The 109,209-nt window shown below is 38.6% G+C and overlaps 4 protein-coding genes across 5 annotated transcripts; 1 reads left to right on the forward strand and 3 right to left on the reverse strand.

Moving 5' to 3' along the window:
- Positions 1–2,001: 2,001 nt before the first annotated feature.
- LOC137283728 (uncharacterized) lies at positions 2,002–6,863 on the reverse strand. The gene is made up of 5 exons (XM_067815393.1): positions 6,695–6,863; positions 4,363–4,882; positions 4,158–4,202; positions 3,630–3,673; positions 2,002–3,035 (listed from the first exon to the last, which is right to left on the reverse strand). The coding sequence occupies exons 2-5, from the start codon at positions 4,637–4,639 to the stop codon at positions 2,802–2,804; spliced, it is 600 nt and encodes a 199-aa protein (XP_067671494.1). The 5' UTR covers positions 4,640–4,882; positions 6,695–6,863; the 3' UTR covers positions 2,002–2,801.
- Positions 6,864–9,089: 2,226 nt separating this feature from the next.
- LOC137283192 (uncharacterized) lies at positions 9,090–12,333 on the forward strand. The gene is made up of 3 exons (XM_067814635.1): positions 9,090–9,172; positions 11,064–11,372; positions 11,774–12,333. Exons 2-3 carry the CDS (start codon positions 11,090–11,092, stop codon positions 11,845–11,847), a joined length of 357 nt encoding a protein of 118 aa, XP_067670736.1. The 5' UTR covers positions 9,090–9,172; positions 11,064–11,089; the 3' UTR covers positions 11,848–12,333.
- A 4,548-nt stretch (positions 12,334–16,881) lies between these two features.
- On the reverse strand, positions 16,882–33,611 carry LOC137284928 (uncharacterized). Its single transcript, XM_067816979.1, has 5 exons — positions 33,562–33,611; positions 27,210–27,540; positions 25,971–26,045; positions 21,090–21,136; positions 16,882–19,810 (listed from the first exon to the last, which is right to left on the reverse strand). The coding sequence occupies exons 2-5, from the start codon at positions 27,454–27,456 to the stop codon at positions 19,712–19,714; spliced, it is 468 nt and encodes a 155-aa protein (XP_067673080.1). The 5' UTR covers positions 27,457–27,540; positions 33,562–33,611; the 3' UTR covers positions 16,882–19,711.
- Positions 33,612–50,042: 16,431 nt separating this feature from the next.
- Positions 50,043–85,008, reverse strand: LOC137283716 (phosphoinositide 3-kinase adapter protein 1-like). 2 transcript variants are annotated; one of them, XM_067815381.1, is made up of 14 exons: positions 84,743–85,008; positions 69,860–70,404; positions 66,796–66,928; positions 65,780–66,040; positions 64,527–64,742; positions 58,640–58,780; positions 57,758–57,808; positions 56,581–56,646; positions 55,476–56,086; positions 54,504–54,626; positions 54,204–54,255; positions 51,967–52,064; positions 51,692–51,748; positions 50,043–50,989 (listed from the first exon to the last, which is right to left on the reverse strand). In XM_067815381.1, exons 2-14 carry the CDS (start codon positions 70,391–70,393, stop codon positions 50,867–50,869), a joined length of 2,466 nt encoding a protein of 821 aa, XP_067671482.1. In that variant the 5' UTR covers positions 70,394–70,404; positions 84,743–85,008; the 3' UTR covers positions 50,043–50,866. The 2 variants fall into 2 exon arrangements, with proteins under 2 accessions (XP_067671482.1, XP_067671481.1); XM_067815380.1 differs by having other exon boundaries at positions 54,150–54,255.
- Positions 85,009–109,209: the final 24,201 nt, after the last annotated feature.

Below are 109,209 nucleotides of genomic sequence, written 5' to 3' on the forward strand. Positions count from 1 at the left end.
AGAAAAAAACAGATCAGGTGATATATAGATTATCGTATGATCACATTACTCACATGTCCCTGTTATGTGTATATAAATTGAACCTATAATTTTCCTCGTAATTCGTATGCAGGCTTTGCTTTATGGGATGTTATGAAAGTAGGTCTGTGACAATGAGATGACATAACTCTATTGTATTTAAAATCTCGGAAAGTTGTTACACACAATATATTTCCCGTTCATTGCATTGAATAATGTAATGTCCATATAATGAAAACCTGGGAAATATTCACATGACGTCAGGCCACACTGCCTTGAACTTGATTGAGTGAGTTTGTTTTAACATGGCTTTTAGCAACATTCCAGCAATATCACGACGACTGACATCAAAACTGGCTTCACACATTTCACTCATGTAGGGAATCGAACCCGGGTCGTAGGCGTAACTAGCCAATGCTTTAACCACTAGGCTACCCCACCACCTCTTTATTCGTCAGTGTATGCAAGCATGCGTGTGATGAGGGAGGTTCGAGTCCTACAATAATTATACTAGAAATGTCCTTTGCTTCGAGATAAACGATACATTCTATTGGTTATAATCGTTATTCGTATCAAATACATCTTTCGATTTAAAATCGAAAATCCAAGTCTCAGTCACAATCAAAGGCCCATACGTTATGTTACCGCCAGTTCGCTCGTTCACTGCATAGTTTGTGCCCAAGTTTGTATTCACAATCAGATTATGTGAAAATAAACAACACAACGGAATAGAACCACGGCAACCAAATGGCTTGTTATGAAAACTAAACACTTGAATAAAGGTCTGTGTGAACTCACCTAAGACGGTTCGATAAAAATGAGTATATTTTTGACTCGTTTATCAATATCCCTAAATATCGCGGCGGGGACACCCAAAATCGGTTTCTCATAAAGTACCCATGTGGGAATCGAACCTCTGAACCCCGTTACGAGCAAACGCTTTTACCACTCAGCTAAACCCCCAGGCCCCACAGTCCCTTGATATGACTGTATTTATAAATGTAAACCAATAGTGAGTGTTTCTTGCAATCTGATTGGTTAATAGGTATGTATTCGAGTATTCGACATCACAGAAAATAATGGCCTAATAACCGCACATGAATACATTGGCAGTAATATGGCACTACTTTCGCTGCATGAATTTGCATAATGGAAGCTGATTTGTGTGATCCTGGTGTTTTTCTTGTTCCTTTGACGACATTTTTGTAGATGATGAATTTTTGGAGGAGTTCATGAAAGATGAAAGCATTTCATTTGTTTACCTAACAGAAAGCTTATATGCCTTTTTACAGTTATGATTGAAGTGACATAAAATTTCAGCCGAGCAAAAACATTTATTATTATTTGTTCATATAATTGTGAAAAGCATTCCATATAATTTCCAGGAATGTTTAAACTCGTGGTTGCAAAACAGATGCAAACGTCTTTGGATTTGTCTGTCACATGCCTATCATTCATGAGTGGTTGTTTTGATTTGTGGTTAAAGTGTTCCACCATCGCGTCGAAGGCCCGGGTTCGATATCCATCTTGAAAACAATTTGTACAGAAATATATTTTCTGGAGGCCCTGATGTGATATAGCAACAAGTGGCGTAAAATGACATTGTATGCACAACTAGGTATCTGCCTACATACCTACTTCTCATACTCTGAATAAATCAAGTCTCTGTGACACCCGGACACATTAAGAGGGATTTACAATATTTCACAGTAATATAACGAACACATAACCTTGCCTGCCCAATGTTTTTTGGGTTTTTTTGTTTTTGTTTTTTTGGGTTGTTTTTTTCTGTACTCGGCTACATTTTACTGCTCTCGGATGTATTCCGTATTTTCAGGTACACAAAAACTAAAAATATCCCACTAAATATTTTTCATCAATATAAACTTGCATCATATCAACTTCCAACATACAAACATCATAAGTACAAAAATGGACAGGGAAATGGGAAATAGGAAAGGTCCCTGTTGATTAAAGTCAAGGTTAACATAAGAATGAATTTATTACGTGACAGATGCGGAGTGACGTCACTTCCGCCTTGAAACTACAGTCGAGAACTGGTAGAGTATTTACTATCTATGAATGGAGATACACAGTCGAATCTAAAATATGAAATACTATTGAGAGAAACATTTGAAGGGATGTTGTGTTAACTGCTAAAATATAATGCCAGTCGTAAAAGACGACTAAAAGGGTGGTCAGGTTCGCTGACTGGGAAGACATGTCATCGTCTCCTAATTGAGTAGATCGCTGTTCATGCTGTTGCACATATTCTTGTTACTTTACAGTTCTTTGCAGACAGGAAAGTATGAAATGTAAGGGTTTTTTTTTTTCATTTATAAATGTACAGCTTTCTTAGTCTCGGTCCGGCTGCCGATGTGACTTTACATTTTAACTCACTCACTCATTCAGTTATACGAATACAGGAGTCATATCATCAAAATTGAAAACGGCAATTTTATTGCCTGATTTGGTGATCTGTTAACAATTATATGTACATGGTATCAAAGAACTCCTGAGAAAAACTAGTCTCAAATATCCGGAGAAACTCACGGGCATAATTATATTGCGAAACAGCGACCATGCATACAAACCAGCGGTGAAGATTTTATCAAAAGGATCACCGAAGGATCACCGCTTATTTGTCGACAAAACATAACCGTAGCATGCAGACCGGATGGTATATCGTGTTACGTTATTCACGATATACTGATATACACTGGGGAGTGACGAAACATCCCAACGGTTTGAATATATGCTTCTGTTGGTATCTATGGCCGATTTTATTGTGTGGTGGACTGGGGAGATGGTTCTTCCTCAGTGGCACCCGTGGCATCCATGGCATCCATGGCATCCGTGGCATCCGTGGTACCCGTGGTACCCGTGGCATCCATGGCATCCACAACTATGTCGTCCACAACCTGCCGTGTTCCCCTTCGTCGGCGTGGGGTTTGGGAGGCTGTCCCCTGCCGTTCCATGAAATATTCACTTGCAGGTCGCATCGGCACCTGCTCAACCTGTAACGTGCGTAAAACCAAGAGTCAGACACCCTGTGTGGTCGAGCGGAAGGAGTGTCTGCATAAACAGCGAGAGGTCTAGTTCGGATCCCATGTCTTACAATGTGACCTAAAATATGGTACTAGTTGTCACCATGCCTGATGCTTGGTATAGAGGGGATAAGACATGTAGGCTAGGAGACAGTAGAAGTGTCTGAGTGGGTATACATGTTAAACCTGGGTCATGGTATTACATGACTGAACCCGTGAAGATCCGGATTAGAACTCATCTCCAGCAACCCTTGCTTGTCGTAAGAGGTGACTAACGGGATGGTGGTTTGGCTATCCGACTTGGCTGACACATGGCATCGCTTCCTAACTGCGTAGATCGTTGTTCATGCTGTTTATAACTGGATTGTCTGGTCCTGACTATTTATTTACAGACCGCCGCAATGTAGCTGGAATAATGCTGGTTGCGGCGTTAAACAAACGAACAGAAAACAAACATTATGAATGTATTGTGGACTGTGGTGTCCTCGTCACGACTGAGATGGGTTGTAGTCTGGAGTTCCAGTGTGGATATGTAGGGGTAAGGAAGGGTAGAGGTATACTTACCTCCCCGTTGCCCTCCTCCTGCACCGCCTCAGTCAAGTCTTCATCTGCAAACATCACATACATTCTACTCAACACTGTGTCTTAAATGGTAAAAAATTCCTACATGATTCTATGGATAATATTGTTTTACGACAATCGTAGACCTTGGCACCACTCCATCAAGCGGTCTTAGTTCTTATACTTGCGATGTTCGAGAGCTTTAGAGTTCTATTTCTAGAACGATATACTTCTAAGAACGATTTAGTGCAGTGGTTGTCATGGGTCTATGTTAATGGCTGGGGGTAGGTCATCTTAGCTCCTGCACAAAGCGATCTTAGAGTTCCGAAGATCTTACGTCGCTTACTTTACGAAAGCCTTACGAACGTCATAGAACGTGACAATACTCTGTGCTAGCGAGCAGCCGAGCAGTGATGTGCACCACGGTTGATATGTATTCTTAACAATTTCAAACAAAAAAACAGAAACTACGCTCAGATAATTAGTGGTCTGTACCTCAGGGCATAATTCATGACATTGTAGACAACGAACCTGGATTATCGGAACAGCTGAATATACCACTGCTGCTTGAATATACTGCAAGGAGAAAGAAATCGGAAATTTTACCATTAAAGAACTGGTGGGATTGTCGATTACCGTTTCAATACGAAGAACATTAGATAGGAGATAGATTAAATCCACAAACAACAACAACAAAACACACGATGAAACGTCCATGAACTAAAAACCAGATTACCTGAATCTCTGAGGCCAACAGGGAGATTACCGATCAAGTGGGAAATTTCCATATTTGTGTCGCTAAGTTCACTGATGATATCTTTGACCATTTTGGGCATGGGTGAATTCTTGGAGATGGTGTCCTCCACCGGAGCTTCCGCCTCATACTTCCCTTTTATTTGTAGCTGCTTCAGTTGAAACAGGTACTGCGTGTTGGTTTGTAGTTGTTTGTACAGTACTTGCTTAATCTCAGCACAAATCTTTTCTACTTGCTGGTCATTAATGCCCTCAGCCATGATAGATCACCTGGGATCCTTGCAAGATCCTGGGCAAGATCCAGTGAAAGTTCCGGTGTTGGTGCGATCTGTGTCTTCAGGTGCCTTGGCGAACAGATAACCTCTCTCTTGTGAGTCAGTTGAGGATTGTGAAAGACTAAACAAGATTCTAAGATACCTGACGCCTTAAGGAATTGTACACGGGGTCAAAAAAGTATCCCCAATGAGTTCACCTTTGAATGTCAGTTGGGACGACTGTGACCACTGAAAACGAATAAGCAAATATGATTTAACAAACCTGAATGTTTGGGGTTTTTTTTGGGTTTTTTGTTTTTTTATTGTCTCAAATGTTTGTGAAGTTGTAATACTTCTAAACGAATACTTACATGAAACATTTACATTCAATAAAAACAAGTCACTGATAAAAAAGTAATAATAAATAAAGTGTGTTTGTTTCATTAATTAATCGAGTCTGGACAAGACAATCCAGTGATTGACAACAGGACATCGTATCTATTCGACTGGGTCACAATAAGATGCAGCAAACCCGTGTGCAAAATAGTCCTTGGCCCGCTAACTCGTTGCTAAATATAATTCAGTGAGACCAGTTCATTTCCACAATCACCGGCTCGACTGGCTTGTGAATTTTCATGGGATCATTTTGTACAGATATCCCTCTCTCCGACTCCTCAAGCTATAACACTTTTAAATTATGAAGGATTGTGGCCTGATAAAAATGTTCATCACATTAGCAACCTAATGAAGACTTATTCAGGGTTTTTTGTAGCATAAATGAAAAATATTCAGAAATGGGTTGTACTTATCTGGTTTTGGTGATATTTTCCATTTTGTAATCTGCTGCTTAGTTCAACATTCAAATTTCGGGTAAGTGTATTATTTGATCAGCTGAAGGCCTAAACCAGATTAATAAACTTTGTTAATATTATTGATGTTTATGGGTATCTTCACTGGTAGTATATGAAGCAGTCAATTCTTGGATTTTGTGTAAGTGTGAACTCTAACAATATCAAACCATAACGACAACGTGCACTACAGTTGGACCCGTGAAGACCCATGCTTGCCACAAAAGGCGACTATACTTGTCATAAGAGGCGACTAACGGGAATGGGTGCTGAGGCTCTCTGACTTGGTTGGCACATGTCATCCCAGATCGATGTTCATGTTGTTAATCAGTGGATTGCCTAGTCCAGATTTGATTATTTACAGACCGCTGCCATATAACTGGAATATTGCTAAGTGCGGTGTAAACTCACTCACTACTGTTGGTGTTGATCCTGAACCTGAAATCCAGTCATTATGTTATATGTTATTATACTGAAGGTAAACCGTGGCACTTATAGGTTACATTAACTTAGGTAAACAATGAAATGTCGGAAATTCGATTAATCTTAGGGTATTGATCATTCTTCTTCCTCAGTCATCACTAGGTTAAGGGTTTTTACTAAGTTCAGATGCTTTTCAATTATGTTTTTAAGTTACTAACTACAAACAGGTTTAAAATCATGCCCCGCTGATATATATTGCCCGTACTACAGGAACGTGACGACGACGAATATCGTGTTGTGTTTATCTGTCCATATTACGCCCACACTAGGGAACATTATTTACCTATGTATTATTATAGTCATCCATGTACTCAACATTTTATTACCTTGTTATCAACAACAAGCATTAATCTCTTGCTCCGCTTAGTTACCTCCATGTATAAAGTATTCAAATCATAATGCTCTGATAATGTATCTTAAACTGCGCTCTAAGGTTCCTATCCCCGAAATCAAGAACCATCTGTTATCCCAATAATTCCGTCTATACAGAATCATAGGGTGTTGAACCGCATTTCCAGCAGAACCTTGATAAAAATCATTTGCTTCCGTAATCTGCTTGCACCGTGAACAACGACTGCGGCGTGCTCTACGTCCTAGTACACTTGTCTTCTTATACGCGTGAGCGCAGAGCTGCGTAGTAGGTTCAAATTCCCTGTCAATTCCCACATTCGGCCTAATGGCGATCACAACATCGGAACGTTTACCTGTAAGAGAACACATTGTCACTTACCTATCATTCCTTTATCCGCCACTGGCTGATTAAAGGTGACATCGCCAGGTACACAACATTGACACAATTCTCCACTGAACGACAAATATAGTGTAATCCACCCGGCAGCACGTCTCGCCTTGAGAACGACGCTCTCTCAAATGAACGCCTGGGTATGAGAGAGTTATGTGATCAGCTTATGTGCTTACTTCCTGGATAAAAATGCTGCTAATTATAGATCTCACATTTCACCGCCATCTTCCTTAATCCTGTAATATGATATTGTCAACAAAAAAAAAAAAAAGCACAGTGTAGTCGCATGCGCCTAGTCGTCAAATGGTTTCCTCTGTCTTTGGAGTGTGATGGCTCCATAAACTGAAGGCGTTGCATATCGACATGCACGGTTGCGTCCATTTGCTGACTCGCGTGACACACACAAGGGAACATAATATTCCGATACACCAGAAAATATGCTGTTCATCCAAATGACCATTGGCCTCCTTCCCTTCTGTGTCAGTGCTTGGAGGAAGGAAGTAGACCTGTCAAGGATAAGTGAAACTTCACAAGACATTCTACCTCATTCAGATTTACTTAAACAAATACTTTCCTTACGATTAATTTCATTTATTAATACATTATAATATTTTGTAGAGTAATACTAATGCTAAACTAAAACTAAAACTGTACACTAATAGTGAGTGAGTTTAGTTTTACGCCGCTTTTAGCAATATTCCAATATATCACGGCGGGGGACACCAGAAAATGGGCTCACACATTGTACCCATGTGGGGAATCGAACCCGGGTCTTCGGCGTGGCGTGTACACTTATAACTAGGTGTTGATATTGACAGTAATACTTATGACTGATACTAATTACTATTTATATTTAAAGTTTATGGTTTTGGTGACAGCCATGCCAGTATCTATGGCTGCCACACCTTCACTAACAGAGGTTTCCGATAACAAATAAGTCTATTTTGATGTTCTTTGCTGCTTCGGCGATCTCCTTCAAAATCTGCAGATTTATCAACAAAATATTTCACCTTATATATTCTTTTATTTCTTGAAAACCAAAGAAAACAGATCTTTGAAGGGCATTTAGAAGTGAAATACATAAGAATGAAGATTTTAATGGATATCAACTTCTTTATTATGAGAACATGTTTCGGAGTTAATGCTTACTCCTTCATCAGGTGGATGATGACGAGCCTGACCACCCGATCCCGTTATTCGCCTCTTACAACAGGCACAATCGCCTTTTATGGCAAGCATGGGTTAAAAGACTAATTTTAACCCGGATCTTCACGGGTCTTTATTGATGTAGATATGAACAAGACAAACTTTGGAAATTCATAAATTTTCATTTTTCAAGCCGACCGACTGATCCGACAGTGGCTACACGGAGTATATGGAATACAATCCTTACAGATAAGTGCCCGGCAGGTATTGCAGGGGTCCCTACTGGCACAGTCAGATAGCGTGTCTCATAGTCCCTGAACAAAATTACTTACCCCTTGTCTCACACAGTTCACTTCTAATCTAGGTCGCTATATTTGTGTTCTCCTTAACACGAGTCGTCTGCAGGCAATATTTACCCTACCAGCATATCGTAGTTGGTCATTGCACGCAGAACATCCCGTCACTGTGCCATGTCTGTCATATTGGCATTGTTTGCAATCATGTCTTCAAATGTCTACCTTTATGTCTGTCTGTCATATCCGCATACCTTTCTTATCTCCATGCCTGTCTGTTTGTCATATCTGTCTCTCTGTTTAACTATCTTATCTTTATATCTGTCTGCTTTATTCCCATGCCTGTCTGTCACATCTATCTTATCTTCCCATGTGTCTGCCACATCTGTCTCCTCTACATGTCTATCTATCACATATGTCTTATCCTTTCTTCATGTCTGCTAGCCATCTATGTCTTATCTGCATGTAAGTTTTGTTTAATATACACGACCACTTGTCTGTTTGTCCGTGTTACAGATCCGTATGTCTGTAACATCTTTTCAGTCAACATTTCATTGTACGTGCCTGCCTATGTCGACATGACAGTGTTTTGTCGTGTTTATATCTAAAAAAAAATATAAATCTGTTAAAAAACATTGTCCAGGGAATCATTATTTAGGGCAGAAAATTCAGTAAATGTCTTGGTAGCATACTGTTGTGCAAGTGAAACGCCCGAGACATGAATTCCACTTTGACCTGTCATTTCAGACGTCTACAGTCAAAACCCAGACATCCAACCCTAATTGCAACCAGTGAAGGCAAGAGTATACACACAGTCATATTTATATCATATATGTCCTATACGTTCTGCCTTCAAGTATTGAGACAGATTATTATTGGGCAATTTGCATAGTGTCTAGACGCTCCGTGACCCACTTGACCAGCGTGACGTGTCCATCGCTGACCAGTGCTGGGCATTACCCAACTCAGAGCCCGATGACCCGCTGCATACTGACGGGTGCGTTAATTCTGTTGTCGATTTATTCAGGTAAGGCAATTATTGCATATCCTACCCAACTAGTCGACATTTTATCGTGGCTGGTTTGAGAACATTCCGTATGTCTCTTCAGTGTTATACTACGTGCGATTGTCTGTCGTATTATAACATGTAACACTGATGACCAACTTGTCTCCATACCTGTGAGTCATATCTGTATTGTGTGTGTACCACATTTGTCTTGTCTGCACGTCACATCCGTCTTGTCTGCGTGTCATACCTCTGTTGTCTGCTTGTCATACATGTGTTGTTTGCATGTCATACCGATGTTGTCAGTATGTCATAGTGTGTTTTCCGTATGTCATACTTGTATTGTCATACCTGTGTTGTTTGTATGTCATACCTGTGTTGTCAGCATGTCATACCTGTGTTGTCTGTATGTCATACCTGTGTTGTCTGCATGTCCTGTCTGTTTTGTCTACATGTCATACCTGTGTTGTCTGTATGTCCTCTGTTTTGTGTACATGTCATTCCTGTGTTGTCTAACTGTGCTGTCTGTATGTCATACCTGTGTTGTCTGCATGTCCTCTGTTTTGTGTACATGTCATTCCTGTGTTGTCTGTGTTGTCTGTATGTCATACCTGTGTTGTGTGCATGTCCTGTCTGTTTTGTCTACATGTCATACCTGTGTTGTCAGCATGTCATACCTGTGTCGTCTACATTTCCTGTCTGTTTTGTCAGCATGTCATACCCGTGTTGTCTGCAAGTCCTCTGTTTTGTGTACTTGTCATTCCTGTGTTGTCTGTGTTGTCTGTATGTCATACCTGTGTTGTCAGCATGTCCTGTCTGTTTTGTCAGCATGTTATGCTTGTGTCGTCGACATGTCATACCTGTGCTGTCTGCATGTCCTGTGTTATCTTCATAACATATCTGTGTTGTCTGTGTATCACATTTCTCTTTCCTGTGATTTCGGTTTTGTCATTATGTCATATTTTTTTGTCTGTGTCCTATCGATCTGAGTGTAACATCTGTCTTGTCTGTGTGTCATACCTTAATTGTTCGCATGTCCTATCCGTCTTGTCTGCATGTCATACCTTGTTGTCTGCATGTCCTATCTGTGTTCCCTGCATGTCGTACCTGTGTTGTCTGCGTGCCCCACCTGTGTTGTCTGCATGTCATGTCTGTGCTGTTTGAATGTCATAATTGTATTGTTTCTGTTCTCTTGCCTGTGATTTCGGTTTTGTCTTCATTTAATACCTTTTTGTCTGTGTCTGTATACCCGTCTTGTCCGTGTGTCTGTCTGTATCATATGTGTCTTGTCTGTCAGTCTGTCATATCTGTTTGGTCTGCATATCATGTCTACCTTGTCATGTGTGTCGCTATGTTATGCTCGCTTGTCTGTTTGTCTACACGTCAGATATTAAAACACAGACAAGACAGATATGACGCACAGATAAAACAGAGATAACAGACATGCAGACAAAACAGGTTTGGCGCACAGACGAGACAGATATGACGCACAGTTAGAACAGAGAGTACAGACACAAGAGAATTATGACAATATATAACAATTACAGTCAACCGATCCCTAAGGTTTATTTTTGTCCTGATGTTGCGAGAGCAATGTACCAGTTAGTGAGCGTTTTCTGAATTAGTGTAACGGAATCGTTTATTTCAATAACACATTAAATGCAGAGTGATGTGCTCGGTGTTTGGCATACAATGCATGTACATTATTTGAAAGTAAATTGTTGCTTGTTGGTCAACACCGTACTGAACAATATTCAAGCTAAACGACTGCTGTAAGTAAATAATGGAATCTGGAGCGGACAATCCACTGATTGATACAATGAGCACTGACCTACTTAGCTGGGTCAAGACAACGTTTGTAGATGACATACATCCTTATTTTATATTGTAGTCATATTCACGTTTCACACAGGTTCGTCAATCTGAAAGAGCTACGAAATGGCTGAAGCTAACTGCACTGACATAATGGCGGAACTTTTAGCTACCGCCGACCGTCTGCAGCACCTTCTCGGAAGACAGGAGCTTTTGCAGACGGGTCTGCTGTACGGAGACAGAGGTACTCAGGCGAGTCCTTTCTGGGAACGTGGAAGTCCACGCCCACACGATGTTCAGACGTTGGTGAATCACATCTCCACAGTCCTCGTCCGTCTGACCGGAACCTACCGGCTCAACTACCGTCTGATCGGATCACGTGACTGTCTCACGCCTGTTCCCCATTCATGTAAGAAACAGTAATTTCATAAACCACCGTAGTGGCTGTTTCGTGGTTGGGTAATCTGCTTGACAATAAGTTTAACATAACTGTAGATGTGCACTGCGAAAAAAATGATTTATATTTTGTTAAGTTATGCGAACGCGAGGAGATCTGTTCCCAATTCAAGACCCGTACATACGCATGCGATTTATACACGTATATGAAAAAAAAACCAACTATGTTTCCCAAACGCCAGCTATATTAACGCTAGACAGACTCCATGCAAGAGTGAGAATACTGGCGTTGGCACCAGTATTTTCAGTAATTTCTTTTTGCGGCGTAAAACAACAAATAAAACCTAACACCACGGTTTCGATTCAAATGTTGCATTGTCACGACTTTATTTACTGTCATAAACTCTGTTTCAGATGTCAACCACCGTTTTCCTGTCCAGGAGACTTTGGAAGGGTCACGTGGTACAATGAAACTGGCTGTCTGCTAATTATCTTGGTGGATGACGTCATTATTCATCGTCCAAATCTATGCAAATCTACGAAAAATACAGAAAGGGTTAATGATAAGTTCATTCGTTTTGGCTGGCGAGAGAGGACGACATAATCATGAAGCGAACATGAATGGCAAGTAATCGCATGTGCCGTTAAGGGAAATATAATTATCAATATAAGGAACCACACGCACAGCCTGTGTTCATGTGTGTATATGGAAGGTTTCCTAAGGTATTTTCTTAATAAACTGTTAATTCTCTGGGAGGTTCCGAGTCTTTGAGTCAAGGACATGCTTGCAGGGACGTTATAAGTAATAAAGGACGTTTGCCGCTGGTGTTATTTTTCGCCTACCGCATGATATACAATGTGAATGTAACGTCTCGCTTAGTTAGCTTGTCACGGAAAATCCGCCTAGGGGAATCCCCTGTACCGAGAGGCGGGGTACCACTTATTGCATATTTGACACTAAAAATGTGTATCTCGAATATTTCAAGTTTTGCTTTTCTTTTTTTTTCTCGTCTTTTGTGTCATATGTATATTTTTCTATACAGTGTTTTTCATCCTTGTTTCCCTACACTTATTCCTTATTCGATTATTGGTTTCTCTCTTCTTTCCATCATGACCTCTGCGTTTATAGTTTTAGTTTCCCAGCTTTTAGTTTCTCATGGTTTCTTACTTGGTTCTCACGTTTGATTACCACCTTTTCTTCACTTTCGTGTTTCTTTAGTTTTCCACCGTTGTTTCTCAGTATGTTATTTTCGATTATACTTCTTGTCTTAATTTCTTGTCATTTCATCTCTTTCTTGTTTCAGACATATTATTTACCTTTGTTTCTTACCTTTGTTTTCCTTTACTTTTCTCTGTTTCCCATGACCATTCTTTCTTACCCAGGGGCGGTGCGGTAGCCTACTGGTTAAGGCGTTCACTCGCCACGTCGAATTCCCAGATGGACACAAATTGTGAAGCTTTTTCTGTTGTCTCTTTCAGTCATATTTCGGGAATATTGCTAAAAGCGGCTTTAAACCATACTACTGACTCACGTTCTCTCTGATGTCTTTTCCTATTTTCCCCTTTATTTTCATATTTTTTCTCACTGATGTTTCTCGCCTTTGATTTCGAATTCCTTGTTTTGCTCTCTTTGTTTCTCGTGATCCGTCTTGGAAATTCTCATCTCTGGTTCTCATCTCCTTTTCTCGTCCTTGGTGCTCTTCATGTTTCTCCTCACGTGTGTTTCCCTTTACATTTTATCAATTGTTTTTCAACTAGACACGGGCAACACTCCAGCAGCTCCTTATCCAGTCATTTGTGAGCGTGTTGATCCGCTATATTGATTGTAAGTAGCTGAATGTCAACCTGGTTGGTACTAATGAACATAAATACAAAGGACCATCGCCCCTGTTTCTCGCAAAAAATCTTGAAACAGGTGCGACTCTGTTGGTTGGTATCGCTGTCATGATAAGATGTACATTCCCACGGGCGGTTGATAGGTTAGTGGTTAAAGCGTTCGCTCGTCACGCCGAAGGCCCGTGTTCCATTCCCCATATGGACACAATGTGTGTGAAGCCTATTTTTATGTGTGTCTCTTTACTTAAGGAATATCGCAAAAGGCCGCAAATTGTACGCTCGCTCACTCACATTTTCAATTTTAAGCGTCAACACCGACAATAACCTTTTTATCCTATTTGTACTCAAAAGCACGGCGAACGAGTGAACCCGTCAGAGACAGGTGTCAAGTACTTCCTCATGGGAAACATAGAATACTGGATCTGTAGTCTGTTCTGGGGCTAGCTGTTAGGCAAGCTTGGACCTAGCGTCAGCAGTCTACCAATTTAACCCGTTTACAACACCTACCACGCAAGATATATGTCGAAGCCTAGTTATCAACAGACATCACCGTGCACTTTCACATCCTGCCTTTTGTTTACAAGTCTAGACTGAGTTCCAGACAGTTTTGAGACGTTAGGCGATACAGACGGTTGTACTGTGTCTGGGGTCGGACCCTCGTGCGTCACCCATACGTAGACACAGTGCTTAGAAGTAGAAGACAGAACCCGGGGGTGGCGTACACACACAACCGTCAATCCGTATTATGACAAATTCACAGACATATTACTTTGTCGTTTAAAGACAACTGATGTGAAAATTAGTTGATAGAAAGAAGAAATTGACTTCGATACTCCTGAATATTTAAAAAATGAGAACCAAAAGATACAATGAGTTATTGTATATGTGCGCCACAACCCCCATGAGTCCTAACTGTTTATGTCATTTGAAACATCCTCAAATTTCACCACAAGAGTAAATGCCATTTATGATAGAAATTCTCTCACTCACTCAAAGACACGCGCGTTAGTCTGTCTCACGGTCCCCGAACCACAGCGTTTTATCTACTGACTCACCCTCCCTATATGAAACAAGTCCGGATTTCCTCAGTTTCTGGTCTCCCTTGGGCTCCTTTCCAATTTCAATTTGTACATTTGTAACAATATAATTGCATATATTTAGACACTAAGCATTAGTCTACATGCACGCCTGGCGACTTCTGCAGAAGATATGTAAGGAATCGCCAAAATTGTGATTTCACTATCATGACTGAATGACATATTTTCAGTAATACTTTCATATTAACAACATATGGGGATTAATCTAACAGATGAAATAGAGATTCGGTTGATGTATTTCCAGCCATGGTTACGATCACACAAGAATGCTACAAAACTTTATTCAATACTTTCACGTTAAGCATCCCAATTACAACATGAGACAGCTCTATTTATTCATCATGCACTCATACTGAGAAGAGGTTAGTGTAACGTGTGTCACATGTTGTATATGTTGTACATACTCTCTCTCTCTCTCTGTCTCTCTCTCTCTCTCTCTCTCTCTCTCTTGTATATGGGCCACTGGCCCTCATGCAATAAACTGATTGGTGGTGATTGGTTCGATTCCCAAAACGGGTGTAATCGTCCCATTTTCACCGCTATTACTGGTATGTTATTTAATGGGGTGTTGGGGTTGCCTAGTAGTTAAAGCGCTCGCTCGTCACACCGAAGACCCGAGTTCGATTACCCCACATGGGCACAATGTGAGAAGCTTATTTCTGATGTACCCCGCTGAGATATTGTTGGAATGTTACTAAAAGCGGCGTAAAACTAAACTCACCATCTGTTAATAAATGCATAGCAACAACCTTAAAATGCATAACACTTCATTGCTACATTGTACACCATGCTGTAGGTATATGTTCCTAATATCGACCACTACCCCTACTCCTACCTTATCCAGATTCGAGACTTGATAATTTCAGAGACCAAATAGCGGTGTATTCTCTCCGACCAACATAGCTGAACTATCACTGAAAATATCTGCAGCGCAGTTTCCAACCAATGCACGGGGCGTCGTACCCCATGTTGGTGTTTAATGTGTGAATCACGGGCCGACATTATATCACTGAAGTTCCATATTATTATGTTACTCATGGACACTAGTAGTGAGATTAGTATGACGCCGCTTTTAGCGATATTCCAGCAATACCACGGCTGGGGGACACCAGAAATGGGCTTCACACATTGTATTTAAGTGGGGAATCGAACTCGGGTCTTCGGGACGAACACTTTAACCACTGCGCTACCCAACCGCCCCACATGACTGTTTGTTGTAACTGGTTAAGAGAACACCGATCATCAATACGGATAACTAACCATACCGGTGTCGCATTCGTGTCTGAATTCCATTAAATCGCTTGCGACATGTCCACAAGTTTACAATGTGTAAACACATTTCACCGTGCCCTCACGAAGTCAGCTAGCTGTTATATCATAGGCAGTTAAACCTTCCACGGAAAACCCTGAGTTTATTCTATATATAGAATGATGGGAAATCCCCTCCTGGACTTTCAGCGCCACTGCTCTCCCTGCAGCAGGAAGATGGATGCATTAAACCGTGTGACGTTTGACCCTGAGATATTGCAGCGTCATCTGGAAGCTAAATATTCCGTGTTGCCTCAGGATGCGAAGATGATTTGGGAAAATAAAATTCGCCACCAGATACTCGGAAAGCTAACACAGATCTTTATATTTTAATTGAAAATGTGAGTGAGTGAGTGAATGCGAGTACAATTTACGGCCTTTCGGCGATATTCCATCAATATAACAAAATAAAGGGACACACACAAAAACAGGCTTCACACACATTTTGTACAAATCGAAGATATTTAGAAACCTCTTAATCCCGACACTACCGGGTAGACAGGACCTGGCAAGTTTGGTCGTTAATTTGTTGTGGAATTTCACGTGGAATGATGCTTGTAGGACTAGCTGTTAACAAATGTACTCTGAAATGTAATTCTGATCTACGTACTGTTAGAGTTAAACATGCAACTAGACTGTTTGTGTGACCAACAGTTACTTGAAAGCCTAATGCAAGTAATCTATTAGTAAGATTATTACGCTTTCGGCAAAATGAAATCTAGTCAGAATATACGTAGAAAATGCATGCGTATAATGACAGAGAGAGATAGATAGATAGTGAGTGTGTGTGTGAGAGAGAGAGAGAGAGAGAGAGAACGTTCCCTTGATTGTGTGTTTCAAAGTTAGAGAGATAGAGAGAGTGCGTGTGTGTATATGTGGGTGTGTGCGTTCGCTTGAGTGTGTTTTAAAGTTAGAGAGAAAGTGAGTGTGTGTGCGCGCGCGTGCGTTCGCTTGAGTGTGCATTTCAAAGTCAAATATCGTTAATTATCACCATGGAATCATAGACAAATTAAGAAAATATATCTCTCTGTTTGTGTCTAATATAACCTCAGTGTTTCATTTTCAGTTTGGAATCTCTGAAGTTCGCAGAGTTATTACGGAAAAGAAGCTGTGTTGATGCTCCGCTACTACTATCTGTGAGTGTCGAAAACATAAGTGATATCCATGGAGAAAAGTAGATCCTTACGTTTATCAGAACAAAGGGGAAGTTACAATACATACGGTGTCCTCTACCTACTTTCACTTTCACACACCAACATAACACACAATAAGGCGTTGTTATATATACTAATTTAATTGATATGTACTTATATAGGCATTGGTGTGAGTACCACGGTTCTCATTTGTGGTTGTGGAGAGATAATTATTCCCAGAAGACTAAACCATATTCATAACTGTTCCGTTAGAAAACATTTGATAGAAAGGTTCAAAAATGAATATATACATGAAGCAGAATGTTAAAAATTTACAGGTTTAAACCGTTTAATATTTATAATGTTCGTTAGAAAAGTTATCTTAAATTATCCTGTACATGTATAATTTTGAAAAATGTAAAATATATTGAATGAAAAATCAGAAAAGATATGCATACTTTTAATTTCATAACGTTAATAAATCTTTCTCCATGATTGTAAGAATGAGTAGTGTAGAAATCTGCATATTTTCTGCAAAAAAATTATTTTTTTACAAATACCTCTCTGTAACACAAACTACAGTAAAATATTGATATGTCATGCGTAGTTATGTGTCTGCACACGTCGATAGCAAGACGTCTTACTTAAGGTGCAAAACGAATAACGTAAGACATGTACTAAGAATAAAACCGCTGATATTTTTTTTGTCTAAGAGGAAATGGCATGACAGGTGAGTGAGTGAGTGAGTTTAGTTTTACGCCGCACTCAGCGATATTAAAGCTATATGGCGGCGGTCTGTAAATAATCTCATTTGGACCAGACAATCCAGTGATCATTAGCATGAGCATTATGGAATCAGTGAATTGTGTAAACCAAGTCAGAGAGCCTGAACACCCGATCCCGTTAGTCGCAAAGGGAGTCAGGAACCAGCTTAGTATCGGAAGTAGCGCCTCGCGATACTTACATAGGCCCTCTGCTAGCTAACATCCTGGTCTTTACCGATTTCATTCAGCAGGCATTTTCCTTTACATAAAACGTCTCTTTACATAGTTTCGTATTCAGAAACAAATAACAACACATTTAAGCTCCACAGAACACATGTAAATAAGAAACAAAAAATATGTTGATCATCTGTTGAGTTTCCACCCGTCCCGACAGTTTAGAAAGGATATAAACTAGTGCTCAAAAGACACTATACACCGCAAAATATTAGATGGATCAGTATACTATGATTTTATCACTTAACGTATATTTGTGTGAACTTTTATGCAATATATTGCGGTGTGTGGTTTCTTTTGAGCACCAGTATTCATATGTTTTCCTTTTCATGTTTGGTCACACACACTATATACTTTCTTTTGAGCAGTACTTTTTTCATCGTGTCCAAGTCGGGACATAATATTTCACTGGAACATATTTCATACGCCCCACACAATGTAGTTCCTCCATCCTGAATCTGTACAATTACTGTTGGTACTGCATGGTACTTACATTAAATGACCATGTAGACACAAATCAGTTGTTACTCATTTTATCAATTTCACACAATTGAATATTGCATGTGTACAGTTTACACGTGAAAAGGAATATGAGCAAACATACGGGTGTTCGAGGGAGTATCCGAGTAGTTCAATATATACATGAGAAAATGAAACGTATACACTCCAACGGGTGGGTTATACTGGTTATATAACACCGGCAATGGACCATTCATGATTGTTTCTGTGAACAATCCCATCTGTGACATGAAGGCATGCAGGGTCCTGCTGAGGCTCCACGTGTCAATTGAGTCTCCATGTCAACTGAGGCTTCACATGTCAACTAAGGTTCCATATGTCAATTGAGTCTCCATGTCAACTGAGGCTTCACATGTCAACTAAGGCTCCATATGTGAACTGATGCTCCACATGTCAACTAAGGCTCCATATGTGAACTGATGCTCCACATGTCAACTGAGTCTCTATGTCAACTGAGGCTCCACATGTCAACTAACGCACCACATGTCAACTGAGTCTCCATATGCCAACTCAGGCCCCATGTGTCAACTGAAACTCGAAGTGTCAACATCCTCTTGTAAACACACTTACTCATCCATACGAAACTTCAGTCTACTTTCACACTGAGTTGTGGTTACATACATTTCTAGGTTGTACAAACTGTCCGGGTGCTCTATATCATGAGTATGAAGTATTAACAGATGCATGTGTCCCTGTACGGAGACAAGCAGGTGGGTTTGGGGGAAAGGTTTAATGCAACAACCAAATGCTGTTTTCATAACACTTCTAGACCCCTAGATGCGTTCTCTAAAATACGAGCCCAAAGTAATTCCGTTTAAATTACCAGGTGAACAATTTACTTTTCGTAAAACGCAAGTGAATGAGTCGGGTTACAAGCGCTTTTAGCAAATTGAATGTTTTTGCAATATCACAGAGGGGACACCGGGAATGAGCTTCTCATTTTGTGCCCATGAGGGGAATCGAACCCGGGTCTTAGGCGTCACGAACAGACCCCTTAACTACTAAGCTACCACCGCCAACATTTTCATTTAATTTTTGACTGGAGCAACCCCGCTTCTACTTTCTTTTGGGTAGTGGGGTAGCCCCAGGAAGAACTACGAACTTCACACTGAAGGCCCTGGGACGATTCCCCATATGGGTGCAATGTGTGAAACCTATTTCTGACGTCACTCTGACGTGAAATATTGCAAAAACCAGCGTACTGAAGTCACTCACCCATCTGCCTTCTCCAAGAATATGAAAATCAAATCGCTGGAAGTATGCCTGCCTATTCACCAAACCCACCTGTCAATCTACCTAACGGTACAATTATTGTAGATGCTGCTCAGTTCATGGTTATATACAGACGTCCCAAATGTCGTAATGACAGAACATGAAGATCTCAACAACATTTGTTGAGATGAAATACAGCTGCAAGAATTAATACTTGGTCAGGTAGTGTCATTTGCCAAGGGCGAGCGCTTACACGTGGGTCACTTCCGTGATGCTGGGTACAGTACCCGAGGTTTCCCCTGGGTCGTCCTTGCTGTAGTCGTCACTGTGTTCTACAGCTGAACTCTTCTGTGGAGAGGGGAAAGTGTGAGATTACAACCTCGGGATTACATCTTCCATACGCCACTTCTTTTAAGTTAATTTATGCATTATATTTTATTACCAAACTATCCGTATTTCTTGTTTCGTTGTTTGTATGATATAATATATTTTTGTTTGATTTTTTTGGTTTAGGATTTGTAGCACACCTGCCGTGCCACCCGATATCCGATTGTTGTTGTGGTGTAATGGGGATTGTATGGCCACAACGGTGTATCCCGGATTGTGAGTTATATCAGTTGGAAGCTCATGATATGTCTAAAATGTTTTGGTTTTTTTTTTTTGAGTTTTGAATCAGTTATTCATAAACCTCGGTGTTAAATCTTACGCTATGTTTACCTCACTCAACCCAGGTTAAACTGATCTTGGTATACTTCCGCCATATTGTTGTTTGTGGTTGCACTACTGGCAACACAACCTGGTAACAGATACCAGTCATCAATCTACGTACATGTAACTAGGTTATGTTAACAGTTTATAGTCAGTTTATAGTCTTTTTTATATTCTACTAGTAAGATTACCTGTGATACTCAACGAAGAAGCTATATATTAAAGGACTATTTGAAACACTGAGGATAAGCTGAACGTACGTGAACATTGTTTTACGCCGCTTTTAGCAATATTTCAGCAATATCACAAACGAGAAATGGGCTTCATACGCTGTGACAATGTGGGGAATCGAAACCGGGTCTTTGGCATTACGAGCGAACGCATTAATCATTAGGCTATCCCACCGCCCCTACAAGGAACAAGTTTAACCTGCCATGATTATATCACGACTAAACAGAGGTTCAGGGACTAGGGGACATCCCAAAACATGGATGAACACATGTGTATATACAATAGGTAGTGTCTGGCTGCTGGTTCTTCCCCCATTGTCCCCCTGGTTCGACTCCCTACATGCTTACAATGGATGAAGTCCATTTATGGTGTCTGATGTTGCTGAAATATTGCTAAAAGCGGCGTAAAACCATATTTACTCACTCACGTGTTCGATTGTGCGTCACTGAATTCTAAGGCTTGTATATACGGACTGACGCCATGCAACTACAATACTGTTGAATGCTTCGGTAAAGAAGCAAACAAAAAAAACAAAACAAAGAAAAACAAGCAAAGTTTAGAAAAGAAATGGTTTGAATATTTTGGTTGAGGCCATTGTAATGCAAACCACTACTGGTTTACATATCAGATATCACATATCACATTATACGTAGTTTATTCATTTATCTGTCACACTACACCTACCTACCTCAGTGTTTATTGTCTCCTGGGATTCCTGTATGGGTGTGGCGCAGACTGAAACAGACAACAGACATCTTATTCCTTTATCAAGTTCAGGATGTGGGGATTATAGGGTCGGAAATACACCAGTCACGGCATTGCATTGTGGGTGATTGCAGTTGCTGAAGCTAACTATTCATATTACATGTAGTAAGACTGTACTGAACTAATGAAACGAACATGAAACATCCACCTTTGACGCTGAACTAGGACTGGAACGTGTAACGTGTAACGTGTATACCTGGGACGGGTGGGTAATGAGTTGAACCTGGGTACCCGTGTCAATACCCGGACCAGCTTTGATCAAGTGATTAGTCAGTAAAAAATTAATTAAATCTCGGGTTTTGTCATAGCTTCATTTACAAGAGACTGTTCAGACACTGTTGTCTTATGTTTGACAAATCGTGCACTGAAAACTCACAAGACATAAATTGTCGAAACTAAGCATGTCATGTGTAACATAGGTTGCAAGTAGTTAACTGTTTAACGTAGCAGACTTATGAACGCAGACATCTGCCTCAAACAGACTCTGAACTGAAGAGTTATCAGGTTCAACAGAATTATACAGTTAACATAACTAGTTTGAAAACGAAGCTTAACTATGATGCATGGATAGTGTAGCCTCCTATGTAACCTCGACTGTGATTGGTTGCCGTTGTAATGGGGTAAGCGAAATAATTTTCTAATTCACGTGATGACTTGTGATGTATTGCTTGATGTGATTGGTTAACAAGAAACTGTGCAGACATGACTGACCTGTCATCCAATCACCGTTGCCCACGTGACACGTTGAATGTTTACAAACAGGTTTGAAACAGTCATCAATATATCCAGCTAGTATGACCATGTCAAATGAAATATTGTTCTTCACACTGACCTAATGAAACCATAGACAGGTAAACTATTCATATGCTTGCGTGGTTATATCATCAACAGACTGACTGAGTGTTGAGAGGGGACATACAGTGGTGCTATTGGTTAATGTCATTAGGTGAATGAATGCCCAGGAATGACATCATGACATCTCCACATCAAAACTGGCCTGCGACAATTGTTACAACCTGCTTTCACAGAGACCAGAGATCATCTGTGATTTAAAGTCAACGTCTGGATGAAAAAATATATCTCTACGGCTGTATATCCCCAGTTTAAAACATTGTTGCAATCAAGTACTAGTATGTAAAAGCACATGCATTATATTGTAGAGTGTTAGACATATAGTAGCTTTAAACTATGTAACCGAAACTATATAAGGAAAGTATTGAAAGATTTTATTGTTCTGCCCCAGAAGGAAGAGTACCACGAATTTCAGTCGAAGTAAAACCTGTTGCCATGGAAATGGGAAAAAAGTATTTTGTTCAAAACCCAAAACTACCAAAAGGCAGCAGTTCACCACCAGACCTATCTATGTGCCAAGTTTCATGAAGAAACATTGAAAGGTTTTCTGCGCCGGAAAGGACTACGTTGTACGCACGGACGGACGCGCCGACGGAGTCCAAGTAATACTCCCCGCAAAACTCATTGTGGTGCAATAGGCGAGTGTTGTTAAGTTCAGTCAAAAACGGTTATTGTCTTAGAAAGTGTTTTCCATTGAAAATTATTATTGATTTTGACGATTGCGATGTATGCATCAATTCCGGATAATATATCTATCTGTATCTATACATTGAAGTAACAAGGATAGTAACAAAAAGATAACAAATTATTGGATAAATGGGATTGTGAATCTGATGTCAACACTGTTTTTGTGTTTAATACAGTATACTCTTCAAAGAATAAGTTATGACATGGTATCAATACCATGATGGTGTTTATATCACTTTGTTATTTGCAGTGGCAGTGGTATACATTATTTATTTAGATACCTTGGATACCGTCAGCTGTATTTCGCCTGTAGGCTGTTGGAACAGTAGTTGTTTGCAGCTTGTTGTTTCTAACGAAGGCATGTTTGTTGTTCTGATGTTTCCACATCGATGACGTGCCCCCATCTTTGTGACTTAGCTGCACTGAGTACGAAATGCATTTTGGCTTTGTGCCTAATTAAAAATACAATGTATATCCAGACGGCTCCTTTAATCTCAGTTGTTACTGGTGAAAGGGGAAAACTCGCAATTAGTGTTATAACGGAGACCCAGGTCGAGTTGGGTATTAGGGGGGTCGGGTACCCGGATAGGACCCGGGTCGAGTTGGGTATTAGGGGGGTCGGGTACCCGGGTAGGACCCGTTCCAGTTCCACGCTGAATCCGCAGATATTGGTAGTTTCTCTGTTGTAACATTGAGAAGTAACAGTCGCAACACTTCACGACTTCATTTTCCTTGATGCAGAACGGCCGTGACTTCCTTAATTTAGTATTGATTTTTGTTGTGCTTCCCTTTTAAACATAGTTTTAAGACAGTCGTGACTTCCTTAATTTAACGTTAATTTGTGTAACTGTAGATTCCCTAATTTAACATGAATTTGGGGAGTTGTAGCTTCCCAACTTTAACACAAACGTTTAACACTCCTGACTTCTCTACTTTAACATGAATAGTAGCAGTTGTAGCTTACCAGCTTATCGATGCGATACAGTTGTAGCATATATACTTTAACATAGATTCGAGACAGTTGTAGCATATATACTTTAACATAGATTCGAGACAGTTGTAGCATATGTACTTTAACATAGATTCGAGACAGTTGTAGCATATATACTTTAACATAGATTCGAGACAGTTGTAGCATATATACTTTAACATAGATTCGAGACAGTTGTAGCATATATACGTTACAGATCACATATACTCTAGTAGGGTATAAATGCAAAATCACTTGCTGACATCGCTATAAAAGAAATCCCGCCATTAAAACTACTCATTTCGACCTTTAATTAATTTAAATCGACCTTTTTGTCAACAGTGCACAATTCTCAACCACAAACGAAATTTCAACCAAAGCGGCGCGTCTCCGTGGCGTAATTGTAGGTATAGAAATGAGGGTCTGTGCAGTATTCATCTACATTTCACGGGTTAAACTGTTTCGTTTACAGGTTTGTACTAACCTGAAATCGCGAAATCTGTTGTGAAAAATGAAAGCTATATGTTCTTACAATCTGCTATCATTTAGTTTCGTCTCCTGCTTTGCCTATTTTTCGAGTTACAACCCTTGTTTTCATAGACGATTCTGTCAAAATCACTTGGTGTCGCTCGGTTGTAATCCGTGTAAGGTGGTATAAACCAACACGTTATTTGTCATCATTCACTTGATGCTCAGTTAATGAATTTGTAACAGGTGTAATTAGTGGTAACGCCACTTAGCTTACCCGACAAAGGCCCCCATTTGGCATTTCTTATGTCTGGATCGATCAAAGGATTAACCGAAAACACGCTGATTAATTAGTTTTATGCGGATTTAAATTGGGGATTTGTCAAAAGGTAGTGTTTATGTATGTACCTTTACTAATCTATACTGAATACACCCTGTCGTAGCTGTGTGTATGTAAAAACAACACCCTTCTTTCAAAGGATTAACCGCCAACACATTGATTGATTGCTCATTATTGGCTAACTAAATAACTGCACATTAGTTGCCAGGTGTGCTATCTTTGGTAGCCAATGAAACTATACAGCAATGTGAAAAACCTGAAACGATAATGACGTTTTCGTATATTAAACAGTTAAAAGACACATCACTTGGGAAATCTGCAGATGAATTATATATTACTCGTTTTTGTGGATATTGATGGATACATTCCTCGAACAAGGTAATAGCCTGACATTGCTCCTATAACTTTAATTTTGATATTTGCATTTTTGTTTTTATTAAGTTGCCGTTGCTTTCAACAGAATCATTGTTTTCGTCGTGAAGTGTAATGATGCAGACGACATACACTAGGGCGTGGGTGCGAATTATGATTCATATAGGCAAACTATGAAATGTCTACATATTACATTCCTGTTATACATTCGCAGATCGCTTCTTTTTATTAAGTTTCAAAATGGCGGCGCCCTGTCTGAGGATGAATGCTATGTATGTTTGTTTTCACCGACTTACAAAATCAAAATTACTTTTCATTTGGTGATAAAATATGTATTTTATTGATGGACACTAGGATTTTACATGACATTGCTTATAACATAACAATTTCACTCTTGGAAGCGGTCACTCATGACATCACTTCAAAACAGGCCCACAACAACTGAGACGTGCGATGACCCGTGATTTGACGTCAACATATGAATGAAAATATTCTTGAACGGTTGTATATTATCCGTTTAAAACTTTGTTGCAATCAAGCATGTAACAGCACATGCGTTGTTCTACATTTGTAGAGCGTTAGCTAATATTTGTATTAGCTTTAAACAATGAAACCGAAAGTGTTCCTATTACACGGCAGCGTCTGAAGTTCAAGGTCACTTGGGAACAGTTCGCTAGGAGCAGTTCTATACTGTATAGTCAGTATCGGAGTTCATTAAAAACTGAAAGACCGCTAAAATCGTACTGTGATAATGTTTGATACTGTAGCTGATTTAACCTGAAAAACGTGGGGTCGATGGGGTAGCCTACTGGTTTCTAGTGACCCACGAGGATCCGGGTTAGTTAACCATACCATGGGTATAAGTTACCCAAACATGTCGTAAGAGGCGACTAAAGGGATCGGGTGGTCAGACTCGCTGACATGGCTGACACATGTCATCGTATCCCAGTTACGTAGATCGATGCTCATGCTGTTGATCACTGGAATGTCTGGATCAGACTTGATTTTTTACAGACACCACCGCAATATTGCTGAGTGCGGCGTAAAACTAAACTCACGCACTCTCTTTGTTCTGGAGACACAGCCCTAACGTTAAGGCTATCAGTATACTGTACCTTCGGGCGCTGCAGGGTCGTCGTTGAATATTGCACTGCCGAAGCCGCTGTCCTCACGGGCGGAACGCCGAAGTACTGCAAAACGGAAGTTGTACATGTTAGATAATATACATACCGCTTCATCACAAAGGAAAATTACTAAAATAAAAGAAGGAAAAGCTGCGTTCTATAGATAGTCAACTTCTTCACTGCAAAGTATGCGACGTTTCGGAGTAGGTACTAACACCGTCACACTCATTGCAATAAAGAAGCTGAGTAGCCATGGAACGAGGTTTTCCTTTCTCTATGCAACTTTTAAAATGCCTCTCAAAGGAGAAAAAGTTTAGGAGCTACCAGGAAGGCAAATACAGCGGCCCCATACCAGAAAACCATAGTGGTCCCGTTTTGTGTTCTTCACGATTTAATTCTAATGTGTTCTTTGAATCGATTTTTGTTTCTGAGATTTCTTCTTTTTATTGGGGATCTCCTCTATTCAGTTATAGATGTTAACACTGACAGGGCGCTATGTTCCTGGAGTGAGTAAATATGGTTTTACGTCGCCTTTAGCAGGAGACATCATGAAATGGGCTTCGCACATCGAACACATGCGAGGAATGAAACCCGGGCCTTCAGCGTGACGAGCGAACACTTAACTACTAGGCTACCCCATCGCCCCCAATGGTCTTGAAGAAATGACCGACATAGCGGCTAGTCCAACTGAGTCATTTCAAAAACCATTAGGTTTGTTGGGGGCGGGTGAGTGGGAGGCCCAATCTTATAAAGTTCGCAATTCGTTATGTACTGTTACCTCCCTTGGACGTGACAGTACCCTCATACTCGCACTTATGGGTTACAACAAAGAGCTAATCCTCTGGGGCGTCCTCCGATGTGACAACGTTAAACCCCACTGACCCATTCTGTAAACTGGTGAATTCACTCAACACTTCACACACATGATCAGACATGTGTGGGCTTTCTGGTACCAGAATTTTGACACCCGTGAAAATACGGGTTAGAATCGTTGTTCAGCAACCAATGCTTGTCGTAAAAGGCGACTAACGCGATCTGGTGGTCAGGCGCACTGACTTGGTTGACATGCGTCATCGTATTGAGTTACGTAAATGGGCGCTGCTGCTGTTGATCGCTAAATTGTGTTGTTCAGACTCGATTATTTATAGACCGTAGCCATACAGCTGGAATACTGCTGAGTGCGGCGTAGAGCAAGAAAAAGGGGAAAAAATCCAGAATGTTGTTACTCACCGTTTTGCCTTCGCTGAGGATAAAGGTAGTAATATTTCCTAAACTGCGCTTGATAGGTCTTCATGGCCAAAATGATCTTGTCCGACACGAGGTCAACTTTTTCGGGGGTCACCTCCGGCGGTTTAGATCCAGATGGGGCGATTTCTAGTGCCGTTATACTCGTTTCTAAGGTTAACGTCATCTGCCGCATCTTAACCTCCATATTCATCAATTCTTGCAGCATTTGATCCGCGTTTGCACAAGCCATGATGAAGGGTATAGGAAAATAAACAGTGGATCTGTCGTGCTGTCGATTCTCTTTTGTCAGTCCGCATGGAGGCACCGGCAATGACTGAAAATGAATTATGTTTGTATTAACTCACTCCGATGTTCCTGCAAATTCAGAGAAAGCTCTTCACTGGTCTCTCCGAGTGTTTAGATAGGTTATGCTTGTGGCCACTCTTTACTGGCTATGGGTACACATGTAAGCATGATTTTGAAATAAACCGTACAAAATCAATTGTTATAATCACGTATGACCATATATGGTTGCCTCGGCGGGCAAATACAGGGCGTAGTATTATTCGTGTGTTGTACCAGGGATACTCTATAACAGGGATTGGTCACTCGCTTGCTTTCCTTACCATTTGTACTAAATAACGTGTGCCTCGTCATGCTCCACTGCACACGTCGACTTGGTTTGTTCTCAGCGCAAATCGGCTGCGCTTAACAGTATTTCAACCAGTTTATTGTCGGAAACTATCGGCATCTCCCGGAGTAATACTCGGTAAATTGGAGTAGGCTCCCCTGAATGTTGTCACAACAAGCTGGTTACACTTCCTGTCGCCGAATGATGCATGTGTGGATTAATGAGAGGACTTGAGAATGTGTTTACACATTGCCTTGTTCAAAGACTCTCTGTTTATGTGACAATTTTGATACAGCGTTCGAAACGATCGCCAGCCCAGAGGCCCAGCGTCGGCTGTTAATGTATCAGGCCAACAGTTTCAGTTATCTGCAGGCCCCTGTGGTCTTCTGTCAATTAGATCTCATTTCTTTTCAACTAGCATCTTGCCCATAATTTGTATTAATGTTCAGGAATTATCCCTGATCCTTCATGTTAGGATAACTTCCAGTTTCACTTCATAGTATTATATATTCAGTGCCGCATAGGAATGTCAGCAGTCTATAACTAATGTAAACTTCTCTGTGCTCCATACACTTCACTAATGGATTTTGTAGGGACTGTGAAACTCTCTACAATGAAGACTATTTTGTTTTTATTGGTTTGATTTCAACAAAATGGGTATGCAGACTTTAAAGACGGCAAGTGGCAGCAAGCCCTGATGGCCAAATGGCAAACTAAAGAACTGCAAACACTGTTATTATATGTATTTGAAATGATCTGTTACACAATTAAAATGTATCATTATGTTTCAGTGGTTTTCTGTTTGTGTGGAATGCTTAGGCTGCATAAAAATATGTTTCTCAGGCACATTCTTTTCAAAAGTGACGAGTAAGACTTTGATTTTTAATTTTTGATAGAAAAAATATGACGAGGGAGGAACACATTTTTATTTCTTTTTCCTTCAGGAATACAGTTTGGAAAGTTAAGCACATGTTAATGAGTTGTATATTCAGTCACTCTCATTCTTACAGACACTCAGTCTATAATGGACAAATGGACGGTCGTGGCAAAGTCGAAATTATTTTTTTTAAGAGGGCAGTTAATGAAGATGACCAGATGTCTTCCTGCATGTGCGCAATTGCGTGGATACTGATAGAATGTCAACTGACACAGTCACTCCCACCTAAAAAAACAGAAAGTTTAAAACCATCACAAAGCGTTAAAAAGTCCTTTGCAGTTTTGTCAAATATCAACAATAGTTTCAGAACTAAAACATTCAAGCATCAAAGGCATCCATGGCAGATTAGAACAGATCAGATATGTCATACCTCACACTTTCACCAGATAGAATATTCCCCTCAATACTTAGAGGTGTATTTGAAAGAAATGAATTTTAGGACGACTAAACACATTCAAACATTGGCTTGTAGTAATGAGTGATCAGATCAGATCAACGATATGTCATATTTTTCACACACATGAAATACTTGTGAATGTATACACCCTTCCAATTATTTTTTTAATTCATAAAATCATCACTATTACTTCCAAACACCTCTCACCATATGGAACGTTTCCCTAACAGAAATTAAAGGTGTGTGTGAAAGAAGTTTTTTGAGCAATAACTAGAAACACTCAAAAAATGCTGTGTAGTATATATATTTCAATGGCGGATCAGAACAGATCAGCGAGATGACACGTTTTTCACACACCTCAAATACATCCTAACAATATGTTTAGATTATCAAATTATAAATATCACCTGCAAACACCTTTCGGGTCATAGTATATTCCCTCATAAATATTTAAGGTGCATGTGAAAGAGGTTTTGGAGCAATAACTAGAAACACTCAAAGTTATACTATTTCAATGGCGGATCAGAACAGAACCGCGAGATGGCACATTTTTCAACACCTCAAAAACACCCTACCGAATTTTTTTAAATTATAAAATTAGCACTATTACTTCCAAACACCTTTCACTAGATGGTACGTTCCCCTAATGGAAATTAAAGGTGTATGTGAATGAAGTTTTTGAAGCTGAAACAAAAGCACTCAAACAACGCCGTGGAATATTTCAATGGCGGATCGGATCAGATCGGCGAGATGGCACATATTTCACACACCTCAAGTACATCCTAACAATTTATTTTAGATTATGAAACTATCACTTTTACCTGCAAACACCTTTCGCCTGATGGTAAATTCCCCTCATAAAAATTAAAGGTGTAAGTGAAAGACGGTGATGAGTAATATCTAGACACACTTCAAACAACGGCGTGTAGTATTTCAATGGCGCATCAGATCAGATCGGCGATCTGCCACATTTTTCACACACCCTAATTAAACCCCAACATGTTTTTAAGTCACAAAACTATCACTATTGCTTGCAGACACCTTTCAACTAAAGGTATAATTCCCTGCTAAAACATAAAGGAATGTGTGAAAGAAGCTTTTATTGACGAAACTCAGTCTATCTTCGCTGTGTACCGATAATTGAAGCCAGAGAGTTACAAGATGCCGACTTGAAACTTTACTACAAACATATTTTCTTATACTGACACTAATTACAAATATGTGACTAGAACTGAAGTAAGAGAACAGGTGACTTACCTTCTACGTGTAGGTTCCGAGTTGTCACAACACTCAGCGAATGTAATCAGCTGTTGAAAATGAACCGAGCTCAATCTTAAATACTAAGCTGCCGCCATATTGTCTCCACTGGTCACGTGACAAAGCGAGACATACGTTCAGCGGTTTTTCGAGGAGTTTCACCTCCCCTCTCTATATAGGCTCCCTGGTTGTACTATTATCGTTATCTTGTTAAACGGTGAACGAAAATCGGTTCCCTCTGCGGGTATCTTTTGGAACTATTGCTGGAGTCGTTACCAAATTCTATACGGAATATTTGTTTTGTTTGTTTGTTTGGGTGGCCAGAATTGTTTCATAAATGTGTTCAGTTATCGCTAATATCAGGTGCTGCGTTAAAAACACAGGTTGGTTTAGCAGTTTCCAAAGAGGAAATTGATACGTAGATTAACCGGGTAAATGGGTAGACTTCTGTCATATTTGGGTCCATGGACTAGTCTCGTAGGTGGGGTGTTGTTAGACTCGTTCAATACATGGAGTCACGTGGGTGGGGATGCTGTATGATCAATGAACGCATGGAGCCAGTAGTAACAGTAGTAGTAACAGTAGTAGTAACAGTAGTAGTAACAGGGACCAATGTTGTAGATGACGTAATATGAAATCATTTAATTAACTATTTACTAGTATGGAACTTAATGAATTCTAGAAGCGACATTGTAGCGCTGTCACATTATCGCCCTTGGAAAAGCAATCAGAGTGTCAAAGTTAGCCGAAAGGTGACAGCGTTACAATGTAAAGATGACCATTTCGACCAATTGTCAAGGTCGTTTTGTCGAGCTTGTAATTATTTTATATTTACTGAATTTCGAGACACATTGTCAAAATGCCACGTGGTCGCACTGTTGCAGTTTGGCACTTTTCGCTTGTTTTCGCAAGCCCGATAAATTCCGTGGGTCATAAACTAATCACACACAAACAAAGCCATATTTAGCACAGAATATACTTGTACTACACCTTTGAGATAATCCAAGACCCTGACCATGTTTGCTATGTTTCATGAAATAATGTTGAATACTTCCGGCAATTCATTCCCTAGTGTGATGAGGTGAACTCTCGAGAAAATTGAACTCCCGAAAAACACTGCAGCACAGAACAGGCGGACAATGGACTGATTATGAGGGCGATTTCTCGGCACTAAAGACATGTCATTGTCCTTACATTTTTGCTTAATGGCGTATAGCTTCTCTTGTTAACATGCACACCCAAACAACCAGTAATTTCCTGGTAACAACAACAGCAAAAGCAATAGCAACGTGAGCCATAGCGTGATGTTATCTGATTGTCCCGTTATATATAGTATCGGGTTTTAGAAAAAAAATTATCTGGAGATCTGATATCATTTCCGATCGACTGTGTTTGGGCCGATATTGCCCACTGAGAGGTGTCGTACCGTTACCTAACGTACAGGTAACAGGAAGCACGAGCTCTGATTACACTATGGAATGCGACACATACGTGATATCGAGAAAAGGTGTCATGATGGTATCAGCCCACGTGGTCTAAAATTGACAGATATTAAAGTCGACTGAGGTTTTGACGATTGGCTCCATCCATGATCAGCTGGCCGTAGTGCACGTCTATGTAGCTTCGCTCTTGTTTGGCAGAAGGCAGTATGCTAGGGGGTCATTAGCAGCCCTTGAATGTCAGAGTCGTAGGTGCAGAGCGAGTTTATTTTTACTCCGCCCTCAGCAATATTCCACCTATTCCTTCAGTAGGCGATCATGTGTGTTGATAGATGCTTTACAGTGCTGCACTATCCAGTAGCAGATGTCAGCTACGTGGAGGTTGACATTAAACCTATGCATGCATAGTATGCAAATCTAACGTCACGAACGTTGTGAAGGTATCTGATAATACGCTGTGCATCCGCCATGGTGATATACCGTATTTCCTCTAATGCATGTTCTATATGATACGTTAACATTGGAAACTAGTGAGATCCCTAACTTTCCTTGTCCTGAAATAACATCTGCCCTGCGGTCCATGTGGATGACAGGAAGTTATGATTTAAGGGACCATTCCTTAATATATTGATTTTTAGTCCAAGGGAGAATACATATGCGAAAATATGCAAGGGTCTACACCCGGCGCTTATGTCATAAAGCACTGCTTTATCCCCGGCACTTATTAGAAGTCCGGGTTAAAATAGGTTAAAAGATATCCAGGGCTTAATAGAGGAAATACGGTAGATATGGTTATTGCCATACTTATAGCAAGTTTCTTCCTTCTTGTGTTATTTGGAGATGGAAACAAAATAATATACACTTGTTTTAAATACACTTCTAGTATTAAAGGATCTAATCTTACTAAGATTAACAGTGAGAGCTTGAATCTACACAACGTTGATGATTTCACAGTAGACTTTACTTAATCAGGAGAGTGACCCCCGTCCACTGATTTTTGCTACTCTTGTTTCATGATCTCGAGATACACACGCCTTTCTCCATAACACAATAACCTCAACAACAGTGTAAATGTGTATGTAAATGTAAAAAAAACATAATGTCGGCCTTAATAACAGTGCAAATATGTATGTAAGTGTAATACCGACATAATAATCTCCACATAAGCATGTAAGTAACACAATTTACTTCCGTATACAAGACAGTGAATTCTGTAATAGTAAAGTGAGTGAGTTAATATTTAACTGTAATAGTAAAGATAACTATAAGAGTGGAAAATCCAAAATTATAAACAAAAGCCAGTACACATAATACCAAGTTCCAGTTAATTCAAAATTTGTCTGACAAAAGAACCCTGATGCTGATTCCGGAAAAAAACATTAGCAGATGCATTATGAGGGAGTGAGTATGGTTTTACGCCGCTTTTAGCAATATACTAACAGTGTAACGGTGGGTACAGAAAAATGGGTTTCACACATTGTACATCTGCGAGGAATCGATCCCGGATCTTTGGCGTGACGCATTAGGCAATAGGCTATAAGAAATGAGCACGTGCATTTAGCCGTCACAGTGTAAGAAAAAAAGACACTCACAGGTCGACTTCGTCTTTATCAAAACAATTGCCTTATATTAGAAACCACTTATAAACAAAAATCGAAATGTCTGAATATAGATATACTACTATCGCAACTTACGACAGTCGACCCGATACCGCTGACACCTCCAACAAAAACAAAACCTGGGACGTAAACATAAGACTAGTGTGTTTATAGACAACTCAGGTATGACTTGTAAACATTTCTTGGTTTTACCAATGTATCTAAAAACAACAACAATTTCTCAGGATTGTGAATAATTATACGTTTATGAAATTAAAAATAGGGAAATTGTTGAAAATTTCCATCATAAATAACTTTTCAATAATACGGAATATACAACAGAAACATATTATTCATGAAAGAGTTGCAATGAAGAGGAGGTAGGAGTTGCTGTTTACTAATAGAAGGATGCTGTTCATGACTGAGGTTAAATATACACCAGCAATATTCCGGCTGCATGGCGCTGGTGGATACTTGTAACACCTGACAATAAGGTATGCCGATTTTTGTGTTTCATCAACACAATCGTGAATAACACTTGGCGAACTTTATAAATTTGTCACGACGTAGGGATTCGGAACAGGGCATACTGCAGCTTAGGATGCAGGTGACATGGTGTTCATAGCGTTTATCTTACGCTGAGTACGTATATGTGGTATTGAATTAGTTCATTATTGCATCTATAACACAATACACATTGCATATAGAGAGCAAGAAGAGGGGCACCGATGATGTTGTTTCACAGATTTTAGATATAGCCGGATCAGGATCTATGAAAGCCTGATGGCGCGACTTAGATAGCAGGATTATTTTAATCCAGTATTTCTCCGTGTAGATATTACTTTTAATTGCTGTCTGTACATTTAAATTATTTTCTCAAAACTGGAGGTTTCATCGTCACTTCGACTATTTTCTCGTTTTTGCCAGTGTTTTTAAATAAGCTTGAGTGAGTGAGTATAGCTTTACACTGCTTTTAGCAATATTCTAACTGGAAACACCAGAAGTGGGCTTCACATATTCTGCCTATGTGGGGAATCACACAGAGGTCGTCAGTATGACAAGCGGACGCTTTAGCCAGTCGGCTACTTGACCGCCCCTAAATAAAGTCACTGATCGTGTACATGGCATGCAGGTGGAAGTCACTTACTTTTTCCATAAATTTTAGAGGCGGTGGTGTCATTCACATTGTATATGCTTATTCACAAAAGAACATCTGGTATGGTATTGAAAAATAGAACATGTAAACTCTGCAATTCACCAGCAATAGGTGATGAATTTCCTTGTTTATTTAAACTGAAATGTTCCTCAACTAGACATAGTTACTCAGCCCCAATCTGCCAACATTTAGAAAATATTTGATAACAGAAATATAAAGAAATACGAAATCTATACAAATATTAGCTAGTATTAGATAAACTTATGGGAAAAAATGATCAAATCTGTACTAACTGAATTTGCTCATTCTATGGACAATAAATAATTTAATAGCTCTTAATTTACAATATTATTATGTTTCATTTTGAAATGTTCTACCTGTCATTTGGTCATGTTTGTTTATACGTATTTGAGTGAATTATATTTGACTTTATCTTGCACCACCGGTGGGGTTTGAGGATAAAATAACCTTTAGCGTAATTTTCATTAAGGTATAAGACGTCTACGTACTGTTTAACATTCGGCGCTCCTTAATCTGCGTTTTTGAAGTACAAATATCTGTGATTACACAATGCCATATAGAAAGTGGTCAGATGTAACATATGTCATGTTTGGGCTTACACTTTCTTGGTAAAGTACAAATTCTAATACTTGTTGGTTGCTGAGCGGGTTAGGTGGCTGACTTTATGTGCTAGCGATTAAGTGCCTGACTCTGAGGGTGCGGGTTCCAATCACGGATGGGACTCAACCAAAAAGTACTAGAATTTGTACTCTACTAAGAAAGTGTAATCCCAAATATGGCGTATGTTACACAAAACATCTGCATCTACACCAGTCTCAAAATGCTACCAGCTCACAAAGAATTTTTTAAGATTGTCTAAAGAGGGTGGGCGTGTACTGAAGAGATGACTTTCACTTGCGTCCAAATGTCGCGTTCTCGGGATCTCGCTCTCACCAACGACCGAGATCGCGGGAGTCTCCCTTAACAGTACTCAATAGGTGCCTGTTTGCATGTTACAAGAGTAAATGTGAGCTTTAACAACCGTTGCAGTTAAAACAGAATAAAAACGTAATGGATTGTGTATCAGTTGGTTTATCAGTCATAATCTCAGCTGATATCCATATTTGGATCGTATCGTGTTTATACAGAGATGACCTGACAACACTCGGGTGATAATCAGTTGTCACGACAGATCATTACGATTGTGTTGAAACTGAAAGCCATAAGGTATCTGTAGTTGCGAACAGATACAGAGATTCTGCGGACGGATAGCAGTTATTTGTTGTTATTTGTTGTTTGACGCTGCACTTTCAGTTTTAAGGCGGCGATCTGTGAATAATCGAGTCTGGGACAGACAAACCAGTGACAAAACAGCATGAGCATCGATCTACGCAACGGGACACGAGTCACCGAAGTCAGCGAGACAATCACCGGGTACTTGATCCCGTTAGTCGTAAGACCAGTTCTAACCCGGATCTGCCATGAAAGAGAGAAACGTTTCCGGAAAACATTCGTTGAACCAGTTTAAATGTCCAGACCAAAACATTCCTCTTGAAGCTGACACCGCATAACTGATGAAAGATTTTGAACTTACGTCAACAAACACCAAAGCCAGGGAATAACCAGCCTCGATTACCAGTCGAGTTAGATGCAACACCATGGAACAGTCGTTTATGAAACTAATTCACACATTGTTCAAAATGCGTGTTTTCTTCATACAAGGAAATACTTATGCAATCCATTCATTTATTTCCATGGAATAACATTTCCTCATAGAATGTGACATGTTTACATGTCGGTATCGCACGATCTTTCATCACCTGTGTACTAGTTAATAGTTCATTGACACCTGAACTACGCAACGCATTGAGCCGTTTCAAGCTCAAATAGTTTATTGACGCTTTGATTTGTGCGGTGCTACTGCCGTCATGTGTATAAGGATGTGTTGGAATCGATAATATAGTGTGTTTACCTCTGTGTGTGCGTGCGTGTGCGCATGTGTGTTTGCGGGAAAACAGTGCATTATTTGATTTATGCCATTTTTGATGCACAAAGATAAATAACATGATGTCACTGATTTGTGGTGATATATTTCTTAATCACTGCTTAAATATTGATCTGAATGATATTACAATAGACACCGTGACACGCCTTTAAAAAGATGCTTTGTCAAACGTCATTTCACAAATTCAGTAATACTCGATAAGCTGGTCAGGGAAGTATCGGAACGTTCTACAGTCTCAGGTCTCAACACGAGTGACATGTCTGCACCTAAGGCTCAAAGATCTCATGCCTTATCGTGGACGTGTCATACTACCATTGATAATGACAATGTGTCCGGCCATGAGATATAATGCTCCCCCATACCATAACGCTTAATTAGTCGTTGAACAAATCATGCGTCAGCATACCGTTCACCTGGCCGTCTGGATACCCCTGTCCTGTCATCTGACCTGTCAAGTTGAAAACTCGAATCTTCAGTGAACAAAACACCATCAGTGGGCCTTGGAACTCATTGGTGTCAAGTCAGGAATGGTCTGAGCAGTGACCACCAAGCAATCTTGATTCAATTCCTCAAATGGATCACCCGTATGTGGTTGTCTTGCTGACATGACGTCACGAGATGACGACCAGGGTCCCGTTTCACAAAGCTCTCGTAAGCCTAAGATCTCGTAACTTTCCTCGTAGCATTTGCACCTCCTATGTTACAGTATGCCAGGTACAAATGCTACGAGAAAAGTTACGAGATCTTAGGCTTACGAGAGTTTTGTGAAACGGGCCCCAGGGCCCCGTTACATAAAACTCTCGTAAGTCTACGATCTCGTAACTTTTCTTAGGGTCCCATTCTGATGCAGCTTTCTCGTGTACCTGTGTTGAAAACGTTTCCATAGAGTTGAGATCCTGTTTTGATGAACACCAAAATGTCCGGCCACTTCAGTTTGGCCCATTCCAGTATCCTGCATAACCACGGCGTGGAGACGCGCGTGTTCTGTTAGCCGTGGCATGATGTACGCGTAAATCTACGTGTTTCCCACAACATTCAGAGGACAGAGAATAGTTATCAATTCTTCAGTTTGTACCATCAGCTGTGTGAACGTCAGGTGTCAAAAAGCTTGCAAAAGTTGAGAAAGTTTATTGTGCATCAAAAGGAATGTGTTTTGCTGTATGTTTATTTTGGGTTATTTTACTTTTCAATTAACTTTGTTGTAAGTAATTTAGTCTTCAAAAAATTTATTGAATGCAATTTTCGTTTTCAAATAAATTTATTGCGTGCAATTTTAGTTTTGAAATAACTTTATTGTATGTAATTTAATGTTATGGACAGTTAGCTCTCTCCGTTGGTACTCTCACCCTTATGATTTCACACTTCCTCGTACATCGCACCATGACCAACATCTGTCAGATTCACATTTCACCATGCATTCCAAAACCTACATGTACTTTGAAAGCTTGACCACTGCTGCTTACCACAGGTAAATGTCGCCATCATCGTCTTTGTATTTCCATTGTGATCGTAATTCTCTTGCAGAAATTTATAATTACTGTTTGAGCATTGTAAATGTCAGTTAATAATCATTTATTGTTAATCATTTCTTTGATTTTTGTTGTCTGACAGATTTCCGGTTACAATATTTTTTTTCAACATGAATGGCATGTGAACAAGAATTTGACAATTACATCTTGTATTTCACTGTACAACCCGTTTATTTTTCGTAAAAATATTAACATGACTAACAGATGTGATGCAATGGGAGGAATAATATAATAAATTAATTATGACAATAGTCATTGTTTCGCTCATTGTTTTCCTCTTTCTACATCGATATATATATGTATATATTTTCAGATATTTCTATCTGTGTGTATATGAGGCAATATGGGGAAATGATACATGTTCCGGGCACCAGTATTCTCTGTTATTACTTCCTACATGTACATTTATGAACAGAATCTATCACTTGTACCTAGTGAACGTCACATTCAGATTCACCGTGTACTGCCGATTCCCGTTATGTTTTGTGTACACTATTATATACAAATCCTTCTACTTGTAGTAACTGCTGGAATTCTGATATTCTATAAAGATTTTCGTCAATGAAATGTGACTCGTTCGTATAATTTGCATACCGTACAAAAATGTTTAGCTTCAAAACGGGTGGTAGCTATACACAACTTTTTTGCGTTTATAATCCAATCAAAGCTGTGCATGTTATATACTAATATCTGAAAAGTAAGTAAGTTTAGTTTTACGACGCAGTCACCAATATTCTTGCTATATGCTGGTGGTCTGTAAATAGTCGGTTCCCAGTTGCGCAGACCCAGACCCCTCCTAAGTAATGGAAGGAATTACGGCAAATTTGAAGGAATTGCATCTCAAATGCAAAAACAAAAGCAGCTCACTCGCGAAACAACTGCAGCGATATCGGTAGTTTAGCGGTAATAACATAAACACAACGTCCCTGTCGGAAACAATGTTGGTAATTCTTGAAACAAGATCGTCCATCTTCGGAGATTTCTCGGCTGAGTTCCGTGATTTGCCGGTCGCGTCCTGAAACTCACACATCAAAACGTGGCATCACTGGAAGGGGCACCCGTCTCGGTGAGTTTTGTTTTTAGTTTCTACTATTTTCATGTTCAAAATTATCCATCTTTGTCCACCCGTGTTGAATGCGTTTAGGTATGAGGTGTTGTCGAAGCTATAAATTACCTTTTTAGGAAAAGATCGTCACTGCAAAAGAGCGTCATAAGTCACGGCCATGGAAGTTGTTTACGTTTGAACATCGGAAGCATCTTTTATAAAAGAAATTGAAAATCAATACATGTTTTCTTCCAACCTCTAAATGCCAACCAAGCATCTAATGTATGTTGTTTAGATATTTAAACAATTGCAGTTTTCTGGAATTAGCTGGAAATTATATGTATGCATCCCAGATGATTTCTCTGCTGGTAGGTAAATACTGAAAGCATTTCGACAGAAAATATATTTATGAAAAATATTCTTGCAAGCAGACATATGGTAATTTCATAGAAGATGACTCCTGACCAACTACTGTATGTACATTACATGGATTGACCGGGCGAATACTACCATTCGTAGCCCAGGTCAGGAAACCAGTGGTTGATAGCATAAGCACATACACACCAAAGACATTATTTAACTCATAAAATCATGTCAGTGAAAGTGCTTCATCTCCTACAACGGAGGTGAAATCAATGTAATTATACTAAAAAGTAAAGTGAAATAGAAACAGTATCATAAGATCGATATTAATTAAAAAAGCATATAAGTCGAATTATTAGCGTGTTCTCAATCACCTGAAATAATGACAGCGCCTTGCTCTGGTACTGAAAGTTGCAGCCGTAGAACATTACATTGGATTGCATTTGGGGCTGGCATAGCGAATGTTGCTGTGTGAGTGTATGTGTGAGTGTGAGTGTGAGTGTGAGTGTGAGTGTGAGTGTGAGTGTGAGTGTGAGTGTGTGTGTGTGTGTGAGAGAGAGAGAGAGAGAGAGACAGAGAGAGAGAGAGAGAGAGAGAGATCAGTTATGTCGGGCAGCTTCCTAGATTTAGTATTCCCACCGAACAAAAATAGCTATGACGGATTATTTTGTCCAGTCGCTGTTCCACATCAATGCAAAAAAGAGAACATATTCACTAGTATGTACGATAGATAAGTAATTGATCTCTTAATAAATAATGATCATGCCGAAGTTCCACTAAGGAACATGGTGAGCTAATTATCAAATAAAGTTGTGATACTCACATCATTCGTGTGTATGATGTTTGTTAGTGCTACACACACCTTTCAGCCGATGTACTGTTGTCATACTACTTCCGTGTTGAAGGCGAAATGGGGCAGCCAAGTCGTCTCTGTTCAGAGAATCGGCAGGTTACTAATTAAGACTTATTAACGTCTCTTACAAAACGTAAACATAAAAAAATGGCAGCATCAGGCACTTGTGTGTGCTCCGATGCTCTGCCAGTGTACTTTCTGATATGTCAAAACAGGTAGAGTCGGTCCGATCATTCTATTGGTGGTTAATATTAGAACTGGGCATTTTAGTTACAACTTCCTAGTATACTTATGGACTTTGAACTGACTCACTTTGATTATGTTGAAAATGAACATATCAGGATAATATTCGAATGTAATGTCATTTCTATATTTACACTTATGTGTACACGAGCTTTTGATAAGTGGTGCCATACATGGCTTTAGTCGTTGAAGCATTCGTAAAATGTTATGTTGTGTTCAGGAACCGTGCCAGCATGTATGAGCAAAGGTTAACGCCGTCAGCTGCAAAATCATACAACCTGATGTCACACACGTTGGACATGTATGTACACATACCTGATCCCCAAATCATCACATCGACACTTCACAATTCTGCATTTACGGCGTTCCCCCAAACCATTGCATCAATGCCTCGCGATTCTGCAGATACAACATTCCCCCAAATCATTGCATCATTACTTCACGATTTTGCAGATGCTCAATCTAAAACAAATTACATTGTTATATTCACCTAGTCATGACGTCAACAGGTCCTCCATCATATACGGTATTTCCTCCAATAAGCGCCGGTAGTAAAGCAGGGTTTTAAGAAGAAGCTCAGGGTACGTTCCTTTTAAATGTATTTTCCCTTGATCCAAAAATGGATGTATTAAGAGATGGTCTCTTTAGTAATAACCTCGGGTCCTCCACACAACACGGGTTAATGAATATTATGTAATCTTGGCATTTTAAGTCTTTTAAGCTGGGATTCCAACAGGCGCCACACATATCAGCTCACGAATCACAATAAGCACCGGATGTCCAATGAGCGCTGGACACCTAATAGGTGCCAGGGGCTCGTAAGTCTAAGATCTCGGAACTTTTCTCGTAACATTTGTACTTGGTATACTGTAACATAGGAGGTACGAATGCTGTGAGAAAAATTACGAGATCTTAGGCTTACTAGAGTTTTGTGAAACGGGGCCAAGGTCTGGAAGTCCGTTGACAAAAAGAAGCTCCCAGTTGCTTATTAGAGAAAATACGGTAATTTTCATCAGTAATTTTCCTGTTATGCTGAATGGAATTAGTTTTGGAGATTCATTTTAATGTGGCGATGATGTTTTATCTGTCCACAAAGATCTACGACACCAGTGTTGTGGTGGATTGCGTAGTGGAGTTTCCGAAACGTCACTATGTAAAAGTTAAAAACAGAAAGCATTCGCCCCCAACCTCCACCCCATCGCCACCTGTGATTATTACCATTATGATTATGCAATCAACCCGCACGGACACGACTGTTCAGTTCCCTGTATCTTCCTGTTAGAGACAATACCAGGGATATTTGCTAGGAAGCCTTACCGTTGGTAACAGACACGATCGTTGCGCAACTGATGAGTAAATGATGCATCATTTAAACGTCTATGGAATCTTAGAAGGGACATAGTCGCGTTGTCGTCTTTACATAAACACCCTAAAGGCGTCCAATGAGTGATTGGGTGAGTTAAGTTTTACGCCGCACTCAGCAATATTCCAGCTATATGGCGACGGTCTCTAAATAATCGAGTCTGGACCAGACAATCCAGTGGTCAGCAGCATGAACATCAATCTGCGCAATTGGGAATCGATGACATGTATCAACCTAGTCAGCGAGCCTGACCACCTGATCCCGTTGGTCGCCTCTTACGACAAGCGTAGCCGCCTTTTATGGCAAGCATGGGTTGCTGAAGGCTTTCAGTAATAGGCTTCAAGCATTGCATCCATGTTGGGAATCGAGACCGGATCTTCAACCTAACCTCTAGACTATCTCTCTGCCCCTTTAAGTACGCAAAAGTGATTTGGTTTAACGAGGTATTAGAGTATATAATTGACATTACGTTGTTTGCTTAATGGCATGTGTAGTACTCATGTAGAGTAGTAAAGTACGTTGGTCCAAGGATCTTAATCAGGGATTCGAACCCCGGAGTTTTGCTTGCTGGCACAGGTGACTCTTACATAGGTACCCTGGACCACATGGCCCCAGTGGCCCTGGTTTCAAATGAGAAAGCATTACACTTATACTTTATCCAAGAACAACGTTTGTTACCACATGCCATAATATAACTTTGCATGTGACAGCTTTCTGTCTTTCAGTGCAGCTTGATGCACCGTGTTGTGCTGGTGTGCTGGGATACGTCAGACAACGATAGAACTGTGGTAGTCACGTATTGTTTACATAGCCTATAACTGTAGAGGCATGCAGCGTCCCGGCTGAGATATCTGAGACAGACAGTACTGTGTTACTATTGACCTTCCGGGTTGCTTGTTGTTGACTTGATATCATGATCGTTCACGGGGCAAAGAAATTGTTTTTGAATGGAGCCTGTCGGGTAAAATAATACGACAGACATGGTCTACGCTGAAAGGGGCACTTTGCTTCAAACATGCGAAACCTGTTTTTGATAATGTAGTTGTAAAGTTGTTAGTTGTGAAGTCATTCAGCGGATATATCTGATAGACGTGGATAACGTTTTGTTGCTTGTATTTATTTGAATTAAGTATAAATGTTGACACGGGTGTTTTAAGCTCTACATTTGTGTTGTACGTTAAACTTTTAGGGAACAATAATATCATTGTATACAACTTGATACCAACAGGATGTGCTGATGGTGGACTCAGTGATAACCATCTCATGCGTTCATGGTGTGAAAAAGTGATGTCCATCTTGTGTGTTGATGGTGGACATTGTGGTTTCCATCTTGTGTGTTGATGGTGGATATTGTGATTTCCATCTTGTGTGTTGATGATGGACATTGTGATGTCCATCTCATGTGTTGATGGTGGACATTGTGATTTCCATCTCATGTGTTGATGGTGGACACAGTGATGTTTGTCTCATATCTTGATGGTGGACATAGCGATGTCCATCTCATATGTTGATGGTGGACATAGTAATGTCGGTCTCTTGTGTTGATGGTGGACATAGTAATGTCGGTCTCATGTGTTGATGGCGGACATAGTAATGTCGGTCTCATGTGTTGATGGTGGACATAGTAATGTCGGTCTCATGTGTTGATGGTGGACATAGTAATGTCGGTCTCATGTGTTGATGGTGGACATAGTAATGTGGGTCTCATATGTTGATGGTGGACATAGTAATGTGGGTCTCATATGTTGATGGTGAACATAGTGATGTCGGTCTCATATGTTAATGGTGGACAATGTGATGTTTGTCTCATATGTTGATGGTGAACATAGTGATGTCCATCTCATATTTTGATGGTGGACATAGTAATGTCCATCTCATATGTTGATGGTGAACATAGTGATGTCCATCTCATATTTTGATGGTGGACATAGTAATGTCCATCTCATATGTTGATGGTGAACATAGTGATGTCCATCTCATATGTAGATGGTGGACATAGACTGAATCAATGGTTCCAGAAGAATGAATACATTTACATATTGTACGTGAGATTTATCTATAGGCCAGTGGCCTTTCATGCTATAAATGCTTTGATGTTGCCTCGACTAGTGTATCATTGTAAGGCATTGTACTCATGCTTATGCCTACAACTTATTTTTACTGGTTATTATTTAGCTGAAGTGAGACTTAGCTCTGAAATGTCCCATGTATTCATGTTCATCCAAATTCAAAATGCTTTTAAAAAAATTTAGATCCAGTGAGTCAGTCTGAATTAATTTTACTTACAACAACGTTAAAGTTACATCATGGCAAGTCAGCATTTAAATGAAAGCATACACAGGTGCTGCTGAAACCGCTGAGGACAAACCCAGATAGGACATCAGGTCAAGCAGGGATTCAAACCCAATCCTAGGGTTCTCACAGAATCAAGGGAGGCTACTCTTAACACATTTCATCAATAGTGTAGTAAGACAAACAGTATGTAAAACAGATATCCATAGAAAACATCACTGAAGACAATGCATACAGGTACAACACAAGGCAGTGAAATATATTTTGTAAGTTTATTTCATAAAAATAATAGTTCATCGAAGTAAAACGAAGAATACTATTTCATAATTTCCAAAGCACTATAGACATGGTGGAGGAAACAGCTTTTATTACAAACTGTATACAGTGTATATTACAAACAAGCAAATATTGAATATACATCAAACACACACCTCTTAGGCTCTCATATTAACATACTTTAAAATTCTGAATAATGCTAAAACTTTTCTATGTACATAAAAATGAGATTTCAAATTAAAAACATAATATAGCTTCTAAACATACACATTTTCTCAAACTTTTCTGCCAGTATCTGTGCAACATGACCTAAAAAGCACAAAGACTGAAAGTGTAGGTCCTCTGCTCTCCATCTTCTAGTATGAATGCAGGCCTGCAAATATTTGGACAAGACAATCCAGTGATTCACATTGTGATCATTGATCTACACCCATTGGATACAATGACAGTAAAGTAATAAGCTTGACTATCTTATCGTCAAAGTTACGACTAACAACCACTGCTTACTAAGGACTTATCCCAGAATTCTCATGTGATAAGACAAGAAGAAACGGCAGGCTTTGGGATGTCAGCTTTAAAATCACAAAGGAAGTAATGGATTAATGGACTCATTGCTACATTCAACATATGTTGATCACAACATAACTTTTATTAAGCTTGTGATGACATAAGAAATCTATGAGAAAACAGACAAGACATCTGCGAGAAAACAGACAAGCAGCACCAGACCATCCAGACCATCTTTGTCAGTTACTCAGTGTGGTTCATTCTTTGAGCAATACTCTACGAGAATCATGGTACTTCACCACATGAAGGAAATGTGCTAATATCCCATGGTATCAAATCCAGAACAGGTGCCACAGGCAAACAGTTTAACCACTAGGCTATTTCCCTATGATCTGCCCAAACAGCTGACATCTGTGTGTCTCCATTACTCAGATGCTGGTGAAGCTATATCTCTTAATAATAATGACAATATAACACAATCTACCTTTTCCAGGCTAGATATCTTGCTCAAAGTGCACAAACTGATCGTTATTACCCTGGATAAACCAAGCTGCCTGTTAGGAACTACAAGGTTAATAGCCTCACAATCTCTTGCATACACATAACAGTCATCTATTTACAAACAAACATGTCTAATTATGAATCCTGGAAAGAAAATTGCAATTCTTGTCTGAATTTGTAATTTGTATAAATAATTCAGTATAAATTTGATAAAATACACTTTCTGAAACATAAAATATTTAGTAAGAATGTAAAGCTAAAGTCATAAAATGTTCAGCTGATAAAAGCATTGTCTATATTACCATGGTTAATACTACACACATTTAGCACTGGATCCACTCCTGTGCTTCTCACAAACTCAAATTACCCATCCTTGAGTTCCATTAGTCAACTTGACTGGCAGCGATGTTACTACCCCTAATGTACCAATTAGAATGTGAGTTACAAACATACTTGAACTTAATGTGGGCACAATCACAACATGGCAGTCACTCCCACAAGTTTGCGAGATGTTCAAAATTGAAAACCTGACATGTATAGGAAAGCAATCATTAATGTTTTTGATAAAAGGAAGTCTTCATGTCTTAAAACTGGCAGTGGTTTTGAGTTTCTAGAGATCATGAGTTACCAGTACCTCCCTTTCCCTAATGTCGAAATTTGATTGGTCGTTAAAATGTTAACAAAAGACAAGTCAGGCAATATGCAAATGACAAGAACTACAGAAATGGGCCCAAAGATTAGAGGAGGTTGACCAAGAGATATAAAGAGTGAGATGACATGAACAAGGCACTTATCATCTTCCAGCATTTAGCTCACACAGCCAAGAAAAACAGAAATAGTATCATACAACTGAAACACTGCTCTGTGTGTGTTGGGTGTGTGGGGGGTGGGGTGAGGTTTGGGTTTAAATTTGTAGGAGTCAGATCATTACTAAACCACATTATTTTCCTACCATTACACAATGAATTGTTACTGTTATGAGTTACACCTATTACACTGGATGAAAAATACAATTCTCATGGGTTATGCAAGTCCTTTCAAAATGCCCCAAAGTAATGTCTATCACAGATATCATAACTTCAATCAAGTGTTAGTTCTCTAATAAATTAAACAGTCCTTAAGAAAAAATCCTCTTGGCTAAAGAACTTGTACTAGATGTAAGTAACCAGGCATTGCCTTACTGCAGAAGCACAGCCCTCCCTGTTATCTTTCTACATCCGTAGTCCACGACATAGTTTGTAATATGAAAACCTAGCACTAACTACTCACTACTCAAAGACACTCCACCTTGTTGATTCAAGTATACAAGTGAGTGAGTGAGTGACTTTAGTTTTACACCACACTTAGCAATATTCAAGCTGTATGGTCGCAGTCTGTAAATAATAATCTGGACCAGACAATCCAGTGATCAACAGCTTGAGCATCGCTATATAATTATTGCATGATGATATGTGTCAGCAAAGTCATCCAGTCCTTTAAGACAAGCATGGGTTACTGAAGATCAGTTCTAACCCAGATCTTCACAGGTCTGCACAACTGAAGCTATATAATGTGATATATATTATTAGTGATTATCTACAAAGTTCTAAAAAACAACCACAATCCTCGTCTAAAAACAACCATCTGAAGCAATAGCAAAGACATGTGGGTACACCATACTTCCTCAAAAAATGTAATTAACCAAATGACAATATTTTGACTTAATACTTCATACACTGAGTTTGGAGTGGTTGTCTTGAAGTGTTTTAGATGTATCACAACATGTCTACTTCAAGCTGGAAGTGGAACTGACAAATCCATAACTATTATTCGGAGCGTCAGATTTGAGTAACGTCTTACGTCTCTTTAAGCAATATGCCAGCAATATGACAGAAAGGGACAACAGCAACGGGCATCACATTGTACTCATGTAGGCAATCGAACCCATGTCTTCAGGGTGATGAGGAAACGCTTTAACCACTAGGCTAGCTCACTGCCCCTTATGTGAGACTTGAACCCATGATTACAGCAGAGTTGCACACAGAAGGGAGGCAACTATACACAGCACCTGATCTGCCAAAGGGAACAGCACAGACATAACATCAGTATCAACATAACCATATCAATCTTACAGGTGAGAGACCACTGCCCTTCAGTGCATGAAACACATGCTCAATCTGTTCTATTCATTATGTTGCCTCATAGACCTCCTGTAGTGTTAACAATGTTTTAATACTGTCACCTCATAGACATCGTGTGGTGCTAACAATGTTATAACCTTACAGACCTTCAGTGGTGCCAACAGTGTTATAATATAGTCCCCTCATAGACCTCCTGTGGTGTCAACAATGTTATAATATTGTCACCTCAAAGACCTCCTGTGGTGTCAACAATGTTATAATAATACTGTTTCCTCATAAACCTGTGGTGTTCACACTGTCACAATATTGTCAACTCTTAAACCTCATAAACTCAAAGAACTATTGGCATGCCAACAATGTTATAATACTGTCCTCATAGACCTGTGATGTCAACTATATTATAGTATGGTCCATTCAAGGCTTTCTAGATTTGTCATACCATCACATAGAAAAGTGTTTTATTACAAAAACTTTCTAATTTACCATTCTTGAATGAACAATGTCTGTGCCATCGATTTGAATATTTCACATATTGCTACAACGATCTAAATAATTTTCAATCAACCCTCTTGAACAGGAAACCTATTATCACATACATTAATATACCTTGAAAATGACACAAGGAATTAAGTATAATCTATCGTTTATTTTTATTTCATAAGTGTCACTCTTCGAACATCCAGGAAGAGAGACACAATTAGGATTAAAAATAGGTTTACAAAGCGCCACTACAAAGCGTTTCTTGCTTGATGCTTCGCTGAAGTGCTTTTTGCCATGGTCAGTGGCATGTAAACAAACAAACAAACAAAGTGATAGACAAGAAAGCCCAGTAACAAGGCAGGGCACTTAATGGTCTTCTTCAAACAAAAAAGCATACAAAGGCCCCTTCCTCAATAAATATCCAAAGGTCTTGCTTCATACTGAGCATAAAAATATCTCAAAATATATTTTTCATAACCATCAAAATACAATATAAATTTTACCATAAACAAAATGGTTATGATTTTCATTTCATTCACACCAACTACATACAATGATATGTATAGTGATCTTGAGCATCTCACCTCAACAACAAGCATTTTAACGAGGTAAAATTTGCTTTTTACCTTCTTACTGCACAACACTTAAACAGGAACAAATAATATCAATACTATTGGAAGTAGCAGTTATATGTACATATATACATCATAGTGTTGGACACAAACTTAATACACAAAATCTTACAGAAACATAATTGCACACTTTTTGTTTATGTTCAACAAGATGAGGTTTTCAGGTGTATATACATCGGCATACATGTACTCACATTCTAATTATATCTGTATACACATGTGAAGCTCAAACCCAGACTTTGACTGAAGAGAAAGTGCAATGACCACTCTGCTACCCTTGCCCATTATCACCATAAACAGGGTGATTTATATGTTTGACTCCACTCACATTCCAATTTGTAGTTTATGTGTCTGATTTCAGTCACCTTCCAAGGTGTGGTTTGTATGTCTGACATTGGTCTCCTTCCAAGGTGTGGCTAGTGTGACTTTGGTCACTGTACAAGGTGAGATTTGCGTGATTTCTGTCACCATACAAGATGTGGTTTATGTATTTGACAGCAGTCACTTTCCAGAGTGGGTATTTGATTTGTGTATTTGATTCTGGTATCTGAACCTAGAATTAGTGGATCTGGTCACTGCTAAGATTCACAAGTCGGCACTAGGTCAACAAGATATGAAAAACTCTATCACTACTGTATGTGAGGTGTAATTAAGATTGCTTGTTTGAGGGATGAAAGTCTAAGTGTGATTCTTGAGAGGCATTTAGAAGTTGCTGGATATATAAGACGAGTATATGGATGACAACTTCTTTTCACTGTACAACACCTTTCTGGGCTACTTCTTTCATTCTTTCATCAGCTGAAGAAGGGGAAAGGAGTAGCCCAGAAACACTGTTCATTACAATTAAAAAAAGCTGTCATCACTATACTCGTCCTACATGAAGGTCTAAATGTTGTAGGTGTTAGATGCTCAGTACACAGGCGAATCACACACAGTTGGATAAGGTACAGAGATGCCGTACCTCGACAAATCTTGGATAAGAACTTATAATGGTAGCAATCGGGCAGAAACAATGGACAAAATTCTGCACTACTTTGCCTTAGACTTGTACATGGAGAGAAATAACCCATATTGCAACAATATACAAAAGACTTTAAGTCTTTGAAATACAGCAAGATGCATGTTTTTTAAAAAAATTCATCACCTTGTGACAATTCATAATGTTAAACAATAAATATTGCATTTAAACTTATATAGGACTCGTCTCAGCAAAAGAAATGCAAGTTTTGGAAACAAAATCTCCTAAAAGTAAGTGTTCATGGTTGTGTGTTCTATTTAAAAAGAAAAAAAAGCCAGTGTTGCGTTTCTTTTGCTGTTCAGTATATATTTAACCTTGTCATACTATATACATACACGCTTTATGATAAATATCATTCATAAATATTATACTGCTAGGTTATGAGTGTGAAAACGGAGCATGGACATAATGCACTATAAACAACAACACCACAAAATGTTTCAATTACATTAACATTGCCACTAACAAACAAAACACAAACTTTGTGAAAGCTCACAGATGGTTCTCAAACATGATATTTTCTCCTGTCTTGATACACGACCCAAACTTAGTGTTAACTGTCTTAAGACCAACATGTACATATGGGGTGAGTGAGTGTGGTTTAATTCTGCTTTCAGCAATATTCCAGCAATATCATGGCTGGGGACACTAGAAATTGGCTTCACAAAATGTACCAACATGGGCAATCAAACCCAGGTTTCCAGCATGACAAGCAGACGCTTTAACCACCAGGCTACCCAACCCCACATATAATATGACACGTAGAGAAAGTCCTTAGCTCATCTTGTCCATCTGAACTTTAAATGTCAGAACAGAAACATTATTTCTCACATGCTACAAAACATGCATTCCCATCTCGGATATGAGACTTATGTGTATATAAAACAAACCAGTATGTCTTTGTTACATGTATACATATGGGGTGTTTACAGAACTTTCATGATGGAGAATCTTCAATTGCAACTGAGGAAGATTCACCTGAAGTGTTTTCTATTGTATGGGATGGATTGTGATATGTCTATGTAGAGGCTGAAGACAGCATGTTACGAAATCTTGATGACTTTTGCTGCTGAGGCATGCTGGGAGCATCCCTGATGTTTTCATTCATTGCACGTGAAAGACGGACAGACTTCTTCCTCTCCTGTAAAGTGAAAAACAAGAATATATAAACAAACATCAATGAGATAATTTCGAGTGAGTTAGTTTTACACCGCTCTCAGTAACATTCCATGACAGTAATAGTCTGTAAATATTCAAATGGAACAGACAAACCAGTGATGAACAGCATGAGCACCGCTCTATGTAATTAAGATATAATGACGTGTCAACAAAGTCAGTGAGTCTGACCATCTGATCCCATTAGTCGCTTCTTACAACAAGCATGGGTTACTGAAGATCCATTCTAACCCGCATCTTCACAGGTTCATAGTTCATGACTTTTGAGGAGAAACTGATCTTAATAAATAATTACAAGGCAAGGAAAATGAAGAAATTATTTCACCAATGAGATGCTATAACATCACAGTCTCTAGGATTCTAAAGAAACTATTTCTGATTTCATGGAAGATAAGACTGGGTTAAAAGGAACATAACATTTCAAACTGAGACCCTTTCATACCAGTGACTGTCTGTACTTAAAAATGAGTGGTGTGTGAGTTTGTTTTATCGCCACTATTAGCAATATTCAGGTAATATCACTGCGGGGAGACACCAGAAGGGAGCTTCACACACAGGGTACCCATGTTGGGAATTGAACCCGTGTCTTCTCCGTGACAAGCGAAAGCTTTAACCACTAGACTACCCCACTGTCCATGGACTTGAAAGACATGACTTGTTTACTTACCAGAGATTGACGAGACTTGTGAGACATTGCTTGTTTCCCTGATTTCCTCCTGTACGACTGCAAAAAGACACATTTCTGTAAATTAGCACTGCAATAGTTTAAGACATTTAGTATTAATCAGTTAATGACAGAAATAATTACAGATCACAATCTTGGCATTCTCTTCCACTATATGTCATTTCAAAACAAGCAGTTCAGTGAACTTTTGCCACAAACCCATATTTCACACCATCGCAAGAGATTATTTCACCCCTGAATCAAGAAGATGTACTTACAATTTTGTCAGCATCAGTTGTGCCGTCTTCTTCTTCACTGAAGCTTCCACTATCACGGGCCTCTGGGGGTTCTAACACCGCTGGTAGAGACATCTTTCCTGGAAGACATCCGCACCATTTAAAACATGACAAACATGGAAATGGTTTCCTGACAACACTATAAGAAATATTCTACAGGATATCAAGGCTGTTCTTTACATCAAAATCCAAATACATGTATTACACAGTGCTTTTTGTCAAAGGCCCTTAATAATTTTGAATGGTTCACAACAGGTGGTAGTTCCTTGAAGAAATAAATATATATTTTTCAAATCAAGATTAATATAGGTAGTGATGAATAAACGGCAAAGAAGTCTCAATATGACAGAATATTGAAAGATAATACTTTTTCGGAGATAACACTGATTTATATCCTCAGCTATACTGCAACAGAGGTTAGGTGAATTAAGTTAAACGCCACTTTGGACAGTATTCACAGCAAATAAGTTTAAAGCAGAATAAGTGAATGAGTGAGTTAGTTTAGTTTTACGCTGCTATTAGCCATATTCCAACTTCATGGTACCGATGTGGGGAAATGACCCATAGGCTTCATGGGGTAGCACTGCTACTTGTTGAATACTGCCCCAAAACAATCCTTACCATAAAACTACCTTGATTTGTTTCTGAGTTTCATATTAGAAGTTGGGAAGTTCAATATAAAACAAACTTTATGGATAACAACTTTTATTTGTTTATTAGTGCAACGTTTCTTTACAGATTCTTGTACACCTGTCAAGCATGACAACGCTTGACAACTGTACAACTGAGTTTTTTTATGCCACACTCAGCAATATTCCAGCTATATGGTGCTGGTTTGCAAATAATCAAGTCTGAACCATACAATCCGGTGATCAACAGCACGAGCATTGATCTGCACAACTGGGAACCAATGACATGTGTCAACAAAGTCCGCAAGCCTGACCACCCGATCCTGTTAATTGCCTCTTATGACAAGCAGAGTCACCTTTTATGACAAGTAGAGTCGCCTTGGACAACTGTATAAGAACCTGTGTGGAAATATCACACTCACAAATAAATAGAAGCTGTCATCTATAAAGTTTCTTCTATATTATACCTTGATCAGTGAAACTATATTCTGCAGGTGAGCAAAAAGAGAGATGTGCTTGGTGTTAGTGTTTTGTGAGTGGGATATATATGGTGTGCAAGTTTTCTACAAGTGCTTCAAATAACACTTTCTGCATTTTTGTTGTTCTGATCCAATCACCAGCCTCCAGTCTCCAGTCTCTTTGATTTCATTTGAGATTGATGATTTGCTCACTAACACAAAATCTAATAAATGCAACAAAACCAACTTTTGACAGTCACATGAAATTAACTGACTCTGACCATTTCTCTCAAAGTTTTGGTCACCTGAATAAAAAAGTTGTTTTACAAGTCGTCATTACTTTGTTGTCACTTTTTGTTATTTTGTTTTACAAGGGGGGAAAACTTTGGTAGAAGAGCCAGGTTATCAACAAGCATGTGCAGTGAAATTTCAATTTCATGCATGCAACTTACACACCTGGATGTTGTGTAAGGTGGTTTTGTTGCCACATTTGGACTTTGTGTTAGAGAGCAAATTCACCAATCTAAAGTGAAATCAACAAGACCGTTACCAGTGCGTAAGAATCCATACTGAATTCTACAGCATTAGATAATATTTGCATATTTCATGAAAACAGGGGCTGTAGGAATCATTCTGTCATGATTAATTTGTAAAATTTCACATCATGGAATCTAGAGGATTTAAATTGTTAAAATAATTGTAAGACATGGTTCATTAGTATATGAAAATAAAATGACTTAGTAGTACAGCAATCATTCTTAAACATTAGTTTAAGAAGCTTCAAATCACAGAAATAAGGTAATTTTAGTACTAAAAGAATTATTCTTAAACATAAGTTCATTAGTACACCAAAATCTATTTTATGATTTTATTTAGTTTACATTATTGTTACAAAAATTTTCTAGATGAAAACCATGAACAAAAGCCCAATAAACACGTTCTTTACAAGATAAATAAGCCTTTGATCCACTGAGGCACAGATTATGTCAATTGGTTATTCTTGTGGTGCATTTCTAAGAACAAAGAAGTGCAGAAAGCTAATATTGCCACACAAGAAAAACAAAATTGACATAGTTACGTGGGACAGTGAAGTTCTTTTGGGCTCCAAGCTGGACGTTATCAAAGCAAATACCTGAAAGGCCAGGGTCACTGCCTCGAGCTTGGCGTACATAAAAACGTGTTTTCTGCAAATAAAATACAAATAGGTATCTTGAACTGGAATTAGAGGAGAAATGATCGTTATGTTTGACAAATTGCATATGATTGATACTTCAACAACATAAAGTTACACTCCATGACTTTGATGAAGAGTGTTTTCAATGTCAACATTATAAAATGCTAATGGAATAAGACATTTAATTTTGTAGCAACCGAAAAGCACACATGGAAGGTACTGTACTGAGAAAATGAAGGCTACTGTTTCCATGGTTACCTTCTGTTTGCCACTGCTAGAAAGGTCATGCTCACTGGAGTGTTTTTTCATGCCAATGCGTTTGAGGAATGATGAGATCTTACTTCGGGTTGTGGTTCTCCCTCTCATGGAAAACTCACTGGTCTGTAATCAGCAGCAAGAAAACATTGATTCAGTGAACAGCAAGACAAGTCAGGAAATAGTTGTATTAGTTCAACGAATAGTAACAAAAGTCTCAGAACTGGAGCAGCTAGTCATGGAATAACATTAACAAGTCACTGAATAACTGCAAAAAGTCATGGAATAACCACAAGTCATGGAATAGCAGCAACAAGTAGTGGAATAACCACCACAAGACATGGAATAACAGCAACAAGTAGTGCAATAACCACCACAAGACATGGAATAACAGCAACAAGTAGTGGAATAACCACCACAAGACATGGAATAACAGCAACAAGAAGTGGAATAACCACCACAAGACATGGAATAACAGCAACAAGAAGTGGAATAACCACCACAAGACATGGAATAACAGCAACAAGAAGTGGAATAACCACCACAAGACATGGAATAACAGCAACAAGAAGTGGAATAACCACCACAAGACATGGAATAACAGCAACAAGAAGTGGAATAACCACCACAAGACATGGAATAACAGCAACAAGTAGTGGAATAACAGTAGCAAGTTAAAGAATACAAGTCATGGACTACAGGAACAAGTTTTGAAATTTCAACTACAAGTTAAAGAGTATCACTAAATAACAGCTACCCGTAAAAGAATAGCAGAAACAAGTCATGAAATATCAGCGACAAGAATTGGATTAACATTCATGAATCACAGACTTTAAGCAATAAGTCATAGACTTACAGCAACTTGTCACAGAATATCAGAAACAAGTCAAGGATTTACAGCAACAAGTCAAAGAATACCAGCTGCATGTCATGGAATACTAGCAACTAGTCATAGATCTGACCTTCAAGACTTACCGTGTACACATCCCCAATCAGAGCACTTGGTTGTTCATGTTCTTCCATTCTAACATTGGATGCTTCATCGTCAGACAGCACATGTTCCAATGGGACACCTTGTGTTCCTGATGGGGAGGAAGAAGCCATGATGTCTCCATATAGTTGAGACACCAGCTGGGTGTCTTCACTAGGAACATCTGGTGTGGACTCCAACGACTTCTCAGTTTTCACATACGATTCTCTTTCACTTGTGTGAGGAGATTCGGAGGGACTAGACTCATAAACATCGGAAACTTTAGGGCAGGACGAACTCCTGGGTTTTGGAAATGTTGGTGGAGGTGGCTTGACAGAGGAGCCAGGGCGAGATGATGTTGATGAGGACACTGATGAAGACAAGGACTGTGATGGGGATGCAGACTGGGAAAGTTGAGGTTTGGAAAGCTGTGGTTTAGCAGGTGTTGGAGGGCCTTTCTTAGGAGGAAGGGATGGAGGAGGTTTGAAGCTGCTAAGGAAGTCGGTCAAGGCTTCAGGAGAACTTGAGATCTCTTCTGCTGATCCCTCGCTGGCTGGACGGGGGCTGCGGGGCTTTGAGGCATCTGATGTGCTGTCTTCACCATTGGAAGAGGCAGCTGTAAAGAAAATCAGGAGTTTATAATCACCTCTTGGTAGTTCTCCAAAATACAAATATGAAATTTTATTGGTAATTTCAATGAATGTTTAGGCTTGCTAATGGTAATTAATGCTAACCAATATCTAACAATTCCTATGTAAGCAATGTGTCCAAGATTTTATCTCATATATTTTTTACTGTTTTCATCATGCTTGGCCCATGTTTATATCATACGTTTGTTTTGTTAGCATATTTGCATTTTGTTCAGGACGTGCAGAAGCTGGCATTTATGTTAACTAGATCAATAAACTCATTTTTAAGCAATGGTTTGTCTATTTTTATACCATATGTTTGTTTTGTTTCATAAAAATCTATTAAATTACTGACTTTTTTGCCAGGCAATCATGTCAAAGAACTACTTCTTATCACAACTTCCTTGATCTAAAGCACAGGATCCAAATGTGCCATCTCCAGTGCATTAAGCCAGTTACATAATTAACACGACACACTTACTTTCTGAGTTCATGAAGGACAGCCTCTTGCCTCCTTCTGACACGGATCTCTGAACTTCCTCTTTGCCTTGAACACAGAATGTATCAAATATCAGTTCGAAATATACAGCACATGTCTTATCTGTGAATCAATCCATGGGCTTAGGGTAAATTCACAACATACAAAGAACTATTATGCAAGAGCATTGTGAGAGTATATAGGAGTGAGTAAGTCATTCAATACTTTTCTGATGCTGTTGTTTGCAATATTGTTTGATATTGCAAATATCATCTGTTTGCAATAACAGCGAGTGAGTTTAGTTTTAGGCCGCTTGCAGCAATATTCCAGCAATATCATGGCAGGGACACCAGGTATGGGTTTTATGCATTGTACCCATAAGGGAATCAAACCTGGGTCTTTGCCATGACAAGCCAACACTTAACCACTAGGCTACCCCACCATCCCTTTAACAACAGGTTAATACCTCACTCACTGCACCAACAGGCAAATAAAAAACCAGCACCTTTGGCATGTTTAACTACTAGGCTACCCTACAACATCTAAAGCATAGTATTTACATGAGTTGCAACACAAAGCTATTATTTCAGGAATTAATAATCTTCACTTGGTCGGTTTCCAGATTATGTAAAAGTAGTGTTTTCACAATCTGCAATTCTGCAAGTACTTGTATTGTATGGCAGTTATAAGTGAAGCATGTTGCTTTTGTCCATTTACAAAAACACACACATGCAGATCCCAACCCCACACCCACATCAACTGCTGAAGCATACTAGGTGCAATGGTGATTTTGATCTTGGACGTATGAGGACTCTGTATCTCTTTGAAGGAAGATAAAACATTTGGCTGGTTGGTTGTTTAACACCACACTCAGCAATATTTCAGCTCAACAATAAAATCTGGAAAATCCAGTTATCAACCACGTCAGCTGATGATCGTTCTATACAAATGGCATACAATGACGTGTCAGCGAGTCTGCCCACCAGGTCCTGTTACTCCTCTTATGACAAGCATGGGTTGCTGAAGACCAATTCCAATGCAGATCTTCATGGGTTTAAAAAGCCCTTACAACGAAAACTCAGATATGTTTATAACAGTTTGGCATCCAGTACATGGCGAATTCTGAGATTATATGGGATATAAACAGCTTAAAAGAGTTGAAATAAATTGGTAAAAGTACCTTTGGATTTTGTTCTCTTCTTACAGGGAAAGGGCTTATCTTCTTGGAGGACTGAAATATATTTAAATAAAATGAAAAGAAAATAACAAACATATTCTTTCAAACACAAATAGTTTTGTCGCAGGGATGATTCAAATATTAAAGCAGACGAGCACAACAGATGTGAAAGTTTGGGTGTCACTTAAAGGTATGAACCTTAGCACTGAGAACTATTCAGGGAGTGGTCATTTTAGACAATGAGGTGTCATGGGAATATGTTAGCGCTGCAACGATTCACCCTGACCTTGATTTGATTACTTTTTCAAAATTTGATTCAATTCTTCACATAAGTAAAACATCAGGTTTCATCCAACACTCGAGTCAGCAATTCTAGCCTGAAATCCATTGTCAACTTGGTGATGTCTACTAACAACAATTCTCATTAGATAATTAGCCCTGTATTATCAATGCCATTTTGCTCTATTCCAGCATTCAAAACCGTGAGTGCTCGATTTGGGAGTCATATATATGTTCTGGCTACGTGGAAATAATTTGAACAGGTATTCAAACATGGCTTTGAAATAGTGATGATGGTTATCGAAAATCAAAACTAAGGTGTCAAATTCAATTTTCAATAAATCGAACTGAATAGTTGCAGCCCTGGCAAATATTACAAGTGTTTGGAAGGGGGTGCAGATCAAGATATAAATATGACATAATTCCAAGATTCACTCTCTCAATTTCCGGCAATCAACAACCAGTCCCAAATATGTTTGACAAATGATTATATTAGTAATGACAGCACCAAACTAAAACTAACATGATGTTAGCCCTTTGAAACTATTTCCATATCAGTCTTTCATTGTCACATTTCCTTGTACAATATCTCCAGCAGGTATTCACCTTTCTGTAAACCAGTCATGTCCATATATGGCGATTCCAAGTCCAACACTCCTTCCGTAGGAATTTGGTTGATGTAGTGATATGCCTTCATATGAGGGGCAGGGGGAGGTAACTCTGGTTCCATGATCCCACTGTCCACGTCTGCAATGCATGATGGGTAATAAGGTTGGAGTGATTGCAGTGATGAAGATGATGATGATGGTGATGATGCTGGGAATATGATAATGGTCACAAAGTTCAATTCTTTGGGGATTCAGTACGTTCTTGACATTTTAGTCCAAAAGGCAGTCCCAGTTTTAACAAGTATGGTGTTTTCCAGGGGATGTTATGAGTCCTATTTCTTCTCAAGGACACAATCCAATATCTGTCTCCCATTTTCACAAAGCTGTATACATGAACTGCATGAATCATGAACCATGAACCATGATCACAATTCTTCTCACATTTCAGTGTCCAAACTTTCTGGGAATGATGCTGGCTCACAAACAACAAGCCACACTGAGCAGCAAAGGAAATGCAACTGTAGCTTTGTATCAAAATTTTAAATAGAAGACATAACAGCCTTACTTTAATGAGATTTCACTTTTCAGAAAACTGCATTTCTTTTGCAGTTCAGTGTATATACAATGAAACGTTATTACTATTACTCCACTATGAAAGAGGTGAATATTACGATGTATGTTCAATACACATGTAAATATGTGTATATAGAAATCACATGCAATAACAGGTATACTTTTACACAGAGATGAAGCTAGACAATAGGCATTTCACATGACCTCTGATGATAAAATAATACAGAGAATGAAATCAGAGAAAAATATTAGTAAGAATAAACCTTAGAATAACACCGAAGTTGGCACTAAACAACACATCTTTGTCATTTTGTGCATGAGATTATTGAGTCACAAGTCACAGTCACAGTAGAAACTATAAATATCAATTTATAACCCACTCAACAGAGAATATAAATGTCAATTTATAACCCACTCAACAGAAAATAAATGTCTCAACTCATAACCCACTTGCTTCAATTTTTATGAACTAGAAAACTGGTCACTTTTTAAAAATTCAAACAGAACTAACTGTAGACTAATTAAACAATAAATCATTAAAATACATTCCCTGGCCATCAGAGTAGATTGACTGAGTAGACTGATCGAAACAGAAGCAGAAAAAACTGAAGGAATAGACGGAAACATAGAGCTTCAGTGAACCTTAAAATATGATGAATCGTATAAATAGCAACTGATGCTTTATAATCATAGCAAATTAGTTACAAATAAAACATTAATTATACATTTACATATTCTAAAATGCAAACTTTTGACAACTTAGAGTTACTGGCCTTTCGTTTGAGTCACAAGAGGGAAGGAAATGGACGACTTTGAAATTCATAGCAATACCCATTCTGTTTCACTGACACATAGATTGGCAATAGTTGAATACTGTGTCAATACTACTGCAAAGCTGCTTCTTTTGCTGTAGAATTGCAATTGCAAAAACAGCCCCTAAAGTCACCATATCTAATTTTTTTTCTGTACTGACCTGGGCAAACAGATTTGTAGTTCGATCACCCAAATTTATTCGCAAGAAAAAACAAACAGTAAAATCATAAAACAGAACTAAATGATAACAAAAACAAAAAAACTCACCACAAAACAAAGAGGGCCAGACAAATATCGATTGTTATTTACAACAATGCTACATATATACAGCGAAGATGCCAACATGGCGGAAATGTTCAGAAATGACATATCAGTATCTTGGGAGCTTTTTGGGATGAGATGATTCTGAAAATCAATAAGGGAGGACTTATTAGTACTTTGTCATATATTTCTGCATATTTCTTTTCATTTTCCTATGATTATTATTTCATATGCGTATCTTTTGGAAATTGTAAAGTAAGCCCTTCAGAAAGGTACACCTCTGTTCACAGTGCCAGTCCCCAGTTGGGGCAGTTACCAGTAAAACTTTCTAACGTAGAGACGTCAAATTAGAAATCACAATTTCATGAATGAATGCTTGGAATATAATACTGAAGAGTACAAACACAAGGGAAAGTAAATGCATCAAGTTTTTCAAAGGAAGATGTTTCAAAACGGGCAAGCTCTGTCATACTACATGAAAACATTTAAAGTCTCCATGATAAAGCAGGCAATAATTGTACCCCATGAGAATTTTTACTAAATATCGCAAACAAAAAGTAAAAATTTGGTCGTAATGTGAATAAGCAGTCAAACATAGTACTTAAGTCTATGGACAAATTTGTAATGACGTTCAATTTATTATATTGGTGAAATTTATATAAAACATTTTCATGACTTCTGGAGCCATCCTAACAACAAGTATCTCTGTATGATGAGACAGTGATCTACAAAACTTTATAGCAGAAGGTTTGTTGCTAAGAAAAAAGTTTCAGCAAAATGGTTGACATGTGCAGACTTGAACTCATAAGACAAGGAAATGCATCAACATCTGGGCCACTTCAAATATAGTAAATGTTACCAGCACAGCTTTATATCATTGCACATATTGCATCTTATTCAAGACATTTGCAGCAAACTATGTCATGTTTCCAGAAAACAAACAAAATTCTAATCAATGAGTAGAAATTTCTTTTGAATTTGAAACCTAACAAAACTAGGCCACACCCGCTTTCGGTATTGTGAAATTTGTCTTGTCACTTATGCTACATTACAGTGGTGAAAATTTTCAACGATTTCATACTGTTGTCTACATTTTTTGTGTAAAGGATTGAATTCCAAGTGACAGACTGAGTATGGTTTTAATGTCACTTTTAGCAAGACTCCAGCTATACAATGGCAGAGGACACTAGAAATGGGCTTCGCACATTGTACCCATGTGGGGAATTGAACTTGGGTCTTTGGCCTGACGAGAACATGCTTCAACCACTAGGCTGACTCACTGACCTTAAGGATTGCATAAGCAGTCAGCAAAGGTTTTAATGTTGTCTTACATACTTACAAGAACAAACTTCAATGTATTTAACATTAACTTATGCTTAAAGGCAAAGTCTTCACTACATAACATGAAAAGAAATTGACGTGGAAATTATTTTACTGTACGTAATTTCTTCTTACATGAATTTTTTTTAAAAAATACAATATCGAAACAAGAAGACAAAGTCATCAATCTCCCCTGCAATGGCAAAATATCCTTCATGAATATGTCTACAAGTTATGATTATGCCAAATGTTTTGGTGAGTATATGGAAAAGTGGAAGGGGAGCAATGAAAGGTTTTAAAACTTCTGCTCCTGAAAGGAGCACAAGTACCAATGTAAGTCGCAGTCAAACTTGTTGCCATGGAAGCACCAAAATTATTTTATTCAGAATTCCAAAACTACCAAGTTTGGTGAAGAAATATTAAACTATTTGAAGTTCTGCTCCCCAAAAGATAAATGTATGTGGACGGATGCAAGGATGGATGCACACATGGATTGATAAGAACGTGTTTTAATACCCCCAGCAAAACAGATTGTTTGGACAATAATTTCAGTCACACGTGTGCCTACACAAATCACTTAAAAGAATATCATCAAATATTCTATTTGCTCTAGTTTCTAAGGATATGAGAGCTCAACCATAACAGAATTGTGTGATGCATGTGCTGCCAGAGAGATAATACTACAATTAATCTTATCCAGTGATTCTCCAGGATACATTTCATGAATAGTCTTTTTACCCCAAATCGAGAAACTGAATTCATGCTGAAAGAGTAATCCTTATGTTTTACTTTCATCAGGGAAGAGGGAAACTTAAGTACCAAGATGTCCTTTTGTCTGTCATTATTAAGGAAATGAAATCATATTGACAACTTTCCTGCTCATGAGTACAACAGTATGTTGTCTATGTACGAGGAAGTATGTTGCAGTTAAGATGAAATGTTTGACACTTTTGTCATAGTTCCATACAATAATTAACATCTGACAATTAACAAAAACGTTAACAAAAGCTGTGATATCATTGTTAATTGACAAAATAGAAGAAAAAAAAATATGGGATCACATGAAAGCACAAGTGTTCCTCTAATCTTTTTCCAGATGTCTTCACAAAATGTGTATTGCATAGCTTTGAAAGAAATGTGGGCAAAAATGAAGAAACTTGTGCTTTCATGTGATCCTTTATTTTTTCCCTCAGTATATACATTTTTTGTTCAATTTCATGATATTACATTTTTAGCTATTTTCTAAGCTATGTGAAGTGCCTATGACTATTGTTACATATATTTTGTATTTATGTGTATGAGTATATAGTACTGCAAAACAAGTAAACAGTGGTAACAGTAAATAGAGTGAGTGAGTGAATATGCCGCTTTCAGCAAAATTCCACAATATTATGGCTCGGACATGAGAGACGGGCTTCACACACTGTATCCATGTGGGGAGTTGAACCCATGTGTCAGATGTGATGATTGTTCAACAAGTGAATAGTGACTATATATCTATAACATGTACTACACTGTAAGACTTGCTGACAAAAAATTCTTGTCCATGCACTTTTAATATTCAAATTGTAGTTTATAATGCCTGCTACAAACTGTACAGTAGGCAAAATGTCACTGTAGACTTTACACACAACATGACTCACGCTGGTTATACAAACAAACAAACAAACATCGGTTACCAGTCACCAAGCACATCAGACAAACATAACATGTTAAAAATATTTTGCTGAGGAGAAAATCTGTTCACTAAGCAGCCAGATTAGACATTTTTAAAAAAATTATGTAAGAGGCTTTCTGCCCTCTTCATGCAAAATGTACTGTTTCCCCAATAACAATTTCTATATTTTTAAAGAAATTCAAAACGACAAAAACGGTTCTTGGTACAGGAAACTCATGACTAATGATCTCAATATATCTTATGAACATGTTCAGAAGTCAAATTTCTTTCATTAAAGAGCAAACTTCTCTTCAGACTTTTCTCGTGGTAACAAGCAATCACGTAGTGAAAACATATACCTCCTGCTCTTAAAAAGGACAAATACATACATACTTAGCACTAAGCTCATTTTACACAATGGGCATTTTGAATATTAGATATGAAGCAATGAATGGATTGCAGGCAATTCAATAGCATGTGTTTGTGTTTTGTTAACCAATCAGTTGTTTTGCATCTGTGTTCTTGTATTGTTGCTTGATTGTGTACAGGAGTAGTCACACACAGTATCCATAACAATAGTCTAAGGATTACCAATCAGCCCTGAATGAGCATTTTTATGTCAAGTATCCCCTGTGGATGTATGGAGCTGAGATGCCAGTGTGAGTGAGTTTAGTTTGACACTGCACTCAGCAATATTCCAGCTGCATGGCAGCGGTCATAACCGAGTCTTGACCAGACAATCCAGTGATCAACAGCATGATCATCGATCTGCACAACTAGAAACCGATAACATGTGTCATCCAAGTCAGCGAGCCTGACCACCCGATCCCGTTAGTCGCCTCTTTTAACGACAAGCATAGGTTGCTGAAGGCCTGTTCTACCCCAGACCTTCCCCGGTCCCGAGATACCAACCCCGAAGTGTTGCAAATAATAGTCTGACCATAAAATTAGTAGTCCACTAAATACTTGAAATTAGGATGGGTTCTGAGAAAAACATCATGACACAAATCAAGCGCGAAGCTTTAATTCCAAATACTTCCAACAGCAGAGTTCCAAATTATCAGCATTACATTTCATCTTGTCTCTTTTTGTCGAAAAGGTATTAATTCACCAAAAATAAATGCTTTTGTCTATAGATCTGAATTGTAATGAATTTTCTTCAAATTTTGTAGAATTTCTAGTGCAATCGTACTGGCGTAGTCTGAGGCTAAAATGATGGTAAAATCGTAGAGGTAGGCATTTCTGTATGGAGGTTACTTACTGTGTTCCTCTACAATATGAGTTAGAAGTTGAGCAAGATGGTGGTAGCCCTTCCTTTCTGCAATATCACATGGGTAGTCACCATTACAGTTTTCCATGCAGCACGCCATCACAAGGAAAGCTGGCGGGAACCGCAGCAATTCTGTGCATGTTTTAACCAAGTTAAACTCAGCAGCAAAGTGAGCAATAGTCGGCCACTCGTGACTGCTCCTCTCATCTGGTGAAATACAAAGGTAAATGTCAGTGGGTCAATGTCAAGGTCAGAAGGTCACAGTACAGAAAATAAGTTGTTTTGGTTCCATATTAATATTGATCAATGACAACTGTGTTCGATCCACAAGTTTATGGTACACTATCTGAGTTACGACCACAGTGCTGGAAAGGTTACATGATGGGGGACAGGATCCTGATCTTTAATACTGATTGAACACATCTCTTGGTCAAATTCTGCCAAATCCTCAAGGTGGTCTGAGTCAGCTTTGACAAAAAAATACAATAATGCAACCAGCTTTCACTTTTAAAAACTGATTATAAGATTACATTCTAAATTTATTTCTTGTTTAATAGACTTTTGTTCTCGGAAAACCTATCGTCAGGAGTAGACAAAACAGTCACCAATCAAAGTGAATGGGAACACTTTTTATGGATAAACAACTTCTTTCTTGCAGTGGATGCAGCATTTCAGTGTAGATCCTAACACAGTTATCATGTATATGATGCACAACATATGCACACAGAGAAATAAGAAAATAAGACTACTCTCAGATCTTTTACAATCCAAGTAAACCAATCATGAATTTTTAAATACTAAAAGTATTTTGCTTTGGGCAACTTATGACCCGTATATGGGGCTCAAAAAATAATCTAAAACATTTTATGTAAGTTTACTTTTTTGGCTCATTTTTGAGCGAGAAAAATTAATTTTCCTTTTTGTCTTATTCGAAGACAATAAAATTGGTCTGGCCTTAATAGGAGTGAGTGAGTTTAGTTTTACACCACACTCAGCAATATTCCAGCTATATGGCAGCAGTCTGTAAATAACTGAGTCTGGACCAGACAATCCAGTGATCAACAGCATGAGCACTGATCTGCGCAATTGGGAAGGGATGACACGTGCCAAGCAAGTTAGCGAGTCTGACCACCCAATCCCATTAGTCGCCTCTTACGACAAGCATAGTTTCCTTTTATGGCAATGGGTTGCTGAAGGCCTATTCTTCTAAGGACCTTCAAGGGTCCCTTAACATGAATACTCACCGGTGACATTGGTTTCAAACATCTGAAGCATCTGTATATTCTGAGGGGACCATCTCTTCAGCTGCTGCGACATAGCTGCGTCTAATGCCTCATTTTTATCACTGTTCAATCCCAAGGCCTGACACATCAAGCTCATGGGGTCTGTAATGTCATGCAACAAGTTACACAATTGGTCCATTTTTGTCTGTAGTTTCACATGATCTTCACCTATCACTTGATCACCACTTGACACTTTCAGAGGTACAGTACCACTGGATCTGTCTGAAATACAAATGAACTCACGGATATTTTTTTAGTAAGTCAGTGAGTGAGTGAGTTTGGTTCTACGACACTTTTATCACTATTCTAGCAAATTTATCACTGGGGGACACCAGAAATGGGCTTCATAAATTGTACCCATGTCTGGAATCGAATCCGGGTCTTCCGCTTGATGAGTGAACGCTTAGAACAGGGGCGACTATTGAAGGGGAGACAACTACTGCAATAACGATAGTCTACTGCAACCAGCTATTGCAATAACGACAGTCTATTGCAAAAGTTTCTGTTCTCCCTCAATTCTTATTTAAAGTAAATTTTCAAATGAATGCATAGCTATAGTGTATATGAAATAAAAACAAGCTGGAGTATTTTCAGCCACTTTTAATAACTGACAAGAAACTTAAAACCTGGATCAAGTAAACAGTTAAAACGAAAATTCAATGAAGTGAAGTCTGAAGTGAAAGATAAAAACCTAGATGCACCAGAAAAATTACAGATGCACTGCCTTTGTTGCAATGTATATTGAAAGAAACATGCTCTTGAATCATATAGATGTTTTGTTATTAAGTTTACACAGACTAAACCTTACTTGTACCTGGTTTACCTATTAACTAGATTGCTCTCTGTAATACTGGGTTACACCATTGCAAGTAACTAAGCGATAAATCGAGCCAAATAAAGTCAGATAGTTTTTGGCTCAGTATCAACATGAATATAGGTCTAACAGATATGACACAAAGACATATCAGTATTTTTACCTGGGATATTCACTGCATATACAGCCTTATCAATGAACTCTGCTGTGACCTTGACTGGTGGTGATGTTTTTAGCTCCACAGTCAGATCGGTATCTGCTTGCCGGTCCAAGAGTATCAGAGTTTCAGGGGATGGCTAGCAAGAAAGAAAAAAAATACTGTCACGAGATAATGCATACATGGATAATTTTTTCTGGACTTCTGATGTGTTTGTAAGCAATACAGTAAGTTGTCAGCAAATATTACAAAAGCTTTCACAAACTGATATGGATCTTGTTACAAATGTTGCAAGGATAAGATCACAATACTTATGCAAATAAAATGACAAGCAGAATCTTGACATGTAAGAGCGAGTAGGGTTTAACACAACTTTTAGCAATATTCTATCAATGTCACGGTGGACACCAGCAATGGGCTTCTCAAATTGTGCCCATGTTGGGAATCGAACCCGGATCTTGTATGTGACAAGTGGACGCTTTAACCAAAGGGCTACCCCACCACCTAACATGGAAGAAGCTGTAATCCATTATCAAAGCCACACTCAGCTATTGCCAAGCAGGGTGATAACTACCATCCAATCATATTACTTGAATTTTTATTATTGATAAACAAAAATTGGAATTATTTAATTCCAATCTGCAGGATACTTGAAATTCTGATACCTGCACCTCCTACCCATGCATATATAATCAAATAAACACATATTGATCTTACCAATTCCACCAAATGACTACAATGAATTACATGGTCTAAATAAAAAATATTTGTCACCACCAGGATATATTGTTTAAATTCTCCAAGCGTAAAAATTTAAAATCATGACATTAAAAGAAAAAAGTTCAAACAATATGCTGTGACACCCTCCTTCAAAAGTAGTACATCAAGACCTGCCAATGTCGCGCTATGACACGTCGTAAAGGTTTTTCGCATGAGTCATAAACAGTGATAAGTGTCACAACTTTTTTGTCACAGCCAGAAAATATGAATGAGTGATCATTGTTGGAATCAGAAATATTTCAGCTACATGACAGCAAACTATACTAATTAATTCTGCACTCGGTAACATACGTGACTGAAACTGTAGACAGTGTTGCACAGGATGGCACATGATGACAATACAAAAATATTGACATGCCAAAAGCAAGGTCACCCTGTCAGACCACTTACTGCATGTAAAACATGAAATACAACATCCGTCATTACCAGTAGAGTATGTAATGTCTCGTTACGCATACAAATGACAACCAGAGAGGGGGTCACTCATTCGCGTGACTTCGCATGCCTGATCACAGATGGAGAAATTGTGCATGTCACACAAAAAGCATGTCTAAAAGTGTTATCTATGAATATGATTAAACAAAATTTGCTTGTCACTGATAGATGTTCAAGTTGTAGACTTGAATGAAAATGTAAAGAGAAGCAATTAAATGGTGAAAAAGCAGACAAATGAGCAAAAATTTAAGAAATTTTGATGATATTCAACAGCAAATTTCACCTATGTGCACATTTTTAGAAACTCATATTTAGTATTTTCTGAAAACTCATTCATTGTAGATTCAAAATACATATGTATATATGCAGCTTTTGATACAGACCAACGTACACCTATTTGATATAATGTTTAGTGATTACATGGGGCCTTTTCTTAACCTTCAATCTCAACAAGATAGATTCTGGACTACTTGTGCGTGTAAGTGAAGAACGATCTTATCTAGGCATGACTATATTAAAGCAAATACAGGCTGCTATCGTTCAAAGATGAAAGGTGACTCTGACTGTACCAGGAAGATAGCAAACTAGACAAGTCAGTGTCAGTTTCATATTCTGCAGGTAGCTGGCCGATCAGGATAAAAATAAACACATCATCGTTCACTCCACTGTGATGCAATTACGATATGGATCACAAACACTTGTTAAGTAATACAAATTTTTACTAATGAATATTGTAAACAATCGTGAGTGAGTGAGTGAGTGAGTGAGTGAGTGAGTGAGTGAGTGAGTGAGTGAGTGAGTGAGTGAGTGAGTGAGTGAGTGAGTGGTCTCTAACAATATTGCAGCAATATCACTGCTGTCTTATTATCAGTTAAGGTTTGTGCCATTTTTGGGCAATATTCCAGCAATATCACAGCAAGGGACACCAGAAATGGGCTTCATGTATTGTACCCATTTGGAATGGAACTCAGGATTTGTGCATTATGAGCAAATGTTTTAACCACTAGACTATCCCACCACACCCGATAAGAAGTGAAAGCATTTCATTTTCACATATTTTGACCATGATGTCTTAATTAAGTGCTGACGACAATAAATAAACAGTGACTACATTATTGTCAAATCGAATATTATAATCGTGGTGGCTGTTAATCGTGTTATCATGAATAACATTCAAATGCAGGTAAAAAAAACTGGTGATCACAAATTGAATTCATGAAGGTATGGTTAAATTTACCGAATATGTGAGTGAGTGATAACAGCCCTATTGTACATAGCAAATACGCAGTTCTATTCCTTAGGGGTGATATGGTATACTGCAGTGTGATATTGCAGAAACGTGATATTTGGCCTTCAGTTCAATATATCATAATGGTATACAAAAATTCGGTATTTCGTGTTTTGTACCATCATTTTCAAAACCTTTTCATACCTTTTCTAAAATGTTCAAATGTCCAGAAATCAAATCATGTTGTGCAAGTCTATGCATTCCTAGGCGGTCGCTATTTTCCTGGGCGTAAGTTCATAACTGCCTTGAATGTCGTCTACTTAGATCTACAAGTCAGTACCTGGGTACCTGGTACCTTACACATCAGTACCTGGGTTTCTTTTTCAGTTATTTCAAATAAAATTATTTGTCCAATCATGTTACACCTTCTCTACACATTATGTAAACAAATTTGCATTAAAGATGACTTGTAATATATCGTGGGCATAAAATTCCCACTGCATTTATCCAAATATGACTGATAGAATACATCAGACTCTAGAATAAATGCAAAAAAAACCCCATCTGATACATAGAAAAAATTAAATATATATGGCTATTCTTGAAACCAAGTGATAAAACACTTACCGAATTTGGCGCCTTAGGAATGATCTTGTAGATTTGGTTGATTTGACGTGGCGATGGGGGATACTGGTATATATTGTCCGTTTCTTCAAACGGGTCTTCATCATCACTGAACTCATCACGTTCATACACCTTGATTATCTCCATCAATGCATTTCGGAGAGATGCTCCAGGATCATTTTGATGGATAGTCTCATGATTACACTGGAATATATATTCGCTTCTAGCTTGCAGAAGATTTTTCACTTCAAACACATCAATTCCAAGAAGAACCATGACAGTACTTGACTTTTCAAACTGTGAGAAGTCCCACTGATTACTTGCAGCGCCCTCTAGGAGTTGAGGGGAGATAAGCACCACTTGCACCTTGTAGTTTTTGAGAGAAGGTATGCTCACGGTGTTGTAGTGCTGTGAATGGGTGCCAATTTTGTATTCTGGGGAAGTGAGTTTCCGCTGGATGAACAAGGCCCATTCGTTGCCGTCATCAGCATACACGATGACGATCTCACTGAATGCATCAGGCACCTCAGTTGCCATTCTGGAACGAGCTGAAAGTTGAAGAGAAGACATAAATAATCCAGTGAAGAAGACAAGAGAAGTGGATACCATTTAAGGACAGGTGAAGGCAGATGAAAGGGGGTTGATTGCCATTGGGATTTTTGTACAAAGGGATATGATTGTATGCATGTGTTGCTGCATCTGTGTGTGAATTATGTAATGCAGATCCACTGAGATATTGTACCACACATTTATAACTCCTGCCGACACCACATGTGGACTCCTTCTGTTACCTTTTCATGTCATGGACCAAACTCCAAATATTATAGTACTGAAAACTGCAAGGACTGTCGCACAACCATCATAGAGCTGTGCAATAAGAATACAGTGGTGACTATTGACTGAGTTTGGTTTTACACCACTTTTAGCAATATTCCAGCAAAATCACAGCAGGGACACCAGAAATGGGCTTCCTTCTGTACCAATGTAGTATGCCAACCTGGGTCTTCGCCATGACAAGCCAATGCTTTAACCACTATGCTATACTACCATCCCCCAGTGGATGATGATGATGATGATGATGATGATGATGATGATGATGATGATGATGATGATGGTGTCTCCTGCCATGATATTGCTAAAAGCAGCATAAAACTAAACTCCAAATATCCAGGGAAAGGAACACGGGTCTTCAGCAGTTTGATGAGGAAATGACAACCATTAAGCTACCTCAGTCACACCCTAATCTTGAAAGTGTTCTTATACTCACCAACCATTGACATGTCCCACAGAATATTTCTGACAAGCATTATTCATCTGCAGACCTAATCACTCTCTACTGTTTTAACATACAGACAAATATTTTAAATATGATGTCTATCATTTTTTTTAAAATTACTCAGAAGGAGAAATATTTTAATATGTTTAAAAGAAAGACATAAACTTATCACACATATTTCAATGATTATTTAACACAAGGAACACAATGGTAAGGCATCACAAAAATTACATAAAAACAAAAAATATTTACATAGTGTACCGAACACACTGGTACACCCAAATATCCAACAGACTTAAAATATTTTCAACATGGGTGTGAAAATATATATGAAGGCAAATTGTGTTTTCTTGATAAGAAATTCATAACTTCAGTGACAAGCACTACTGGATGAAGATAAGCTCGAATGAAACAATTACACACATTAATTAATTACACACATTACATTCATTACTTAATTACTGAAATACTTAAACAGCCAATTAGAACAAACATCAACAAATACTCAATACATCTCACCTTTTAAATCTAGAACACATTTCCAAAACCCCCTTAAAAGGGCATAAATCCGAAACATTACCCATGATGATATTGGCTTGGGGCACTTCATTATACTTATTAATGTCTTGAACGTTAAAGCAATTTACCTTCAAAAGGCGATAAAAGGAAAATCGGGAGGTGATCACTCTTCCCTAGGGAGATAGGAAGTTTGTCAACATACAGAGTGTGAAGGCCACCCACGATTGTCTCAGCGGAGTTGACGTAAGTAGACTACAAACAATCAAACCGAAAATGTTGATAACTCTGTCTTCCTTGTACAAGTGGCTGATGTACACACGTACCGGGACGATAGGCGAGAGAGAATTTAACCAACTCCTTACTTCCTGTTTGCTAACTGGATCAACTGTTTTGAAAAGTAAACACAAATACAAACAAGCCAAATTTCTTTTCGCCAGAGCTGGTGGTAAATGTAGCTGTTATAATTAAGATAAACAGAAAGGTAAATATATTATGAGCATGGGAAATTCTTTTTTTTTCAGATCAAGACTTATCAAAGTTAAAATGTTTAAGCTAAGTTTGTCAACTTTGTGTTCAATCAGCATTTTTTAAATGACAATCTTTCTTCATCGTTATTTGCTTAAATATTTGTTAATGACATCGCTGGGGGTGTGTGTGCACATGTTTGTGCATGTGTGTGTGCATGTGTGTGCATATGTGTGTGTGTGCATATGTGTGTGTCTGTCTGTGTGTGTGTGTGTGTGTGTGTGTGTGTGTGTGTGTGTCTCTGTCTGTCTGTCTGTCTGTGTCTGTGTGTGTCTGTGTGTGTCTGTGTGCAAGTGCATGTGTATGTGTGTGCATCTGCACTAATCTGTCACTGGTACTGCTACCAATGCTAGCCATCAGATACCATGCCACAGTTTAACATGACTAACCCACTCAGACATGGTATTCTGGCTCCAAGCAGACCAGTCCATGTTTTATCCTCCAGGCAAGGTAACAACAAATACCATCTTTCAACATCTTTAGGTCTGATCATGGCCTGGGTATCAGCTTGACTTTCTACTGTCTTGGCAGACACGCCCTTAGATGACAGAGGTTGGGCATCTCAAACTTATAGCTACGATTTAGCTGTGCCAAATGTTAGCTAATAACCTTGGTATCCAATCCGATAAATATGCAGTTATTTTTTATAGAATACAAAGTAAACAAATTTGCTTTCATAATTTCCTTTGAGGTAAACAAACTGAAATTTCTCAATATAGAGTGAGAGAGTTTAGTTTTATACCATGCTCAGAAATATTCCAGCTATATGGAGGCAGTCTGGAAATAATCCGAGTCTGGACCAGACAATCCTGTGATCAACAGCATGAACAACGATCTGCGCAATTGGGAACCGAAGACATGTGTCAACCATTTCAGCAAGCCTGACCACTTGATCTCATTAGCTGCCTCTTATGACAAGCATAGTAACCTTCCATGGTAAGCATGGAATGCTGAAGGCCTGTTCTACCCCAGACCTTCATGGGTTCTATATACATGGGAAGGTAAACACAAGATAAATATGTGAAGAAATGCTTGTGGTAAAAGCCTCCTTGAATTAATACCCAATTCAGTTGTAGTTTGTTTAATGCCACAATCAGTAACACTCAAGCCATGTGACTGCAGACAATATACAATGTGGTCTTGATAAGACTACTAGTGACTGACATCATGAGCACTGACTCTGTTACTGGAGTCTCTTACAACAAGCATGAGTGAAAGTTATTCAATAAAGTTGTCTTTAGAATGGATTTACAGGAATTTCATCCATTCAAAAAAATTTAAATTGATTACATAATTCAAACAAAGTTATACAATATTTTATTATTATTAATTAAAGACGATTATGTAAGTATGTTATTGGTAATGCCAAAATACTTGATAACTGGTCATACAGAATGGTTTATCATAATATCATTATGTCCAAACTATCAATATTGGTTACAAAACATAATTTCAAGGAAATTTGAACCAAATCATAAATAAATTAATTACAATAAGTACTTACAATCTACATTTCGTTTCATATGCTTTCCTCCCATACTCTTAGCAAAGTCCTTCCATAGTCTGTGCCAGGGCATGTGATTAAACATGATCATATTGTCAGAAGTGAAAACAACCATTTCTCACGCTCTTTGACAAAGGTACAACACATTAAGTATTCCTCTGTTAACACATTCAGGAATTTCCTCCACGCCATTACACCACCTACATCAAGAGGTTTTACTGGGTAATCACCCATTTCCTGATGCGGACATGATCTCAGCGATACAAGAAATCTTTGTGGTCATAACATAGCATGTTCCTTTAGGTCTACACCATCATACTTAACTCTATCATCAATACTTTGTGTCAATTTATGGAGATTGTCTTAAGAGTACATGCAATACATTTTTAAAAGAAATATCAGCTAAACATAGCATGTCTGGGTGTGTTTTGTTTTACGATTTTCATTTGTAATTTTGGATATAGGCGTATCGTTACAATATTTCCTTATTACACCATTTCCAGTGCAGATCGCACACTTGAATATCAAGTGATTTCACTTCAGTTATATGAAGTGTTCATCCAAAGAATGGACAGTTGGTGCCATTTGGCTATCAAGACACAAGAATTTATGGCAATCTGTTTGGATGGAGATGTCTATCTGTCTGTCTATTCTTTCATGCACACAAATGCAGTCTGAAATATATGTATGAATAATAACTGCACCTCTAGTGTTACTGAAAATCTCAGTAAGACCGGCAGAAAACATGGGAAAAACTTCTTAAATGATTATTTCAATGCTGACATTTTTGGAAAATATATTATCAACATTTGCATGGAGTTTAACTTTTTTCACATTATCAATACTGGGTGTGAACTTAACATATCATTAAAAAAATGTAGGGGATATTCCATTTTGCAAACATACCACTAGCTAATACCAATACATATGAAAAAAAGTAATTATATCCAGTATATATGAAACATTTCCAATGCCATGCAAGCATATTATCTGATATATTTCCATCCAAAGTTCTACACCTGAATTATGCAAAATTCTTGGCAAAAACCCCACTTCACCACAACCTCATGAGCACCAACTTCATATATAACGATTAACTATGACATATAAAAAATAATAGGGGATATTCCCTTCTCCAAGCATACCACTAACCAGTGCCATAAAAAATGAGAAAAAGTAATACATATCCATACAGATAAAGTAAATTGTCACATTTTCCCTTACTCTCTCTTCATCATCTGTTTCTTCCTCAGCTTCATCACTGGCATTTTATCAGTCTCGTAAATCCAGTATCCCCTATCTTTTTTGAACGGTATATATCGCTGAACATCATATCACAGGTCTCTCCCTTTGTGTAAATAACGATATACATTTCTAAAGAATGCAAAACCTTTGATAACATCACTGAAAGACCCTTCCAAGCAAGTAATGACTTAATTGAATTAAACTTTATGACTCTGTTTTAAGCAACAATGAACAAAGTTCTAGTTTGTCATGATATTTTTTCCCATTTAATGACTGACTTCCTTCTACAGCCAGTTATACTGAAATTTACACAATACATATCTGTTGCAAGACGATAATACTAAGAATGCTGATACAACTTTATTACTGCACATCGTCTGAAGGCAGACAATAGTAAACACAAACGTCCCCAGTGCACTCAGAGGGTGTAATAACAGAAACTGGGCTGGGATTGAATATCATGTCAGCCCTGAATACGTATTTAGAACAGATTCAAGTTTATTTGAACTAGGGCGTGGTTTCAGGGTGTACCATTATACCTTGTGACGGCTAAACACAGTCTCCTACCCATACGACCAGCGCAGTACATTTACCACAGGTCTGAAAGATCTGATGATGTACACAATTCTTAAATCTTATATTTTTGACAAATCTACACATTTAGTACCTTTATTAGAATTGTCTAGTTTCACTGAGAAAATATCCTAAAACATGTACAATGATTTGATTTGTGTAGTGATCCTTTCTGTAGATACGTTCTACAGCTTCATGTATTGTGATTGAAGCTGACAGAGAGCAGATGATTCAACTCTTTTGATACATAAGTGAGTGAATTAGTTTTATGGCGCACTCAGCAATACTCCAGTTATATGGCAGCAGTCTCTCAGTAATAGAGTCTGGACCAGACAATCCAGTGACCAACAACATGAGCATTGATCTGCGCAAATGGTAAGCGATGACATGTGTCAACCAAGTCAGCGAGCCTGACCACCCGATCCCGTTAGTTGCTCTTGCGATAAGCATAGTAGCCTTTTATGGCAAGCATTCATTTGATAAATAAATTTGTATTGTCATAAACTTTAGTGTTGCAGTTGTAGAAGAATATTACGTAAGCATTGGAAACAACATGAAGACTGCATCAAATCACTTGCAGTTGGCAAGTATCTTCCTTTTTATGAATCTGTGCGATTGTTTACAAACAGAAAAAAGTCTGGTCACATGATTCCCATATTAGCCCATGGTAGTGATGTGATGCTAAATCAACACTGCACTGAAGTGTGGGCTACACACAGACTGCATAACATGTCAATCAGCAGCACTGAATATTCAAAATATAATAGAAAATATAACACAAAAAGACATCATCTCAGATAATATCACTTTGATCATCATATGACATATTTGACCAACACATGATCAGTCATCTTAAAGGTTTTGACCTTGCCTTAAAAACTTAAAATGCAGTGGATCAACTCTTTGCTCATTTGGGGCTGTGGGATAGCCCAGTAATTCAAGCATTCACTTGTCATGCCAAAGCCCCGGGTTTGATTCCCCACATGGATTCACTGTGCGAAGCCCATTTCTGGTGTTCCACACACTGATATTGCTTTTATATTGCTAAAAGCGGTGTAAAACCTCACTCACTTTCTTTGTCATAGGTCAGCCCATACCCCCTCAGTACATGCATATTTAAACCATGAAAGCTGCGTAAAACCTCACTCACTTTCTTTGTCATAGGTCAGCCCATATCCCTCAGTACATGCATATTTAAACCATGAAAGCTGCGTAAAACCTCACTCACTGTCTTTGTCATAGGTCAGCCCATACCCCCTCAGTACATGCATATTTAAACCATGAAAGCTGCGTAAAACCTCACTCACTTTCTTTGTCACAGGTCAGCCCATACCCCCTCAGTACATGCATATTTAAACCATATTTAAACCATGAAAGCTGAATATCTGACTTGTGTGCATGCATAACAGTATTAGTTAAATCAGATGTCATCAGTCATCACTTGACCACTTTATTCACTACAGGCAGTGTGTCAGATTTCATCAGATTTCATGACAAATTTCATGGAAAAAGTATGACTGGTTTTGTCTCACACTGTTTTGACACTCTGCAATTGCAGATTCAAATAGATACAATATCAGCAAAGGTTATTCCAATATATTTGATATTTCGCAAAACTATTAAGGGAGGACATCATTGAAGAATAAGTGCTTCATCCTGCAAAATTTGGGTCATCTTTTTTCGTGTGGATATTAGTCCAGGGTGATATATATTTGAGAGAAGTGGGTCATGAAAAACAAATATTCTAGTGAGAATAACACCACCTGCCGTTATTATTTGTTCCACTGGTAAAGTTTATGTTAGACTTCATGACATGACTTCCATGTTGTCTGAGCAAATCTCAAATCACGAAAAAAAAATGATATGGAAAGGTTATTCTTTATCTCGCTCAGCTAAAGGTCAGAAGCAGCGAATGACTCGAAAACTGCTGATTAGGATGAATAATGTTAGGTGCTTGTGTTCCAATTACACCTACTCAAATATATAAAAACATTAATATATATTTCTTAAAAGAAATGATACAGGTTAGGGAGTTAAATTCTTCTTTCTTATCAATTTGCACATTACTTAGCTCAGATAAATGGAAAATGGTATCAACTCAAATCAGGAATATGGCAGTCAGCCAATTTCTTGGTTCTTTTGGGTTTGCAAAGGAAAGAACTAAACAAACGAATAAATTGAAAATACAGGTGATCCCATGACAGTGAACATAGATATTTGTTTTTGTTTGCTATTTTGCTAAACTATATTGTCCCCTTATCACTGGTGGACTTCAATTCCTGACAATGTGCCTGGCCGTGGCTTGCATTATTGCCCAGAACGATTATAATTCAAACAATTCACACACAAACAAAAAAAACCCCAAAACAGCTGGGGTGAAAAGTGGTTTCAACAGCTGTGCTGCACTACGTGCATAGCACATGTGCAGTAAATAGATCCCAATATCTCTGAGGGCACACAAATAGCCCTGAGCGCTACATAACCTGAGCCAGCCAATGAAAGTCCTCATTACACTAAAGTGCATGCCCACCAGCTCTGACTGGGTTTGGTATCCCGGGTACTTTGTTTCAAGGTAGTAAACTCAAGTACAAAAGACTGCACATTTGATTGCGATTGTATGTTTATAATGTTGCTTAGTTGGGTTTTTTTCATTATCAGGAATATATACATATCATGAATAAATGATAATTATGTATTAATTATGTTTAGTTTGTTGGTTACATCTAAGCCTTAATGAGAGAACCCACTTTCCTATTTATTTTGCATTTATGAATGCATAAACCAACATAGTCAAATGTAACAGAACATAATAAAGCCAAAATGTAGTATTCAGATGATTTTACTGCTGCAGGCGTGACTTTGAGGCTTATGTGTTATATCTAAGCATGACAGTATCCAGTAAAGACAGCAAGGGTCACGCTAGAGACATCCTTCGATGTGCAACCATCCTGGGTTTAAAGGTAGTCATAATATTCAGCGACAACTTGATGAAGTGAGTCTAAGAGGTGTATGAAATTCTGCATGGTGATTTGAACCCCCAAACTATCCATCTGAAGTCGAGGGAAATTCGCCAGCCTGTATATTGGTTGAGTCTCGTGGGCAGTGAACAGTTACAATGAATCATGGATACATTAGTCGACTGAGCTTCGACACCTGAGAATGCACTGCCCCGTAGTCCTTATTCCACTTCAAGGAATTCATGGCAGACCCACTCCATCAAGTCGTCGCTGAATATTATGGCTATCTATAAACCAAATTCGGTGCACATCAAAGCACATCTCTGGTGTGACCCCAGCCATGTTTACTGGATGCTGAGAGACAAAGATCTAAAAATGAAGCCTCCAACCCACATGTGCAGCAGTATCATCTCAATAAACTAAAAGGGGTGAGTGAGTTTAGTTTTATGCCGCTTTTAACAATATTCCAGCGATATAACAGCGCGGGACACCAGAAAATGGGCTTCACACATTGTGCCCATGTGGGGAATCGAACCGTAGACTTCGGCATTACAAGCGAATGCTTTAGCCACTAGGCTACCCCACTGCCCCAAAATAAAAGGAAGTATGAAATACGGTTATGAGCAAAATAGCTGAAATAGAATGAGAGGTTGGACCAGATGGACATAACACACTTGAAAAGTACATTAAAGTTAAATGACAGACGACATTTCCTAGTATTCTCACTTTCTAAGTATCACTTTCAGTATGAATGGGAGCAGTTTCCTTCCAGCATTAATGAATACAGAAAAACCTACTTATTTGCAGAATTTCAGTTGAAATTGTAAAAATAGTCACATCACTGTCCCATTACACTGCGGAGTAAGAGGAAACTTCCTTCCATTTATAGTTTCATTATAACCATTCATGGCTCGGTAAATATGGGTAGTGCGAAATAAGATTAAAATAATTGGCAAAATGGATTACAATTACTAAACCATTTTTGTTCACAATCGTACAATTTAGCAAATTCCAGCAGGACAAATTTCAAATACTGTGGTATCAACTGCAGAAGCATTCAGTGAGAGAAGGGTGTTCCCCTAAACACTTTGTGATTGTAATTTTGAAAAGAAACGAAACAAAATTTCCTTTTTATAAGACATATTTCCGATTTAGTTTTTGCAGCTGTATTTTCATATGTTTCTATTCCATTAAGTGTATAAGGTAAATAAAGATAATTTTGAAAATTTTCAAAAAACATTTTCGGATAATGGCTTCAGTTTGTCAAATCCATTATCAGCGTTGCCTAAAGCCATTTGATTTTTATGATGTTCACAAGTCCGATAATAATTTCTAGTTGTAGTTGAAGTATCATGAGTAATTGATTATGCTTTCAGCACTTGACTCTTGACACACTGGATGTATACTACTTGAATATACATGAATAAAGGCATGAGGTATCGGTTATCATATGTCTAGTGGGTGGCAAGGCGCTAGCCAATTAGGGTTCACATTCCACGCTGACCAAGGTGGAGATCACTGAGATGAGATAACGCTGTGAAAAGTATTTCTGTCATCAGAATGTCGTAATCAAGGCATGTCAGCCTTATTGAGAGTGAGGTAGGTCAGATGTTGACATGTGGAAGACACTAGCATTCCAAGGTCAGCTTCTCCAACCTGTAACTGTGGTGTTCTGGGACAGATACTGGTGGCTTTATCTGTAAGTGACAAGCATCTGTAACAAAAAATTGTAGGTTGCTGTGATCCATGTGATCTGTGGTACGATCTCGCTACGTAACCTTCTCCCCTCCACACACACACAAAAACAAAAAAATAAGAGAGAGAAAAAACAAACAAACTTTCCCTAACCTTTGGACTTCATGATTAACGTGTGTGTGTTGCTCTGTACTTGTTCAAACACAAACATATTTTGAAGAGTCCCTAAGACCTTGACCAGTGTATGGAACTCCTAAAAAAAACAGTTGGAATGACTTTGAAAATTAAATGAAGGTCATTCAAAATCGACTGGGCCCTACAGCTTCTCTAGATAAAGCTTAGCGTTGAATATGAAGAAAATACAGTGAGATATCTCGCTGACAAGGTAAAACGCTAAAATCCCCTTGTGACATTGAGATGAGGGTCAAGGTCACCAAACCTGACTGAGACCTTTCTTTTAATGTGATAAAACTAGATACCAAATATGAAAAAAATCTACTCAACAGATCTTGAGGTATTCCAATCTGTACATATGTACAGACGACCTTGAAAATTACGTGAAGGTCACCAAAATTGACTGGGCCCTGCACATTCCCTAGATAAAGCTTGGTGTTGTTGAATATAAAGACAATACACTGAACATTTCTTGAGATATTTTGCTGACAAGTTTAACATGCAGTTTACCATGCTGCAATCTATCTTCAAAGTGTCACAGTGACCTTGAAAATTATGTGAAAGTCACCCAAATCAACTGGGCCCTGGACATTCCCTAGACAGAGCTTGGTCTTGGTAAAACGCTAAAGTCCCCTTGTGACCTTGAGATAAAGGTCAAGGTCACCAAACCTGACTGAGACCTTTCTTTTACTGTGATAAACCTGGTTACCAAATATGAAAAGAATCTAGTCAACGGTTCTAAAGATATTCTAATCCATATGTACATATGGATGAACAGACAGAGCCTAATACTATATCCCCTACTTCACGCTAAACGTGCAGCAGGGGATAATTAAATGAGTGACAATCCACTGATTAACATAATGAGCAAGAATCTATGCAAAAATGTCATGCTGGAGTAAACTAGACAAACAGATCACAAAGATGGGCAAATGAACAAAAGTTAAGGGAACTATTTGTTTTCACAGAAAAGTACACCCCAAGAGTCAAATAAACAATTTCAGTTCCCTGTGGTACACCTGAACTTCTGTTCCAATTTTGTTCCTGCTAAGTATGGTGACATGCAGTCTTCATATACATTCTTAATGACAGTGCTCACCAACACTGACAGTCATTGATTGTCAAGTACATTTCAGGATCATATTCCTGGTACAGCTTCTTTCTTGCATCATTTTCCCTTCCTGCTCTGTGTAAAATATATTAACAAAAGGGTCACTGTTCCTTTCACCAAACCATTGAAAATAAATCTCTATAAAAATTACTGAGTGATCTGAAAGATGAGTGAGTTTAGCTTTACGCTGCTTTTAGCAATATTCCAGCAAAATCACACAAACAACACCAGAAATGGGCTTCACATATTGCACTCATATGGGGACTCGAATCCTTGTCTACAGCGTGACAGGGGAATGTTATAGCCGCTTGGCTACCCCATGCTGAATACCCACTGGCAGTGAGATGACATTCACAAGTAAGTGTACATAGTGCTTATATGGTTTAGTTAACAAATGTTTTCTTTGTTCAAGGGTGCAGTTTTATTGAGTCACAACTTCAGAACATAATAAAAAAAATGTGTTTTCTGTGGTTGACAGGGCAACAGTCAATCTTCCTGGCTTCTGAAATGTGTAAATATTGATGTATAGAGGATCTTCCCGACTTTTGAAATAATAGTTATTGATGTAAAGAAAATCTTCCTGGCTTTTAAAATGTGTAAATACTGATCCACAGAAAGGCTGTCATAGATATTTGGGTGCCTTCAGTTGGAAGTACAGTATATACATCATTTCCAAGTTGGTACTATCATCAAAAGAAGCCTACACTGAAATAAAATGGGGCTTAACATAATACTCTATTAGTAGTGAGCGAGTATGGTTTTATGCTGCTATTAGCAATATTCATGAAAATATCAAGGTGGAGCACACATTGTACCCATGTGGGGAATCGAACCCAAGTCTTCGGTGCTATACACCAACACTTAAACCACTAGGCTAATCTACCATCCCCATAAAAAGAGTTTAATACCGTGTCACTAACAGTCACCGATAATAGCATTAATCAAATGATTGAAATTCGCTTCTTATCAGACTGTTAAACACACACAATATCTTCCCTGATTTAGTTTCAAATAGCTCCAAATTTATGTAGGGATTTCCTTTTATGGCTTTGGTATTTTAATCACCCTATTCTAAATATGTCATCATATTTTCGGATCAAACATATGATTCAATATGGCTGCCTTGAGTTGTGAGTCATGCATCTCATTTGCAGTTGAAAGTCACATATACATCTACAAGCATAAAATTATAGAATATGACACAATTTGCTTTGCTGATCTGTGATGTCTAAAGACACTTTTACATGCACACATTTACTTACTGGAGTATATTTGCTTACATGAGTAAATTTCTTCATGATACGTAAACTGACCATCTAAACATCACAAAACGAATTTACTCACGCAAGTATTTATACTCCTGGAATAAATTTACACCTGCTACGGAGGTAAAGTAAAAGAATATTTTATCGACCTTGTGAATGACATTTACGCAGTAACTCTATCATGATGGGTTTGATACCAGTATTCAAGTTTTGAGGTTTGTGTACACCGGCTACTGGGTTTCACACAGAATGAAACTCGGACCTTAATCCTCTTATGTTGACACTGACACAAGGTTGCTGAAATACTGTTGACAGGAGTGTCAGCAATACAAAATCACTGTTAAAAACAAAGGATAACATATGTGTGATATCTTTGTTATCATACCCACTTCAGCTAAGAGAGTCAATGCCTTCAAACACACCAAGCCCTCATTAGTGGTACTCTTCATGCTGAATTGACATACACAGGATGGCATGAAATATATTTACCTGCCAACATTTTTATGTTGGTATAATTTACCACTGGAGTCAGTGACCCTGAAGGGGTCACTATCAGCGCAGGTACTACAGATATATACATTTGGAATAGACATGCAGACTCCAGACACACACATCCTAGCCAAAGTCAGAATACAGAAATGTAACCTAGATCAAGTCCATCCCAGATGGCGCTGTTTTCTTGAAAGAAACTGTCATTCTGTTGTATGAGATGCATTCGATTGCATTCTAAAAGAAACAAGCATACGCAGGAACAAATATTTCATAATGCACAATACCACTCACGATCAACAATTTGCAAACAACTAGTAGTAGCCTGTCTCACAGTCCCTGACCTACATTCTTTTTCCAACTACCTTAAGCCCTCTCAGCAATGCTAAACCTCTAATCGAAGCAAGTCTAGATTTCCTCAACTTATGAATCTTCCTCCCATCTCCCTGGGGCTTGTTTTCAATTTAAATGGGTTTATTTGTTACTGTAAAATTTACATATACCCAGAGACTAGGTTTTAGTCTAGATCAACTACATATTAGATTGGATTTTGAATGAGGAATGTTGACTCGTCCGCCGTTTTAAGGGTTTGGAGGATGTTCCTGTATTTTCACTTTGTTTTGGGTACATTTCTATACATAAACTACCCATCACACGTTCAGACTAACTAGTGTAAATGTAGCCACTTACTCCTGTTAGTTATTTCGAAATAGATTTTGCAAAATATTCATTTCTGTTTAAAAATACTGTTTACACATGAATGGAAGTAGTATAAAACAAATTCATGACATTGAAACGATTATTGCCATGAGTTCAATAAATGATGGAACTCAGTGAACATTGCCGAATTCTTAACGAACTTTACATCAAAACGCAGCCTTTCACATGCATGTTATTTGCACATGCTTTTCAACAAATTGATGCATGATGCTCGTGCAATTCATCTGCGTACGGCCTGCAGCTGGTTCCAACATGTTAGTAGAGAAAATATTTTTAAATGTCATCATATGATTGTGAAATCAGCCATTTTGTGAAATGACTAAACATTTCAGTTATTTCATGAAATGACTAAACATTTAAGTCATTTTGTGAAACACTAAGCCATTTTGCATCATTTTTGTGACATCAATCAATATATTTCAGTCATTCCATGACATTTCATCTCATCTGCATGTGGTGGACAGTTGTTTCCAAGGTGTGTCTGCTCTGGTAACAGCAAGTGTCAAACAAACAGGTGTAAATACTTTGAAGAAAGCCAAGCTGAAGTGCAACAGTCACTGCCACAATAGATTTAACTGTTAGTGACAATAAGTGATGTTGAAATTGTGATCCAATATTTGAAGTTTTTAAGTGGAATTTCACGAAATGACTGAAATTTTTAGTCATTTCTGAATCTGACACTAACATATACATGACATAAATAGTGACTTATGAGTGCTTTAAGTGAGTCTAAACTTTTGATGGGTAGTATAGACTGTAGTCGCCGTGCCGACCTCTTGGAACCACGTCTGTGATTGCCGGGTCATAAACAGTTGATGGGAGAGCGTACTCACCATAGAAACTGTACTCTCACACTGCGAAGTCCGCCAAGCGCTGACCCTGTCCAGCGTTGACAAAATATCATTTGTTTGGAAGTTGTTAGCGTGTTTGGCGAAGTCAGTGAGTGAAGTCAGTTATTCTCCACCACTGACAACCTCAGCTGGTCAGTCATAACCTTCCTCGATAAATGACACCAAATTACTACCTTGTTTCGTTGAACAAGATGACATTAAACTATAAATATAAACAACACAAGGTAAAGTCCCTAAATTTCCACACGTGTGTCTGATCGTGACAGTTTTACTTCCGGATTAGACGGGCCAATCGTATACATAAGCCGCGCGTACACAGACAGGTCAGTCGAGCGCGACAATCGTATGAACTAAGCGTATCTCAACCTCCATTGATACCACAGTCTCTGACAATCATTAATCTATTGATAATAGATTACTGCGAGTTAGGAATGTGAAATTAGGCCTTTTTGTTATTCTAAATGCCACACATATACTGGTTATTAGACTTTGCAGATGTGTAGTTAAAATAGGTCGCATGCAACAAATAAGGATTATAATCTCTTAACTACCGTTCTCCCTCCAAAAATATATGTATTCTTATTTTTGCTGGAAATACAAATATGAAGTCATTTGTTTTACTGTCGTATATCAATAGTTTTAAATCAATGTGAGTAATATTTCTCTTTTTTAAAAAAAGAATCGCAATGTCACTATGGTCCTCTGTGACTTCAGTGTTTCTGTAACGTCATTACACAATATAGTCACAATATGGAGGACACTAAACGAGTTAATGATTTTGATCCTAAATCTTTACTCGAGTTTAATAAAAATTGTATTTCACGGAACCGAGTTTAGTATTCTGTTTATTACTCGCCAACATAAAATGACAGAAACTGCGGGCAAATTGCCTACAGACTCTCGTCTTTCCGCGAGTCAAGCAACAAGGTCTAGTAAAATTGCAACTGCAACATTAGCATTGTGACGTCACAACTTTTGACGTCATACGTCAAGTGGTATTACACTAGCGTAAAAAGTAAAAATATTACACTGCAGTATTTTCAACGGGCGAGTAATAAACTGTGAGTATTACTTCAACAATGGTATAAATAATATGTCGCACTGAAGTATGAAACTAAAAACCAATGTGCAAACTGTATGAATCCGCGTAGCACATTCTAACGGCAGAGAGGAAATTCCCCATCATAGGCGTAACACTTACTGCGTTTCTAAACACAAGACAGTTATGCTCAATATATTATGCTTTTAGAGTACAATGTTTAGATATATCAATATAGTATTTACTGACACTTCGTCATCGGTAACACGACTTATAATTACTGGTAGCTAATTAATCGACTTTGTCTGAACAAACGGGTCTGATGGCAATTTGATATCATGGGGTAAGACAGAATGATTTTGGAGACCCGAAAAAAAGTCCTACCAATCAATCTATTCTTGTAAGTTCAGTTTAAGTGCACGTGTTTGTATGTTACGTCATTATGCAATGACTAGAAAACATGACGTGATACTGCGTTCTTGACGTGATTATCTACATGTGTTGATACATACCGACAGATTGTTGTATTTCGCACCTACGTCCATTAGCTGCTCACTCTTGGTAATTACATCAAAAGGGTATCCAAATAAACATCCTTTAAAATAGTCCTCGCTGCAATCGGATTTATTTGCTGATACCAGCAGTCCCACTTTAGCCTCACGCTGGAGGCCTTCAAACAAAGGCAACATGTAAGCTTATGACAGATATTGTACGTACAACCGACGTTATCATTCATGTGTCGGGATAATCCTCCCGATCGCAGCATGGGCACCCATTACTTCATCCCATCTCATACAGACTCCTCTTCCCTTTTTGCTCTGAAATTCCAGAGCACTTGCTTCGCGTATTAATTATCTCCGAGCCAATCTCCGCCGTGTTCCTTAGTGTCGATGACGCCGCCACTGTCACTGATGTCACGTACATGCGGCGTCCTGGAAGCCAGGCGTTCTGCTGTTGTCTGTTCGGAAAACGTCACGTACAGCGGTTCTGTTTGTGTCTGGCCGTAGATTGTACAATGGAGGCGATTTACGTCGCCAGCAGAGGTTGAGGTGGGTTGACCCTGAAAATTGGTAATTTATCACTTAGACGGTATGCCTGGCAATGATGTCACGGAGGCTATGTGATGAATTGTTTCGCTTCATGTCATGTGACTTTGAGATGAATTGTTTGGTCTGATGTTGTGTGACTATGTGATGAATTGGTTGACTTTGTGTCACGTGGAAATTAAGCAGAGGCATGTAATATATGTGTGCACGTGGATATGCCTGTGCATGCTGACCCGACAGAGGTTTTTGCAAGACAGACGGTAAACATTTTAATTCGCGCACCGATGTCACGCATTCTCATTAAAATCGCCTTTCCTAAGATGACTACTTCATGTGTATCAATAGGCAACAACGCTGATGTAAACATCGAGGCCTCCGTTTACTCACTTCGAGAGTATCAGACCCGTCTCAGGTCAGACATTTTTTCCAGGATTTACGGTTGCGTAACTCTGATCAGGAGTGCAATGAAACTGCGTTACTCGTACAGAACCATTCGTTGAATGTCGATATTTCAGAGTGTCGATACAAGGGATATGTCCTGACATAAAATATGGTCATTAATGATTGTTCAACAGAACGACGTAGGCGTGATTTCCTTATAAGGAAGATAGTAGATCCAATGAGACAAAATTGTCAGGATCCATGTGACCTGATTCCTATTCAACTTATATCTAAATACGTGGCGAAAGTGTGGTCCGAATTTGTAGGTTTGTATCAAAAACTGAAATTCCGTTCTAATGATAAGGAAACATATTACTATCCGTCCCTCAATATTTGAAATCCTCTTAAATTGAAATACGTTCCTGGTATGCTTCTGAAAGCTGTAAATCTTCTTAAACAAATTGTCCATAAAGTCACTTACTCAATGGTATAAACGGTAACTCATACCGTTCAACCCCTTGACATTGCTTGACCAAATACAACACCTATTGATATGTGTACTGTTATCAACTGCACGGAAGTCGAAATTGTGTATACAATGTCACATGTAAACTAGTGAAACTCGTTTATTCGAACTTATATGTAAGGAATAAGATACGGTTGTGTAAGTTTCACTGGCTGAGGAATCAATAGTTGTATAAACGCGATGCAATGATATGCACGGTTTCATTTTTCTTTGCTATGTGTTTCATTTGCGTTTTATGTCTGGACACACACACATGAGACAACAAGACTATAGCGACACACTGCTGAACCTTAGTCAGGAATGCGTGGCTATCACGTTATCCCGGAACATAGCCAGGCCTCTACCACGTTGAGCTGAGGCAAGGTAGACAGCTGCCTACTATTGCCTACATCTTCTGTGCGTGGAATAGCTTGGATATTTGTACTACAAACTAAATCGTCATATTGTTCCAAAATACACATAAAAGCACATGTTACTCTTTTACTAAGGCCTCAAATGATTATGAAACCACTGTTATGCCGTTACATGTTCCAGCACTGCTTAAGTGGTACACCTTATACCACTGCTAGGGTGGTACATTCTACTACCACAGCTAAAGTGGTATATCTGCTGCCAGTGGTAAAGTGGTACATCTTCTAGCACTGCTAAAGTGGTGCATCTTCTATCACTGCTTAGGTGGTGCATCTTCTATCACTGCTAAAGTGGTGCATATTCTGACATTGCTATAGTGGTACACCTTCTGCCACTGCTAAAATGGTACATCTACTACCAATTCTAAAAGGGTATACCGTCTACCACTGCCCACTGCCAATCTTGGGCAACATAACAGGTCTCTTTTAATGAATTAAATGTCACTTTGTAGATATCTACTCCGATCTATGCATTAACTGGTGGGTAGGACAGTGGTTGAATCACTCGCTCGACATACCTTAGAAGTCCATATCTGATGTTTCCCGATGTGATATTGCTGGAATATTGCTAAAGGTAACGTAAAAATCCACTCACTCAGAACCCACTCACTCACCCATCCACTTACTCACTCACTCACCTCAAACCCACACACTTACTCTGGACCTCTAGATTTGGTCCTCAGTAAGCCACCTAAGAAGTCACTAACGGAATCGGGAGGTCAGGTTTGATGATTTGTTGACACATGTCACGGTATCCCAGTAGATCGATGCTTTTGGTGTTGGATTATTTACAGACCACCGCCATATAGCTGGAATATTGTTGAATGCGGCGTAAAATAACAATCGAATAAAAAAAAACACCGACCACTAACTAGGCATGAATAAATGTCATGGATCATGGCAACGATGAAAGACAAGAAACTGAATAATATACTGAGAGAGGGAAGTGATCTGTTGTAAAGAAACAATGGGTGAGTGAGTGAGTTTAGTTTTACGCCGCACTCAGTAATATTCCACCTATATGGCGGCAGTGTGTAAACAATCGAGTCTGGACCAGACAATCCAGTGATCAACAACATGAGCATCAATCTGGACAGTTGAGATCCGATGACATGTCAACCAAGTCAGCGAGCCTGACCACCCAATCCCGTTAGTCCCCTCTTACGATAAGCATAGTCGCCTTTTACGGCATGGGTTGCTGAGGGCCTATTCTATCCAGGGACCTTCACGGGTAAAGAAACAATGACCGGTAAAGCCTCATCCATTGAATAAGATATGCCCGTGTTCGGCAGACACTCTACATTCTTGATTTATATCTTAATTCTAACACACGAACTGGTGTTTTATGTTGAGACGTCGTAAAGCTACCAGGAAGTTCAACAGTACATGCCTCAAATGTCAACACAACGAAAAGGGTTTTGTATGATAGAAGGTCAGCGTTCGTCACAATGGAATGGGGATGTATATTTGTATGTAAAGTAATCCTTTGTTCACAGCTTCTGATTGCACTGTGCTTAACTGAGGTGTTCCGTCGATATGTAAATGAAGCATAGACTTATTGCATGAACAAATACCATTGCATATACAAATCAACTTCAAAAGCGAAATACATTAGTGGCTTAAATGTACCCCTGAGAAGAGAATGCGTCAGTGTGACGTCATGGCTTTCTGATGGCGTTGTCAGCAGACCGCTGTAATGGCGGCGTCTCGTGGAAGATACATTTCTGGACAAAAGACACCTTACCCTTCATCTGAGCCAAGATTTTCGAAGCTCTCTTAGCGCTAAGATAGTCGTACGTGCCATACATTAACATTAACTTACGACTGCCTTAGCGCTAAGAGAGCTTCGAAAATCTAGGCCCAGTATGTTACAAACGTTTTCGAAACGTTACAATGCATCTAAAAAACATGGCAAACCTATCAGATTAATACAAGCGCATGAAACCGACATTAAATACACCAACGAATAATCTTCTGTTGTTGAATTAATTTTAAGCGAACATCTAAAATGACAGCATATATTGCATTACCTGAGAGGTTAGGTTGAATTACTCATATACAATCTGTGATCTAATTATTTTACTGTGCTTCATTGGCGGGTTTTCACAATTTTCCATTAATTACTATACTTAAAATTAATTAAACGATATTTTTGAAATATTACCGATGTGTCGATAAATTTTAACTCACTCACTCACTCACTCACTCACTCATTCACTCAGATACATTGTGTTGACTTCGACTGAAGCTGATACTTTGTGACTTCGAGTGGTTCAGATACATTGTGTTGACTACGACTGGTTCAAATACACTGTGTTGACTTTGACTGGTTCAGATACGTTGTGTTGACTACAACTGGTTCAGATACATTGTGTTGATTTCGACTGGTTCAGATACATTGTGTTGACTTCGACTGGTTCAGATACATTGTGTTGTATCTAGACGGCGTCCTGGCAGACTCAGAAACGCCTTGACAAATGTTTTCAATATTGTGTAGATGCAGTAATGTGGAAATTGACAGATTGCAAATCACATTATACATTGTACCTTTCCGTGTTGGAAGTCATTCGTGCAGGTGTTTAAGATACGTCCGATATCGACTGCATTCTTTCGCATGGCAATAACAGTCAAACTTTAGTGTTTACACTCTGTGTGGTGGGTGTTCATGGTAGCCGATTCCTCGATGGAAATACGATCAAGTTTCATGAAAATCGTTTCATGCTTTCATACGCCCATTTCAGCATTGGTCTCCCTTTAACTGGCTTATGGCAGGCAAATTGTCAGTATAATGTTAATAGGGTTGTACAATATGACTGCGATAAAGGCAGCAAGCGTCAAACAAAGACGTTAAAATTTATCTGCTTCGATTTACCTGGCTGATCCCGACCCAAACCCCAACAATTTGCCAATGGTGCATTTTTTTTAAACTAAACAATGCAAACACATAACGGTATATTAAGAGAGCTTCTCTCTCCGACACGGTTCCCAGTGTGGTGTTATATGATCTACTCTAATACCGAGTTTGTCAAAATGTTGAATTCGTTATTGTAGCCTTCGTTTAGGCTGCAGTGATCTAAATAATCATAAATTTGAAATCCTTGTACTAATATCAAAGTATACTGCGACGCAGATCGTGAACATGTCTCATACTATCTACTTCCCTGTCCAAAGTACGCCATGTTAAGATATGGTACGTTTTATTACACTACAATAAGGGATGTAGCCTAAAGACGATTGGACTATATGGAAGTAGTGAAATATCTGATTTTGATACCCTGACCATCTCACAATCTGCGTACCTCTTCATCACTGCTTCTTGTCGGTGGCGTAGCCTAGTGGTAAAAGCGTTCACATGTGAAGCAGAAAACCTGGGTTCGATTCCCAACATGGGCACAATGCATGATGTCCATTTCTGGTGTCCCCCGCCGTGATAATGTTGAAAGCGAGGTAACACTAAACTCGCACACCGTGTAGTTTTGATACCCAGTTCAGTCGAAGAATTTGCTTGCTTTAAGAAATATGTCAGTTGTTATCACATTATTTCTAATGAATCATTAATTATCAGTCGAATGTACATTAACCTTGTGGTTTGTCATGTGATTATTTTGTTTGGTTTGTTTACCTTTGTAGATTGTTTTAGCGGCATTGATATAAGCTTGTAGCTTGTTTACTAATCCATTCGTTTTTCACGAATTAATATGTTGAAAGTGATATCTATCTCCACATACGCACAGATATTGTCTAGTCAATGAGTGATTGATTGTTCAGTTATTGGTTGCTCTTTTAATCTGAATCAGTTTGGAAATGATATTGCAGCGATAAGCCAAGTTATTTGTTATGACAGAATGAAGAATTAACACTGACTAGAAGAACGTCCATGTTTTGAAACAGTGAGTACGCCGTTTCTATTTATGACACAACCCCAGAGCTAGCATTTTGAATCTTAAAACTCCAACAAGAACTGTGTCGCTTCACAACCTGCATACACGTTTCACAACATTTCATAATATTTATTTCCGTAGGATGGGTGTTTGGTCCGTCAGGAATGTATGTATGTATGTATGTATGTATGTATGTATGTATGTATGTATGTATGTATGTATGTATGTATGTATGTATGTATGTATGTATGTATGTATGTATGTATGTGTGTGTGTGTGTGTGTGTGTGTGTGTGTGTGTGTGTGTGTATGTATGTATGTATGTGTGTGTGTGTGTGTGTGTGTGTATATGTATGTATGTATGTATGTATGTATGTATGTATGTATGTGTGTGTGTGTGTGTGTATGTATGTATGTATGTATGTGAGTGAGTGAGTGTGTGAGTGTGTGAGTGTGTGTGTGTGTGTGTATGTGTGTATATCAGGATGAAAACTGTACATAAAATAATTCATTGTTTCCTTAAAATTTGACTCCGTCCTATTTTTCTTGGAGTTTTTGCAATGCACTGGTAAATTTATGTGTATAAAGCCGACAGACTTCCGAAATCCGTGTAATGTTCCGACATTCCAAGTTTCCTACTATCTGTATACAGAAAATCCGAAGTAAAATAATATGTTTATATATTAATGAAGTCCACCCTACCTACCCATTCTTTTTCAAATATTATGATGAGAAACAAGAAATATATTTCAAGTGACCTTGGGGCGATTGTCACGTTTCCATTTCCTGAACGATATAACAGCGTGAAGCCACCGAATACTTCAAACTCACTATCGCTGTGACATTGCCAAAGAAAGGGATGTAGAATTATATTCACTTCCTCTGTCATAACAAAACGTAAATAAATAATGTTTCCAATTGTCTTAATATATATCAAATATCATCACTATTACAGTTTCAAAACATATTTGTAAGAGGATCGTACAAAAAGACACAGCCTTGACATAAAATTTCACGCAATCAACATTTGTTTTCATGTGAATTCGTGGAGAATATGCAATTTCGTATGGACTATTCTTTATTGAAAATAATGCCTTCTCTGTTGGCCGTTTGACAGGCAACTTCATCCTACGGCTTTCATTGTCAAGAAAGAAAGAAGTCCCGGAAGATCATCGTCACAATAGATTAAGCTCACGAAGAAAGTGGCACGCATCGCTGTCACGACTGTGCACGACCGTGCAGTGACAAGTCAGCTTGTTGCTTTTGATAGATGACATTTTTTAACTGAAAACTATCTGCGCATTGCTTTTTTAATACTTTTTTATTTCTGCAGTTCGTAAATAACATGTGAAATTAGACATACCGGTAGTTTCATCCAGTTTATGACAGCAGCTGTATAATGCGTGAGCAGCATTATGATCTTGAAGGTCATTCAACGCACCTGTGACATAACCATAGTGTTCATTCGTTTTTCGTACTCTTCTAAACTATTATGAAACTAACATAATTTTTAGATTAACTTACATTAACGTGCTTTCATTTTCTTTGGTTTGGCTTTGGGTTTTTTGTTTTTTGGTTGGTTGGTTTGGGGATTTTTTGGGGGGAGGTGGGAAGGGAGTTGCTGTTAGTTTGTGTTTGTTTTATTTTTGTCTTTTTATTTGATTTGTTGTTGTTTTTTCGGGTTTTGTTGGGATTTGCTGGAGTTTTTGTTTTTCTATTGTTTTTGTTTTGTTTGTTGGTTTGTTATTTTGTTTTATTTTTCATTTTATTTTATTTTATTTTGCATTTGGTTGTTTGTTTGTTTTGTTGCTATAGAAGACGCTGTAGAATATCCCTGATTACAGTCATCACAGTTTGAAACTATCGGTTATTTACACGAACTGTGTAGGTGTAACTTGAATATTGCTGAATGCAGTGTTAAAATACAAACATATTGTCACGTAGCTTGTTCATTAACATTTGAACGTTGAACAATATTTCATTTATGTAACGGTCAACGGGCACAGGTTAATCTCAGAGGGGTTCCCAAAGTGCCACAGATCGTAATGGCGCAACTTGTAGTTGTTCACAGCAGATCTTATCACATTCGAATGAGGACAAGCAGTTCCTGGCACACAAGCTGTTTCCATGGTGAACGGGACGGACACCACCTCGAATGTAAAACAAGTATCTTTGAAACGTGAGTGAGTGAGTTTTAGTTTTACGTCGCACTCAGCAATATTCCAGCTATATGGCGGCGGTCTGTAAATAATCGAGTCTGGACCAGACAATCCAGTGATCAACAACATGAACATCGATCTGCGTACTTGGGAACCGATGACATGTGTCAACCAAGTCAGCTAGCCTGACCACCCGATCCCGTTAGTCGCCTCTTACGACAAGCTGAGTCGCCTTTAATAGCAAGCATGGATTGCTGAAGGCCTATTCTACCCCGGGACCTTCACGGGTCATCTTTGAAACGAATTAATTCTTTTTAAACAGCAATGATTGTTGGAAGCGTCCAGAAATACTGCGGTAAAATGCAAGTACATGTAGATGTTACCGAACTTATTATGACGATTGGTTGTTTAAAAAATGGTAAACGTGTTAAAATCCAGGTATTGTGTGATACACTGGACCCGGCTCGACCAGGAAGTTATATCCCCAACTGTAATCTGCCCCACTAGATAACTGTACATATGACAAAAAACACACCGAGCGCTTGGTAACACAAGATGGACAGTTTGTAATAAATGTACACTGCAGGGTGGGTGGTAAATTTTATGTCTCTACCGAGTGGATACCGAGAATGCTAAAAGAAGTCCCGTATAATACCATACTTATGAAACAAGATAAAACGAGTTAGACGTCAATACTGTTCATAAATATGGTATTCCACGGGGCATAGTTTAGTGTTTTATCGATTATCCACCGAAACAAATTCCAATGGCAAAGCGGCCTCAGTGATCAATAGTAAATGAATAGATTCCTATAATCAGTGATGTTACCAGATGTTCGTGAAACGATGTAAGCACGCCGTTCGTTGTATGTGTTTGTTGACTGACGTCATGTGGCTAAAACGGCTCCTGAACTTAACTATGATTTTGTGTGTCACGGGACTTCCTGTGATCTGGATCGATTGTCGATCATCATGTAGCTGTTTGTCTGGTCCAGACTCGACTACCTTACAGATGGCCCAGAGATGTGATATCGATACTTGCCAAAGATTGTCAATCAGTTGAATGTATTTGAAAGCCTTGAATTGACAGAAGTGATTAAAAGTGTGCACGCAAAGATAGAGGCATACCTGTGTTATATGGGACGCACATGGAGTCATGAAGAGATTATTTTTTTAGTACATGCCAATAACATTCAAGAACCTGCACAAATGATTGGTTGCCAGCGGCCCAATGACGAGCAATTTTCAACTCACGTAAGTAAATAAAGTATGAATAAGCTGCACTAAGTACCAGAGAAGCTATACAGGAATGTAACTTAATACTGCTGCACATTGTTAAGTCCATGTTTCACGATAACACCACAGTCAAGCCACACATCGCATCTCACGTTATTGCGATATGGTTTGAGTACGCGACAGCTCAGTGTAGTTTAGCCCCCAAAACGTTTGAACATTAAATATAGTCATCAATTTCCTATTTACTTCACCGCTGTACTATCCTACACGAACACATACAGCTATGGCGGGAAGTTTAGTAAGGAGTGATAACACTTTTCTCCATGTAGCATTTAAAATGTGGGTTTGTCGTTGTATATTTAAGGAAATATTTTGAAACAGTATATGGTGAACTTACAATTAAATATACGATCGAAATAATGCAATAGTTGTTACAATCCATAGTAATAAATGAAATAATGATAAAAATGAAGTAAGCATTAAAACGGAAACGTTAATGAATAAAAAAAACATGCCTTTGGTAATAGATGAATAGAAAAATAAATTTGAATAAAGAATATAGTAACAAATGGATAGGGAAACAAACAAAACGAAATGGAAACTATGGCAATAAATATATATGTCATGTGAACTGAAAGATGCAGAAATTAATGTATACATAAAATATAGTTTTAAATAACGTTATATCCTACATAAGAAGCCTAATATTGGAAATAACATTTGAGTATTGACGGAGTATTCGAACATTTATTTAAACATACACCGAAAGTCAAGTTTGAGGAAATATCAATCGTAGTCGTGTAACCTGTTTTGATCCATAAAGTGTTGTTTGAGAATGAGGTTAGAAATGTTTTTTATTTGTGGAAAGGGAAGAGTTAGCACAAACACACCATTGAAATCGAGATGCGGCTGCATCATGCATTCATTCAGGCAGAAATTGCCGGCTTCAATGACAATCTTTCACTTGTTTTCTGAGCACAGCAGCTATGACTAAGTTACTGAGAGATCAACGGCAACAAGCCATTGACGCAGGGTGCTCGAATCATTGCCAATCACTTCAGTTGCAGAGTACAAACAATAGAACGTCTTAGAAAGCGACATTTTTGTTTCATTTTTTTATTTGCTGTTTGGGTGATATTTTTGTCTTTCAATATATAAATGCTGAAATACTGATTCCTATCGAAAAACAATATTGATGGCAATACAGATTTTTCAGTAGAAGTCGATGGGGCACTTGTTTAGCCCAGTTTACAGCAAATCCGAACTTGTTAGATTTCATCAATTAGGAAGAAGAAGAAGAAAATTTTATTTTAGTGTCACATGCTCTTACACTAAGATCATTAAAAGCTCATAAAATATATTGTCCATATAGTAAAAGTGAGCTTCCGGCCATCAAGGCCTACGAGACACTAATATTACCGTTAAAAGATACGTTCTTATTAAAATGGGATATGGGAGGATAAGGGGGACATGTGGTTTCCACCTTACGGTCCACGTTAATAAACACTCAGACGTTGACGAACACAGCATTATAATACAACGGAAGTAAATGTTCAAACGCACTGTTTGAATCATGCCTTAGCATGGGCACAACGCGTGAAGCTCATTTCTGGTGTCCCCGGCTGTTGATTACTGGATTGTGTTGTCCATACTCGAATATTTAAAGACCACAGGATCCGTGAAGGTCCCGGGGTAGAATAGGCCTTCAGCAACCCATGCTTGCCATAAAAAGCGACTATGCTTGTCGTAAGAAGCGACTAACGGGATCGGGTGGTCAGACTCGTTGACTTGGCTGACACATGTCATCGGTTCCCAATTGTGCAGATCGATGGTCATGTTGTTGGTCACTGGATTGTCTGGTCCACACTCGATTATTTACGACCGCCGCCATATAGGTGGAATATTGCTGAGTGCGGCGAAAAACTTAACTCACTCACTCACTAGAGACCACAGTCATAGAGCTTGAATTTTGCTGAATGCGGCGTAAAACTAAACTCTCTCACTGTTTTATAAACATAATGAATAATGTATTTTTAAGGTCACAAGATATACTGATAAACTGTTTTTCGATATTCATCCTCGACTGGTCAAGACCTTACGTGTGTTTGTGTCATACGTTTTCTCGGAACTCAACCCTTGTTCCTTCTTCCGAACGAATTCAAAACTGTTTAGTTTCATAGATTCATGTCGTTTCCCTGGGAATTCATTGTTTGTCCATGATCAGATGATTCGGCTCGTTTCATATGTCATTTTACCGAAACCAAGAGTACATTCATCTTCCATGCTGTACATATGAATATCAATTTGATTTTATACTTAATGCCGCACTCGGAAATACACTATATGAAAGAGTATCAATAACGTCAGGTGGCCGAGTTGATGTTTTATTGCAGTGTTTGGGCTTGTTTGTAAAACTATTAGGTGTAAGTAAGGATTCTATTTTCTTAAACAATATATACATAGTATCACAGTATGCAATTTTGTCATTGAATAACGAATGAAAACATTGCTGTGAATGAAATTTTAAAGCAAAACATAAAGATAACCACAAAAATAAATTACATGTTCTTTACCCAATATACTGGTTCTCAGAAATAATATTACAGTTCGTATCGTTTGATAAGCATATTGCGATATACCGGTATACCGGTAATACCGTGAAGCCTTAGTTACGAGTGCATATTGATGACACGTCTATGGGGAAATATTTGACCACTTTTTCTGACCCAGTCTGATTTTGTTGAGGAGAACGTAAAAGGGGCTACATTTCTCTTGAAGGCGAAATATTTGCCCTTCTCACATGTTTTAACCAGTTTTTAGAATGCCAAATATCGTGCACTTGCGAGTTCTCAACAACAGTTATAATGTAAGCTCAGCGGTACGAACATGCCCGGGAGATGTTTCATATGAAGCTCCTCACACTGTAACTAATTTGTGACATTTCCTTTTGGCAAACATGATGTTCTTCAATAAAGTGAGTGAGAGGGTACGGCTTTTGCCCTTTCAGCAATATTCCAGCAACTGTCACAGAGGGGGGACACCAGAAATGGCCTCACACATTGCACTTATGTGGGGAATCGAACCCGGGCCTTCGATTTGACGAGCGAACGCTTTAAGCACTAGGCTGTCCCAAAACTCGTAAATGAAAATAAATAGAGGATATTATATGAGTGCACGTGTACATGTCATACTATGTCGTAGTATGTTATTATGCCCCTGCCGAATCATACTATGTTTTACGACAGGAGTTGCCTCAATGTTAGTATGCCCCTACCGAATCCGAGGACTATACCGATACTTGGTCTATACAGCTGATGTTTGCTAGTGTTGTTTGAACTTTTTCTTTGCATGTCACGATGTGTCACGTTTATCAACACACTAAACATTAAGTTGACACTCTTAGTTCTATTATTTATGGAAAACGTTTCTTGACATGTGTTAAATGTCATCTGACCCCTTATTTCTGCCGCCTATCATATTTATATGTTCGTTTTGTTTGAGTCATTACAAAAACATCACGATAGATAAGGCTTCCTAACAACATTCATAACATTGCCAGACTGTCCACAACAACATATACGTCTCTAACAACGATCCGTATCTATTTTCGTCGTTCGACTGCTGACCCTCCCGTGTCAGTGATCATGTGAGTCAGATAGAGATATACACTTACTCCATGCTGGACTGGAATATATGTCACGTGTAGTCAATGACTTTGAAACAGGCTGGTCCATTACAAGAACAACGTGCTCTTACTATGCTCACAGAAACGAATCAGGAACCACATGAAAGTACAAGTGTTCCTTTATCTATTTCTAGAATTTTACTCACAGTGCAATACATGCCTTGCGACGAAACCTAGAAAAGAATAAAGGAACACTTGTACTCAATGTGTTCCCTTATTTTTTCCCAAGAGTATATCTATAGACTTTAAACTAATATATATTGACTTGTGCCTTTTGCAAGTCTGAGAAATAGACAGATATAAGCAATATTTTATGTTTAATTTTTTTCCCTTAAAAGTCTAATGCAGTTTAAGAGTGGATGGTAGCATAGATGATTAAAATAATCAACTGGCACTGACACAGCGTTGTTGAAATACGTTAAAATTTAACACTTGTCTCCTGAAACTACTGAACCATTCATAATGTGTGACATAAAACAGCGAGTGAGTGAGTGAGTTGGGTTTATTCCCAGATATGAGCACAGTATTGTGACAAAACTCAAAAGCAAGGTATGGCATTCCTCAGAAACATGTTCGAGGAAGCCCGAGTGAACGACTAACTGCGGTGCCCTGGGCCAACTCGGCCATCTGAAGCAGAAAGACGTCGGGTGTATGTAGGATGTAGGATGTAGGCATGCTTTAGTCAGTGATTTATTCGTAATAGGATCCAGGGCTAGTTTGTGGGTCTCTCGCCAAGTCACACCTAAATATATAACGAACTAGGACAATAGAAACTACCCACTGTGGGAAGTTCCCGTAGAAGATTCAACACGAATACATCTTACATCTTTCCTTCTCGGCTTATAGGAGGATATGTGACAATGCAGAATCTTTGACAAAATGAATGGAAACAATAAAGACGGAAACGACCTACTTGTGACGTAGAAGGCACTAAGATGAACGTTGTTAGGGTTGAGTGGTGCTGACGCCCCCTGCCATCTAAAGTATCTTTGGTGGGACCTGTAAAGGGAACTAAACAAGGTGGTTATACGCTGGCGGCCTGCGTCATGGTTAGATTTGCAACTTATTGTCACCAAATACCGTCCAAGACTTCGTCTCACTGACCTCACGACATTTAGTTTCTTAGTTCCATCTAATGCTCGCGTAAAGCAGAATCTGTTTAATCTGGCAGTTGTCAAAATTCCACGACGGTTTTATGAGTCTTTTTTAGCGGCAGGCAAACACTCACTCACTCCTACACCCATAAGAGAGCCAAGATCGTGATAGTGGGTGCAAATCCAGGCTCCTGACGTACTTTAGGATTGGATTCCTCATGATTCTTAGTTTGTTAACACCATGTTGTTACGAGAGTGTATTTTCCGTAATTTGTACTGTTGTTGATTAAGTGAAAGTTATTATTGGGTCACAATGTTTAGAGTTTTAAGTGATAGTAATTACGGGTTACATTTGGTATCATTGTAGTGGTATTTCAGCGGCACGCCTTTCAAGGTAACGCTTTAGAGATGCCTCCATTTACGCTCTCTTCTGAATTTAGGAGTTGGCGTTTTGACTGTTGGTTAACACGAGGTCGAACGAGAATGTTTAATTTAATGGCGATTTCACAGTGCTCGAATGTTCAAGAATCACACAGATACTGGAATTCTGTCATCAATCGGCCTACCTACATCTGTCTTCGTCAACGTTTTACCTACATTCAAGATTGCTCGCTGCGTAACATTATGTATAACTGTTTCACTGAAAACCAAGACTTTAGTGAGTTGATATTATATCTGTGACCCATTACTGTAGATTTGACTCAGCTACATAGTACTACAAATCATTGTGAATCATTGTATCTTGTCCCTTGGTCAATGCATATTATTGAATAATTTAGACTTGTCCTTGTTATGTTTTGCTGTTTCATAGGAGATTTCTTATACCATTTGTCACGGCATATCATTAACCGTAACATTGTGAAGACTTGGACCACTTCCGATTTCAGTTCTATTACACTTTCTAATTGTGCTCAAACCGAACTTGTAACATGACTGAATATCTTTCCCTAACAAGAGTAACTGAAAACTAATCCAATGTAACTAGAATAGTGCGGTTTGCCACCATTCAATCAGACATACTTTGGGTAATGTTGCTGTTTTATAATATGGAACACGTTTACAATCTATAGGGTCGGTGGGGTAGCCTGGTGCCTAGAACGTTTGATCGTCACGCCGAAGACCCGGTTTCCACTAACTTCCGACTCGGGGACAGTGTGTGACACCTATTTCTGGGATATCGCTGGAATATCGACAACAGTGGTGTAAAACTTCACCTACTCATTCACTCTACCATCTGTCTTATCAAAATACCTTCAACTACGCTCTTTATTGATACCGAATATTACGCCGGCAACCTGTTAAATGGGCTTCACAAATTGTACCCATGGGCGGAATCGAACCCGACCCTTCCACGTACGAGCGAATGCTTTAACCACCGCCCCACTAAAAACATAAGACGAATGCAGACTTCCATATCACCCATTCTTCTCCCAAATTGACTGTACTGGCAGCGCTATTTAAATCATCAACTTTTCAAAGAGGCATTTGTCGCATTTGGCAGTACATCGGTGTTATCGTGAAACAGCTGACACCTGAAACGGCTTCGAACCTTGTTCCAATTCTTAACGAGCGAACACTCGTCACGATATGGCTGAAATATTGTGACGTTAAATATTAACTCACTCACTCAGTAACGAGTGAACAGTAGCCCCACAGTGTTTTTCAACCTCTGTAACAGCTCTACATACTCTACGTTATATCATTAATTATGTCATCTAAACACATGTGAAACAATTCCCAGGTGAAGATTTTAAACGTGACAAATGTGACATCAATGTTCATAATATATATCAGCATTATCTACGATAACTATAATGTTATCACCTGTTATTACTTTCCTTGCGTCATGTCTATAAACACACGGGTTTTCCAGGCAGTTAGCCTGACTGACAAAGCGGAAAAAGACATTTACATCCAGAAAACAATCACCGTGTGACCCATCTTTAAGAACAGCGTTGGCTGAAGCGCAGCTATCAAGGAAGCAAAATACGACATAATGTTTGAGGAAGAGTGAAACAGCAATCATTCTAAATGCTTATGTATTGTATTTTGTTAAAGTGGTAACTTAATGCGCAATTGTCCTGGTATTGCACATCGTGTCAGTGACCCCAACGCTGTTCACGCACCTATCACAAGGCCGAGTTGTGACAATGCTACACTGTGGTGTTTTCGGCCCCTACAATGGTGTTTACCCACAGCGGGGATTATGCTGCATCGTATAACGGAACATGAATTTAAGTCGCGTTTTGGGGGGAATGTTCTAGGAATACCTTCAATTCTTGTGTCATGAGTAATGTAGGGACTTGTCGTAAAATGACGACACGTTTCTTATATTAGTTGAATTAAACAAAGAGAGGCATTTTAGAAACGTAAATGTTAATTAAATTTAGGACTTAACAATGGTACATTATTGTTTGTGAAACAAATATGTGGGATTGTTATTCTATATGGGTTTTCTGATCAAAGCACAAGCATCTGCGCATACGGGTAGCGTAGGTGTAGGAGTACGAGAGTTTTACGCCGCTTTTGGCAATATTCCAGCAATAACACACTGGAACACCAGAAATAGGAGGGACTAATTTATCACAAAGACAGTGTGCTTACACACAGGAATACATGTACTGTGGGCGTTGACTGCTCTGACGGAAAACATTGAATGTCATTTCACGTTAAACACACGTCGATAGAAGCCATCTTGTGTATTGCTGTCTTAATAGTAGACTGAATCACTGTGTCAAATGAACACCTGACGATTACATAACATGTAGCCTCTGAGTTTCCCACGATCTCAACACTCCACTCTATTTCTGATAAAATGTTGTTTGATGATATGCATTTTTACTTCCGTCCAATTCTTTTTTTTTAATTGATTTCTTTGAAAGTCCAAGAGTGACTCACTTTGTGAAGATGTACATACATATACACTTAAAGAAATGCTATGCATTTGGATCAGCAAATTATGACATGCAGTATAGTCTTCCGGGTAGATACTCCCTGTCTTCACTTATGCACATTTAGGTTTATGTTCAGTCGTGTTGGGTATGGAGGGAGGGTGGTTCTTGTGATATGTTTTGGTTTGGTTTTGCCTTTTTTCACCTGTTTAAGATAGTCATCCTAGGAACTGGCTCTAAAGCCGCAGAGTTCGTCCTGTAACGTCAATTTGGTATCATTTGTCTGTCAGCACTGTGAACATCCGATAAAAATTGGTCTTCAGTAACCCAAGCTTGTTGTAAGCGGCGACTAACTGGATGGGGTTGTCATGCTTGTTGACTTAGTTAACACATATCATATATCCCGGTAGCGTAGATCGATGCTCATGCTTGTTGACTTAGTTAACACATATCATATATCCCGGTAGCGTAGATCGATGCTCATGCTTGTTGACTTAGTTAACACATATCATATATCCCGGTAGCGTAGATCGATGCTCATGCTTGTTGACTTAGTTAACACATATCATATATCCCGGTAGCGTAGATCGATGCTCATGCTTGTTGACTTAGTTAACACATATCATATATCCCGGTAGCGTAGATCGATGCTCATGCTTGTTGACTTAGTTAACACATATCATATATCCCGGTAGCGTAGATCGATGCTCATGCTTGTTGACTTAGTTAACACATATCATATATCCCGGTAGCGTAGATCGATGCTCATGCTTGTTGACTTAGTTAACACATATCATATATCCCGGTAGCGTAGATCGATGCTCATGCTTGTTGACTTAGTTAACACATATCATATATCCCGGTAGCGTAGATCGATGCTCATGCTTGTTGACTTAGTTAACACATATCATATATCCCGGTAGCGTAGATCGATGCTCATGCTTGTTGACTTAGTTAACACATATCATATATCCCGGTAGCGTAGATCGATGCTCATGCTTGTTGACTTAGTTAACACATATCATATACCCCGGTAGCGTAGATCGATGCTCATGCTTGTTGACTTAGTTAATACATATCATATATCCCGGTAGCGTAGATCGATGCTCATGCTTGTTGACTTAGTTAACACATATCATATATCCCGGTAGCGTAGATCGATGCTCATGCTGTTGATACCTGGATTGGTCCAGATTCGATTATTTACAGGTAACCTCAATGTAGCTGGACTGTTGCTGGGTTACGGCGTTTTTAACAATAAACAATCGATTAACCGTTCGACAGGTATCCACTGGGCGGAATGCAAGGCCATTCGATGCAAAAATGAATATTATATGTAGGCTTCATTTGATATGTTGACGTGGAGGATTCGTATTATTGTGATCTGGGATTTAACTTGATGTAGTTATATCATTGGCTTGATGTGAAGCCGAAAGTAGCAGGCAATAAATGTTTTGAACAAGGGTGTTGCCGAGACATCGAACCCGTCCTCAGGGAATCCCGAGTTTCCATGGTTAGACATCAGAAATAGAAATATTGGTTGTTGGTGGTAGTATTCGAATTAGCAGGAGCAGTAGTTGGTAGTGGTAGTGGTGGCAGTAGTAGTTGTAGCAGCAGCAGCAGTAGTAGTAGCAGTAGTCGTCGTCGTTGTAGTAGTAGTGGTAGTAGTGGTGGTGTTGGTAGTACATACGTTTAGTCTTAGTAGCAGCAACGACGATATAAACATTAACGGTAGTAGTAGTAGTTACAGTAGTAGTCGTAGTATTTACAGTAGTAGTATTTACAGTAGTAGTAGTAGTAGTAGTAGTAGTAGTAGTAGTAGTAGTAGTAGTAGTAGTAGTAGTAGTCGGTAGTAGTAGGTGTATAATTCCAAGTGTCGAGGAGGTGTGTGTGCTTGATGTTGAAAGTATCTATATACATATGTATATTAATTAATCGCGAAATTGTTATTGATTTAATGCCCAAACTGCAACTGCTTCTCTCCATACCTTCTCGTGTTTAATGTTTGCTGAAAACAATTTGCCATTAAGTCGGCTTTACCACGCGATCTTGTGAATATATGTACATGTATACAGTGGAAGCCCTCAAAACCAGCATCCCTCGAATCTTGCATCCTGTCAATATTGGCACTAGAAGCTAGTTAATTTATGATCATTTGAACGCCCTCTAATTTGTCAGCCTGCACCGTAGTTCGGCAAAATAAAGACCGCCCAGTTGACTGTACAGTAGTGGCGTCTCCCAGTTTGTCAGTCGCTCGCCATGTCAAAATGGATTTGAAGATTAGCGGAACGTGTATTAACATAACATTATAACATAATATAACATATTATATATATAATATATAATATATATATAATATAACATAACATAACTGTGTATTAACATTACAGTGCATTACGGTTTCATATGGTGGAATTTGGTTAAGAACTGTGCCTGAGTCGCTGATGTAAATTGGCGAGTGAAACGTGTCACTTCTGTTATAAATTAATTGTCGTGTGACAGTTTGTCAGTCGTTCACCGTGTCAAGATGGATAGACCAGTTCAGTATTGTAGTTTGTATGTTACGGCATACGGAATATCATTCTCAGGTTGAAATGGGAAAAAGTTCGCTGTACCGACGCGTTCGCTATACCGGCATATTTTGACGGTCCCAATGTATGCCGGTTTAGAGAGCCTCCACTGAAAATGGAAACTGTAAACGGAATAACTTTGTAAAATTTAGAGACGAGTGTCTTTATTTCCTTTTCAGCATTAGTTGTTTACACTGTTCAAGAGTTCGTGTGTTGTGAAAGACAAGCGAAAGGCACTATCAAGGGACACAACTCTTGTGGTCCTTTCTGGCTCAACAACTTGTTTTGACTCCACTGTAAGCACGTGTACGGGTGATCGGATTTAAAACTTCTCCAACGTCGTGAAATGCTAAGGGATGTCATTTTAAAGGGAAAGAACTCTTGTGGTGCTGTTAGGTTAACCATACGGGTTGAGTGCCATGATCAGAACGTGATATCCTGGAATGATGACAGTCTTATTCAAACTGTTGGTGAAACTATTTAAAAAACAAGAGATGTATATTGTAGATTATGTCCACCAATGTGAAAAGCGCACCTTCTTGCATTTACCTTGACCATAAGAAAAGTAGAAGCTATTCCATTTTACGGACATAAAACTACTGTAGACAACAAATATTGCTGTTTAGAAAAGGAGGGCGCTTAGCAAAAAAAATGAAAAGGGGTTTTAAAAGTGGCCAGCCGGTAACAACATTAAATGCTTATAAACACATATCCACACATATGAAAAATTTCCAAAGGAATGGAACAAACTGTCACATTATCCCTTCATTTCTCTTCATCATCTGTTTCCTCCGTGGCTTCATCATTTGTATTTTATCAGTCCTGTAAATCCAATGTCCAGTGGTTGTTTTTAATGGTATAGATTTCCATACTAAAGACATGGGTATAGGTGTCTATGTATGATGATTTTACACATTCTAAAAAGATTACGTGATAATCATTTATGCTCAGCATACGTCGAGGAGCAAAATAATCCTCCCGGTTCCTTCACCATTCATCGTGTTTGATTTTCAGAGTAAATACTTTATGTTAAGACATTTTATAAAATGCATTGAAGCATAGTCAGTCCTCGCGTCGTCATGTCGACGTGATTTCTCTTCTTTATAATATTTTGAATTAAAACGTTTCTTTATTACCCTATGATTGTATGCATTTTCTGAGGACGCCAGAAATGGGCTTCACACATTATACCCATGTGGGGAATCGAACCCAGGTCTTCAGCGTGACGAGCTGATGCTTTAGCCATTAGGCTACCACACCGCTCCTATAGCACTATTGTAAATTATACTGTGAACTGGTGTAGGTTTTGAGTTCATAACTGTTGGTGGCTACTATGGCTGCATCTAATCAGAGAGCCTATATAGAAGCTGAGAAGAAACTCCTCGAAAAGCTGCTGAACGTATGTCTCGGGTCGTTACGTAACCAGTGTAGCCAATATGGTGACAGCGTAGTATTTAAGATTGAGCCCGGTTTATTTTCAACAGCTGATTAAGTTCGCTGAGTGTTGTAACAAGGACAGTAGATTTGTAGTAAAGTTTCAAGTCCGTATGTTATAGCTCACTGGCTTCTATTCTCGATTCACCGAGAAGATAGACTAAATTAAGCCGATAAAAACTTCTTTCACACATTCGTTTAATTTTTAGAAGGAGAAGGTATTTGCAAGTAATAGTGACAGTGTTATGACTTAAAACAATTGTTAGGGTGTAATTGAAGTGTGTGAAAAATATGACATTTCGCCACTGAAATGCTACATGCCGTTCTTTAAGCATTCCTAGTTACTTCCTCAAAAACATCTTTCACATACACCTTTAATTCATATGAAGGGAATATACTGTCAGGTGAAATGTGTTTGCAAGTAATAGTGATAGTTTCATAATCTAAAAAAGAGTGTTAGGGTGTATTTGAGGTGTGTGAAAAATGTGACATATCGCCGATCTGCTCTGATCCGCCATTGAAATACTATACGGCATTGTTTGAGTGTTACTAGTAATTACTTCAAAAACATCTTTCACATACACCTTTAATTCTTGTGAGGGGAATATACTATCAGGTGAAATGTGTTTGCAAGTAACAGTGATAGTTCCATAATCTAAAACAAAATGTTAGGGTGTATTTCAGGTGTGAAAACATATGACATATCGCCTATCTGATCTGATTCGCCATTGATGCTTGAAGGTTATAGTTCCGTAACTTCTTTCTTTCTTGTTGATCTTATTATTTGACATAACTGGAAAGGTGATTAAGAACGCTTTGTGAGAGTTTTACACTTTATTTTTGAGGGCAGTGTGACAGTGTCACTTAACATTTTGTTAATGTCCATTCCATTCCCCACATGCAATAAGATATCTGAATTAATTATTAATGTAAACAAAAATGTTTCAAAGTAGATTTTTTGTAAAAGGACAGCTGATGTTAACACGTGTTCTCGCGATACTTTTGCGTTCTTTAGCATGTTTTGGGAGGGAAGGCCGCGGTGTATCATTTATTCTTTCATTCATTCACATATGTACTTCTTTCTTTTATTCTTTTTTTTTATTTCGTCCATTCATTCACAAAATTCTTGCTCTTAACTCTTACTATAATTCATTCATTCATTGTAAAATTCCGACTGATACAATAAACTAACCGAAGTTCCGTTAAAGCAGGGATAATCTACAACGTATATACTCTATATAGTCTCCCTGGTTAAGCACAACTGAAGTTGCACTGGGAACGAGCCAAGTCACTATGTGCGTTGGACGAGGCACACGTTAATTAGTACAAATGGTAAAGAAAGCAAGCGAATGACCTATCCCTGTTGTAGAGTATCCCTGATCTAATCAATCATTAAATGACATCTTATTTTGGCACAGTGCGACCACACATCAAATTTCCTTTTCATAATATTACGGAATGACTGAGTATGCTTTTATGCCTCTTTTAGCAATAATTAGCCTATTTCTGGTGTCCCACGCCGTGATATTGCTGGAATATTACTAAAAGCGGCGTAAAACTAAAGTCACTAACTCGTTTTAATTGGAGTTCACGTGTTTGTTGATCAATGCCAACTAAGCAGTGTTCAAAGAGTGACTTACTCTGTAAACTGATCTAGGAGACCTAGTGATTGATACAGCAACATTCGAACAATATTGGATACGAAGACGTGCACTCATTCGGTGACCTGGTCCATTGACCTGCGTCTACGTATACTTCAGGCATACGAGGTGGAGTTGATCAGCTGAAGCGTGGATTTGTGTGTAACCCAGTTTTGTTGAAGTCCTTCCCTGGGTTGTTGAAGTCTTTCCCTGGGTTGTTGAAGTCCTTCCCTTGTTTTCAACGGCGTTGCCGACGTCATCGAAACTGGTTCCAACTGGAGCCTCCGTTCTCCTTCGGAAATGATGAAGTGACGAACCCCAGCTTGAACAGAGTTAGCATGAGACGTGTTGTGTTTGGTGAGGTTTATATATTAAATGATGATGATCCCAACGAGCTGATGCTTTCTCTGTTAGGGTTCTCTATCCATGACGCTGTAATTCTCCGGGTGGTCATCAACT

The sequence above is a fragment of the Haliotis asinina genome, chromosome 5 (genome assembly GCF_037392515.1).
Source record: "Haliotis asinina isolate JCU_RB_2024 chromosome 5, JCU_Hal_asi_v2, whole genome shotgun sequence".
In the NCBI taxonomy this organism is placed as follows: Eukaryota; Metazoa; Mollusca; class Gastropoda; order Lepetellida; family Haliotidae; genus Haliotis; species Haliotis asinina.

Excerpts from the sequence above, each read along its gene's own strand:
- LOC137283192 (XM_067814635.1), top strand. The coding sequence starts at position 11,090 with ATGGCTGAAGCTAACTGCACTGACATAATGGCGGAACTTTTAGCTACC. Across the intron at positions 11,373-11,773 it reads CACGCCTGTTCCCCATTCAT|ATGTCAACCACCGTTTTCCT; the intron begins GTAAGAAACAGT and ends ACTCTGTTTCAG.
- LOC137283716 (XM_067815380.1), bottom strand. The coding sequence starts at position 70,393 with ATGGCAACTGAGGTGCCTGATGCATTCAGTGAGATCGTCATCGTGTAT. Across the intron at positions 57,809-58,639 it reads CATGACTGGTTTACAGAAAG|TCCTCCAAGAAGATAAGCCC; the intron begins GTGAATACCTGC and ends AATATATTTCAG. Across the intron at positions 56,087-56,580 it reads GTCCTTCATGAACTCAGAAA|CTGCCTCTTCCAATGGTGAA; the intron begins GTAAGTGTGTCG and ends TTTTCTTTACAG.
- LOC137283728 (XM_067815393.1), bottom strand. The coding sequence starts at position 4,639 with ATGGCTGAGGGCATTAATGACCAGCAAGTAGAAAAGATTTGTGCTGAG. Across the intron at positions 4,203-4,362 it reads TGTTGGCCTCAGAGATTCAG|TATATTCAAGCAGCAGTGGT; the intron begins GTAATCTGGTTT and ends TTCTCCTTGCAG. Across the intron at positions 3,036-3,629 it reads AGGAGGAGGGCAACGGGGAG|GTTGAGCAGGTGCCGATGCG; the intron begins GTAAGTATACCT and ends CGCACGTTACAG.
- LOC137284928 (XM_067816979.1), bottom strand. The coding sequence starts at position 27,456 with ATGGCTTGTGCAAACGCGGATCAAATGCTGCAAGAATTGATGAATATG. Across the intron at positions 21,137-25,970 it reads CGACCCTGCAGCGCCCGAAG|TCTGCGCCACACCCATACAG; the intron begins GTACAGTATACT and ends TGTCTGTTTCAG. Across the intron at positions 19,811-21,089 it reads AGGAGACAATAAACACTGAG|AAGAGTTCAGCTGTAGAACA; the intron begins GTAGGTAGGTGT and ends CCCTCTCCACAG.